Source organism: Culex quinquefasciatus, chromosome 2 (genome assembly GCF_015732765.1).
Source record: "Culex quinquefasciatus strain JHB chromosome 2, VPISU_Cqui_1.0_pri_paternal, whole genome shotgun sequence".
Classification (NCBI taxonomy): Eukaryota; Metazoa; Arthropoda; class Insecta; order Diptera; family Culicidae; genus Culex; species Culex quinquefasciatus.
The window spans coordinates 134,467,699-134,604,391 of NC_051862.1; the positions used below are offsets into that span (position 1 = coordinate 134,467,699).

Consider the following 136,693-nt stretch of genomic DNA (forward strand, 5'->3'; position numbering starts at 1 on the left):
TTAGGTAAACTATTTTGATATCGTTGCAAATAATCGTTGATTAAATCTCAAGACTTCAGTACAAAAATGAACTTATAAAAAAATGTATTGAAGAAAATGTAGGATTTTAATTTTGTTTGCGCACATACTAGCGTCAGATTCCCGGTGCCGTGCAAAATCGGATCTTTCTTAATTAATCAGAACTTGCGGGTTAAACAGAAAACATTTATTCTCAAAGTCGTTAAGTTGTATTTCGCGGTCAGTAATTGGACGGACTAAAAGTGGACTGTAAACACTTATCTTAGCAAAAACTGTGTCTGAAAAAGTCTGAACTGGTCAGTAGTACGGTTCGCAGAGCAATGACCAACCGCTAGTCGGTTCCTGCTGGCCAAAGCTAATTAATTCGACCTCTGAACTCCAGGCACTCACTGGATGTTCTGATATTGTTGGTATTTGTGTTATGCTGTCGAAGTGGGTGCTGCTGTACTAGAGCATAATCAGCACTGGCTCACAAATTCTGCTCAGACCTGATTTCGGCGCGTTCATTTTTCAAATATTATTAAAATAACGAAATCAAAGTATTATCAACCCGTAAGAATTTTCTCATACTGTATGTTCCACTAGGGTGTAATATCAAAATCGATTTTCCAGTACAGCAATTTTTCAGTTAATTTTGGGGTCCTAAACAACTCCCCAAAGTTTGGGAACGATTGGTTCAGTCCTCACTTTGCGCAAAGCGATTAAATTTTCCATATAAATTTGTATGGGAAAACAAATTTTTTTGAGTTTTGATATTTATAAAATCCACGTTTTACGCTGTACTAAAACCGGATTCATATTCGGATGCTCTGGAATGTGCTCTACAACTTTCCCGAAGAGAGAATGGTGCTAGCTTGTCCCTGAAAGAAGATACAGCGTCCTCAAAACTCGTCTAAAACGTGATTTTCGAGCAAAAACACGTTTTAGACGAGTTTTGAACACGCTGTATCTTTTTATAGGAGCAAGTTAGCACCATAATCTCTTCAGGAAAGTTGTAGAGCACCTTCCAGAGCATCCAAATATGAATCCGGTTTTAGTACAGCGTGAAACGTGGATTTTATAAATATCAAAATCCAAAAAAAAATGTTTTTCCCATACAAATTAATATGGAAAATTGAATCGCTTTGCGCAAAGTGAGGACTAAACCAATCGTTCCCAAACTTTGGGGAGTTGTTTAGGACCCCAAAAAGAACTGAAAAATGGTTGTGCTCGCTAAATTTGGACAACTTTATTTTTTTCCATACAACCATATTACACCCTATATGACGCAAGGTGATTATCATTGCAAATCAATGTACCTTAAAAAATGAAATACTTGTGATCTTTTTTTTCAATTTCAATTCGGTTTATTTGTGAATAATCAAGTTACAATGAGTTCATTTAGGTACATAACAGAGTTTTGGAGTTCCTTTCAGCTGTGTGTTACATCGTAATTCAATCGAATGTGTTATTACTTATAAATATTAAATAGAAGGCAAGAGTAAGAAAAAGTTTTCAAAAAACTTACAGAAAGTGCAATGGGAAAAGGATAGATAAAGAGAAAGCTTAACACTAGATCACAGAAAAATATCAATTATAGATGTGCTTGATCATCAGCTCCCCAAGGGCCAGGAATTGTTCCGCCTTATTCCGGCAGCTCCGAAACCGCGTCATCATCTCCCCCGCGAGAGCAAAGAACTCCGGCAGGGTGAAGAGATCTTCCCCGGTGACTTCTTGCTGGGCCGCATTGCCGTTACCGGCAGCGACCACGCTGGCAAACGAACGCCCCCAACCAGGAGGGAACGCTGAGTTTTCCGCTGGAACCGTACGCTGTCCAGCTGCAGGAACGGCTGCGCTCGTACTTCGCTGAGGAGAGTGGGACGCTGCAGCTTTCTTCTTCCTCTTTTCCTGCTCCTCGAGGTAGGCCTTGCGCGCGACGCATCCGCGGTAATTGCCGGTATGGTTGCCGTCACAGTTCGCGCACTTTACGCGCGGCTTGGTTTGTTCTGCCTTGTCCCCCAAGTCCGCCTTTCGTGGCAGTGCGCACGCCTCCGAGAGGTGTGACTCACCGCACTTCACGCAGTGGGGCCGGAGGTTGCAGTTCCGCGAGCCGTGGCCGAATTTCTGGCAACGGTGGCATTGCGCTACGTCCGTCGGGTTCTTGGCGTAAAACCGCCAGTTTACCCAAAAACCGTCCAACGTCTTAATCCGCCGCAGGTCTTGGATCTTGACGGTGCCGCGGTCGAAGTACAACAGGTAAAGTGTATGGGTACCTGTTACCGTTGTTTTGCGCGAGAGCACTTTTATCTCCCGCGGTTTTATTCCGGCGTCCGAAAGGTGCTTCTTCAGGTCGGAAACCGGACGGTCTTGGTAACCCTGCAAGACGACCTTGACAGGGGGCTTCTCGGGGTTGAATGTGTAGAAGTTGAAGTTGCTACGCTTCAATTCTTCAAGCACCAGGTCGAAATTCTTTTGGTCAGTGTGATCACTTGCACTGACGACTTGCCGATTTTTAGACAATATCCGAGGCCTTCCAGCAACTCGTCAACATCGTCCGCCAACGTGTCCAAAACAAAAATTGGAGGTGGTCTTCGTTCCGTAGGAGAATTGTTCTTTTTTAACGTCGACACTTTTTTCCGTGCACGATCATCATCGTCGTCGTCGTCGGTAGTGCTACTACCGTCGGTGTTGTTGTTGTTTTCTTCGTCGTCGCTCAGCATCTGGAACTCGTTCCTGATGGGGATGTTGGCGGATGTTGATGTGCCACTGGTTGTGGCACCGGAGGTACCGGAACGGGTTCGCACTGGTGATCTCGGAACATATCCGGGATGTAGTAACTTTTTATCGATGCCTTCTGCGCTCACGCTCCCTGCGCGATGGCGGTCGACACGGCGTTGTTTTGTTTACCTTTTTGCACACGGCCGGTAGACGAACTTCGCGGGTTTTTCGAGGCCGCACTCGAACTGCCACGGCCACGGCCGGCCTTTGGCATGCTGGAGAAGCAAACTCGCGGGTAATCACAATCAATAGCGACGAAAAAATTCGAAAAACGATGGAGCACTGAGCACTTTACTGCTGCTTGCTCTCGTGCGTACACGGAGGTGATACTTGTGATCTAGAAAATATTTTACTTGTGGATATTTGTTTTTTATTATATTTTAAGTTTTTTCATATATTTTGATGGAGGCTTCGTTTAAGGTGAAGATTCACGAAGTATCGTGCGCCTCCTTTTTTAAGCATATTGATTTTTAAAATTAAAATAAATAAAAAAATTCCACGAAGAAATTGTTCAGATACATTGATTTGCAATAATAATCTCCTTCAGCCATGGCGTAATGTCCATGTACGTCTTAAAAAAAAAAAACAAAAAAAAAATGTTTCGTTTAAAATTGTTATTTGAAAAACAAGGTGCCTTTCACTGTGCTTCTTACAAATGTCAGCCTGAAAAAGAGCAAATTGAATTTTAATGTTCAATAGATCAAGGCCAGGTTTCTTTTAATTATTCATTCAAAAATAACAATTTAATATTTAAATTTATTAGCTTTGAATACATTATTTGCAAATTTGAGGTTAAGCAAATAAATCCAAATTTATTTACAAAACTGTTCTTCTCAAAATGCCTTAAAACTGAAGATATTTTTCGATTTCTGTTTCCATAACGTGTAAAACTTTTAACCTAGAAACTTGTTTTTCGTTTTGTGATTCGAACTTATTTTTCTTGAGAAAAACATGACGCTTAGAGAGTATTTGAATAATCTTATTTATCAATGTTTTAAAAATAATTAACTAATAATTGTTGACTAACTTTTGAAACATTTGAAAATATGTGGAGTCGGAGTCGGAGCCAACCATTTGTTAAAAGCTGGAGTCGGAGTCGGCTAGAGTTGGTAGGCCGGAGTCGGAGTAGGAGTCGGAGCCAACCATTTGTTGAAAGCCGGAGCCGGAGTCGGAGTCGGAGTCATTTAAAAAAAATGACCCGACTCCGCAGCCCTGTAAATTACTTTGTGAGAAGTACTTTAAGGGAATAAAAAAATATTTCGATAGTACCCGTATTGTTTAAGATGCTTAAGAGCGAGTCCACGAGCAAAGCATACCCATCTCGCATCGACCTCACCAATCTGCCTGAAATTTTCAGGGGTTGTTTGTACATATAAAACTAGCATCTGGCCAAAATATGAGCACTCTAGGTCAACGGGAAGTGGGGCAAATCGGGACACGAAGTTTGAAGGTTCAAAAACGTCAAAAATCTTAAAAAGGCTATAACTTAGGCAAAATTCAATTTATTTTCAAAATTCAAAATGCATCTGAAAGGACTTGAGAAATGCAACAAAATGCAGGGTAGAGCATCTCAATTGGTTATTTCTAAAGGGAGTTATTGGCATTTTAGTGAAAAAATTGCATAATTTTCAAACTCAAATAAAAAAGTGTTCCATCCAGATATCAAATCGGTTCGACCTGCAGCTTGTAGGGGACATCTGGGACTACCATCTGAGACTGAGAACGCTTTGGGTAAGGCAGTTTATCATATTAAATATACACTTTTACTTTTAATGATTTTTTTGATTGTAAATTTTTGCTCGGGGGACCCCTAAGATCCCATTTTCTGGTGATAATTTTATCATATTCGTGTTCCTGAGACAATTTCACAATAGAAACATGCATAAAAATGTTTATTTTGATCCATTTTAACCCTTTAAAAAATAAAAGTTCAAAAAAATTAAAAAGCTGCTATTTTCTGGCGTCATCTAGTATCCCTGGAAACGAGCTTGATTTTCAATAAATATGAATCGAAGATTTTTTTTAACTTTTATTTTTTAAAGGGTTAAAATGGATCAAAATAAACATTTTTATGCATGTTTCTATTGTGAAATTGTCTCAGGAACACGAATATGATAAAATTATCACCAGAAAATGGGATCTTAGGGGTCCCCCAAGCAAAAATTTACAACCAATAAAATCATTGAAAGTAAAAGTGTATATTTAATATGTTAAACAGCCTTACCCAAAGCGTTCTCAGTCTCAGATGGTAGTCCCAGATGTCCCCTACAAGCTGCAGGTCGAACCGAGTTGATATCTGGATGGAACACTTTTTTATTTGAGTTTGAAAATTATGCATTTTTTTCACTAAAATGCCAATAACTCCCTTTAGATTTAACCAATTGGGATGCTCTATCCTGCATTTTGTTGCATTTTTTAAGCCCTTTCAGATGCATTTTGAATTTTGAAAATAAATTGAATTTTGCCTAAGTTATAGCCTTTTTAAGATTTTTGACATTTTTGAACCTTCAAACTTCGTGTCCCGATTTGCCCCACTTCCCGTTGACCTAGAGTGCTCATATTTTGGCCAGATGCTAGTTTAATATGTACAAACAACCCCTGAAAATTTCAGGCAGATTGGTGAGGTCCAAACGACGTCCCATACAAAGGGGTATGCCCTGTTCGTGGACTCGCTCTTAAATTCATTATATTTGGACACATTTAAAAAATTTAAAATCGAAATGTATTTAATTATCGTTGATCTTTGTAGACAATGTTTCAATGTAAAAAGTGAAACCTATGGAATTTTGCTACGATTCAAAAACAATTTTATAATTTTTAAATCAAACCAAACAAAAAAGTTGTAAACATAGTTGTTGAAATAATTCCTCGAATTTTGAAAATATCGTTCAAGTCCGCAGTTAAAATCGGCTAATATCCAGAAGCTGAAATTAAAATCAACTTGAAAATCACAATTTTCCGCAATTATTTTTTTCCGCTTTTTCGATTTACCAATTATATTTTTATTTATTCGGATGAAACTTTGTCTATACTTTCCTTAGTCAGGAAAAAACCTTTTTTTACGGCAAATATATTGTACCGAAGCCGTGATTATAAAAAATGTGATTTTTGTAAAAAAATAATGACGGTCGGATTTTTTTTAAATCACTTTCATAACTGGAGCAACACGACAAAAGAGCGGAAAAGCATTATGACAGCTGAAACTATTTTGCAAATTCCAAGACAATAGGTATTAGGATGTAACAAAAATGACGTTTTGGCGGGCATTCAAGGGTTTGTTCCGGTGGGCGTATTGAACCCAAATTCAAAATATGAGCTTGATTGAACGTAACAGGAGCTGGCGCTCCACTAGAGCGTCCAATTTCCCGTCCCGGGAAAAAAATTTCCCGAAAAAAAAATATTTCCCGTTTCCCGGGAAATTTGTAAATTTCCCGGGAATTCCCGAAATTCAAGCGGAAGTAAAAATTTTCTTGAATTTTTGGAACTACTTCTTGAAAACGCTCTGAAAAAATAATAAATGAACAAACTCAACATGATTTTGTTCAATTAAATGTATTGTTTGGTTTATATACAATTAATCAGATTATCAGAAATTATGATATCAGAAATGTGTGAAACAAAATGAACTAGCACGATTCAACACTTTAAGCAAAATTAAATACTTTCAGTTCTTCTGAGTGCATAATTGGGAATAAAAGCGCGTGGTCGTAAAATAACTATTCGGAGTGAAAAGCGGTTTTTTGTGTGCCTTTTGCTTCGCATTTTTATCGTGATTTGTGTGTGTGTGCCGATTGCGATTGTTGGTTCAACGCGACTGCTTGGCAGGACCGATCTTTTTTCTTGCTTTCGATAATATTAGTCCTTCCTTTATCATCGTTGATCGGAAGGCACCTTGCCGGTTTAGTTTGCCGTAGTAATTGTGTTCCAGAATAACCAAGCGTTAATTATGTTTCCTGCTTCAGTCGATTGCGGGCGACGAGGTCACGCGCTTACCTTACAGAATTATTCGTTCCTTGAGCGTCATTTTTTTGAGTAATTGGTGTTTTTTGTGCTTTTGTAAGCTTAATTAATTGTTTTGTACACGCTTACAATTTAGTTTTTGTTTATCTCGACTGGGACAGTTATATGGCTGTTTTCAGCTAAGTTGATTTTTCAGACCAATTTCGTTCTGCTGTCATAAATTAGTATAGTGAATTTTTCTGTGCGAAAGGATTACAAGAAGAGAATATTAAGCCAATAGAAATTAACTAAAGAAAAAAACTTTGTCTTTCGCCTGGCCCTCCTGAAATCGCAAACTCCTAGATATATGCTGGAACGAAAGTAGGAGACACCAATTTCCGCGTCATATCAGATGGGGGAGGGAATTGAATTGAATCGGTATTTATTCCGCAGGGAAATTTAACTTGTGGCCAACGTCGAGCATACAGCAAGCAAGCAAGCAAGTGGAGACCGAAGAGAAACGAGATCCAAAGATACCATCAATAAAGGTGATTTAGGTTAAGCACTTCACTCTATACCAGTTAGATATAGATAGATATAGGGGGTACACGTGTCGGTTTAGTCCACGTGATTCCGAGAAACTGGTGGCGGAGATGGCGGCCGAGATTGTGGCGTCGGGTAATGCATACCAAATGAGTCCGGAATGCTGGCGGGCAAATGTACTCACGGCAGAAGGTCTAGGGTGTTCGTCGTCGCCGGAGGATGCTTGCTCAGCCAGATAAGGAGCCGCTAACTAAGATGGATTGACTGGCGACACATTCCGGAAGTGTTCGTTATCGCCAATATGGTGCGCGTTCATTCGAGGGTAATTAGGTTGAAGATGCTGCGGAAATATTTCACTCTGAATGTCGCTCTGCAAAGCTTGTTTTGGAATAAAGAATTTTAAAAATCAAATTGTTCAGCGACCTTATTGGATTTGAAAGGGAATACTCTCTTTTCTTCGTGTCTCTATTTCTCCTGATTTATTTTGCAATTCTCAATGGCTTCTTTATTCCACCGCCAATAATTAGTTCTGCCAAGGCGCAACTTTGTCGTCCTGCACAGCAGTGCTGATCACCACTAAGGTGAGAAAAATAACACTTTGTAGTGCTTCTCCTTGTGCTGTTCCAAAGTGTTTCCGCCCCAAACTAGTATACATTGTTTGCTTCCTTTAAATTAGCCAACTTTTAACCCCGTGACGCTCGCAGGAGAAGAAGTTTTTCTTCAGCTCGCCCCGGCAGTGTTGCAAGCAATAAGGGTTCAAGCAACAACAAAAAAAATAACACATTAAGTCGTCGTTCGTTCGTTTTTCACTCCCAACTCCGGGCAAAGTAAAAAGTATTTCCACCTGGCCTACCTTTGGCCAACATTAGCACTATATTAGGGAGAGGGGTTCCTTGGCTTTGCCCTGCGCCGTGGCGTTGGCGTCGTCGGGCGGAAATGTGTTGAGTGGGAAATTGCAATTAATGTTTAACCCAATTAGAAAATCACGAAAAACCCCCTTCGGGAGTTTTGCGAACGCGGGTGGGTGTTTGGAAAAGTTCACGTGGCAGGTCGTGTTTCTCGACGACGACGTGGCGTTACGGATTCCTGCAAAGCTTAGGATCAGGTGGCCAAAATCAGGGCTAGAATGAAGGCAAGGCGGGTAGTTTTTGCATGCGAAGAAGCAATGTCGTTTGTCGAGCGAGCGAGAGTTTGAACACCTTTCGGGCTATGTTGAGACTGCTGCTGCTGCTGCTGCTGGGGTGGTTTTCCTCATTTGCACACGACGTCGACAACCGGTTCGCCGGAATTCCAGCCGCCTACGGGGGCAACAAGGAGAAGTTTTGCGGTGCGGTTGATTGGCTGATCAAATTGATACCGATATACCGCAGGACTAAGAGTGGTACCGTAACATGGGTAGCGTTTTGATAAAAAAGAATAATATTAATAATTTATAATTAGAGCAAAAATTATATTCTTCGCTATTTTTTTACAATAAAAACTTCTGAACAAAATCTTTTCCCAAAGTATAAAGAAGTTGTGTGCATTCTATTACGTGTTCTAGCCGATTCAAATTATTTTTAAATGTAATGTCCCTTGACTACTGGCAAAGTTGATGGGGAAGGGCAAAATAATGCAAAAAGATTATATATAAGGCCAATATATCCAACAAAATGAGATTCAAAAGAGCAATATACAGTTGTCTAACAATCATTCGTTTTTCTGAAAATCTAAGTTTTGAAGGTTTTTTTTTTGCTGGAACAACTTTCTGCAGTACTGTACATTGGACAATGGTTCCATTATGATAATCATGGAGATAATTGCATTTTAAATAGTTTTCAGTTGGTTGCAAGTTAGGGTGACAATAAAAAATCGACTGCTGCGATACTCCCTGATTGGATTTCATTGGCAAAAATAAGTAAGTTTGATAAACTCGGATCGTTTATGACAACGCAAAATTTAAAAAAAAATTACATAAGAATCTCCAATTTACAATAATTGGACACATTTGGTGGAATTTTAATTTTATTTTGCTTTTCCTCAATATTTATCCTTAACTGAACCGGTTTGGCTCAAAATTGGCACAGTTTCTTAATTTTACCTAAATAATCGAACCAGAGGGTATCTCTTAAGATTTACCACAATTTTATGTTTTTCTTGTCTCAAGCGCATTCTTTGTGTGTAACTTTTTGTGGAAAAGTGATTCAGTTGTTACTTTTTCACAAAAAGTTACACACAATATTACAAAAACCAGGAAATTTTTTAAATGAAAAATTTGTACTGAATGATAAAAACGAATATCTAGGTAATTGCATATTCGAAAAGCACATTAAATAAAAAAAGATTGAAAAATATATTTTTCTAAAATGAACCTGTATTCAAGTTCACCAAACAAATCAATTAAAACGATCAATTGACTCGTTAATAAAAGCATTCGGCTTAGAAAAAATATAATTATTTTACATGTGGGTACATCAGTATATAAAAAATCAACTTTTAAATTTCTGGGTATGGGTTTTTTGTTTGAAATTTCAGTCATTTTTCATTTTTCAATAATTTACAAAATCAAGTTTAAAATTTTCGGTTTTCAATGAAAGCATTCGCTCCGAGACATCATTTTAGCACAAAATCAAAACTTGTCAAAATTGGTCAAAATTTGCCCATAGTTTCAGAGAAATTTGATAAAATTCTGTAATACCAACAAAATAAAAAAAAATGTGGAATACGATCATTGACATATCGTCAGCTGTGTGCTATCTTGTGACATAGACCATTTTGGTCGAAAATGAGTTAATGATGACGTTTAGCTACACTTAACAAACACTACAAGATGCTTTAACCCGATTTAGGAAACTCGCTTCCGTTTCCCGGATATCGCAATACACACTTGTGACATAGACCAATTTATCATCAAAATGATCGTGCACACTTGTGACACGTCATACATCGTCGCCATCGTGCTAACTTGTCGTACGTGCATTTTGGGCCAAATTGAGTTAAGAACGCCATTTTGTGCAGCTCACAATGCCTCACCTTTTGACCTTCACAGATCCCCAAAATTCGATTTCATTCCTGAGATATTCACCAAAACCGAAAAAACTCCGTGCATTTTTGTCACTTTACATATGAAAGTAGTTTCAATCTTGTCGTGCTATCTTGTCACTCCCTGAAAATCGATGTAAGTGTGACAATTGGCCAAAGGGATTTCAGGTCAGAATGCGTTTGACGCACGTACAAGTCAGACTACCGTAAACATTTGTAATTATAACTCGGGACTCCAGCAACCAAATACAACCAAACTTCGGGACAATGCACAGAATGGTCAACCAAACAAAACGTGTTTGTTATTGTTTACATTGCGTAGTTTTTGTTTATTCAAGGTCAAACATTAAAACGCGTTTTCTCGGAACGTTGAAATGGCGGGAGCGACATGATAGCACGACGACGTCGACATGTTGTTGGAAAATGTGGAAATTTTTTCTTGTTTTTCACATATTTATGTTGACACACACTTTCCAAAGGCAATGCAATTTTTTGTTTTCAAAAATATACTGATTAAGTCGGTTAAACTATTGATTTAATCCTTTTTTAGTTTGTATGGGAATTCTGTGCACACTTGTGACACGTAGTACAATTTTACTTTCGAAACACACATGTGAAACGTGTTTTTCGGATTTTTGTTTACATAATTTACTGTATCTTTTAACTTTTGTAACCAAATCAGTTGAAACTTAGAGCGTTTGTTAAGCGATAGTATACGAACCGATTGCTTCAAAAGATTTGGCTCCACCATTCATAGTTTTGAAAATATTTGTCATCAAACTTTAAAAATCGATTTTCTCGAATAGTACTAAATGGTCGTTGGCACAAGATAGCACAGAGCTGACGATATTTTGAAATTTTTCAATATCTAATCAATACCTTAAATAGGGTCCTAAAGCTCCACAAAACCAGCACACAATTTCTAGTATTTTTTTTACATTTCAATAAAAAATAAAATAATTACGATGGATCAACTATCGTCCCTTTGAACGAGCTGTCAAGTAGGACCTTTTCTGTCAAGAAGCGCGGCGAAGTAAATTTTTCAAAATTGATTTCAAAACCCATGTTAAACTTTTTGCTGTCGTACAAAGGGTCATCGTACTCAGAAAAAAAAACAGATTTATCGTTGTGGCAATAATATCGGCAACTTAAGCTTAATTTTGGGACCATGTTGGTTTGATACCAAATTTAACTATTGTATAATTTTTAACACAATTTTTACCAAGAATACCAAAATTATGTATTAATACCAGAGAAAGATGTTAATACGCATTTCCCTTGTTATTTACCCATGCTCGAGGTGTGTTTACTGTCCATTTGACACTTCTCCAATCTGTTACAAAGTGTGCGCACCTTTTACATGTTACAGTCTTCCTCGCATATTACGAATTTATTGTGCAAACAATGCAAAAAATGTTTAATTATGTTTAAAATTCATACATGAATGATATAAATTATGCCGATGCTAATTATACACTAATCCAAGTGAAATAAATCTTCTAATGTTGATTTGTGGCTTAAAATATCACCATGATTTGGCATGTTTGTCGACCGAATTTTTGGGGCTGTACTGTACGAGCTGGGTCTGAACCGTACTTCAAAAATGTTCGCCACGTGCTTCGATTTTAAATCTATCAGAAGGTATGTCAAAAATAAAATAAAATGCTTTATTTTTCCGGGTTTATACAGCGATATAAGGTAATTTTTTTAATCAAAAATGTGATTAAGTACGAGCATTAGCATTGAAAAACCAACTTGTTCTTTTAAAAAAGCTAGGATGCCTATAGTCGCCTTTGAGAGTTCACCAAATTTAAAGTGCGTTCTGTTTAGTAGACCCAAAATAGGGACAAATACTCTACATTAGCATTTCATTTTTAAAAATCGAAAAGATAGGCTTTACGGAAACAACCATTAATACAGTCCAGACTCGATTATCCGAAGCCCTTGGAAAAAAAACACTTCGAATAATCAAATTTTCGGAAAATCAAATCATCGAAAAGTCGAATCACGTAAGAACAAATTTCTTATCTTATTTTTGATCAAGTATGACCAATAATCTGCCCATGTTCGCATAAATGTCCCATATGCAAAAACAGCAAGCTGAGAAAAATGCGTATGAAGTTTGTCCCATACATAAGGCTACGTGTTAAGTTTTCGCGAAAAAACTGGATTTTATCCTGATTTCTAGAGCAAAGTACTGGATGTTATAGGCTCTTTTGAAAGAGCACATAATTTTGAACAAAACTGCATCAATAACTCGAAATCGATGAAAATGCATATGGGACATTTATGCGATCAGGGGCAGTAATCCACTCTAAAGTGACATGGAATTTTTGAATCCAAGATGGCGGCCAAAATGGCGGCCAAAATGGCGATGACGAAATATTGAAAAATACATTTTGTTATTTATTTAACAGGCAATTAATTATTCAAATTTGGTGAGGTCGCAGAACTCGAATTTCATGTAAAACCAAGAGACTTAAAAAATACGAAAAACAATTTGTTCGTGATTTGATTATCCCATACAAACCATCGGATTATCGAGTCTGAGCAATATGAGCAATTTTATGCCAAATACGGGAATCGGTTGTACCAAACCTTCTCCGATTTCAATGAGACTTTGTAGACATGTTATCCTACGCTCATATAAGCCATTTTTGTGTATATGGAGCCAGTTTCACTCGATAATGACATTTGAGAAGGGCGTAAGTGTTTTAGATATTTTTGTATTTCGTAATTTCAATGTTTCTGTATCTCAAAGCCGTTGCATCGTATCAAAAAGTGTTCAAAGGCAAACTTGTAGGAAATTAGACGGGCTTTCCGAAAAAATACACTGAAAGAAGAAAACAATCCACTTTTTTTAGATTTTTTGATTTTTATGTTTAAAAATTTGACTTTTTTTGAGGGGGGCCCACGATTTTTCTTCGTTCAACATTTTTGTGAAGTTAGCCTAAGATGTTACAGAAAGACTCACGAAAAATGCAGGATGGAGTAAATCACCTAAAAAAACACAAACATCATTAACTGAAACTGTTTTTTTAAGTGCTCTAAACGTCAAATTTTTTTTTCAAATTTAATCAGAGTAAGATAATTGTATGTATTATGAAATTATGATTTAAACCGTTTCAACTTTAAAATAATATGAAAATCCAAATTCACTATATTTCACGGTCCACCCCCCTCTCAGAAAACTTCACCGAAAAGTGGATAGTGTTTCAACTGAGAGCCTCGATGACGATCGTCCGACGCCCGACGACATCGACGCCCGCTGCAGGCGACACAACCGTTGATGACCCGACCCTCTTGTTCCGCCTTGTTCGCCTACTGTTCGGGAAAAACTCCGACGAAAGTTTTTCCTTCTCGTTTGCGCCACACCGTGCCACGTGCACTTGCCACCTTCCCGCGTCCCAAGAAGCGTTTTTCGACACCTCAAGTCACGCGGCTCAACTCGCAGGTGGTGACCTGATTTTCGATTTTTGCAGTCTTTGTGGAGGGAGAGGAAGTGCTGCACTCAAAATTAATTTATTTTTCCATAAACTTTGTTAACATGTGATCGACGGGGGATTTTAATCGACAAAAGAGGGTGGAGGAGGTGTGCAGTTCTTTGTGGCAAGGAACATTATTTTGGGACTTTAGGTTGTAAAAAGTTTTGCACAAGATTGATGAAATCCAGTTTATCAATTTGATGCCAATTTGATGTTTCACCACGTCTCCGTCGTAAATTTAATAAAATATCCGATGTTATCACATCTCACAAGAGCTTTTTTCCGGTCCCTTTCATCCAGCGTGCCGGAAATCAAAAATTCTTCGAAGGAAATAACATTCACATGGTTTGCGGAATTAATTTGGCTCCCTCTCGGAAAACATTACGGGGATGCTGCAGAGACCCAATTTTCCCGACCGCAAGGTCGGAAAAACAAAAGCAAATCAAACAACGATATCAGAGCTTTTTTTTTCTCCCTAGTTCCACACTGACACACAAACGCTCAAACACATTTCAAAAGTCAGTCGACGAAAGGCAACCAGATATCTAAATTTCCACGCCAATTTCCCCCCCTCTCTCCCATTTTCTCATTTTTCCCTCGGCTTTTCTCATAAATATTCAAGCACCATACAATTTCTTTCATTTCTTGTTTCCTTTCTCAATTTCCACATGTTTAGCTTTTATTTGCCCTCTACCAGGCTGAGCTTTTCCAGGCGTAGCTGGATTTTTCATCTTTCATTACTGCCCTCGTATCATCTGAATACAAATAAGTTTATGATGATTTTTACCTCTATCCTACCACTACAGATACCACACGGCAGCCATCGTGGCGCGGCAGTCACACCGGTTCGGTAGAAGACGTTCCCTTTACCTAGTTTTCCGCATTTTTAGATTCCACGTACTCACTTGATTTCACTTTTACCCAATAAGCCGACTTACCTTACCCTTTTTCCAGAGCGGGGAGTTTTTTTCTCGGTTCTGAAAAAATGTCACTTTCACCACGGACGTACACCTACGATTGGCAAGATAAGATAGAGGGGAATTTTAAAGTATTAGAAAAAAGAGGACTAGGAAAAAATATCTTAATTTTTTTGCGAGCGGAAATGGATCCAAATTCACAGGAAAAGCTTAAAATAAAAGATCATTTTGGAATGCGAAAGTAAGCGCACTAAAATAAGTCGAACTTCATTCAAAACTATAATTTTTCACTATTAAAATTTACTAAACAATTTTCAACTTTAACCATGCCTTGGATATTGGAGTGTTAATAGTGGTTTATGCAAAAAGTTGCAAAAAGAAAATTATTTCAGCACTAGTCGTACATTTATTCAAAGAGAACTACCGAGTTGGGCAAATAAGGAGAGTGCTGAAAAAAAAAGTTATGCAACGAGTTGGATATGTTTAGCAATTCCGGAAAGTAGTATAGATTTTTTTAAGTGAAACGTTTGTTTCTCCGAATAAATGATTATAAATTTTGTCGTCAAGAAAAGTGTCAATCTCCAAAACAAAATCGAAACGTGATTCTAAAACAGTCTAAATGCTTTTCATTGCTAAAAATAACAGTTCTGAAAAGTACTTTTTGCAATTCCGTCGTGAAACTACTTACTTTTCCTGTCATTCTTGAACGACGAAATAGCCTACTTTTCTGTACCAAAAATAACAGAATCGAATAGCAACACTTTTCAAAATAAATGCTGAAAAGTTCTACTTTTCAGCACTGAAACGGGTGCTGAAAAGTTGAACTTTTCAGCACTTGTTTCGAAAAGTAACACTTTTCCACTTTTGCATGAGCATGAGCATGAGCATGGTTGACTGCCAATGAGCTGCTACTCCGTTATTGACGGATCAGCTGAAGTTACACAATGAACCAACAGATGAATAGTGGGAGCTAATCATCCTCACTGTATAACCCCTGAAGATCTCTGCTTTAAGTCAATACCGGCGCCCCCCCCAAGGAGATGCAGTTCAACAAAGGTAGGAATGTTAGTCCGATAGTTGAAGTTCCAGACTCATCAGACACAGAGTTTGTCGCTCTATACCTGTTGACACCGCATGAGACCGTTGAATCCACAGCATCTCCTTCAAGCATCACGGGAAGTGGGGGAATTGTGTTAGTAGGGTAAGGAAAGGGAAGGTCAGGATTCATCTTGGTAGATGATATGACCAGAAAGTGAAACAATCGTTGCCTTCCGAGCTACGACGCTATGAGAAGGACTTATCAATCGCGTATTTTTACTTCTTACCGCCGGCGTGCCATCCGAGCAACGATGCTTTGGGAAGGGCTTTCAAACCGAATTGAAATTTGAATTGACGTATTATTCGGTGACGTACAATTTAAAAACCGAAATGAAATTTGAATTGCCGTATTATTCGATGACGTACAATTTAAAATAGATCAGGATTCATGATTGGAAGATGATATGACCAGAAAGTGAAACATTATAGTTGCATTCCGAGCTGCGACGCCATGAGAAAGACTTATCAATTCCTCAATCGCGTATTTCTTTAACTTCTTACCGCCGGCGTGCCATCCGAGCAGCGATGCTATGGGAAGGGCTTTCAGAACGAAATGTAATTATAATTAACGTTTTGTTCGGCGACGTGCAGTTCATACTATAATATCACGAAAATTTCAAATAGTGCTGCTCAATAAAAAAACTTCACGATTTTTTCCCGACAAGAGCGCAAACAACCGGCTCGTAGGCAGAAATTAATCTCACAAACAACGACGCGAATCTCTATTCCAATGAATTCACGAAATTTCCACTACGTCTCGCGGGTTCTTACGCGTCGATCCACACTCCGTCCAACGTCTCTGACCACACCGCGACCCCTTTTTTCAATGATTTCGAGAACTTTCTATCACTTTCTCGCGGATTCTCGCGCGCCGATTCACACCTCCGATCGATCAAACGAGCACCACGCGACTGATGCCCCAACTTCTCTGGCCACACCGCGACCCCTTTTTCAATGATTTCGAGAACTTTCTATCACTTTCTCGCGGATTCTCGTGCGCCGATTCACACCTCCGAACGATCAAACGAACACCACGCGACTCGAAAAGTAACACTTTTCCACTTTTTTTGATTTAAACGATTTATTGACAGAATACATGAAAATTCGACTTAAAATTTCACTCAATGGGTGTTTTTCGAAATTGCAAAAAATGTTGTATGGAACTCGTTGCAAAACTTGATTTTTTCAGCACTCGTCGTATTTATCCAACTCGGTGAACCTCGTTGGATAAATGTACGACTCGTGCTGAAAAAATCCTCTTTTTGCAACTTGTTGCATAAACTACTATTTCATTACCAGTGCTGAAAAGTTTAACTTTTCGTCACTAGTATCGAAAAGTAACATTTTTCAAAATATTTTTTTGTTTTGAACGTTGAAATTATTTAACACATGGATGTTTGACATAAAATTACACTCAGAAAGCTTATTAATAAAAATCCAATGGGTGCTGAAAAGTTGAACTTTTCAACACTATTATCGAAAACCAACATTTTTCAATATTTATGAATGTTATGAACGGTGAATTAACTTAGCACATAAGAAGAAACAAATGTAAAAATTTGAAATGTCTGTATGGAAAAAATTAGATTGATGTCTAAAAATGTACAGAAGGCACTCAATTTCAGTTTTCAGTTTTCAGTTTTTACTGTCTTTTCTTGAGGAACATCATGAAAATTGTTTTATTTTTTTTAAGAAAGCAAGTTGATCATACCTCAAATGAAGATTGCTGCAAATATTTTGAAACATTAAAAAAGATCACAAAATGGTACAAAAAATCAGGGATTATTACTATATTTTTTCATAAACTTCAAAAATCAAAGAAAATCGAATTGAAAACTATTCAATGAATATTTCTCTACACTGTCTGAATTTTTGCGTTTTTAAAATAACCTTAAAATATTTTGTAAATTTTTTGAGCAAAGGTACACAACAACGCAAATATTTTTTTTGCATCCAAATTTCACCTCAATTACTTTTTTCATGCCTCATTGTTTTTGTGTGTGTTTTTTTTTGTGTGTTAAGGAAATTATACTTTAAGATACTTGCAACGACAAATAAAATCTGAATGTTTTAAAGGAGTTTATGATGTATAGGGTATTTAATCAAATTTAATTTTAAACAAATCAAAACCAGTTTTTTAAAGTTATTTTCTAATTATTTTTGCTCCAAAATACTGATTTACTCGTGAGCACAAATCAAATGCAACGCAAAACTGCTCTGACCATTTCCTATAGTTTGTCCTTTCCACACCAATCGCTACTGAATTACTCTTTTTTGCTCTCCCTCTCACTCGAATCGGATAGCGAATGGCTCAGAGAGGCTGATTGAGCTTTGTCGCTTAAAGCTGACTCAAAATAGGCTGTGATAAGCTTTGTTTTTATCATTTATTGAACTGCTAAAAATCAATGTTATCAAAAATATTTGACGCATTGGAAAGCAATTCCACCATGTCAAATAAAAATTTATGACAAATTGTGGTTGAACAGGCCAACTTAGCACCGCACTAGTATTTTAGTAGACTCTCATCTCTGAACACATTCGTTTGTGACTGTGGTCGACGGACGGAGTAAGCAAAGAAATTCACGGAGTATTTGTTTCGCTTTGTGAAGCAATTGACCAAGACGCTGGCAGCTTGCGAGTCGTGTTCGCTCGCGAATGGTTGCGCGCTCCAGTTGGCAATGAATCGTTCGGCGATGAGTGAGTGGTTTCTGATCTTTGAGCGCTTGTTTTTAACTATACATAACTTTGAACTATACCTTCAAAAAACTAATAGAGAATGAGTAATCTGAGTAAGAATTTTTATCACACACATAATTTGGTCAGTTTTCATTTCTGAGTCGATAGGTTTACATGAAGGTGAACGTTATGCAATTAATCGATCGATCAAGTAAAAATTGAAGATATTGAAAAAAAATATTATAAAATGGCTTCAGTGAAAAAAAAATATTATGGAAAAATAAAGTTTGTGTTCGACTTGGCTATTAAAATAAATGAAGGAAAACAATTAAAAAAGCATAGCATTTTTCCAATAACAAAAAAGAAATTCTCAAGATAAATAACAACAAACAAAATTTTGACAAACAGAACAATCTACTGTTTATTAACATAATTTTGCAGAAATTTAACAAACCTTTTCCAAGTTAACAATACCGAACCCCCTCCTCTCCTACATCACCAATTGCTCTACAATTCGCTATCGCTCCAATTGTGCTGCTGCCTTCTTCCAGGGAGTTCAACCCCCGTTCGGATCAAATTGGATTCGAACACTGATTGCAATCCTCCATGTCGGGCTGGAACTCCTCGATTTGTAGTGTGGTTTCGAAAAAGTCGTACTTTGCATGAACGGTGCGCGTCGCCTCCTGGAGCACCGACTCGGTGTTGGTGTTGGGCGCTGTTTGGGGGGAAAAGAGAGGTGAGAAAAATTAAATCAGTCACTGTAAGGAGTTAAGCTTTTTGATAGAGTTTTCTTTGAAAGAGCTTTGAACAGTTACACCTGGAAGGAGGAAAATTTGTATTCTTGTTAAGATTTTCGATCGCTTTCAGTGGAAAGCGTGTTCCAAAGTTCTTTAAATCTACCAAAAGGCGTTAATCTCAAATCTACCCGATTTTCAGCATTTCCCGAAATCGTCAATTTGTTAGCCAAAAACAATATCATCTTCAAATCACGATTTTTAGTATAGACCACTCTTGAGTTGGTACGAGTCAACCCAAGACCTCCATAAATTGCGACCCAATTCGACCGAATAAAATCCTACGAACCCTCCAACTTGGTAGGCACCACGTTCGAAACCCTCCAAATATACATTTACAGAACCAACCCCTCGACCCAAACAAAAAAAAAAGCCCAAAAAACGGAAGTCGGAAGCACAGAGCGCGCGGCGAAACGACATGCAAATATACTCACCGACAGCCAAATGAGCCGACAGCGCAATCTTGTTGATGCTGAGTGCCCATATCCTTAAATTATGTACCCGTACGACACCGCCGATCTGGAGGAACGTTCCCATAACTTCGGTGTAATCGAGATACTTGGGTGTACCCTCCATCAGGACCTGCGAAAAAAAAGAAGAAGGAGGGAAAATAAGAAAACTATACCTAGAAGGAGGGAAAAAGGAAGCGAAGCCACCCCGAAATCGGATCAGGAGCAATAAAAATAAAAACTGGGTAAAAGTGGATGCGAGAGCGTGAGTGGGGCAAAAAAGATACGCGCATAAAAATTCCGACATGTTTCGGTGGCCGGAGGGAGGAGCTTTTACACGTGAGGGAATTAAGGGGTAGGTGTATGCTGAATTAAAACTTTAAGAGGAATTAAGGTTTCATGATTTTATATTAATGATAATAATTTAGTGTTTTGTAATGATTTTCAATTTGATTCTACAAACTGTTTGTTCAACTTCTCTTTGTATTTATTAATTTTGGAGAAAATTCCGTTAGTCTTTTTGCTTTCCTGCATCATCAGTTTGTTCCATACAGTGCTCACCACAATTGTGCAGGTCCATACAAAATGGGCAAAAATCTGTATCTTGAGAAAGGTTTTCTGATCGATTTCGTGACTCCGGAAAAGTTCAAGGTTATGACTTGGACTGTCGAATGCCAAAAGGTCGAATGGTCAAATAGTCGAAAGTGGACAATAGGTCGACTTGATAAGACGGCGAATTGAAAAAAATCGATTTTTTTATATTTTTTTATAAAAAAAAACTTTAAAATGAGCCTATATCCATACTGGAAAACAGCTATAAAAGTGTTTTCATTGATTTTTGGTTAATTTCACCTCGTTATTTCATTTCAATTTGATAGATTTTTTTAAAAGAAAATTAAAATGTTGAATTGAGTCATTTTTGAAAATGTGCTGGTGAAGACAAAAACTTAAAATTAAATATTTTAGAGGTCAAACTTTCCTTAAAAAACAGGTCATGTTGGAATGGAAACACGGAATAGTATGTTTTTCAAGAATTTAAAAACTCACAGCATATTTAAAAAGTGCGACAATCAAGATAAACTTACAAAATAATTTTAAAGTTGGAATTTTTATTTAAAAAAATGCTTATGTTTGAAAGAATAAAAAACGCAAAAAAATTAACAAAAGGCGTCATCCATAAAGTACGTACGCTCTTAGGGGGGAAGGGGGGGGGTTGCCGAAGGTGTTACAAGATGTGACGAAGGGGGGAGAGGGGGTTTTCGAGATTGTGACGTCACGCTAGGTTTTTTATGATTGCATAATATTAATTTGAAATGTACTCAATTAAATTAAATTATCTTTTCTAAAATTTTTTGCTTACTATTATTTAGAAGTACCGTCATCAGGGTGACATTGGGTCTGGGGGGTGAGATTGGGTCATATAAATTTCTGCATTTTTGTATGACACAATGTCACTCCTGATAACGGTATAACATAATAATTCATTATATATAGTCACATTTCTTTTCAGCTTCAATATTTTGCAAATTCTTGCATGATAAAAATAAATGCTTTGAAAGCAGGGTTTTCATCAGAATACTGCTATAAATGTGGTTTGGTTGAGCATTTTAGCAGAATGCATTACTATGAATACAAAGAGACGAGTTGTTCCTTTTAATTCCGCTATATATTTTTAATATCTTGACAGATACGTATTTCGTCTACTACTTGCAGACTTCATCAGTGTTCTGTTCTCGACTGAACGAGAACAAACACTGACTGAACTCGACTGAACGAGAACAGAACACTGATGAAGTCTGCAAGTAGTAGACGAAATACGTATCTGTCAAGATATTAAAAATATATAGCGGAATTAAAAGGAACAACTCGTCTCTTTGTATTCATGCTATAAATGGTTTGAACTTATTAGATACAAAACTGTGAATATTTTTTTCAAGATTATTTAATAATTGAATGTACCAGGTCTTCTAATTTTTAAAAGATACAAAACTGTTTTTTTTATATCGCAATGTTTATTCTAAACAATGAATAATAAGTATAATTTAACTTTTTTTTTCATATTAAAATTTCCAAAAAAAAACAAAATCATGAGAGTTTAAAGATGTAAAAACTATAAAAAAATCTCATTGAAAACAAGGGGGGGGGGGGTCTGGCAAAAAGTGACGTACTTTTTGAGGGGGGGTTCAACCTAATGTGACAAAGTGTGACATAGGGGGGAGGGGGGTTAATTTTGGACGATTTTTGCGTGACATACTTTATGGATGACGCCCAATCAAAAATAGTCAGTTTTTTTTTATGCAAAATCTCTCAAAATTTCTTTTGCAGTCATGTGAGAAAAAATGGGATAACTCGCAATATTATTGGAAAAAGTAAGGGACCATCCATAAACCACGTGGACACTTTTTTGGAAATCCTAACCAGGTCCCAGTACCAAAAAGGACCTAATAAAAATAATCTTATGAAAAAAAAAGGTGCAGGTGGTTATGTTCTACATGACCAATATGACAAAGAACTTTGTACAAAACTCTAAAAATCATACTATTTTTATTTATATTTTTTAATTCTTTGCCTATTTATTTAATCCTGAATAATTAATTCTAATAAAATGTATTTAATCAATGGCACCTCTATGGATATAAATTGCCAAAACATCCCCCCCCCCTTCCCAGAAAATAACGGCAGCGATAGAGCTGCATCCGGAAATCATGGACTTTACAACCACTATCGAAATGGCAATTTTCATGTCCAGTCCCAAAAACCATGTTGCCAAAACCGTATGGTTCGATAAATGTCCCCCCGGTAGAACCTTCCCTCAGGGCCATGACCACCTCGGGTGTGGCCAATCCTGTCAAAATGGCCATTTTCATTACCAGTATCAAAAACCATGAATTTTGATACCCATATTGCCCCAAGTCGTATGGTTCGATAAATGTCCCCCCGGTAGAACCTTCCCTCAGGGCCATGACCACTCCGGGTGTGGCCAATCCTGTCAAAATGGCCATTTTCATTACCAGTATCAAAAACCATGAATTTTGATACCCATATTGCCCCAAGTCGTATGGTTCGATAAATGTCCCCCCAATCTTCGTTAGAACAGAATTCCTCCCAAGTTGGTGCACAACCTGTGTCTTTCAATGTGTGTATGTGTGTGTGAGCATGTGTGAGTGGCAGTGCGTGGCCGAATGGTTACGCTGTCCGCTTTGTAAGCGGATGATTCTGGGTTCGATTCCCATCTGCTCCAACCTTCCATCGGATGAGGAAGTAAAATGTCGGTCCCGGCCTTGGTTGTTAGGCCGTTAAGTCATTCCAGGTGTAGGAGTCGTCTCCATGCCATAAGTACAAACAACACACCAAACCAAGCCTACTCCGGTGGAATCGCTGGCGGCGGTTGGACTCGCAATCCGAAGGTCGTCTGTCCAAACACTGGGGTGGAAGGTTCCTTGGAGTATAAAGAGGTTTGGGTGCTCTCCTCATTCAAGCCTTCGGACTCCTAGGTTCGAGCAGAAACTTGCAGTAGAGACCACAAAAGACCCGGGGGTCGTTAATGTGGATGGTTTGATTTTTTGATGTGTGTGTGAGCAATAAAATTACCACCGTCGATCCGTCTCTGACGGATTTTCGGTCAAAACTAAATTGTTCAGAGGCTATCTGTTAGCTTATATAGTCCGCATGAAATGTGGCAACATGGTGCAAATTTTGCCTCGTCTCCTGCTTTCTTGGAACTGTCACGCGAGAATGTTGCACCATTGTTGCCACATTTCATTCGTTGCAGACCCCTTCCGCAGTACCAAGCATGCAACATTTTCGTAACGCGCGACATTTTTCGTTTTTCTGGATTGACACCTCACCAGAATAGAGCCCTTAGGACAAAGTTCTTTGTCAAAAAAACCTTTTGTCGCACATCCATAGTTATATGCTTGAGGAGATGAAAAAATACATTTTTTGTGCCAAAGTTTATGATGGTCAAAAATCTGGAAAGGGCCATCCATAAACCACATGGACCTTTTTTTTGGAAATATTAAGAACCAACACCCCCCAGTGAGGAAGGCAAAAATACAAAGATAGTTTCCCAAATAATAACATTTCCTCACGATTGTTTTACAATAAAATAGCGCACACTTGCAGAAATTTTAAAACCAATTTGTAATTTCATAGATGAATAATACAAAAATAATACAAATTTAGACAAGAAGAGTTAACTCCTTAATCTGAATTAAGAGGCATTCTGGCTGCCGGAAGCGACCCCAAAAACGACGAACGAACCCAACCAGCCAAATGGCCCTTCAAGCATAAAAAAGAAGAGCAGCAGGCCTCTTGCGTTGAATATTTCTTCTTTCGTTTTTTCCAGCCGAATCTTCAGAACCGTCAGTCGGCTGGCCATCTTTAGAAGTACCTCTACCCAGGCCCATTACCTTAAGCGTTTCAAATTGAAATACAATATTCATTTGGCGTCGCGCGACGGCACCGTGTCTTGAAGGACTTGTTGGATTTTATGTTATAAAATTGTAAAAAATAGTTCAAGATTACATTAAGTGAGCAAAAAATTAGCTTGGCTTCAGCACACTTTTTTTTAAATATTGAAATGTTTCATAAAGTTTTGACCAATTTTTTCTCACCATTTCCATTTTATAATAAGCAGCTCACTTTTCATCCATTCTTTTAAGTACACTTTCGTACCAGGAAACATGTAACGGACGAGTATCCCTTTTTATTTTCCAACTCCATTACCCTCTTCCCCCTCATCCTCCTAGGAAGAGAATTTTAAATTTTCCTCCACACTTTACGGTACGTACAGGCTTCAGGCAACGATCGTTGGCTCATTGAACGCGCCAAGATTATGACGGCAATGATACCGCCAGATATGGGTTCGAAATTAAGTGATAACGGAATTCCAAAGTAAGACCCAGCAGGGCGCAAAATATGTGTACTTAAGAAAGGAGGGGGAACCCAAAAAAAAGGTGCTATCACTTTTTCGCCAAAATTAACCCGAAATTGAACCGTTTCCAACTATTGCGCTTACCCCGTGCCAATTTTATGGAAGGTGGAAAATTATGGGATTTTGATTGGGATGAGGCAGAATTTTGAAAGTTACTCATCTTGCATCACATTTAATTGGAGCAATTTTGTTTAAATTTTAGTGTTTTTCTTTGGGAAAGCGGAAAGGGCCAACCTACCAGCAGGGCGTCCTTCATGATGGCGATCGTCGTGGCCAGCACCAGGATCGAGAACATAAACGTACAGATCGGATCGATGATGCTCCACTCGGGCTTGAAGTAGATCACCAGGGCAGCTATGAACACGCCCAAGCTCTGCACGAAATCGCTCAGCACATGCACGAACGCCGCCCGCACGTTGATGTTTTCCTCGGAGTGGCCGCCGCCACCGCCGCCGTGAGAGTGCTGGTGGCTGCTGTTGGGACTCGTGGATCCACCGTGGCTGTGGCCGTGGCCGTGCAGGGTGGCGCCCATGCTGAAAGAGGGATAGAAGTGAAATACATATTAAGCAAAACACATTTTGTTTCAAAATAACTTTGCATGTCAAACTAGCAGATTTTGAAATCTATTTCTATAGTCGAGGAGTATTTTAAAATTGCTGGTTATTTTATTTTTAAGATTAGCTGTTCTTTGACAAAAAAATCAACTTATGAAATTAAGGACTCTTATTTTTTCAATTGGCTTGTCGTCGACACAAAAAATTCCAAATGTTTTTTTAAAATATTTAAAATATTTAAATAAAACACAATAACCGATTGCAGATAATTCAAAATAAGCATGGAGTGATAGATCTGATTTTGAAAACTTTTTAGAATTAGTGGAAATTAAATGAAATTTTGTGAAAACTTGTGTAATTTGTTGAAATTTGTGAGTGAACTAGTTTGAAATTTGTTTATTTCGATGAAAATTGTGAGAATATGCGAAATTGTCTGTAAATTTGTGACAATTAAGAAATTTTGATAGAAATTGTAAGAATGTGAGTGAATTGTTGGGATTTTGAGAGAAATTGATGAAATTTTCAAGAATTGGAATTTGTTGGGGTGTAGAGGAATTGGTGGTACTTTGTGAAAATTTGTGATTGCGTGTAAGACTTTTTGAGAACTTGTGGAACTTTCTATGTTAATTTGTGGGAACTTGTGGACATGTTATTTTAGTTTTAGGGTATTTTAGGATTATGTGGTACAATTTGTGGGAATTTTAGAAAAGTTGTTTGTATTCTTTTTTTTTTTTGAAAACTGTAAGAACTGTTAGTAATTAGAGTAATTGAAAACTTGTGGAAATTTGTGAACTATAAATGGAATTTAAAAGAAGTGAGTTAATTTGTGGGAAGTTATCTGTTAATTTACTTTAATTTGAAGGAATTTGTAGAAATTTGCTAAAACATGAAGAATGTGTAGGAATTTGTGGAAACTTGAATAAACTTTTAAAAACCAGTGAAAATTTATTGGAATTTCAGATACTTGTTTATGAATTTTTAGGAGTTTGAGAGAAATATTCCTAATGTTAACTTGTGGGAGTATAAAGGAATTTGTGGAAAATTACGAACCAAATTTCCGAAATATGTATTGTGTAAGCAAGTGGAAATTCGTGTGAACTTATCGGAATTTAAGTGTGAATTAGTGGAAACTTTTGGAAATTTTGCTGTGAGTTTTGTGGAAAGTTGTAGGTTTCTGGAAGAACTTGTGGAACTTTGTGTGTAATTTTTCGGGAATTTTAAGAAATTTGTATGTAATATTATAGGAAACAAGCCTTACCCGACAAACTTCGTTCTGCCTTTTTTTCGTTTGTTGACGTTTTTCACTTTTTTGCCTATTCAGCCTCCTGTGATCAAAAATTGATTTTACGTAACTTTACGCAGATATTCCGGAATCGGTTCCAGAGTGGCCAAAGTTGTAACTTTTTGGCGTAAGAACCTTCCTTGGACTTATACGAACCCAACACAACAAAGAGCACCTCGATCCGATATTCCGTGTTGAATTGATTCGCGTTCGAACAAAACCATCGAAATTTTTTATATATATAGATTGTAGTTATTTTGTGAAGTTCTGGAATTTTGGAGGTAAATTTTGAAAAACACTTTTGGTATGTTTGAACTCGTTTAAAAATATTGAGGATTTCCGTGAAATCTCGATGTTCCGCACGGCAAAAAAATATTCGTAAACAAATATTTTTTCGACTATATTTGTGTATTTTTTAATTCTAAATAATGAAAAACAACGGTACTTCTACTGTTCACATAAAAGTACCGTAAACAGAACTGACATTGATATGTTTTCAATTTATTTTTGGAATATTTTCCAATCGGTAAGGTTTGTCTCAAGATAATTATTTTTGAAACATGTACTGGTGTAGGCTACATTAGTCCACCATGCATTATTTTTGGAAAAAAAAGTTTAATAGTGTTTCAAAAATTTATTGCGTTGAAAATTGTATTTTTTTTTCAATCCGGGGTGACTTTGATAGTCATAGTTTTTTTTGTTTAAACCAAACTTAAGGTTTTCAAATTTTTACGTCAAATTTATCATCACTAAGGTTGCTGATATAGTTTTAAGAATGAAAATCAATGTTTATACTTAGTTACCTAAGCTAATCAGTTTTTTAACTAAACACGTAATAACTTTAGGTAAAATTGTTGAAAAGTCATAATTTTGTCAAAAAAAATAAACTGTTTTTGTTAATAAAGTTTTCGATTCATATTGCATATAAAACTAAATTCGAAGCATAAATAAAGAGTTTCCACATTTTATATTAAAATTTGTTCTATTCAAAATGCCTGTAAATTTGGAGATTTTTTATTATGTTTCGGAAACAAATAATATTTATTATCTCTTAGTATAAAATTGTCCAATGAATACGACGTTTTCTGATTCAAAATCGTTTTCATTGGCAAAATACCGTAAACTGGGGTGACTTTGATAGGGTTTTCAAATACCCGTCAAATTAATATCTAAACATTTTTGAGAATTTTGAGTATGTAAGCATTAAGGGATAGCCTATTATCGAACATATATGCAAAATTGAGACTGTTACATTGGATGTATAAAAATTAGTGGCCAAATCAAATTTCTATCAATGTCACCCCGGGCTATCAAAGTCACCCCAGTTTACGGTATATAAAAATATAATACAATGCAATTTACAGAATTTTGCTTTGCTGTTTTTTTAAACACGCAATATGGATAATTATTGGATTATAATCATTTCAAAAATAAAATATTAAACATCACGAGTTTGTTTCAATGACCCTTGACAGGAATTTTCCACCTCTTATGTGAATTCAAGCCACATTTCCACGTGATGTGCGTTCAACGTGGTAGCAGCAGTTATTCTAATGCATATGGTTCAACAATTCCCACGGTAAATCACAGCTAAACGAGAAAATGTTTTCAGCAACATTTAATTTGAGCAAAGGTCACATCTCACAGTGGTAAAAAGTAGAACATGACGTTAGTTTATGGGCCTTTATATTGATATAAATTTAAAAGTTTTTTTGATAACCTTACGCATTCTTCAATAAAATTTTCTAATTCTATACAACTTTTATGTATATTTTTATGAAACAATGGGCTAAATTTATCATGAACTCAAATTTCGACGTCACTTTTGCGCACGGCCGAGCAAGGTCTCACACACAGTCACACATACATTAACATTAAGTGGGTGTACAAAAAATGCAGTGAAAGCCGAACACGAGACGGGAAATGATGAATAATAGATGATGCACACAGTCGCCCACACACACACTCACAAACATACTCAACGACAACGGCGTCAAAGGACACCTTCTCCACCACCCCCTTTATCGTCACCTCCACTCTTCTCTCTTCTTCCTAGAATTCCTGATGTGTGCAACAATTCTGCCTGACTGGCCCCGGAGAGAATGTCATTATTATCCTTGCGCGCATTGTTGTGACACACTTTGGATAAGCACAAGCACAAACACACTCCCTCGCTCGCTTGCTCCTGGGACTGGGACAAAGTCAACCGACACAGGTGTAGACATAGAGAGAGGAAGAGCAATAGAGAGATGTGAAAGGACAAAAAAAGCAGTTAGAAGGTATGAGCTTGTTGTAATCCTCGGATTTAATGGGCTTTCCGCATGCAATTACTTTCGTTCGCGCCCAGGTAAGTGAACGCGGGATCAATTTAGTGGCGCAGTTTAGAGCGCTCGGAGAATGGATAAGGATCTAGGAAAGCTCACAGGCGGATGGCGGTGTTTAATGGTTTAGTGGCTTAATCTAACTTGAGCGAGTTTGATCTAGGCAGATTGATTTTAATGATACGATACTCTTGAATTGATTTTCCTAATAGAAAAGCTATACTTTAATGTTGAATTTAGTTTCTTTTTTTTATCAATATAAAAACTACGAAAATTTACAAAACCCTTGTTTGCATTCGATTCTTTATCTTAAATCAAAGTTAACTATTTTTTTTCTTATTTTTGATAAAAAATCGTGGGATTCGAAATGTCATCGCTGAAATCATAAAGTTATCGCAGTTTCATTAAAAAAGGTAAATTTTCCCGTTTTCGTTATCTTTTCGATTTTGCACGCAGCGTGCCAAAAAACAACAGTTTTATTTTCTAAAAAATCATATTTCGGAATCCTGTTAATGAACACCTCCCATTTTTGAGTAAAAAAGGCCATTTTTGAATATGATACCAAGAAATCCGATAAAAATGTTTTTGGACATAGGCTCTTCGGTCCAGACAACGTAAAAACGGCATTTTAAGATTTCATTCGACTTTTTTAAATGTAAGTCTAGATTTTTCGGTCTTTAATTATTTTGAAAAATTACAATTTTTGGGAACACTTTAGCACTGTGTAAGTTACTCTAATGTTATTGTTGTCGTTGTTGTTAGTTCTTTATTTCTGGCAGCTTTAACCTTATAAAATGGAGGGATGTTTGGGTGAGACTTAGAAAACTTCAATTATCCTGTTTCTTTTTTTAAGCCGCTGTATCTCAGCAACCAGAGATCCAATCTTCAATGTCTCTTAGACAATTTTATAGAAAGTTTTCTTTTTTTTTATAAAAATCGAAAAACTGCAAATATTTCACTAAAATCAAACTTTCGGTGGCAAAATTGTATGGAGTCTTGTATAGGTAAACCAATGACACAAAATAGTTTCTTTGGTCATAGGAAAGGCCCCCACAAAGTTTGAGCCAAATCAAAAAAATACGAAAAATAAAAATGGTCGAAATCAGCCGATTTCGTAAAGAATTGCTGATTTCTTTAAATCAAGTTCTACAAAATTTTAGGATCATCTGAACATTCTTACAAATCATTGGAATCAGGAATCGTCCCGATTGGTTGAGTTATACTCGAGAACCAGCGAGTTGAAGTTACCGTTCCAACTTTTTTGGGAGGCTTGAGCGACCGTGTAAGTTGGACAAACGTTGGGCGTTCCAGTGTTAAATCATGGTTTTTCATTTCGATGGAGAATGAATAGATAAAAATTTGGTGTCAAAGGGACTTATATCTAAAATTAGACGCCCGATTTGATGGCGTACTCAGAATTCCGAAAAAAACCTATTTTTCATCGAAAAAAACACTGAAAAAGTTTTAAAAACTCTGCCATTTTCCGTTACTCAACTGTAAAAATTTTGGAACATGTCATTTTATGGGAAATTTAATGTACTTTTCGAATCTACATTGACCCAGAAGGGTAATTTTTTCATTTAGAACAAAATTTTTCATTTTAAAATTTCGTGTTTTTTTCTAATTTTGCAGGGTTATTTTTTAAGAGTGTATCAATGTTGTACAAAGTTGTAGAGCAGACAATTACAAGAATTTTGATATATAAACATAAGGGGTTTGCTCATAAACATCACGAGTTATCGCAATTTTACGAAAAAAAAGTTTTGAAAAAGTTGGTCATCGTTGATCATGGCCGTTCATCGTCACCCGCGACCAGACTTTCCTTTTGACGGGTGCGACAACGGTTTGCTATGATACCGGTTTTTCTATGCGCACCATTTCTCGTCACGACCCAAAACCCGACACAACTCGGTAGCTTGATCGGTGCACCAAACCGAAGTTTGGTGTGACGGCGGTGTGGATCGGGTACACAAAACTGACATGGTTTCTGCGCCTACCACACGGGAGAAGTTTGGAACTCTTGATGCCTTGCAAGCCAATTGAACTCAACAGTTCTTAATGGTGTGGTTGTCAAAGGCAGTGCATTAGTATTTTAAAGGTTCTTGGTTCGAATCTCGACAGTTATTATTTTATTTTTTGAATGTTTTTTATTTGTTTAGAATAGTTCGTTAGGAATAGAATTTCGTAGTGTCATGAAATATAAACTTTAACTTCTCGTGCATATAACCCTGAAATAGGCATTTTCACTTAAACCTGCCTGCATAATATGGAATGTTTTCTCTATTCCACTACAAAAATCCATTCAATTTTCTAACTCTTTGACTAAAGCGTCGCAGGTTCGAAGAAGTTACTTAAAAAATATATATAATCAGTAATTTTGACAGCAAATATTGAAAAAAAAAATCCTCAAAAATATTTGTACCCAGGATTGAACCAGGAACCTCGTGGTAAAAAGACGGAGACAACAACCGCCACGCCATCCCGAAGTTGTGAATGATGGCTGGCAAACCTCAATCAAAACAATGTCGCCTCCGGTTTACTTGGATCAACCATATGTTGAGTTGCATCCTTGGTATACAGTTTGGGTGCACCGGTGGTGTACCAAGGTGCTTTCGGTACAGTTGCTATGGTGTGACAACAAACAGCTCGGTTTGGTTTCTAGAGTGACACGAAAACCGCACCACGGCGCACCAGATCTTGGTGTTCAGTGAAGCCTGCCCGCGACAGACACGGACGACAAAATAAAGAGAAACGCAAAACCTATCAAAGTCACCCCGGCTATCAAAGTCACCCAGTTTTACGGTACAGATTCGATCGAATTAAGTTCTGCAAAGTTCTAGAATCATCTAGACATCCTAACAAATCACTGGAAAGAATAATCATCTTGATTGGTTGAGTTATGCCCGAGAACCATTGAGTTGAAGTTTCCGTTCCAACTTTTTTGGAGCCTTGGGCGTTGGAATGTTAAAGAGCCAAATAAGAGTATTTGTATTCTGAATCCTGCTGGTTTGACGAGGAATCGCTAAACATGAATATCCGATGCTACGTTATAATCAGTAGAGAGAAACATTTTTTTATTTTAAAAACAGTTTTTTTAATAAGAAATGGGATAGATTGAGATTAAAAATTATAATTTTTAAAGAAAATGATTAAAAGTTGTTCGCTTAAGATCTTTACTCATCAATTAGAAGTCTCAATTCATAAAAGCAATACTGCATCACTGTGAACAACTTCGTCATCATTTCCAATCACTCGCGGAAAACTCCACGGACACGATGTGCTTCCCGCAGATGCTAGCACTTTTTTCAATTAAAAATGCAGTTTTTTGCCCCCTGCAAAGCCCTTGTGGCGAATCGATTTTTGCAAACGATTGTTTCGTGGCTTCCTAGTAGCCGTGCTCAGGACGCACATTAGCATCACTACAAGAGAACCACCACCGTCGAGCACAACAATGTCCCCCGTGGTCCCAGAGATCGCGAGATAATCTGTTGCTCCGTTGCGTCGTCGGCGTCGTCGTCGAGGGCGTGGACGTGACTTGCGAGAGGACGCACTTCCTGCTTCGAAGATGATGTAGAGAGGTTCACCGAGGCGCTGCAGGTTTCATTCACCTCTTTGCGCTGACGGGTGGGTGGAAATAGATCATAAGTCGAAAAAGCGGGGGCTTCATCACCGGAAGGTGAACGTCAACGCGGGCTGCAAAAGTGTGAGTGGGTGAACATTTTTAATCACCATTTTCCACACCAGGAGCTTTGGGAGTGGAAAAAAATGGCACTGATGCTTGCGAGCAAAAAAGGGCAACAATTCTCGACGAAAATTCTAATTATTTTGTGTTTCTTAAAAGACGAGCTTTGACTTTTAGTTCGAAAAAAACGTATTTTTAAAAGCTCTTGAAATTGCAGTAGAGCAATTCTCTACGAAATCGGTCTTTTTTCTTCAATTTTAATTTTTGTATTTTTTAATCCGGCTGAAACTTTTTTGGTGCCTCCGGTATGCCCAAAGAAGCCATTTTGCATCATTAGTTTGTCCATATAATTTTCCATACAAACTTGGCAGCTGTCCATACAAAAATGATGTATGAAAATTAAAAAATCTGTATCTTTTGAAGGAATTTTTTGATCGATTTGGTGTCTTTGGCAAAGTTGTAGGTATGGATACGGACTACACTGGAAAAAAATAATACACGGTAAAAAAAATTTTGGTAATTTTTTATTTAACTTTTTATCACTAAAACTTGATTTGCAAAAAAAACACTATTTTTAATTTTTTTTATAAAATGCCAACTTTTCAGAAATTTCCAGGTTGTGCAAAAAATCTTTGAGCGAGTTATGAATTTTTGATTCAATACTGATTTTTTCAAATAATCGAAATATTGGTCGCAAAAATTTTCCAACTTCATTTTTCGATTTAAAATCAAGTTTGCAATCAAAAAGTACTTTAGTGAAATTTTGATAAAGTGCACCGTTTTCAGGTAAAATCCATATTTAGGTGACTTTTTTGAAAATAGTCGCCGTTATTCATTTTATAAAATTGGTGCACATGTTTGCCCACCTTTGAAAAATATATTTTTGAAAAGCTGAGAAAATTCTCTATATTTTGCTTATTCGGACTTTGTTGATACGACCCTTAGTTGCTGAGATATTGCAATGCAAAGGTTTAAAAACAGGAAAATTGATGTTTTCTAAATCTCACCCAAAAAAATCATCATTTTCTAATGTCGATATCTCATCTCATTTTTTAATCTGATGTCGGATTAAAAAATACAAAAAAAAAATCGAATGACCGAAATCTGAGATAACTGCTCAGTAGTAAAAAAAATTGCCGTTAAAGAAGAGAATAGATTTCACGGAGAATCAATCTTGCAAAGCAAGCTTCTGTGAAGTTTCTTTTGCTTTTTCGCAACGCTTTGTGCGAGAAGTAGAAAAAATGAAACCTCCTTGATTTACGGTCTGATGGAAAGCAACTGAATGGGCTGTTGAGTTTGAATGGATGGTTGCAGCTTGCTGTTCTCCAACTTGGTGGCAGAAAGCTTCCTGTAATCACCGCACGCAGTAGCTGCCTTTAAAGTGGCTTCCACAATTTTCAGAGTGACAAACTAGTAAACTTCATTAAAGTACTTGAATCAAAGTGACTCCATCAACCGCTGTCCCTATGAAGTGACTCTCATTAGTCGAACAATAATGAAGGATTATCCCGGTGTAATGGACTTTCCAGTGCCAGCCATCTAATTTCGTAGCATTACACTACTTGCCAGCTCGTATCGCTAGTAAACCACCACCACCAGTCCCACACATAAAAGAACCACCAAAGCCGGTCTAATTAAATCGAAAACCAGCACAGAGAGAGAGACTCAGAGTGGTTTCGGAGACTCACGTAACCTCAGCAGAACGTCACGTCGCGAACGGACAATCCAAAAAAGAAAAGACCCACTTCCACTTCCCCGAGGGGATTGAAAAACACGTCGCCACTTCCGTCAACCTTACTTTGTACTATCTATCTAATCAAGTACATTCGAAAGCATAGTCACACGAACACAGTGATCTAATTTATGCAAAGAGTCATTATTCAAAGGAATTCTAATATCACGTTTCAGTGCGGTTTTCCATGAGGGGAATGAGCTTGGCAAACTAACTTCAAACGTGAACTATCGTGTGACTAGAAAGGCACACACACACACCTCCCCCTAATACTAATTCTAATGCTATCATCGCCCACCACTCTGAACACTGACTACGAGCTGTGGTTGTATTTCCAAATTAATGCGATAATCCTTCGTGTCTGACTTTCTAAATATATCTACCTCACACACTAGAGTAGGACGATGATGAACGAACGTACTACGGTACGGGTGCCGATTGCAAACCAAGCAAGAGGGGGTGAGGGCCAGGCAATTTCCGATGGAAATGGAAATCCAATTTTCAGTTCAATCCCCAAGCCTGGCACGCCAAAGTTGTGCGGATATCAGGTGTTGCTTGCCAGGAAGCTGTGGCTAGTGCTGCTCGGTAGTACTACTGAAAGCTTAGCTTTGCACGGAAGAATGAGCTGTGTGGGTGCATTCTTCGATGTATTTAGTTGTAATTCACACTTAACACTATCAGAGTCATCTTGTACGACCTGCACAAATCAGATATCAACTATTTGTTTAGACGTCAGGAAGCATTGAGATACAAAATCAAATAAAAGGATGGTTTAATACATTGATGTAAGTTCAACTGAATGAAAGAAGGACACTGCACAGTGGTCCAGATCGCAAAAAAATGGTGGAAATGGATTTTCGAAAAAAAACGGTATAATTTTGGAGCTTTGGTGTCTTGAGAAGAGTTGTTGCAAATAGGAAGGAGCAACTTTTGGCTTAGTTGAAATTAGCTCTCTGGAAGTCGCGTGTGTTGGCGTTTTATTCAATTGTCCTTACAAAGTACGCACGGGAAAGCCGGTGGGTTAGGGTGGTCAAGATTTGGGTGTTCTAACTCTCCAGGAATATTTATGAGCTTTTTTGTCTTCTAGAAAAATGTTGAGCTTACCATTCCAAGCAACTTTATTGAAAACACCAATATTTTATCTCGCAATCCACGCCTTGATGCTCTCTTGTACTAAGCTTGCTGGGATTTCTATGTAGATAGCATAAGAGAGCACAGAGGCAATCTGGTTTTTTGAACGTAGGAATCCAGGGTTGAGTTTTAGAGAAAAGTGATGTTCTGAGTGCTTTTAGATTTCTAAAAAAAAACATTTTCGTTTTTTCAAGTTAATTTGTCAAAATATCGATTTTTGGTCATATTTTGGGTTTTCTATAATAAAATAATCATTTAAACTAATTGAACCCAATATATGACCAATAATCGATATTTTGACACTTAGGCTCAACTCTAAGGGAAGATTTAGATTCAGCAGACAAAATTACATGAAAATACATATAATTGGTAAGTTTTCGATTTTCGTTCACGTCAAAATTGACATTCCAAAAAACGAAAATGAGCTCAGAACATCAAAAAAAAAAGCAAAGCAATCCACTTTAACGACCCTCGGGTCTTTCGTGGTCTCTGTTGCAAGTTTCTGCTCAATTCTAGGCGTTCGAAGGTTATGTGTGGTGAGTCACCCGAAACCTCTTTTACGCAAATGGACCGACGTTTTACTTCCCCATCCGATAGAAGGCCAGGAGGATAAGGCGGGAATCGAACCCGCGCCCCATAGCAACTTAGGGTTCGGCAGCCGAAGCCGCTAACCACCGCGCCACGAGGCCCTTGCCATCACTCTTCTTTAAAACTTTACCCTGAATTTGAACATTAAAAAAAATGATTTTTGAAACTTTGTTCAGGTGCTTTCTTTAAATTTGACCGTAGAAGGCGTAGATTTGAGATAAAATTGTGGTGTTTTCCACAAAGTACACATTATTCTAGAAGACCAACAAATCTCAAAAATATTCCTGGTAAGTAACATTTCCAAAAACACCCTAATCGAGAACCACCCTAATTTTCAACCAAACCAATAGTTACCCCTTCCATTGCAACACGTCTCTGAATACACGAAAATTTCAAAACATCACAATTTTTCAGAAAATACGAACGTTGAAACAATGCAAAAAATGTATGACCACCCCTGATGACAGAATTTTTCATTTTTGCCAACTTTTTCAAAAATAATATTCAATCAGCTTTCAAACCTTTTCAAAATTTTATGAAAACTCTTACCTCGACATAGAGCAATTTTCTACAAAGATTATCATATCCATGCTATGCCGATCGAGTTTGAATCTCATTTTAATTTGGTGAAATCAAAGTCAAGTTTTGAGTTTATTTTAAACGATGCATCTGAGAAAGCGAGAAGTACTTTCCGAATTTCGATTTTTGCCAGTGTCAAAAGAAAACCTTTTGATGAAGATTCTTTCATCGCTGGTCACTTTGTAAAATTTGAGTATTTATTTATATAAAAATAAACGCATTTCAACTCTGAAATTTACAGAAAAATAACAAAAGACCGACCAAGGACCAAGTACAACATAAACAAAATCAATGCACTTGACTAGCAATTTTTATGTTTAGGGTATTCAAAAATACAGGAAATGTTAATTTTTGGAACCTTTCGAAAGACACAAAAAAAAACTTGTCCAAACCATTCAGAGAGCTCTATTAAATAGCATCTAAAGTGAAAATTTGATTAATTTTGAATAGGGCATCCAAATTTCCCGGGAAACGGGAAAAATATTTATGGAATCCCGGGAATTCCCGGATTCCCGGGAAATTATTAAAGAGTCATAAAATCTATGTTTTCATTATATTTGTTATGTTTTTCCAGCTTAAAATCATAGAATTAGCTGAATCATACCGACCCCTCTTCGATTTGCGTGAAACTTTGTCCTAAAGGGTAACTTTTGTCCCTGATCACGAATCCGAGGTCCGTTTTTTGATATCTCGCGACGGAGGGGCGGTACGACCCCATCCATTTTTAAACATGCGAAGAAAGAGGTGTTTTTCAATAATTTGCAGCACAAAACGGTGATGAGATAGAAATTTGGAGTCAAAGGGACTTTTATGTAAAATTAGACGCCCGATTTGATGGCGTACTCAGAATTCCGAAAAAAACGTATTTTTCATCGAAAAAAACACTAAAAAAGTTTTTAAAATTCTCCCATTCTTCGTTACTCAACTGTAAATTTTCTTGGAACATGTCATTTTATGGGAAATTTAATGTACTTTTCGAATCTACATTGAACCAGAAGGGTATTTTTTTCATTTAGAACATTTTTTTTTTCATTTTAAAATTTCGTGTTTTTTCTAACTTTGCGGGGTTATTTTTTAGAGTGTAACAATGTTCTACAAAGTTGTAGAGCAGACAATTAACAATGATATTTAGACATAAGGGGTTTGCTTATAAACATCACGAGTTATCGCGATTTTACGAAAAAAAGTTTTGAAAATGTTGGTCGTCTTTGATCATGGCCGTTCATCGTCACCCGCGACAGACACGGACGACGAAACAAAGAAAAAAGCAAAAATTAACTTTTCCAAAACTTTTTTTCGTAAAATCGCGATAACTCGTAATGTTTATAAGCAAACCCCTTATGTCTACATATCAAATTTTTTGTAATCGTCTGCTCTGCAATTTTGTAGAACATTGTTACACTCTAAAAAATAACCATGCAAAGTTAGAAAAAACACGAAATTTTAAAATGAAAAATGTTGGTTCTAAATGAAAAAATGACCCTTCGAATGACCTTCCTAGATTCGAAAGTACATTAAATTTCCCATAAAATGACATGTTCCAAATTTTTTTACAGTCGAGTAACGGAAAATGGGAAAATTTTTAAAACTTTTTTAGTGTTTTTTTCGATTAAAAATACGTTTTTTTTCGGAATTCTGAGTACGCCATTAAATTGGGCGTCTAATTTTACATAAAATTCTTTTTGACACCAAATTTCTATCTTATCACCGTTTTGTGCTGCAAATTATTGAAAAACACCTATTTTTTCGCATGTTCAAAAATGGAAGGGGTCGTACTGCCCCTCCGTCACGAGATATCAAAAAACGGACCTCGGATTCGTGATCAGGGACAAAAGTTACCCCTTAGGACAAAGTTTCACGCAAATCGAAGAGGGGTCGGGGCAACTTTTCCCGATTTCGTGTGAGTTGGTAGAGAATTAAAAAAACAAGAGACGACAACAAATAAAACTACACCAGTCAAGTTAAAATTTTTGATATGTTTTGAATTTCATGTCTTATATTATATTTTATATAATAAAAGTTTATGCAACAAGTGGCAAAAAGAAGATTTTTTTCAGAACGAGTCGTACATTTATCGGATAAATCTGGTTTACTTTTTCAAAATGTCTTATTGACAAAGGAAACTCTTGGCGCATTGGTTGTTTTGAAAAAGTAATCTAGAATTATGACAAGTGCTGGAAAAAATCAAGTTTTGCAACAAGTTGCTTATTATTTGCAATCGAGAAAAAACGCCTTTTGAATGTAATTTTCGCAAACATTCATGTGTTAAATAAATTCACCGTTAAAATAAAAAAAATAAAAAATATGTTTTTTGATACAATTGCTGAAAACTTCAACTTTCACAAAAAAAAACTTTTGCATAAAAACATATTTAATAAATTATCTTTAAGTTACTACCGCCAACTAGGAATAAACAGGAATAGAGGAATAGATAAGGACTTTTAGAAAAAGAGAAGCTTTATATATTACGAAGTTGTGCACATATCAGGTTACATTTAACAAAATTTGATATTGTTAGTTAAAACCAGATTCAAACGAATAAAGTTCCTTTTTGTCATTTAGACATCATTTTCATTTAAAACATCATATTGAATGTTTTTTAAAACTTTGCAGGGTTTATTTTTGAGAGTGCATCAATGCTGTACAAAGTTGTAGAGTAGACAAATCAATAATTTTGATGCACAAACATAAGGGGTTTGCGTGTATACTTCAACTGTAAAAAACTGTTTCTACAAGGGATTAATCACAACTTCAATACATATGGTTACATCCATTCGTTATCATCAATTGATGCAACCTATTTCCAATTTTGTTTGCATTCCATCGCATTTGTCCAAAAAGCAATTATAACTGAAAATTCCAATTCAATACTGAGCCAGTTCAGTTACACGACCAACAGATTTTCGTTTTCACAGACCAATTCATACCTAATTGCCAAAGCGAAGAATTACTTCAATGCGTTTGGAAGTATTCGCACGAACCAAACCTAATGCATTCATGTGCTGGCATATGTGAAGTTATATTCATAGCGATTAAGTTAACAGCATTATTTCGAACAAAGCACCCACGCTGATTTTCATTCCATTGAAATGAGCTTAGATTTGAAATTATGCACTGATCGAGTTCAATTTTCTCTTTTTCAAATGGGAATGCTATTTTTTTTAACTTAAAAAAGAAATTTTCACAGGAAGCCAACATTTTCCTCTTTTGTTGAATAAAATACCCCACTTAATCACAAAAAAATTCTACTCACATGATATTCACCAAGATTCCCAGTCCAGAGGTAATCAGCATCACCTTCCCGTCCAGCTCAAAGTTCCGCTCGATGGTCCGAATCACGGCCAGATAGAACAGGATGGCCGTCACCACCCAGATCATTAGAACCGACGTCAGTGCACCAATCACCTCGGCCCGATACCAGCCGAAGGACAATCTGCAACGAAAGAGAACAAAAAAAATGACAAAAGTTAGACAACTTCAGTTCGTTATCAAAAGTATTCTTGAAATCACACAATTCTGAATGCCATTATTTGGGTAGGAGCGGGGGAAAGGGGGGAATTTGAGAAAGAAATTGTGCACCAAAAGTTCACACAACTTGAGCAATGGCGAAAGAACAACGAAACGCTTTCTGCCAAAGCTCTGCTGCTCCAGAAGTATAACAAAGGGAACAGAGAGGGAGAGACGTAAAAAAAGCTAAGCCCCCCTAGGATACAAATGCAATCCTATTTCCTTTATACGCCAAATTGGCTTTCGACGCAAAGTTCAAGGATTAAGAACTCTCGCTCAAACACACACACACACACACACACACACACACACACACACACACACACTCAAACCATGCGAGAATAGAAACTGTAGCCATCGTCGTACTGATGCAACTATGCAAGAGGATACGTACGTATTTTGGACCTAAGTTTTATCTTTTGGGTTCGGTTCGGAAATGTATCAAAACTTAAGGCAAAAACAATTACATCCACCCTTGAACATTGTTGGAAAGTTGAAGCCCTTGGGGTCCACCGCGCAAAACCTGAGGCGGAAGATAAAGGATCTGGATTTTTTATTTTATTTTTTTTTTCTCCGTACAATTGCCATCGCAAAAATGGCGAAAGAAAGAGTTGCATTCTCAAGCATTGAATGGAGCAGAATGCCTGGAAGTTGGTTGAGGGAAGAAAAAAAGAAAGAATACTGTGTGAATGAATAACAATGCGATTTGGTGGGGCATTTCTTCTGTCATTGCGAAAAATTTCTCAAATATTATCGCGTTATTGTCGTGATGAGGCAATCAGTGACTTCAATTCTGTGTTTGTTCATATGTTATGAAAATAATGATAAGTTGACCATAAACTGAAAGTTATTGATAGCCAGAATGACTTTTATAGTTTGATTTTAATGTATAATAAATCATAATAAATTTTAGCAGAGATGTTTACAAAACGCAACGAGGAGATGCTTTGAACTAATTTTAGAATGTAATGAATATGTAGAATAATAATGAATAATATTCAAGAATTCAAAAATACTGCAAAATGTCAGTTTCCATGACAAAATTGACTTGAGGTAAAAATTTGAGCGCATTTCCTAATTCTCTGGATAGAATAGTTAAATATTAACTGAGATGTGATAAAAATTATAAATATTCATAGATATAGAATTTTTATACCATATTCCAAACAATTAAAAATTACTAGATATTTTCAGCAAAACAAAGTTATCAAAAAAGACTTCTAATCTTGGATCAAATACAATCACATTCCTTTTATCTCTTTTTTTCATAAAACTTCAAAATGCTAATGGAAATAGAAGTCTGTTAAACTGAGAACTATTTGAAATACATTTATTGATTTTTTGTAAATTTCGATGTAGAAAAACATACCCTTTCTCGACCCAACTTAGCTTTCATAATCTATTTCAAAGTAATGAATTGCTCAAAAAAAGTGAGCAATCAACTCTATTGTTGATGTATCTGAGAATTTGGTTTGAAAAGCGGCAAACTGCAAAAGTAACCAGAATGGGTCGATGAGCTTAGTGTGACAGAAATAAGTATATTTCCCCTACCAGCTGCAAAAAAGGGAAGAAAATGATTTTTCGGTAAAACATAGATATTTTGACAAATTATGATTTAAAAACAACTGGATTTGTATGTAACGCATTTTCAAACAATTTGTCGAATAATTTCAATTTTTATGTTATTTTTGGGATTTCTCACAAGTAATATGTAGTAATGCTCTGAAAAAATCTTTTTTTTCAATTCTTTTCATTTTTGGATATGTTTTAGATGACAAAAATGGCATATTTTGAGCTATGAACACAAGTTCGTTTTGACAGTGTTACCAATTTATTAAAAAAAACATAGTTTTTGATAAACATATAAAAAAAACGAAAGAAACATAAATATCTTTTCAAAATAATATAATTGTAATTATGCCAATGTTTTTTTTTTAAATCACGATTTTAAAAAAAAAATCAATACTGCAAAATTAATTTTGACCAACTACTGCTATAGCTCGAAAGCTGGCATTTTTCGTTATCTAAAAATATCCATAAATAATTTTTTTCAAAATTGGTTTCATAGCTAAATCCATTATTTGAATGCAAAATCGAATTTCAGAAATGGGTAGAATTTGTTTAGAGTGTAACTTTTTTTTCTGAGAAATCCTAAGCAGTACCTACAACTATGCCAAAGACACCAAACCGATCAGATAAGAAGTTCTCAAGATTTTGTATGGACAGCTGTCGAAATTGTAGAATAACTTTTATGGATATACAAAAATTACGTTTCCAGCAAATTTGCTCATTCTTTCTATTGAATTTCTATTCGATCAATTGAAACAAAAATAAAAACAAATGTTTTATGGTATTCTACAACGAATTTACTAAAAAGTAGAGCGGATTTAATTTTTAAAGGAATTTTTAAGGAACGTGAAGAAATCTCTTTTTATCTACTATTTTTGGCACGACCTTAAAAAACTTATTTTTTTATTGGCCTGAAACTTTGTGGGGTTGCTTAGCTGGGATCAAAGCAATACAAATTTATTTTGGCAGCAATATTGGTAAATATTCTAAACTCTGTACCTCGTGAAAGGGTTTTATGATCAATATGGTATCTTCAAAGAAATTGTTTGGTGATATGTATTAACAATTTAAAAAAAATCAAAACTTTGAAAAAATGCCCTCTTTTTATACAAAAAAGTGATATTCTCAAGACCATTTCTTTATATGTTAAAGAATATCAAAGACGGTAACTTTTGAGCCTCAGAGAGACAAAAAACTAAAATTATAATTTCAAGCCCAATATTTATAACTATGAACCATCATATATCACAAAATAGTTTATACATTATTATAATTTTGCTTCATTAAAAATTTACAAAATGTCAATAAATTTTTAAAAATTCATTGTTATTCCTAAAATTCTATGTGTTTTGCTATCTGTAGTCCTAATTTTCCAAATTTGCTAATCTAAATGGAAAAATCGAATAAGACATTTTATGATTAGGGTTTCTGTGAATGACCGCCGGACATATCAAGAACAAATTTCTGTCAAAAATAAACGTTGTACAATGTACCTATTTAAATAGTTTACAATGAATTGTACAAGGTTTTTTAATGAAAATTAGAATTTTCATCATTTTCAATTTTGCCTCCTGAACTTTAGAAAAATTTTGAAGTTGCCTTTTTTGGTCCTTAAAAAAATTAAAAAATACTTAATTTTGTAAATCGTACTTTTTCTGGAAAAAAATATATTCAAAAATGTGTGAAGTATAACTACTTACTCCATTGTCATTATCTCCTTGTTTGTAAAGCACACAAACAACCTTTAACATCAATTTCCACAATCAACATCCGACACCTCCGAAGCGGTAATCGAACGTCTTGGCCTTTATCCGAGACAAGTACCCACTCTTAACCTAGAAAAGTACAGTGCGAATAAAAACTGCACGCCTGGCTGCACTTCCCTGGAGCATGCCGCGTGCAAAAAACTTCAAACAGGGTCGGAAAAACTTCCCCCTCTCCCCCGCAACGATCTGCCCAAGATCTGCGAACGGACGCAAATAAAGCCCGCAAACGTCAAACGGAAGAAGAAGACGAAGTAAAAAAACAAGATGAAAAGGAAACAAAAGTTTTCCATCCTCGACGACGACAACGCATTGTCCTCCGTAGTTCGTCAAGTTCTGGTTTGAGATTTTTCTCGTTGTTCAAGAGTTAACCCTTCACTCAAAATTTATGATTCAATTCTGGAGTTTTTTTTTTTTTTTTAAATGGTCCAATAAACCAAATTTTCAGTTTTTGCTTTTTGGGTATTTTTTAATACCCCTAACTAAAGGCGGTTTCAAAAACACTCAAAAAGCATAAACTGAAAACTTGGTTTTTTGGACCTTTTCAAAAAAAAATTCAGATTGTTCTTTGCAAAATTTCAAATAAATAATCCAAGATTTTAAAAAATATAACAATTGAAAACATAGTAAGTTATCACAATACAGTTTACACACAAAAAAAGCTTAACATAATATTGAAAATCTGAGACAACACAAACAATAAAAAAAGAATGCATTTTGATGAAAGATAGAATGAAAATAATAGGAATAATATAGACCTCAGCCAAACAGAATACCTCAAGCAATGAAAAGTCGAAACATTGAAACAAACGCGATTTTTTAGGGAAAAAATGAGATAAGACAGTAAAGGGTTAAGGGTTAAGTCCCTGCCAGTGCTGCTGCAGTCATCACCGTTCAACAATTTTTGATAACGAAAAACTAGTTAGGAAAGAAAATTGAGACTCTTGTCGCTGACAAAGAGAGGGGGGTGCGGCGTTGGAGCGAGAAAGGAAAAACTTTCGAAACAAGTCAAAAGCCATTCAGGGAAAACAAACTAAAGTGCCCAAAGGGACAGTGTGCACAACAGAAAGAACCCGTCCAGCCTGTTTCTCAGCCCGGCTGAAACACAGGTATTTTGGAGGGGAAATGATACGTAATTACTTTTGTGGATGACTGTTTGGACGACTAGAATGGTCAACGTTAGGGCGGGATTTCCCTTCTGCCCAGAAGGATATTTTTCGTCGTTCTTAGCCTGGGAATTCTTGAGCGATAAATCAAAGTTGTAACCGAGCAAGTTTTCGTCTGATCTTTTTTGGAAAGTTTGAAATGGTCAAAGTTTCTAGAAGGCAAATTTTTGTTCGCAATTCCTCGAGGGCACATTTGTTCAAAGTGTTCAAAGATGTGTCCTCTTATAGATCAGAATAGTTATAGAATGGTTATGTTGTCTCTAAATTAGAATAATTATTTCTAAGTTTTTTTTTTAAATAAAAACGCACATACTATAAAAAAAATACAATTAAAAGTATTGCTGCCCTACAAAACTGCATTACTCCTAAAATCAACAAAGAAGAGTTTCCTTTCGACCCAGCATCTTTATTGCGTTTAGTGCCCCGGCGTAATGGCGATGGGGCAACTCTTCACCCAATTTCATTACCAGCAGTTTAATAACAATCAACTCATCGCGCACTTGATGGCTTCTGGACGCGCTTCACGAGCAGCGAAAAAAACGCTATCATATTGCGCGAAAAGTCCGTCCGGATGCAAAGACTACCATGGTCACGTGGAAAGGTGTTGAAAGGAATTGCGCGACGAAGGAAAAGTCATTTTTGCAAATCCGTCGTGCAACTACTTACTTTTCCTGTCATTCTTGAACGACGAAATAGCCTACTTTTCTGTACTAAAAAAAACAGAATCGAATAGCAACACTTTTCAAAATAAATGCTGAAAAGTTCTACTTTTCAGCACTGAAATGGGTGCTGAAAAGTTGAACTTTTCAGCACTTGTTTCGAAAAGTAACAAACATTTTTTTGATTTAAACGATTTATTGCCAAAATACATTAAAATTTGACTTTAAATTTCACTCAATGCGTGTTTTTCGGAATTGCATAAAAATTTGTATGGAACTCGTTGCAAAACTTGATTTTTTCAGCACGAGTCGTACATTTATCCACGGGGAGGTTCACCTCTTTTTGCAACTTGTTGCATAAACTACTATTTTGCAATTTCGTTGTGAATCTATTTAATTTTTCTGTTATTCTCGAATGACGAAATTGTCTACTTTTCAACACTAAATATAACAATAGTAAAATAAATTTGGCATAGTATTTGTCGTAATTTTGAAAAATATTTGCATCGGCCTAAAGTGCTGAAAAAATCATCAAATAATACTTTTCGATGCAGTTTTGCAGTTTGGCACTTATCTTTGTGGCAAATAACATTATCTAATCTAATCTAATCTAATCTAATCAGACCCTAGCGCAGCCAATCTTTCGAAGGGATCCTGGAGAGTGCCTTAGGTTAGATTACGCCTAGCACTCTTCTTGTCATTTATTAACATTTGTAATGCGCCATTGCATCGGAATGCATTGAAACATCACAAGCGTTAAAGCGGCCAGGCCTACTGCGTAAAGCCGTATCGCAGAGATGACTCGTAATTGGGTTGAGTTTGAGCACGGAGTGTTCGAACAACAACACAATTCTGAATCGACAGGGGAGGAAGAAGCGTGGGGACACACCACCATACGCTCCGAGATTTTTGGTTGTATTCGTTGGGAGCACCATGCTAAGAAGGTTTGGTACTCCGGGACCCTCTGGGATGGGACATTGTATTTCCACGAATGCCCTGGACACTATTTGCCGTGGTTATAGCGCCACAACTCGCTCTTATCTTTGTGGCAAATAACATTAAAACAGAAAATCAAGTAGTTTAACTGAAAATTTAAAATTAAATGTGTTTTTTTTTTAATTCAATAAAAATGGGCTAAACTCTTTGCAAAACTAAAATAAGCTTAGATATTTTCCTTTTCCTACAGATTTTTCTTCTATTTTCGTTCTCCAACTAAGTTTAGTTTTTCACTTCATATCTGTATCGTTATAATAGGCTCAGTGATTTTTCACGCTAAAAAAATTTCGCGAATATTTTACGGAACGTGAAAAATGCTGTAATAATCTATAAAATCTACAACCAGAAAGATTAAGCAAATAAGCTAAGTGATTTTTAAAGCTGAAAATTTCCAGTTTTACGGGACCATCAAGTTTCGTGGAAATTTTACGGGTTTAAGAAAAACTACAATGTTTCAAAAAAATGGCTTACAAAATGGCAGGTTTTTTAAAGATTAAAATAATATTATAAAGCAATTTAAACTTAAATAAAACGATTTTGAATAAACAGCGAAGAAAAACTCTTTGCTAAACTGTACATGGAATTTTCATTGATATTCAAAATAATTTTGAACGAGCGAAATCGTGGTAAAAGTAATGATAATAGCATCTAAACGGTATATTTTCCAATTAGTCGAACTTTTATTTTTACAAAGCATTTCAAAGATACTAAAAACTATATTTCAGGATTTACTAAATCGAATTTATTTTAATTGAAACAAAAATCATACTTAAATGCTTTCTATACTTTTCAACTAAAATACTACACTGAGAAAAAATACAAAATATCAATGAAATCGTCTAAAAAAGTCTAGGAAATCTACGGGTAAATATCAAATCTGTGGTCCAAGAGCTCAAATTTTGGAAAATGCTTTAAAATGCCAAATTTCATTTAAATTGCTAAAATAATCGAAATACAATACTTTTTTTTCAATGAAAATATATAATTAAAGCAAATATATTTTTCGTCAAATTTACATTTAAAACCTTCGTGGATAAAATATTTCAGAAAATCCTAGAATTCACGGGATTTCATGGAAATTGTGAAATTTCACGGTGTCCGCGGAAAATTCACAAACCCTAGTTATTAGCAATGCGATAAAAAGAAATCGGCTTATATACTTGAAAGTATATAAGGGGTATCGGAAGTATATAAGAAAATACTTTTTACTAAAAAATCACCAAAAATCAGGATCAATTCGGATCGTTTTGCTGTTGTAGGGTAGTTGAAGGGACTTTAATTTCCTACAAAAATCTCACACTTGGGCAATTTTGGGCGAGACCGACGCCACCTGGCAAAATAAATACTGAAACGATGTTTTTCTGCATTTTTGAGATTTTCCCCAAATAAACTTCAACGATAAAAAGCGACCCCTTAAGATGAACCGATTTGGCTCAAAATTGGCACAGTTATTTATTATTGCCTAAAGAAGGGGTATCTCTGATTTCGATTGTTTTATTGTCACTCCAGTGAAGTCACTCCAAGGAAGTTGTTGTCTTCTTATTCAAAAAATGTGGAAAATGTTTCTTTTCAAACTTGTTTAGAAAATAAGATTGGATCACTTTAATTTAAAAATAGGCAAGCCTATTTCAGTTATTTTTCCGAATAAATCGAATCAAAAAAGAAACTGCACTAGAACCCCCGGTGATTTTTGCATTGTTAAAAAGAATCAATTCAGAAAAATTTAAATCAAAATTTTAAAGGATTTTTTTTATAAATCAATATTTGAACAAATTATGTCAACATCAGCTTCCACTTTCTTCAACTTTCCTACCGTGCGCTCACATCGCGTGGTATCGTTCTCGTCGAGTATAATAAAATTAAAGTAGATGAGCAATTTGCCTCTTTCGTTGCGTCCCAAACACACTCTCTCACTAACCCCCCATCCACACCGCCACCCTGCCATAAGCTTTTCTTACCTCTTAGTGGACGGTCTCGCGGCGATCCAAAGCGCGAACAGCGATATCATAAAGCTCGCCAGGTCGGCTAATAAATGCGCTGCATCTGTTGCTATCGCCAGACTGTTGGAGTAGATGCCTCCTGTGGAAAGCAGCAAGAAAAGAGGAAAGGAGGAAAAAATGAATTGAGGGAAAACACGGGATAACGAGAGCATAATGACAAATCAGGCTATCAAGGAGGGAAAACAAGATAAAAAGCTGATACTGGAATGTTTTTTTTTGTCTTTCCTCTTTTTCAAGAAGACATAAAAGCTCACATTTAGGTGATCGATAGTAGCTAGCAGGGAAGCAACTGGTGCCATTCTAGTTCAATTTGGGAGCAAATGTCAGGACATTACAGAAGGAAATATCGTGGGACATTTGTCACTAGAAATAGAAGAATTGATACTTCTTTTTCTAGAACTGGATTTTTAGAATTGTAATAAAAGCGTTTGTAAAAGTTGTTCATAAATAATCACATTTTTTTACAAATACCCGATTCAAAGTTGAACATCAAATTAGTCATTCGTTATAGACAAGGAGGACAAAGTTGCAGAAACTTTATTGTTTTGTATTTTATTTGTTAAATTTCCTGCTGTTGCGTGAAACCAACTTTACTTTGATTGCTTTTATGATCATCCATACGGAAACTTAACCAAGTTACAACCTTTCCTGTTAGGGTATACAATGGAATTGTGGCATTAAGAACCCGTTTTAATTTTAAATTAAAATTTATTTTTTGCTGAAATTTGGCATTGAGACCTGCGTTATTCATAATTATATTTCGTTAGTATCATCTACACAGCCCAACATGATTTTTGGTAATAAATAAGTAAATGATTATTTTGATATTTTGTTAACTGTACCCATTCGTGTACAGATTTAGATGGTCTCAACTTTCAGTTAATCCCTTTTAAATGTTGATATTTATGGTTGAGAGGCTTTTACTTTTCCAGAAATATCAATTTTGGATATAAATAATGCAACAAAACAAAACTGATATTTTTAAAAATGTTCAAGTATTTTCTGTAAATTGTCATGCCCTTAAACAATTCTCAATATCACAAATATCAACATTTTATTATATCATACGCTATGAAAAACTTTCAGTCAAAGCAAAACGGTCACATTATCAAGCGCTACCCTAATGAACACCCTGAACGAAGCCCGGGACTAACTATAGAGCTTTCATAACAACGGCCAAATTAGTTACCTATTATCTCCGCTATCATGAAGATGACGCACAGTATGCTGGCCAGAATTAATTTCTTCCTGGCGATCTTATCAATCCCGTCGAGTCGTGGCCGGTGACAATGCGCTGAAAATAGAAAAGGGAAAGAGAGAGAGCCAGTGAGAAAGAGAAAACCATGGCGAAATTGAAAAAGAAAAGCCCCGAGGAGGGACACGTGGCGAGGAAAATCCCGCGAAAAAGCGGCAACAGAACATTTCTGCGCTTGCCAATCGGGGCGTGAAAATATTATTATGCAACTGCTACTACCGCGGAAACGGGGTTCTTGTCGAGTAAAATGGGATTGCTTGAATTTTTTTGAATATATTTTTTCAAGCATTGCATAAGTATTTTTATAGCGTATATTTACATAAAAAAATACTTACTAAACTAAACATTTTAAAATTTGTGAAGAAAATAACACCATTTTGCCCAATGTTCCCTATTTGCCTGTTGCTCATAACGACGCCGGCTGCCGCCAAAGGTTGAGAGTAGCAAAACGGTGACGAAACATTCGCGCTAAACGATGATGATGATGGGATGGACAATTTCGTTGAATACGGGAGTCCCTTTTTCCAAGAGTGCTCGAGGGACTAGATAAAAGACTGTAATACAGTACCGTCACTACTGGGATTACAATTACAGTTCAGTTTTGTTTTTCTAGTTTTATTTAAATAATACAAATACAAAAATATAAGCAAAGTTATTATTATTAGAATATTCATCATTCTTTAACAAAATTTATCCTAACATCTAGTTAGCAAATTATAATAGTAAATACAACATTGTTCCTCAAACTGCACAACAGTATTTAAATTACCGGAAAAAAAAATCCTCAAAATTCAAAAATTGCTTCCGTAACTGTCCAAGTTCTCAGCAGTACTTGTCACACGGCGAAGCAAATGCACAATGCAAGATATTTCTAACAATGGCCGTTAATTTTCTTCTCCTGCAAATGGCTAGTTCTCGCTCAGTTTCCGCTTTTCGCAGCAGTCACTGAACGAGCATCTGCGAAAACGGTTTATTGTCGTTTGTTGCCGAGATTTGGTTGACTTGTCTGGAAAAATATGGAAAATGTACTCTAACTAGCTTAATCTAAGCGACATACTCTAATCACATTTGAAGTTAAAGAAAACTTAATAAGAAATCAATTAAGGAGAGTTTTTTTTTTTTTAATTTGAGCCTTTAAGTACTTTCTTAAAGCCAAAGCGTAAATAGATAAAAATATTAAATTGATTCGAATAGGCATAACAAATTGGGCAAATAATAATTATGAAATTCAAAAAATCAGTACTCGGGAAATTAATTTTGCGGAGCAACGGAACGCCACAAAAATTCAAAATATTTTTAAACTAGCTCGATCATGCTAAATACGATTGTCACCGATTAGAAAATTAATTTTAAATTATGTGCAGTTTATTAACTTTGATATTTTTTTCTTACTATATTTTTATCATTTGATTTCATGACCAATTTTGAAGGGAGAGAAGACATACATTTTTAAAAATATTTGCAACAACCAAATGAGATTATTTGCAAGAATGAACAGTGGCATAGATCGCCAAAATAAGTGGAAAATTGAAAGCTTCAGAACTTTTATTGCACATGGAAATGGGCAACTTTTATTTGGTTGAAAATTAGGGTGTTTCACGATTAGGTGATTTTGAAAATCTTTCTTTTCAAACTTCTATTTTTGGAATTTTTTGGGTCTTCTAAAAAGTTACGTAATGTAACTATGTCGAAGACATCAAAATTTTACCTAGGTGTACATTGCCTTCTACGACGATATTTAGAGAAATCATATGAGCAAACCTTAAATACGCAGTTTTTTTAAGTAGCATTTCAGGATTCGGTTTTAGGGAAAAGTGATGTTGGAGACACTTTTAAAGTTCTAGAAAACAAACATTTTCATTTTCTGACAAGTCTATTTGGATTAAGAGTCAAAAGTTACAGTCATTTTAAGGTAAAAAAGATGCAAATTTATAAATTAAATATTTCAAATAAAACGCAGGCCTTTGAGCATTTTTTTATATTTAAATGATAATGGTTCTATATTGTAAAAAACTAACTTAATCCACCTCTGTGGTTGATGCCTTCCTCACTTTTACCAACAATGGGTAATATGAGTGGTTTGGACACATATTTCAGCTATTTTTTTAATCCAGAAAAAAACGTACACACAAATAACTTAAGTAATCATAACTCGAGACAAGGTTTCCAGACTCGTTGGAAAGGTTTTTCGATAACCTAACCAACGATGGGTCGGATGGTGGATCCGGACATAGTTTACATACATTTAAGTGAGATCCGGCTTCCAAAAAGTACATAAATATTACTTAAGTTGCCATATCTCGAGACATGGTTGCCAGATCTTCAGTGTTTTCGATTCGTTGGAAAGGTTTTTCGATTACCTAACCAACGATGGGTCGGATGGTGGATCCGGACATAGTTTACATACATTTAAGTGGGATCCGGCTTCAAAAAAGTGCATCAATATCACTTAAGAGGACATATCTCGAGACAGGGTTGCCAGATCTTCAATGTTTTGGATTCGTTGGAAAGGTCTTTCGATTACCTAACCAACGATGGGTCGGATGATGGATCCGGACTTCGTTTACATACATTTAAGTGAGATCCGGCTTCCAAAAAGTACATAAATATTACTTAAGTGGCCATATCTCGAGACAGGGTTGCCAGATCTTCAATGTTTTGGACTCGTTGGAAAGGTTTTTCGATAACCTAACCAACGATGGATCGGATGGTGGATCCGGACATAGTTTACATACATTTAAGTGAGATCCGGCTTCCAAAAAGTGCATCAATATCACTTAAGAGGACATATCTCGAGACAGGGTTGCCAGATCTTCAGTGTTTTCGATTCGTTGGGAAGGTTTTTCGATTACCTAACCAACGATGGGTCGGATGGTGGATCCGGACATAGTTTACATACATTTAAGAGGGATCCGGCTTCAAAAAAGTGCATCAATATCACTTAAGAGGACATATCTCGAGACAGGGTTGCCAGATCTTCAATGTTTTGGATTCGTTGGAAAGGTCTTTCGATTACCTAACCAACGATGGGTCGGATGATGGATCCGGACTTCGTTTACATACATTTATGTGAGATTCGGCTTCAAAAAAGTATATAAATATCACTTAAGTGGTCGTAACTCGAGACAGGGTTGCCAGATCTTCAATGTTTTGGACTCGTTGGAAAGGTCTTTTGATTACCTAACCAACGATGGGTTGGATGATGGATCCGGACATAGTTTTCATGCATATAAGTGAGATCCGGATAAATGTGAAAACACATTTTTATATATAACTTTTGAACTACTTATCGAAACTTCAAACAATTCAATAGCGATGTATGGGACCCTAAACCAAGTCGAATGCAACCGGTTTGATCAAAATCGGTCCAGCCAGTGCTGAGAAAACTTGGCAAGAATTTTGAACACATACATACATACACACACACACACATACACACACATACACACACACACACACACATACACACACACAGACATTTGTTCAGTTTTCGATTCTGAGTCGATAGGTATACATGAATATAGGTCTACGAGCTGTATTTCAAAAGTTCATTTTTCGAGCAGGATTATAGCCTTACCTCAGTGAGGAAGGCAAAACAAGCAAAAACTGAAAAGTGTCAGTAAACATATGTGAAACAAGAAAGGCAAAAACTAACGATATGCAAACAGAATAGGCCATATACTATCAAAAACAAACATAAACATAACTAGATAAGGGCAAATATCAAAAATGAAACAAGAAAAACTTAAATCAAAATGAGTCAAGTTTTTCGTAGAACACGGGAAAAATTGAAACATTCGAAAAAAATCGGGGAGTAGAGGGTGTTCGGACGGTGGCGGAATAAAAACCCAAATTTTGTGCATCAGCCGCTTCGCAGATCAAACTGTTGAAAATATATTGAAAAGTTCAATTTTAGTTTGTTTTGTACTTATTTACATGTGTGTGTACGTCTTACATTTTTTAGTTCGCTTCCGTACAGAAATTCCTTCCTAATCCTTGCACAATCCACCGATCCTTAAATCAATTCACCCCAGCAGCAATGACCGCACCGGGCTCTGCTGAGATTTTAACTTGTTGTTCTTCGTGCCAAATCTGTGATCCTGGCACGTCAGTTCCGTCTGTACTGTCCTGTTCTGTCCTGGCCAAACGGTCTGAAGTCCGTACGAGTGTTTTATCCGTGTTCTTGTGATCGTCTGACCTACGCGCACAAATAATCCACCTCGCAAATAATCCCGCACAAACTACTTTCCTGCGCAACTTCGTTCGCAGTAAAACTCGACTTTGTTTCGTGAACTTCTTCTTAGATGTCAACAAACTTTCTCCCTATCGCTAACCACTCTTTCTTTGTGTTTATTTCCTCCTCGCTCTTTCTCACTGTCTCTCTGTTTTGTTGTGACAGTTGTAGCCAACGCGTCGCGTCGACGCGTTTTGCGGCGTTGCTGCGACCGTGTCTGTTTTGCCGCGACTGGCAGCAGTGTTGTCGGAACAGAGGGTTACAAGTTAAATAAGCAACGTAAAACTGATTTTGTTAGGTTTGAGATTTTTCCGCAAAATAAAGAATGAAAATTAAATATGTACGGAATGGTATAAATCATCTTGACCGTGGTAGAGGAGTGTTCAAAGTACTTCTAGAAGAAATTTCCATAAAATTTTGAAAAAGTTTAAAAGTGAATTAATTATAATTAAGAAAATCTTCAAGAATAGCATTATTTTGATATTCTCAAAGTGTCATGATTTTCTCAATGAAAAAGAGGACGAAGCGGAAAACGGAATGAATTTTCGGATTCTTTGGACAATTTTCCGCTAGAAAAAGGTAAAGTATGTTTATAAATAATAAATATTATGAGTTTTTAAAACATAATTCGAAAAAATCTTCAAATTTATAGGCATTTTTAGTAGAACAAACTTCATAGAAATTTGAAATTTAAAAAATCGTGCTTCGAATTCAGTTTGAAATGCAATATAAATCGATGATTTTAAAAGCAAACCTAGTTTTAACAAATTTCAGGCAAAATTCTGACTTTTTATCAGTTTGACCTGAAATTTATATTTTTTTGCTAAAAAGCATATTAATTTAGTAAACTAGATATAAACATTGATTTGTTTCTTAAAAACTATAACTATATAAAATTTGTACATCTTAAATCTGATTTTAATAAGAAAAAGCTATTACCCCGGAATTCAATAAAAAAATTTCAAAGCAGCTATGTTTTTAAAAACTGTACAAAAGACTTTTTTTCAAAAATAGTGCATGGACCTTTTGTGGCTTACCCCAGACTGGGGTCCCCAGTACATGTTTTAAAAATAATAAAAAGTATTTCAAAAATATATTGAAATCCTGCCAATGTCATGCCGGCTTACGGTAATGCTTTTTTTTAAATGTGCGTCTATTTATTTTACTGTTCAAATTTGTACTCAAAAATTAGCTAATTACTAAATTCCTTCTAATCCTTCTATTTTTGATTTATTTGACTTTAATGTGGGTAAATCTGCGTCTAGAAGTAGAATTTTGTTGCTTAGTTAGTAAGAAAACCTAAAGTGTGCAAAGATGATAAATGAATAAATAATGCTTTTTTTATATTTTCAAGACTTTTTTCCCCGGAACTATTTCGTTTTTTTGCTTTGCTTTATTTAACTTTAGTTCAAATGGCCCTTTTTCGAGTCTGAACAAACCCAAAAATAAACTCAATTTGAAAAGGAACTATAAAATTTGGATCTATCCAATGCAATGTATATACCATTAAACATATTTTGGATTATAGAAAAATATTTAATCCGATCAATTTATGTATTTATTATTTAATTATAAAGATTTTATGATTCCAAAATAAGATAAAGTATTAAAAATTATGAAATATTTACACTCTAAAATCAAATTTATGACTTCCTAGCCCCCGACAGAGAAATCCTTACAATTCAATTTCAAAAATTGAGATGAATCTGCCCCATCCAGAACCTTGCTGAAGCCGTTTCCACCGCCACCACAACCAAGATGAATGATGTGCCAGAAAAGGGTTTTTCGCAAACAACTTTTCGCCTACTGGAAAGCTGCTGTTTACCACCGCAGGCAGATCTTGCAAAAACGTCACACCACATCCATCGTCGCCGTCGTCACCAACGAGAGAGTCATCGTCGTTCGAAGAAATCGAGAAGAGATTACGCGGCTCGATTTGGCCCCGGCTAACGCAAACAACAAACATCGCCCACTTGGCCTTCTCGAAGGGGGAGGGAGGACTTCCGAGGGGCTGGGATCATAAATCATATCCTTGAACTTTGAACTGGGTTGTGTTGATGTAGTTGCAGTTCGAGCAATGCTGACGAGGTTGGGTTTGTTGGATCGCTTCGCCTCACACTCTCTCAGTGGTGATGATGATGAAGAGCAAGTTTACAACAACTTAATCACTCCTGGGGGGTGCCCCACTGAACGACTTGTACATGTTGCTGCCAACTGGGACTTGGTGACGAACTGGTGGACTAGGCTAGTTCAGTTGGAGCAGGAACGTATTTCAGGGTAATTTCCAATTTACAATATTACTCACATTTACATTTTGTATCGAAAAAAAAAAACAAAAAAATAATATAATTTTCCATGAATCTCACCGGTTCCTAGATTCCGTCCTTGGCTACAGAGCCAAGCTTCCATGACCAACAGAAGAAAGTGTCCTACTCAGCGGTGTGGCAGCGGCGGTCAATTCATTATGGTTTAATTCAGAGCGTCGAGAGGGTGTGGTTTTGAAGCAGCAATGTTGCTGTTTTTGTTTTGCCGAGCAAGTGGTTGCACTGTGTAGTGCAAGTGGTCGTTACGACAAACTGCAGTGAACTAATTAACTCGGTACACTAAGACGCGAGACAGTGGAGGTGCATTACTTTGTAATGGAGAGCATCCTGCTAGAAACTATTGTGGGAATACATTTTTCATCATGAACTTTAGTTTTTCTTGAAAATGTTGTTTTATTTACCAAGGAAACTTAGTTACAACAACTTATTTTTATTTACTTAGAAAAACTTTGGACAAATTTTAAAAGATTAATCAATTAGCAATTCTTCATTAGTTAATGGATGCTCTGAAACAGGTCACCCAACAAAACCCCTTAAAAATCAGTAATTCTTGCAGCGTGAAGACAACAACGTAAAAAAAACACCAACTTACACTCAATTTTCCTAATGTCCAGCTCCTCCTCCAAGGGGCCGCAGCAGGATCGTGCCAGCTTGCCATGGACGCAGTAGATTACCGATTTCTGGGGCTGCTGGAGCGATGCTGGCGGCGTGCTCCGGGAATCGTCGCCCGCGTTGGCACCGGTGCCGTAGGTTTTCGTCAGCTCGCTGAAAGTGGAAGTGGGAAGGTTCGGGATCAATTCACATATTGAAATGTTATTATTTATCCAATCGTCAAAGGTGTTTTTTATAATTTATTTATTTTTTACAGCTCTAAAAAAACATTATATATGAAAAACCCTCTACAGAAAAAAAATCAGTTTAAGAATCACAAAGGAATTTATTCCTGAGCTTAATTTCTGGCCAAATTTGGTACCATAATTTCGTCTGGATGATTTGAGAGAGCTATGTTAATCATGGTTAGAGCAAATTGTGAATTTTGTTAATCTTTCGGGTAGAATAGAATTCTCGTATGTTTGGCAGGTTTAGCACTCCATCCAATTTGGTGATTTTCACTATTTAACACTGGAACGCCCAACGCATGTCCAACTTACACGGACGCCCAAGCCTCCCAAAAAAGTTGGAACGGTAACTTCAACTCGCTGGTTCTCGGGCATAACTCAACCAATCGGGAAGATTCTTGTTTCCAGTAATTTTTAAGAATGTCTAGATGATCCTAGAACTTTGCAGAACTTAATTTGATTAAATCTGTAATTTCTGCGACCGAAAACATCGTTCCACCTTTTTTCAAAACGACTGCCTCCGCGGAATTTTTGGCGAATTTTTTTTTGTACGCGAAAAAAAAAGTTGGAACGATGTTTTTAATTGCAAAAATTACATATTTGATCAAATTAAGTTCTGCAAAGTTCTAGAATCATCTAGACATCCTAACAAATCACTGGAAAGATAAATCATCTTGATTGGTTGAGTTATGCCCGAGATCCATTGAGTTGAAGTTACCGTTCCAACTTTTTTGGAGCCTTGGGCGTTGGAATGTTAAACAACTAATTTTGCAACACTTTTGACTGAAACTTACTTGCTCACATATTATTTAGCTATTTATCACTCGATTTAAGTTGAAAGCGCTTTTAATGCTGTAATTGAATGTAAAAGTGCTGATATGGCAGCATTAGAGGCACGCTGGAATTAGAAGCTGTTTCTTTTTCTATTTGAGTGTACAAAATTATGCCATATTTTTAGCTATGGATCTAGACTAGAAATTCAATTTTTGAGCAACAACCACTTAAAAGTTATGGTTTAATAAAGATTTAAGTAGAAAAATATCTAAACATTTATTTTTGAAGCCATGGTGAAAACATTAAATGTTATTCCAAAGTTATTTACGTCTGCTCGGGATTCCCTAAGTTCAACGGAGTCATTTTTCTGATCGATTCTGTATCTTCGGCAAAGGTGTAGGTTATGAAAAATTGGTACACGGGGGAAAATCCTGTTTTTTTTTACTTTTAAGCACTATATTGAATATCCCAAATATTTTTTTTTCTTGCTTTCATTTTTTTCTTATGCGAAAATTTAAAATCTGGTGCGGAGATATGATTTTTTTTTAAATTTTATTTTTTGGCAAAAATCTGAAATATTGTCAACCAATTTTCAAAAACCATTTCTTTTTGTTTGTTTGTGAAAGTGCGCTGTTTTTATGATTTATTGATTTTAAAGTGAAAATATTCTAAAAACTTTCAGTTTGTTGCGATCTAAAAATACTTAATGAAGGAAAAGCACCGTTGCAAAATCATATTTTCTGAAAGATTTCTTTTTTATTCCTCATAAAAAACCTCGAATAATAAAAAGTATTTTTCAACATTTAATAATTATTTAATAATTATGCTCATTTTGTATGACTAGCCCTCAGAATTGTATGGAGCCATGTATGTAAAAACTAATCATGCAAATGGCTTATTTGCATGGACAATGTTCCATCCAAATCAAAAAATACAAAATGATAAATCACACCAACAAACTTGATGAGAAAATGTTGATTTCAAGTGCTGTATATGTTTGAAGTGTAAAGACCCTCATGCATTTTTTTATATTGATCTTGAATGCACAAAAAAACAAAACAAACAGCAAAGCTGCAAAAGACAGCCGCAAAAAAAATAAAAAAATATTTTGTTCTTAATTTTTGTAAGACCGATGCTAATTTAACAACAAGTTTTTTTTTCCTTTTTTCAAAAAATAAATAAATATTTACTTTGAACACATAGCTTACCGTTTATTCCTGGATTTATCATCCAATCGGAAGCTTTTCAACCTATTATGAATATAATATGTAGTCCTAGATAAAATAGACGTAAATATTCAGCAAATAACGTAACTATAAAAGTGTATAAACTAATATTCTCGGATTAGTTTTCAAAAAGCCTTAAGAAAAACCTATTTCAAAAATTCTTAAGATTGTTCATCTACACGTCTTTCAAGTACCTCAAAATAAAAATAAATGAAATTTTGTTACAATCACGGTGGCTCTTACGGCTTTTTAAAAACTCACCCGAGTATTAAATTACCCCTCGCCCATCACGACTTTGATTAGGCTCGAGGGACAAAAACTGTTTATAAATCTTGTAAAAGCCTTATTGCCCTGACGCTATGAGAAATATTTACTCCTTTTTGAAAAAAAGTGCTAAAAATATCAGTGAGCAAGAAGTACATGTATTAATAAAAACAATATAATCAATATTATTGGACTACAATAACATTATTGAAAAATGTTGAATTATAAAACAAAAATTTAAAAACCTCAATAGTTTGGTTTCTTTAAATTTATTTATTTAAGCTTTAGGCATCGTATTAAACACCTAATCTATTTTCTTCCAATTTCAAAATAATATCAAATCTATCCGAGGTAAATTTCATAAAATAGCTTTTTATTTTATTTCCTGAAATTTTTTTTGAAGTATTTTTTGAATAAGTTTTATTCAGATCGAAAACAATAAAACTGTTTAAGCTTTTTTTCGACTGAGATTTCATTGCAATTCACAAATAAGTAAGTATCTCACAGCAGCAAAAAAAAACTCAAGACAAACAGCAACAATACAGTCTGGCATCAAACTGCCCTCAAATATGACTCAAACTCCCGGGCTGCACTGCATCCAGAACGGATGCCAAGAATACGAGCAGTTTCTTTCCCGCTTTCCTTCGGAGAAAAATGCACAAAAGTATTTGCGCGCGCGAAAGCAGAACGAGGCCAACGTTGGGTAAGGAAAAACAACCCAAACTCTGTGCGCACTACAGAGGACTGGCAAGGTTGGCCCGCAGCAAAAGATTGCATTTCCTGGTTCTGCCCCCTCGAGGTGGGGGGAAATTTTCTTCGTGAAAAATATTTGAAACCTTCGCAAGCGCAAGAAAGAGAAGGAAAAAAATGTTGAAATTTTCACCAAAGCAATAAACTTTTCCGCAGTGAGTAGGACAAAAAGCTGAAACCTTAAAAAAGTGAACTATAGTTAAATAATGCTTTATTTTCCAGCTTTGGCAACAGCAAAAGTGTTGGCCGTGGCAAGGAACAAGCAAACCTTCCCCTGAATGCGTAAGCTGAGGGAATGTTTCCAAGGCGCGATTTCGAAGGCGATAAGCTAAGAAATGGATCAAGGCGTTGGGAAAATAGAAAGGAAAAAAGCTTGAAAGAGCAGAGGATTCGCAATTTTCGCCAACGAGGCGCCTGCATCGGAGTTCTATTGCAGTAATCAAAGTCCTACTTTCCGGCTTCATTTCATGAGCAATTTCTTGGTGAAGTGATGCGGAAAAGTACAGTGTTTGATCGTTTCTTGTTTCTTGTTTCTTGTTTCTTGTTTCTTGTTTCTTGTTTCTTGTTTCTTGTTTCTTGTTTCTTGTTTCTTGTTTCTTGTTTCTTGTTTCTTGTTTCTTGTTTCTTGTTTCTTGTTTCTTGTTTCTTGTTTCTTGTTTCTTGTTTCTTGTTTCTTGTTTCTTGTTTCTTGTTTCTTGTTTCTTGTTTCTTGTTTCTTGTTTCTTGTTTCTTGTTTCTTGTTTCTTGTTTCTTGTTTCTTGTTTCTTGTTTCTTGTTTCTTGTTTCTTGTTTCTTGTTTCTTGTTTCTTGTTTCTTGTTTCTTGTTTCTTGTTTCTTGTTTCTTGTTTCTTGTTTCTTGTTTCTTGTTTCTTGTTTCTTGTTTCTTGTTTCTTGTTTCTTGTTTCTTGTTTCTTGTTTCTTGTTTCTTGTTTCTTGTTTCTTGTTTCTTGTTTCTTGTTTCTTGTTTCTTGTTTCTTGTTTCTTGTTTCTTGTTTCTTGTTTCTTGTTTCTTGTTTCTTGTTTCTTGTTTCTTGTTTCTTGTTTCTTGTTTCTTGTTTCTTGTTTCTTGTTTCTTGTTTCTTGTTTCTTGTTTCTTGTTTCTTGTTTCTTGTTTCTTGTTTCTTGTTTCTTGTTTCTTGTTTCTTGTTTCTTGTTTCTTGTTTCTTGTTTCTTGTTTCTTGTTTCTTGTTTCTTGTTTCTTGTTTCTTGTTTCTTGTTTCTTGTTTCTTGTTTCTTGTTTCTTGTTTCTTTTCTTTGTTTCTTGTTTCTTGTTTCTTGTTTCTTGTTTCTTGTTTCTTGTTTCTTGTTTCTTGTTTCTTGTTTCTTGTTTCTTGTTTCTTGTTTCTTGTTTCTTGTTTCTTGTTTCTTGTTTCTTGTTTCTTGTTTCTTGTTTCTTGTTTCTTGTTTCTTGTTTCTTGTTTCTTGTTTCTCGTTTCTTGTTTCTTGTTTCTTGTTTCTTGTTTCTTGTTTCTTGTTTCTTGTTTCTTGTTTCTTGTTTCTTGTTTCTTGTTTCTTGTTTCTTGTTTCTTGTTTCTTGTTTCTTGTTTCTTGTTTCTTGTTTCTTGTTTCTTGTTTCTTGTTTCTTGTCTCTAAGGTTCTTTATTGTACCTCATTGCATATCTTGGCTTGGGCAACAAAAAACATTCAAGAGGTACAGATATTTATTACACGAAGTACCTCTTTCTGTTCTAATGCCAAAAGTGCAAGTCCACCTAAAATTTACTGCATTCAGCATTAAAAAAACTATCATATGCCCGCACTCAGAAGTCGTTAAATGATCTGTAATTAAATAAGACATTTGGCAGCGAATGACTTGAAGAGGAAAATAAAAATGGAAATCACAAATAATTTAATTTCAGCTGACCTGGTTGGCAGCTCAACTTAAGTACCGGAAAAGATTAAAAATCTTAAAGTGATAAAAGCTAAACAGAAGGCAACCACAAAGCACCAATAGAAAAAATATCTCTGACCTGGTAAAATCAAAAACGGGAGAAGCTCAATTTAGAAAATACTACAGTATGTGTATTTCCAAACGGCAAACCACCGTTATCAATTATTAAAACGTCACCATCAGAAATTGGATTTCCTTGGTTGTAGGATTACAGGTTTCCAAATTTCTGCGCTTTCTCCCTTTTCATAATGTGGTATCAAAGCTCACATATTGCAGAAAAAAATTGGTCTCACAAAACTGAAGAATGTTTGTTTTTCAATTTCACTTGCGTCCAACCACTGCAATGAGGCTACTTTACAGTTGAAGTGTAGCTGACATTTTCATTTTACAAAAATATACGTTCAACCACTTGTCCAGCTCATAGCGCAAAAAGCAACTAATTTCAGCCAAAACTCCTGATTGCCCGTTGCGAAAACACATTAATTCCCCGTTTCGTTTTACAATTCAATGCCAATTTCCTCGGCGTTCGCTGAAATATTATCCCATATTTCCGCTCAAACGACCAGCTGATGCCACAAAGCCACAAGAAAACATGGCTGGTTAGCGATGTCATTCGTTTTGTCAGGAAATGGCTCTGAAGCTGCAATCTCCAAGGAGTTGGCGCTACTGCACCGCCATACATCGACAATTGCCAATGCACAATGACACAAAAAGCACACCCCGGAGAATTGGAAAATTGAAAAAATAGTTCGATACAAAGCAGCAGCAGCAGTAACTGCTGTACGCTTCGGCTGCCACTAAAAGTCAACCAATTTTTCACATATTTTCCCACATCCAATATCCTTGCTGAATAGGGTGGGCAGTGCTGGGAAAATTCTGAGAAACTAAACAGCAATTGAAAACTGACACAGTTTTGTTTGTCATAGGCTGTCAAAAAAGTCTTAGTCGGTCTCAGTTTTTCTAATTTTGTCTAAGTTTGTCTCAGTTTGTCTCAGTTTGTCACAGTTTGTCTCAGTTTGTCTCAGTTTGTCTCAGTTTGTCTCAGTTTGTCTCAGTTTGTCTCAGTTTGTCTCAGTTTGTCTCGGTTTGTCTCAGTTTGTATCAGTCTGTCTCAATCATTATAAGCCTGTCTCAGTTTGTTTTTGATTTTTTTATCTTGGTCTTGTCTTGGTCTTGTCTTGGTCTTGTCTTGGTCTTGTCTTGGTCTTGTCTTGGTCTTGTCTTGGTCTTGTCTTGGTCTTGTCTTGGTCTTGTCTTGGTCTTGTCTTGGTCTTGTCTTGGTCTTGTCTTGGTCTTGTCTTGGTCTTGTCTTGGTCTTGTCTTGGTCTTGTCTTGGTCTTGTCTTGGTCTTGTCTTGGTCTTGTCTTGGTCTTGTCTTGGTCTTGTCTTGGTCTTGTCTTGGTCTTGTCTTGGTCTTGTCTTGGTCTTGTCTTGGTCTTGTCTTGGTCTTGTCTTGGTCTTGTCTTGGTCTTGTCTTGGTCTTGTCTTGGTCTTGTCTTGGTCTTGTCTTGGTCTTGTCTTGGTCTTGTCTTGGTCTTGTCTTGGTCTTGTCTTGGTCTTGTCTTGGTCTTGTCTTGGTCTTGTCTTGGTCTTGTCTTGGTCTTGTCTTGGTCTTGTCTTGGTCTTGTCTTGGTCTTGTCTTGGTCTTGTCTTGGTCTTGTCTTGGTCTTGTCTTGGTCTTGTCTTGGTCTTGTCTTGGTCTTGTCTTGGTCTTGTCTTGGTCTTGTCTTGGTCTTGTCTTGGTCTTGTCTTGGTCTTGTCTTGGTCTTGTCTTGGTCTTGTCTTGGTCTTGTCTTGGTCTTGTCTTGGTCTTGTCTTGGTCTTGTCTTGGTCTTGTCTTGGTCTTGTCTTGGTCTTGTCTTGGTCTTGTCTTGGTCTTGTCTTGGTCTTGTCTTGGTCTTGTCTTGGTCTTGTCTTGGTCTTGTCTTGGTCTTGTCTTGGTCTTGTCTTGGTCTTGTCTTGGTCTTGTCTTGGTCTTGTCTTGGTCTTGTCTTGGTCTTGTCTTGGTCTTGTCTTGGTCTTGTCTTGGTCTTGTCTTGGTCTTGTCTTGGTCTTGTCTTGGTCTTGTCTTGGTCTTGTCTTGGTCTTGTCTTGGTCTTGTCTTGGTCTTGTCTTGGTCTTGTCTTGGTCTTGTCTTGGTCTTGTCTTGGTCTTGTCTTGGTCTTGTCTTGGTCTTGTCTTGGTCTTGTCTTGGTCTTGTCTTGGTCTTGTCTTGGTCTTGTCTTGGTCTTGTCTTGGTCTTGTCTTGGTCTTGTCTTGGTCTTGTCTTGGTCTTGTCTTGGTCTTGTCTTGGTCTTGTCTTGGTCTTGTCTTGGTCTTGTCTTGGTCTTGTCTTGGTCTTGTCTTGTTTTATTATTTGTAAGATTTTTTTTTCTGAAAAGTTCTTTCGAATCACTGCACCACAGCGGATAGACAGCACTCGGAACAAATTGATTACACTTTCATAAATTCGATATGGCGAAGACAACGAACGACGCCGAAGACGATGCAAACATGTACAACTTTCACATTTCTGCTTGGTCACGAAATGCAACCTCCACCACCAGACGGCTGACGAAGAGCCTTGGAGAGTCACCGGGACGACACAGGGCCAAGAAATGTGGTGTCCCTCAAGAGACACACGACACCATCGCTGCTAAGGCTAACGGCCAGCACGAGGCCACATCCAGAGTGCCTGGAAATCCCATCCGCTTTGTCGTGCTCGATGAGAAAAGTAGTTTTTCCTTTTATAAGAGACTTTAGTGTGGGCACCATTTTTCGGTGGAGGAGTTTGCGAGCCAAAAAAGGAGAACCATTCCAGCTCATCAGCATACCCACTATCGTCGTCTAAAAGGTTTATAGTTTTCAACCCCATTTTGGGGCGCACACACACATCCCAACACTGCTCATCACATGTGTGGCCAAAGATGGCACACAAAAATCACCATTTCTGGACCTTTAGCTGCGGAACTTTTGATCCGACACTATACCCAGAGCGAATCGTGCTGACGACCGGCGAGATCAAGGGACGGGCGCGATGGGAAAGTTTGCGAAATTTTCAGGCGGATTTTGGAGCTTTAGAAGATTTGAATTTGTGTATCTTTGATTGAAAAGTTTGTTGAAATTGTTGAAGATCCCTTTTTGATCATAAGAAAATAATAATTTTAAATAAGTTTAAACAATTTTGAACAATTTTAAACAATTTTAAACAATTTTAAGCAATTTTAAGCATTTATAAACAATATTAAACAATTTTAAACAATTTCAAACAATTTTAAACAATTTTAAACAATTTTAAACAATTTTAAACAATTTTAAACAATTTTAAACAATTTTAAACAATTTTAAACAATTTTAAACAATTTAAACAATTTTAAACAATTTTAAACAGTTTTAAACAATTTTAAACAATTTTAAACAATTTTAAACAATGTTAAACAATTTTAAACAATTTTAAACAATTTTAAACCAATTTAAACAATTTTTAAACAATTGTAAACAATTTTAAAATATTTTAAGCAATTTGAAACAATTGTAAACAATTTTAAACAATTTCAAACAATTTTAAACAATTTTAAACAATTTTAAACAATTTTAAACAATTTTAAACAATTTTAAACAATTTTAAACAATTTTAAACAATTTTAAACAATTTTAAACAACTTTAAACAATTTTAAACAATTTTAAACAATTTTAAAATATTTGAAGCAATTTGAAACAATTTTAAAAAGTTTTAAACAATTCGAGTTCAAAGCAGTTATAAATTTAAAGAATTTTTTTTCTTAAAAACAATTTTTAGGAATAAATATTTATTAAGAGTTGAAAAAATAAGGAATTTTTAATAAATACGATTTTTTTTAAATAATTAAGATTAATGAAATTCAAAATTAACTTCAATCAAGTTTTATATTTTTTTAAACTTAGGTCGTTGCAAATATTTTTCAAAGTTTTTTTTTTAACATTCTACACGGAAAAAAATTCTTAAATTCATATGCAGTCCAGACTCGATTATCCGAAGTTTCGATTATCCGAATTTCGATTATCCGAAGTTCGATTATCCGAAGGTTTGTATGGGACTTTGGATCATCGAATCACGAACACAAAATATTTGTTTGCAATTCCGTCGTGAAACTACTTACTTTTCCTGTCATTCTTGAACGACAAAATAGCCTACTTTTCTGTACCAAAAATAACAGAATCGAATAGCAACACTTTTCAAAATAAATGCTGAAAAGCTCTACTTTTCAGCACTGAAATGGGTGCTGAAAAGTTGAAGTTTTCAGCACTTGTTTCGAAAAGTAACACTTTTCAATTTTTTTTATTTAAACGATTTATTGACAAAATACATGAAAATATGACTTCAAATTTCACTCAATAGGTGTTTTTCAGAATTGCAAAAAATGTTGTATGGAACTCGTTGCAAAACTTGATTTTTTCAGCACTCTTCGTATTTATCCAACTCGGTAAACCTCGTTGGAAAAATGTACGACTCGTGCTGAAAAAATCCTCTTTTTGCATCTTGTTGCATAAACTACTATTTATGCTTTTTGATATCCAATTTTTTTGATATCCAATTCGAATTTTGCAACCAAATTTTAATCAAATTTGAATGGTTGCTTGCCTCAAAAATTACCAAATGCATTTTCTCAATTTTTCATCACCGCCATTTTGGTAGCCATTATGGAATTAAAAATTCTAAATCACTTTCAAGTAGTTTAGGGGTCATACTTAAGGGAGCATTTTTTTATTACGTAACGCAGTTGGGGTGAGGAGTAGGGGGGGGGGGGTCGAAGGCCGTGTTACGCTCTATAAAACAATTTTTAAATTTTGTATGTAAATTTGTTTTACGAGGGCTTCCCAAAATCTAAAAATCCATTTTTTGCGTTACTTAATAAAAGAATGCTCCCTAAGCGCATCATTCAAAAATAAAAATGAAAAACTAACTTAATCCACCTACGTGGTTGATGCCTTCCTCACTTTTTACCAACAATGGGTAATATGAGTGGTTTGGACACATATTTCAGCTATTTTTTTTAGATCCAGAAAAATACGTACACACATATAACTTAAGTAATCATAACTCGAGACAAGGTTGCCAGATCTTCAATGTTGTGAGCTCGTTAGAAAGGTTTTTCGATTACCTAACCAACGATGGGTCGGATGGTGGATCCGGACATAGTTTACATACATTTAAGTGAGATCCGGCTTCCAAAAAGTACATAAATATTACTTAAGTGGCCATATCTCGAGACAGGGTTGCCAGATCTTCAATGTTTTGGACTCGTTGGAAAGGTTTTTTGATAATCTAACCAACGATGGGTCGGATGGTGGATCCGGACATAGTTTACATGCATATAAGTGAGATCCGGATAAATGTGAAAACAAATTTTTATATATAACTTTTGAACTACTAATCGAAACTTCAAACAATTCAATAGCGATGTATGGGACCCTAAACCAAGTCGAATGCAACCGGTTTGATCAAAATCGGTCCAGCCAGTGCTGAGAAAACTTGGCAAGAATTTTGAACACATACATACATACACACACACACACATACACACACACAGACATTTGTTCAGTTTTCGATTCTGAGTCGATAGGTATACATGAATATAGGTCTACGAGCTGTTTTTCTAAAGTTCAATTTTCGAGCAGGATTATAGTCTTACCTCAGTAAGGAAGGCAAAACGAATAAAAATCCTGATTCGATTATCCAAAATGAAATTTACCGAAGCCCTTATATTTTCGAGTGTGACTGAATTTGAATAAATTAATTCTTTAATTTCAAATTTACTAATTTTCTCAACGCTGAAATTCATCGTTAAGTTATACAGCAATTCTCCACGAAAACAGCGAAAAAAAAAATTCTCCGGTCGGGCTCAAAAATTATCTACAGGTTCCTCAGTCGAAATAATAAGATTTTGCCTTCCTCACTGAGGTAAGGCTATAATCCTGCTCGAAAAATGAACTTTTGAAAAACAGCTCGTAGACCTAGATTCATGTATACCTATCGACTCAGAATCGAAAACTGAACAAATGTCTGTGTGTGTGTATGTGTGTGTGTGTGTATGTGTGTGTGTGTGTATGTGTGTGTGTGAGTATGTATGTATGTGTTCAAAATTCTTGCCAAGTTTTCTCAGCACTAGCTGGACCGATTTTGATCAAACCGGTTGCATTCGACTTGGTTTAGGGTCCCATACATCGCTATTGAATTGTTTGAAGTTTCGATAAGTAGTTCAAAAGTTATATATAAAAATGTGTTTTCACATATATCCGGATCTCATTTATATGCATGAAAACTATGTCCGGATCCATCATCCAACCCACCGTTGGTTAGGTAATCAAAAGACCTTTCCAACGAGTCCAAAACATTGAAGATCTGGCAACCCTGTCTCGAGATATGTCCACTTAAGTGATATTTATGTACTATTTAGAAGCCGAATCTCACTTAAATATATGTAAACTATGTCCGGATCCACCATCCGACCCATCGTTGGTTAGGTTATCAAAAGACCTTTCTAACGAGTACAAAACATTGAAGATCTGGCAACCCTGTCTCGATATATGGCCACTTAAGTAATATTTATGTACTTTTTGGAAGCCGGATCTCACTTAAATGTATGTAAACTATGTCCGGATCCACCATCCGACCCATAATTGGTTAGGTTATCAAAAAACCTTTCTAACGAGTCAAAAACATTGAAGATCTGGCAACCCTGCCTCGAGATATGTCCACTTAAGTGATATTTATGTACTATTTAGAAGCCGGATCTCACTTAAATGTATGTAAACTATGTCCGGAGCCACCATCCGATCCATAGTTGGTTAGGTTATTGAAAAAACTATCCAACGAGTCAAAAACATTGAAGATCTGGCCACCCTGTCTCGAGATATGGTCACTTTAGTGATATTTATGTACATTTTTATTCCGGACCTAAAAAATAGCTGAAATATGTTTCCAAACCACTCATATTACCCATTGTTGGTAATGAGTGAGGAAGGCTCCAGCCACATAGGTGGATTAAGTTAGTTTTTTTATATATGATGGAAAAATTTCCGAGGAGCCCGATAAAAGTATTTTCAGACACAGTCTCTTTGGTCCCGAGACCTTCAAAACAGCATTTTATGTTTTCATTCGACATTTTCAAATGTTAGGCTAGATATTTGAAACTTACTTACTATTTTTTCTTAAAGCCTATCTGATACCCTTTTGTTTGCGCCCAAGTCAACTAAAATCGGTTGACGGCGAAAAATGTGGTTTTAGCGGAAATCGACGAAAATTGCCATTTTTTGGACCACCCTAACACGGCGTAGGTATTTCGACCAAGGAACCCCAGAATTATTTTTTTTAATCATGCTGATTTCGTGGAGATTGCCTGTATAGAGATTTTAAACAGCATTTTTTTGTGTGCTCAAATATCTGTACGTTGTGGCAACATGTTAATACAATTTAAAACCATAACCAGTAAAGTTTTGGAGTTAAAACATTGAAACTTTGATCTTTTCCTACGCATTTTACATGTGATTTCACCTTAATTTCTACTCGAAACACTAAAACTGACCGTATTCGAAATTTCTGCCGGCAAATATTTTGAAACTCGGCCCAGAGGTGCAGAATGGTCCCAGGAACCATGTCCAATCATTGGTTTGGGTGGAATTTTTTTTTTTCATAATAACGGTATGTGGGGGACCCGTGCTGCTCTAAAGTGATTTAACCTTTATAAATCCAAGATGGCTAACAAAATGGCGGTGATGAAATATTGAGAAAATGCTCTCAAATTTTAGTTAAACGGAGTCACAGATCTCAAATTTGATGTTAAAGTTTTTTTTGGTGATTTAAAAAAAAGCTCAAATCCCATATAAACATTCGGATAATCAAGTCCGAACTGTACTTGGTTATTGGGCTTAGTTAGCTCACCAGAACAAGCCCCTGAAGGCCTATCAATTAGTGAATTTTGTTACATCCTACAAGTTACCCACCGTCAACCCCCATTTCAACCCGTTCTTTTGAACACCGAGTTTATTTCACGTTCCGCGTCACGGACATTCCAACTTCTAGCGCGAATGGAACTCTAGCCCATATGCCGTTTCATATACATCTATTTCAGAAAAGAGGAGATCGTTACTGAATCCATTCCGCAAAAGACACACTCACACATGCACCCTCGCCATAAACATTAGCATAAAATTGGCAGCGTTCCGAAGTCTCGCCTTCGTCGTTGGACTCCAAAATCAGCAAAAAAAAAAACATAATCTGAGAATTTCCCGAGGAAGAACGACGACTAGAGGCATTTCACAATTCACTAAATGCTTTTCTTTAGCGTTTAATCCGAAAAATCGCCTCCAGAACGACGACGCGCCTCAACGCCTTAAGGCGCGTATGTGTGGCTGTATGTGTGCGTGTAAGTGTGACCCGAGGAAGTCTCCGTATAAGGTGTGAATGTTGTTGGCTGGATGATGATTATGCTGTTGCTTCTTTCCGGGTGGGAAGGGGGGGGGGGGGGGTGAGGAGTTCTGATTATGTCCCTTCAGGGAACGGCACGTCGTCGCCGGCGTTGATCCGGCAAATGTTCGCAACGGTGTGTGATGGGTCATTTACGGGGAAATTTCGGCCCGGAAATGGACCAAACTTCGGCCCGATGACGATGGTATTTATATGGAGGAGATATGGATACAAACTAATTCTGATTTGAAAGCGAGCGAATAAGATTTGGGAACCGGTGGAGTGAAAGGGTTTTTATTAAAATAGATATCCTGGAAGGGTTGGCCTTAGGGATATTTACATTTTTGGTATCGATCTCTGGGTAATATGATTGGAAGGATTCTGGAAAGAAACCATTTCGACTTCAAGGAAAAATGCTAAAGTTGGGTGGCTCGTTCAAAATATTTAAACGGAATTTTAACAAAAGGTTTACAGATAATGTTGGAATCAGTTCGACGTCGTCGTGCTATCATGTCGCACCCGCCATTTTGACGTTCCGAGAAAAACGCGTTTTAATGTTTGACCTTGAATAAACAAAAACGAAAGCATGCAATGTAAACAATAACAAACACGTTTTGTTTGGCTGACCATTCTGTGCATTGCCCCGAAGTTTGGTTGAAGTTGATTGCTGGAGTCCCGAGTTATAATTACAAATGTTTACGGTAGTCTAGCTTGTACGTGCGACAAACGCATCCTGACTTTCCTGGCCTGAAATCCCTTTGGCCTTTTGTCGCACTTACATCAATTTTCATGGAGTGACAAGATAGCACGACAAGATTGAAACTACTTTCATATGAAAAGCGACAAAAAATTTCGGAGCTTTTTCGGTTTTTATTGAATATCTTAGGATTGAAATCGAATTTTGGGGATCTGTGAAGGTCAAAAGATGTGGCATTGTGAGCTGCACAAAATGGCGTTCTAAACTCAATTTGGCCCAAAATGCACGTACGACAAGTTAGCACGAGGGCGAGGAGTTGTTTCGCCTGATTCTAAAATCGTCAAACTAAAACAACACAGGAAAATGACTTAAACTCCAATTACATTGCCATCCTTCCCGAAATCAGACCACAAAGTTTCATAACATTTAAGCATTCTTCAGCTCACATCTGCAAATCATATCAACCCAAATCCGCTCGCGATACTCAATAGCAGGACTTCCACAACTTGTCCAACTGCAACCAGCCAGCAACAACAGCTGGCGTTGTCTTTGTTCTTTGTTGCAACACCAGCAGAACTGACAGCCACCCGGCTCCGGGCTGACACTTCACGGGCTTGACTTGACTGACTGGCTGCACACAATGCAAGGACATTCTCCCAAAGTGTGTGCGCGCACAAATGAAAATAACTTTGCAGAAAACTTTACCCTTTTCGTCCGAAAGGATCGCTTTCCGTCAGCGGCGGGCTAACACAACGAAATGGGACAAGTCGTTGACAAATTTCCAGCTCGGCGAAATTGTTGTCTAACCAAAGCCCGGTGAAATGATTAAGCTGCTCAGTTCCCCCCTTCCCTTAAGTTGCTTCCTCTTACAAAACAGAGAGGAAAACAGTCCAAAGTCAAAGTTGGTCTCCGTTCCTTTCGGTTCGTGTCACTTTCATTTACTCATTAGATTCCCATTTCCCGCGCGCGGTATTTGCTGGTGTGACTGTTGAATGGAAAAACTTTAATTGTGAAATTGTTGCTTGCTGAGTCCCCCTCTCCCATCTACTTGGTGACTGTTTGGTCGTCGTCACTGGCCAATAGAACTTTGTGTGCGTGAGTCTAGGATTTGGATCACGGAGTTGGTATTCATCATGACCCTTAATCTTATTTTAGTTATGTTATGACAATTTTAATAAATATAGATTAAAGAAATGGTCCAGCTCGATAGACAAAAAATCAAAAAAACTAAATTTAAAATTTGAAGCAAAAAATTCAGAAAGTTTGAAAGGGGAGGGGGGGGGGGGCAAAAAATACGGTGGCCTTATATATTTTTACATATTATAGATGTTTCATGAAATTTTGATGATCATATTAGTGTCATCCACGAAACTCGTGGACACTCGTGTCCGCGTTACCATTCTCGATAAAAAAAAGTTTCCATTTTGCTATAGAAGCATAAGCATATTGATTTAAATTCGATCAATGTCCCAAATTCAAATATTGTGTAAAGAAGGAAAAGGAATGCTAAAAACACTTATTATGGAATTTTAAAAAACTGGGCAGGTTTTTTTTAATTACGAAACAATTTTAATAAAAACAGCAGAGAATCACACACAAAAAATGCATTGAATATCATTAGTACCGTCAGTGGGGGTGACTATGTGTCAAAAAACGATACACCTTGTAGCAATTGTGTTTTTTTGTCGCAAAAAATGAAGAATTTGCCTTTCCGTGCACCAAAAGGTGCACGCAAGCAACCCCCCTCGTTCGTCGACACAGCACAGATCGACGAAAAAAGCTTTGACGGCGCACCAGTCAAAGTGACAGCTGTCCGCGAACTCAAAACGAGCTGCTCACAGCAGCACATCAAATTCCGGTCTTTTTTATCGTCGTCTGCTGAACGGTGCGCACGCACCTGCGGTTTTGCTGCTCGCCGGCCGACGCCAAGTGCCGCACAAATTATCAACCTCGGCCAACGACGCCGCCGGTAAAAAAGGCCCCAGAAGGGTGAGTTTTGTTGGTGGAAACTACGAAGCAGCAGCGGCTGACGGTGGCAACTCGCCAGGGCCTTTTATTTGCAGCGATCTAAACCCGGGCAAATGCCACGCCGAACGGAGAACAACAAAATGGCCGATTCACGAGGCGTCATCAGAAAAGGGCATCCACGCCTGCTGCGATCGGGGAAGTGCTTCGCCAGCGACCGGGTCGGGCACGCAAGAGTCCGCGCGAGGACGGAGCGGCCTGGACGTTCGTCCATTCTCACATCCCGAAGGCGGTCAGCGGTGGCGGAGCGGATTGGCCCAGATGCCGCGAGGAAGCGGAAAAGAAGAAAAGCGGTGCTTGTGAGGGAAAGTGTTGGCTGGTCGGGCCGAAGTGAAGAATTCCGCGCGGGCGCGGGCAAAAGGCGACACACCACGCGGCGTTTGGCGATCAGAGGGTGAACCAGTGCTAGGTCATGCGGAGGAGGAGAAGAGAGAAGAGCGGGGGAAGGAAAAAGAAGGAGGAAAGAAGAAGGAAACGTGCAATAAGCGGGAAAGGCGCGAGAAGCGCGGGAAAAGGAAGATGAATGAAGGGAAAGTGACGGGAAGAGGAAGTGGAAGTTTTTGTACGCACACACACACATACTAACACGATTTGAACGGTTCAATACACATGCTGAAACATAAATCTCGTGCTTGTTTTCCTTTTTCTTTGAGCTCAGAGAGCAGCCGGAAGACTACCCCATTACAACCTCTCGTAATTTCTTAATAACAAAAACAATTTAAACAACATCGAAAATCTTTCAACGTAGATTTGTTCTTAGATAGTTTACTGACATTTTCCCAAAATATGGTGGATTTTGATGAACACTACCTTAAATGCCAATAGTTTGAAAATTGACCCAAACTCACCCCTTAGAGGGGGTGACATTAGGTCAAATGAAACTAAAATGATGCTCAAATACAACGATATGGTAAAAACAAGTCATCCAACAGTGTTTCTTGTTCGAGGGAATCGTATTGACATGCTACAATGTTTGAAGTGGAGATTTTCAAACATTTGGATAGTTTTCGAGCAATTCTAACAAAAGTATTAGAAAAATGATTTTTTGAGAGGTCATTTTTGGCCAAAAACGTACCTCAACTTTAGACAGCTGCCAAAATAACAGGATTTGTTCTAGGAACGAGATTTTTTCAGCGAAGTCATCTTAAGATGTCCCCTACACAACCCTTTTAACAGAATTCATTTTCAATGAGAAGAACCTGAGAAATAGTAAAATCCGTAAAAAATCACTTTGACCCATTCTCACCCCCTAGTCCCAATGTCACCCCCACTGACGGTATCCTTTTTCACAAAATGTATAAAATTAAAGGTAGCAACCAGCAGTTCGATCAACAAAGTCTATAATAATATTTTTTGCAATTCCGTCGTGAAACTACTTACTTATCCTGTCATTCTTGAACGACGAAATAGCCTACTTTTCTGTACCAAACATAACAGAATCGAATAGCAACACTTTTCAAAATAAAATATTGTTCCGAAAAGTAACACTTTTCAACATTTTTTTTATTTAAACGATTTATTGACAAAATACATGAAAATTTGACATAAAATTTCATTCATTGGATGTTTTTTGGAATTGCAAAAAATGTTGTATGGAACTCTTTGCAAAACTTGATTTTTTCAGCACTCTTCGTATTAATCCAACTCGGTGAAATGTACGACTCGTGTTGAAAAAATCCTCTTTTTGCAACTTGATGCATTAACTATTACTTCAGCATCCACTTGAGTGCTGAAAAGTTAAATTTTTTTAAGTACTTTTATTGAAAAGTAACACATTTGGAATTTGTCAATAACCTTGGCAAAACATATTTATGCGGGGAAACGAACGTTCAATTAAATTTTTGTTAAGTACTTTTATAAAGTATACATAAGAGTTGGAATAAGCAATTTCTCGAATAACTAACAAATTTCAATTGTTTTCGTCTTAAAATATAAACTGATGTGAAATCAACAATTGTTGATGTATCTGAAAATGTTATTTGAATAGCGGCAAACTGCAAAAGTGACGAGAATAGGTCGAAAAGCTTTTTCCCCTACTCAATTCTGTTGTGAAACTAGTTATTCAGTCAATTTTCAATCGATGATATCATGATAAGATTTTCAATGTTAAAAAGTGAAACTTGTATGGAATTTTCTCAACTCCCCAAAAAATATTTTCATTTTAAAAAGTTCATAAATCTTTTTAAATAGGCTTACTAAAAAGTATGTCGTTATTTCAGAAATCTCATTATATTTTTTTCAAAAGGTTGAGAACATTTTACACACTTTCACTTTTTGACATAAAAAATCTGATCAATGGTTTCCAACATATCATCGATTACAAATTGAGCGTCAATTAGCTTCTGATCTACAATCGAATTTGTTTTTGACAAGATGGACACTATCTTGAAAAATAATAAAAAAATACATTTTTGGATTTTTGATACTTTCTAAAAAAAACTTTTTTCAAAAAATCATGACATGGCCAAAAAAACATCCATCATACCTTATAGCTAAAAAATTGTGTAATTTGTGTATTATAACATACGTGGCAGTGCGTGGCCGAAGTTACGCTGTCCGCTTTGTAAGCGGATGATTCTGGGTTCGATTCCCATCTGCTGCAACCTTCCATCGGATGAGGAAGTAAAATGTCGGTCCCGGCCTTGGTTGTTAGGCCGTTAAGTCATTCGAGGTGTAGGAGTCGTCTCCATGCCATAAGTACAAACAACACACCAAACCAAGCCTACTCCGGTGGAATCGCTGGTGGCGGTTGGACTCGCAATCCGAAGGTCGTCAGTTCAAACACTGGGGTGGAAGGTTCCTTGGAGTAGAAAGAGGTTTGGGTGCTCTCCCCATTCAAGCCTTCGGACTCCTAGGTTCGAGCAGAAACTTGCAACAGAGACCACAAAAGACCCGGGGTCGTTAATGCATACTGTGGAGTATTGTGATCACGATTACTAGGTCAAAATTCGAAAAATCTGGTAAAATATTGAAGAAACATCGGGAAAAATCTGGCAGAAGAAAATCTAACAATTCTGAATGGTGAAGAGGAAGGAGGATATAAGTCAAATCAAAAGTTTGTAGAAATCAGATGATTTGACTGATTATATGGCCTCAAAAATGTTGAATTTGCCTTTTCTTTAAGAAATACATGATTTATTTTCCTTAAATTTTCAATTAAATTCGTTCATTTTAATCATAAAGTTGTTCAAAATGGGCATAACGTGAAAAATCTGGCAAAATCTGTCAATATCTGGCACAGAAGAGGGTGAATCTTTATTCTGGCAGGCACTTGAAAAATCTGGCATTCCCAGATTTATCTGACAACCTGTCAACCCTGATTTTGATATAAATTATTTACTGCCCATTTTTTTTCGAAAATTTTAATTTTCAGGTCATTTTAAGCAATTTTTGTTCTGCGAAAAACTTTACTTTTCTTGATTTATTTTTCGTATTTAAATTTGCATTAATCTTGTTTAGTTTATCTTTGTTTTTGGTAGTATTTGACCTATTCTACTACCTTCTATCATTACATTTTGCCTTTATAACATTTATCTTTTTTTTAAGTCACTTTTTTAAAATTTTGCTTATTTTTCATATTTTCTGCTCTAGAATGGTACCATTATCATTTCAATTGTAAAATAAATGTGTAATGGCATAGTCTGGGACACTACAAAAATTACTGCATACTTGTTTTTACTTAAAATATAGAAAATGTTAGCAAAGCACTGCCTAAGTTGACCCATAAAAATGTCATTTTTTTAAACTTGGCCGGGAACCGTGGTGTAGGGATAAGCTGATTGGTTAGGTCGTTAGCTCAGTCCAAGTGTAGAAGTCGTCTCCCTGGGTCCTGTCTCGGTAGAGTCGCTAGTAGGCAGTTGGACTAACAATCCAAAGGTCGTTAGTTCGAATCCCGGGGTGGATGGAAGCTAGGGTGTAAAAAGAGGTTTGCAATTGCCTCAACAATCAAGCCTTCGAACACCTAGTTTCGAGTAGGAATCTCGCAATCGAGAACGCTAAGGCAATGCTGTAGAGCGAATAATTTGATTTGATTTTGATTTAAAACTTTGACAAAGTCACATAAAACAAGTCAAACATCCAACCCTATTTTTTTCTTAAATTTTACGTGTTGTTCTTTCGAATGCGTTTTTAACATCAAAAATTAGTTGAAAAATTGACTTTTTTTAGGTCGAAGTTCGTCTAAAGGCGGGATTGGGTTGTAAAGGGTTAAAAAAAGGGTTATTTTTAGAGTGCAACTATTTGCACATAAGGAACCGACGGTCAAAATTTCATACAAATAAAAAAATACTATCAGTAGTCGATTTGCGAAATTCTACAGAATTGCTCATTCTCGAAAAAATACACCGACAGCTAAGGGTTCTCTTTGGTGTCTTTCCCCCTCATGCTAGTCAACCGCCCAACAATTGGAAAATTTCCCCCAATTGTAACGCAATCCACGCTGAGAAGCTTGCACGGGGTGGGGTGGTGGTGAGGTGTGAAACGGAACGCCGCACGACCGATTCGCAGCAGCAGCAGTCAGTGTGACAGAGTTTGCCATTACTTTTGCCCGACACCCGGAGGGAGCTTGTTGGACGCCAAGCGGAGGAAGGTCGAGCCAAAAGCCGACGAGGCGAGCAGAGCTTTTATTGCCATTCTTTGGGAAAAGTGGTGCAAGTTCACAGTTCTGAACTAAGTATTGTGTGAGGTTGGTATCTGGAATCGATTGGGAGGTAGGGAGTGGAAAGGTTGTGGAAAACTATTTCCAGAATGACGAATCAATCGACCTCGATTTGTTCAACATTGTTTGTTGAATTTAAAAAGTTCAAAATGTTCATGAAAACTGGTAAAAATTGGTAACTGTAATCGATTTCTTTTGTAATTCCCAATGTTTTCCCCTTCAATCTTGCAGCTGCCAGATTTCCCGCAGCATTCCCAAGCATTACAATGAAACAAACTCGAGCGGAAAAGCCAATAGATGTCCGAGATACGCGCTTATCGCTGCCACTCTGCCAGCCATTTTTCCAGAGAGCTTTCCATCCGCTACTCGTAGCAGCTTTCCAGACCCAAAGCTTTCGCTATACACACTTCACTTCACTGGCCATAGTTTGCAGCGAAACCACATCCAATATCGTGCGATATTGCGAAAAACAAAGTTTTCCTCAGTTATTTTCACTTCATGAAACCACCGTCGACGCTGGCTGGCTGGTCGTCGTCGTCGTCGTCCATCCATCGCACGATGCGATGGAAAAGCGCACAACTTTAGTAGTTTGCAGAAAACAACTGAGCTTGAATGAATGAATTGTTCCACCACCAAGCTTGGAATGTGCAATTCAGAGCAATAGCGACAGTTGATGGGTGGAGAAAAAAGGAAGGAAACCTGCCATCAATTACTCACCCTCCCACACACACCAACTACAAGACCGTAGTGAAATTTAATTGAGACTTTTCCAAAGTATTTTCCTGGGTGCGCTGCTTTGAAATTAAATCATTCGCGGCAGAGGCGGTGCCGAACAAAAATGCTTTTGAAATTGTTGATGCAGTTATTTTGCCTTGACGCGAAACTTTTTTTTGCAAAACCCACCTCTACCCAGAATATCGAACAAGGAGGTAACTCCAAATTTTTAAAAATCGGGACCAGTGCGAAAATATAACATGAAATATTCCTTGAAATAATCAGCTTAATTTCAAAGTATGAAATAGAGTACTTCAACTTTTTTTTCTTAAAATCGCAATAACTCGTGATGTTTATAAGCAAACCCCTTATGTCTATATATTAAATTTTTTGTAATTGTCTGCTCTACAACTTTGTAGAACATTGTTACACTCTAAAAAATAACCCTGCAAAGTTGAAAAAACACGAAATTTTAAAATGAAAAATTTTGTTCTAAATGAAAAAATGACCCTTCTGGGTCAATGTAGATTCGAAAAGTACATTAAATTTCCCATAAAATGATATGTTCCAATTTTTTTTTACAGTCAAGTAACGGAAAATGGGAGAGATTTTAAAACTTTTTTAGTGTTTTTTCGATGAAAAATACGTTTTTTTTGAAATTCTGAGTACGCCATCAAATCGGGCGTCTAATTTTACATAAAAGCCCCTTTGACACCAATTTTCTATCTCATCACCGTTTCAGGCTGCAAATTATTGAAAAACACCTCTATTTTCATATGTTCAAAAATGGAAGGGGTCGTACCCAGAAATTTAACGAAAAATCAATGAAAATTTATTATTTTTGGTTTAAATTGTTGCTAACTGTTTGATTTTATGTTTCCACAAGGTTTTTGTCACATTCAAGTTCATTTTTGTTGAAATATTACGTTTTAATAAAGTGCTTTGAAGTGCTTATTTTCGTCCCCCTCAAATCCAATTCTCGCCCACCCGTGGAAATAGTTTTTGCCCCCATGATTTGCATCTTTTGATTTTGATTTTTCCTCTTTTTCACATTTTCATTTTCATAATTGTCATTTTCCACTAAATTTAAAAACGAGCACCGTAGAAGTGCAGTCCATTTTCCATAAAATGAGAATTGTTTCAATTTTTACTGATATGGCAGCGATTTTAAAATATTTTTTCAACGTAATAAACATTACAAATCACTGAAAATCGTGTCTTAGTAAAAATCCAGAAAAATGGAAGGAGTCGTACCACCCAACCGTCTCAAGATATCAAAAAATGAACTTAGGATTCGTAATCAGTGTCCAAATTTATCCGTTAGAGCAAAGTTTCAAGTAAATCGAAGAAGGGTCGGGGTAAGTTTTCCCAAAATCTTTACAATTGTGAGTTGGCAGAGAATTACCCAACTCAGGGTGTATATCTTTTGGCATAAAGCCATTTGGCATAATCATTATACCAAATGACCATTATGCCAAATGGTTGGAAAAATGGACGTTTGGCATAACGGTCATTTGGCATAATGGCCATTTGGCATAATGGTCATTTGGCATAATGATGTTAAAATTTCAAAATAAAGTTAATATTGGAATTGCTTCAAGAAGACCATATAAGGTTGTGATAACTGCCGGCGAAAGCAGATTTTTTTATTTTTTTTATTTGAAAACTGCTGGCTATGGGTGCCCAGAACTTGAAACTTTTGTTCTAAACGTTGCTCCACTTGCTGAATATTGTTCCCTGGGCTATTTCAAGCCATTGAGCCAAATATGTTCGACATTTACCCATCGATATTCCAGGTTAAAGATTGTATGGAAAATTAGGGAACAAAATATGCTTGATTTAAAAACAATTTTTTCTACGATTTTATCAATACTCTCAAATATTAGATTCTCATTTGAATTCTCCAGTAAATATCAAAAACAACCTATGGTCAATGGAATTTTAAGGCTCTTCAACTTTGTCATACAAGTAGAATTTTCTTTTTTATGTTGTATTTTCCTTTCTTTAAAGAAGCATTGGATCCAACCCAAAAAAGCTGTGGGTCATTTTTCTGAACTCTCAACTGCTGACTTATTTTTTTTCTGTGTGCTGAAAAAAGTTGAATTTTCCTTCTAAAGTAAAATTTTCTTCATTAAACAGGGAAAAATGCGCTTCAGCTGTGGTCACAACTCAAGTGAGTTTTCCCTTCTTTTAAAAAGTATTCACCACTCAAAGAGTTTTCCCTTCTTTAAACAAAGGGTAAATTCAACTTGTGTCAGCAGTTATCACAAGTAAAGAGAATTTTCCATTATTTAAAGAAGGTAAAAAACTCACTGAATCGTGATGACTACTGACACAAGTTTAATTTTCCCTTCTTTAAATAAAGGAAAATTATCTTTACTTGTGATTACTACTAACACGAGTTGAATTATCCCTATATGTTTGAATTTTCTCTCCAATCAAGAAGGAAAAATTCTCTTGACTTGTGATAACTGCTGACATAAGTTGAATTTACCTTTCTTTAAAGAAGTGAAAACTTTCTTTGACTTGAGATAACTACTAACATGAGTTGAATTGTCCCTTCTTTTAAGAAGGGAAAACTCTCTTGACTGCTGATATAGCTGAATATTTTTTAAAGAAGGGAAAACTAGCTTGAGTTGTGACCACAGCTGAAGCGCATTATCCCCATTTAAAAAAAATCAACTTTTTTCAGCAGTTGTCACAAGTCTAGAAAGTGTCCCTTTCATTAAAGGAAATATAAACCTGGAGTCAGCAGATGAGAGTTTAGAAAAAATGTCCCGCAATTTTTTTGGGTTATATAAAAAAGCAATCCACTTTAACGACCCCTTTTGTGGTCTCTGTTGAAAGTTTCTGCTCATTTCTAGGCGTCCGAAGGTTATGTGTGGTGAGTCACTCAAAACCTCTTTTACGCTAATGGACCGACGTTTTACTTCCCCATCCGATAGAAGGCGTGATCAGGCAAATCTCGTCTCGAAAAATGCCACCGGGTCCGTCTGGGATTGAACCTAGGCCATACTGGGGTGAGAGGCTACCACGCTAACCACTGCGCCACCGGACCCGGCTGAATTAATATGTTCCTACGTATATGACAAAGTGGAATGATTTACATTTCAAATAAAAATCTCACTTTTCTGTACATATTTGAATAGAAGTAGCACCACTTGCTGATAAAATCGTAGAAATACTAGTTTCTAAATGTATCATTGCTAAATTTTTCCAATTAATATTCACCCTGTAATATGAATAAGTATATGTTGGTAGGATGTAACAAAATGAGTGAATTTTGCGTACATTTCAGGGCAACATCCCCTGGATGCACTAAGCCCGAATCCCAAATATGAACTTGATTGGTTGTGACAGGATCTGGCGCTTTGAAATTTAAATGGGATTTAAACCCGTATAATCTGTGCGTTTTGGTTTTCAGTTTTGATTCCCTTAATGATTTTTGAATTTTTCATTAACCTCACGAGCTCATAGTTCGTGTTCCAGGGAACAACTTTGCCGAAGAGTGCGTAAAGATTCGTCAAATATTAAGAATGTAACAGAATTAATAACACCACCGCTGAAAACTTCAACTTTTTATTTAAGCTTTTCTGGCAGCACTTGCTGCTACTGCAGAAAAGATTGAGGCAGGCGTCGCGACTCACATGTAACCACCCACTGAGAATTTTGTTTGAGCCTCGACTCGATTCAGGCTTGATCTCAAACCAGGTCGACTCGAGGCTCGAGCCAAAATTCTCAGTGGGCAAGCAAGCTGCCAGATGAGCTTAAAGAAAAAGTTGATGTTTCCAGTGGTGGTGTTATAAATTCTGTAAAATTCAAAAAAGTGCATCGTTTTCTAAAATTTCAATCTTTAAAATGTACTAAAAACTGCTGTCCTCATTCAAACTGTAGTCCCAATTGATCCCAGTCTATGGAATTGAAATAATTTTGAAAATTTAATATCAATATGCCAAATGACCATTATGCCAAATGGCCATTATGCCAAATGACCTTTATGCCAAACGTCCATTATGCCAAATGGCATTATGCCAAACGGCGTTATGCAAAACGGCATCATGCCAAATGGCTTTATGCCAAATGGGGTACACCTCCCAACTCAGAGTTGATAAAACTTTGAAGTCCCTTAGAAGAAAATATTCTAGGGAGAATTTCTGTGCACATTTCTTGGAATAAAAAAGAATACATGAACGGTGAAAATTTTAAAATAAAGGCAGAAAACAAGAGATAAAATCTTCAATCCTTTCTTACTTCAAAAGATTCTCAAAATGATCCCTTGAACAAGGAAAAAATCAAATATTTGAACTTTTCTATGGTATTGCGAGATAAAATATTTTTTTTATTGCGCATTCATTATGCGCTGGGCTATAGTCACACGCAATTTAAAGCAAATTATAGCATTGAATTAAACCGAGGAGGAACAATAATTTTAGATGTGAGCAGATACATCATACTAAAACAATTCAATAAGTGCAATCACCACCAAACACCATTCAAAACAAAACATTTTTAACCAAACATGCAAGGAACGAAAGTTTTACGAGTTCATTTGTTCTCATAACCACTTCTAAGCCTAGTTTTGCAAAACTCATTTCGGGCACGCGAGCTGCACGTGAAAATGCATTTCCACCAACAACAACAATCAGTCCAACTGACGCTTAAAAGTTTCTTACACCCCACGGTGGCTGCTGGCCGGCTGCAATTATGAAATGTTTGCCTAATTGTGCAGCCACACATGTCACAAACAATCACGTAAATGTTTGTTTGTTGCTGCTGCTGACGTTCGTTTGTTCCTTCGTTCGCTCATGTTGATGTTTTTGCTTTTGTTTACTGACAACAAACAATTTACTGTTTGTAGAACACACCTAATGCAAATTCTGGTGCCTTGGCGGGAAAATCAAAAGGGAAAAGGGGGTGAAAATTACGCAAACAGTTGCCTTTCGACACGGCAGCTCTAATTTTCAAGGAAATGGAAGGTAATTTGTGTAACGGTTTGAATTTAGCAGACTTTTAACACTTTAGAATGGGTTCAGGAAATGACTGAAATAATAATGGTACAACTCGATGCCAATTCAAAGAAGAGATTATAGGACAAAATGTAAAAATAATTACATGTATTATGCCTCCCCAAAACCGTCTTAGGGAGGTAATTTTGCTTACAAATGCATGATTTATCACCTCTTCAACTTCTGTTATAACATTAACAGAGCCGTAGGTAAACACAAACCTTTCGGAAGTACTACACAGGGGGGCTGGCTCGCAGGGCTGAACTCACGCAATTAATTAAAATTTACCCATTTATGAGCTTCATCAACCGTCGTCGTCGTCATCGTTCGCGTTCAGCAGGCGCGTGCGAAACAACGCGTAATAGCCCGGGTATAATAATGCCAATAGTGTAATTTAGCATTAGTTACCGTGAGATGGAGTAAATATTGATAAGTTTGAAATAATTTTCCAACGCAGTTTGCTGGAGACGCATCGTGTTTTAAGTTCGATGAATGTACTGAAAGCCGATGCGTTATTTTGAAAAATATATCTCGGAATCTCGGGTGAAACGGCACATCAGGTTTTACACAATTTAAATCAATTTCTGAACTCGACAGAATTATTGTCTGCAACATACAGAATTTTGTAAGTAAGTAAAACTGGTCTAAAACATTTGGGTCGTGGTGTCATTGTGGCAGTATCGTCCCTTATCACCTTAGCGGATGATATGTTGAAATATCCTGCAATATAAGAATCTCCGATTTCATCTAAACCTTAAAAGAGGTCAAAGACAAACTTATAGGAAATTTGGAGAGCTTTATGAACAAAATACATGCTATTTCTTTGAGAGTTTTTGATTTAAAGTTTTAAAAGTCAGATTTGTACGTAAGAGCATTTTTTGTGGAACTAGCCTAAGATGTTTCAAAACGGCTCACAAAAAATGCAAAATGATATGTATCAAGGTTGTTAACGATAGAATTATCGTTATTTCGAAAATTCTATCGGCGACAATGTTATCGACGATAATGAACGATAACTAATTTTTTAAATCTTTCTAAAATCAATTAACTCAGCCATACCATGTTAAATTTTCCATGCTTTCACTAAGAATTTATATTATGAAAGTTTCAATGTAAAATATATACTCAAAAGTTTGTATCACCCCCCACCCCAGGGGGCAAAAAAATATTTTTACAATAAACTTCAAAATTTCAATGAAAACTAAAGTGCAACCAGCTGAAACCAAATTAAATTACATTCTCCTGCGTTTAAAATCATTTTTAGCATATTTGGGTTTATTAAAAAATCTTAAGATTTTTTGAAAATTTTCGATGCAAAATCTTTTTTTTCGATAAAATTTTTGTTTTTGTCAGATCTTAGATTTTTTGAAAACTAATGATTGCAAAACAACTGAACTAGTGTAAAATGCATTTTAAAACACTTTTTGCATTTTAATGTGAAGATTATGGCTTGTTATTTTAATTTTTATATTTTTTTATTTTTTGCCCCCCCCCCCTCCCTTGACCTTGGCCAGTGCCGAGGGACAAAAACTTTTTTAAATATTTGCATCGGCCTTAATACAGTTTTTTTAATACAAAAAATTTCGTAATTTACAAATTAGAGAACTAAACGTACCCTACTTTCCCATCGAAATGAGTTCCCAGTATATTTTGCCCATAGTTGAAGATTCGGCAATTATGCCAAATCAAGTAGCGGAACTATACCCATTCTCAGCCTATTTCTATTATCGGCCTATCAGCACTTTGATCATGAATTACAGCAGTCATAAAGTGTTTTTGACTGTTCCAAAGTAATAACTAGCTCAAGAAAAAGTGAGCAAGCAACTCTCCATTGCTGATACATCTGAAAATGTGGATTTAATAGAGGACAACGGCAAAAGTGATGAGAATTGGTCGAACGGCTTGGAGTGATTAAAATGGGCATATTTCCCCTATTCCGAGAAAAACGCGTTTTTGTGTTTGACATAAGATAATTTTATCAAAAAACTGATTACGTACGAACTTTAGTATTCTTCATTATCATATAAAATAAACTAGGCAGCCTTCTAGAATACATCAAATTTAAATTGCGTTTTGCTTAGTTGGCTTGAAATATGGACATCTACCCTATTAAATTCTGGATTTCTCAATATATATTTACACAACAAGTTGCTAAAAGAAGACATTTTTAGAACGAGTCAAACATTGCATACGACGAGTGCTGAAAAATCTACACCAATTCCGAAAAAGATGCAGTGGTAATGCTACAGGCATAACCATCATGACGAAGAACTTCGGACACAAAAGTAAACAAAATTTTTACAGTTGTTAATATTTGCGTGTCTTGGCCACGGGACCATCCACAAACCACGTGGACACTTTTTTGGAAATCTTAAACCCCCATCGTGGACAATTTCCATACAAATAAAGTCTTTTTTGTATGGAGCGTGGAAATTGCCCCCCCCCCCACTAAGTTGTCCACGTGGTTTATGGATGGTTCCCACACAATCAATCACGAAAGAGTAATTTCGTAAGATCCATTTATTTTTGCTCAAAGATGGTCTCATGGCAACTTGCCGTTGGTTAACGTTTGAAAATTTCAAACGCTTCTTCAGCTAATCGTAATGGCAAGATTTTTGGGCTAGTTGATATGAAATCATTTCATCAATTCTCTGTTAAACTTTCAGCATTGAACAATTTTTAAGAAATATTTTGCAAACAATAAAAAGTCGTTATCAGGACTACAATTTATTACAAAGAGTCATTCTGAACCATGTGTTAAAGACACAACACACAAACCCTAGAGTTTGATACTCATATTGCCTCAACTCTTAAGGTTCCGCAAATGTCCCCTTATTGGAACATCCCAGGTGGTGGCCACTACTGCCAAAATGTCAAGTTTCATGTCTAGTATCAAAATCCCTAAAGTTTGATACCCATATTGCCCCAACTCTTATGGTTCCGCAAATGTCCCCTTATCGGAACATCCCCGGGGCCTCCGGCCACTCCAGGTGGTGACAACTACTGCCAAAATGTCAAATTTCATGTCTAGTATCAAAATCCCTAAAGTTTGATACCCATATTGCCCCAACTCTTATGGTTCCGCAAATGTCCCCTTATCGGAACATCCCCGGGGCCTCCGGCCACTCCAGGTGGTGGCCACTACTGCCAAAATGTCAAGTTTCATGTCCAGTATCAAAATCCCTAAAGTTTGATACCCATATTGCCCCAATTCTTATGGTTCCGCAAATGTCCCCTTATCGGAACATCCCCGGGGCCTCCGGCCACTCCAGGTGGTGGCCACTGCTGACAAAATGTCAAATTTCATGACCAGTATCAAAAACCCTAAAGTTTGATACACATATTCCCCCAACTCTTTTAGTTTCGCAAATGTCCCCCTATCGGAACACCCACGGAGCCTCCGGCCACTCCAGGTGGTGGCCACTACTGCCGAAATCTCAAATTTCATGTCCAGTATCAAAATCCCTAAAGTTTGATACCCATATTGCCCCAACTCTTATGGTTCCGCAAATGTCCCCTTATCGGAACATCCCCGGGGCCTCCGGCCACTCCAGGTGGTGGCCACTGCTGACAAAATGTCAAATTTCATGACCAGTATCAAAAACCCTAAAGTTTGATACACATATTCCCCCAACTCTTTTAGTTTCGCAAATGTCCCCCTATCGGAACACCCACGGAGCCTCCGGCCACTCCAGGTGGTGGCCACTACTGCCGAAATCTCAAATTTCATGTCCAGTATCAAAATCCCTAAAGTTTGATACCCATATTGCCCCAACTATTATGGTTCCGCAAATGTCCCCTTATCGGAACATCCCCGGGACCTCCGGCCACTCCAGATGGTGGCCACTACTGCCAAAATGCCAAGTTTCATGTCCAGTATCAAAATCCCTAAAGTTTGATACCCATATTGCCCCAACTCTTATGGTTCCGCAAATGTCCCCTTATCGGAACATCCCCGGGGCCTCCGGCCACTCCAGGTGGTGGCCACTACTGCCAAAATGTCAAGTTTCATGTCTAGTATCAAAATCCTTAAAGTTTCAAAATCCCTAAAGTTTGATACCCATATTGCCCCAACTATTATGGTTCCGCAAATGTCCCCTTATCGGAACATCCCCGGGACCTCCGGCCACTCCAGATGGTGGCCACTACTGCCAAAATGCCAAGTTTCATGTCCAGTATCAAAATCCCTAAAGTTTGATACCCATATTGCCCCAACTCTTATGGTTCCGCAAATGTCCCCTTATCGGAACATCCCCGGGGCCTCCGGCCACTCCAGGTGGTGGCCACTACTGCCAAAATGTCAAGTTTCATGTCTAGTATCAAAATCCTTAAAGTTTCAAAATCCCTAAAGTTTGATACCCATATTGCCCCAACTATTATGGTTCCGCAAATGTCCCCTTATCGGAACATCCCCGGGGCCTCCGGCCACTCCAGGTGGTGGCCACTGCTGACAAAATGTCAAATTTGTCAAAGAGAGAGCGATGGGGTGAGAGCAGCTTTCTGTGTAACTGTGGATTCCACTAAGGGTTAAGCACTTCGAGTATACCGCATACTGTGTACGGCAGCATACCATACGCGCGTACCATACGCGCATACTGGCATGGTATGGTCAACTTCTTGATACGATTTATATCAGTGTAGTTGTCAAAATCGGTCAAAATAATAAACAGACTAGATGGCATACACAACACATGTTTATTCGGCAACATAAGACAAATAAATTTGGAAATTTCGAGATGTGTTGCTCGATCTGTTAGAAATTCATCCACATTTGGGGACGGAATCGACCATCAGCGGCATCAGGGCAACAGTTGTTTTGGGGGCGGTATTGTTTGAAACTTTCAGCAAGACCTTTTTTGCTCGTTGATTCTGTTGGATTTGTTAGTTCCGAGTGCGTGTCAGGGAATTCTCCAGCTCCCCCCCCCCACGCACACACACACACACACACACACACCACGCGGGTCACGTGTCCGGGGGTGTCTCCGAACCGGATGCCGAAGCGTGCCACCTCTCTCCGGTGGGCGACCCCTATGTCCACCGGCTTCGTCGAGGTGTCTTCGTCTTATTCCTTCTTATTCCGGGGTCTCCCAGCGTGTGGCCCGTCCTCTACTACCATTCTCCAGGGGTACGGGAGTGCTGAAACCATCCCAGGGCTAACGGCGCCCGTTCCCTGGCTTCCAGCAGGAAGCCGAAGTAACATCCCCCTCCCGCTGCCATCTCGTTCAGCGCTTTGACGCGTTCGGGAAACTTCACCAACTGTTGCTTGTACCGCGTCGTTCCGGCAATGTCTTACAGGTACTTTAACAACCCGCAATCGGTCTCCGCGAGCGCCTTTGGTTTTATTATCAAAATCGACTCAATCTCGCCCTGCAGCATCAGGAACCGATGGTGGTCCAAATCAATCCCGTGCTGTTAAAGAAACTTTGACACCTTTTCGAAGTTGACCTTCCGGTTGTCGACCGCACAGTACACGCCGTGTTGGGAACCCCCTCATAAGAACCGCTTCCCCGATCTAGAATCTGCCCCAACTGTACAGTTCGCCAATGAATTCCCTCAGCCAACAAACGGGGGTAAGATCTTTCTCGTCAAAGATGAATTTCAATCAATCGAGAGAAAATTCCTTTCTTTAGCTTGTTGAACCGCAAAAGCTAGCCTTGTGGGAAATCTGCATTTCCTCAATATTTGGTGTTTTCATCTTCATTTTCACATCCAGCCAACAGCACTAAAGTTTGACGTTGAGAAATGTCAAAAGTTTCAACACTGAAATAAATCTTCATAGATAATGGTTAATACTAGGTCGCGTATCATACGCACGATATCTAGTACGATACTCGCTACATACACACTCCATACACACCTCAGTATCAGAAGTGATCTGCCCTTAGGGATTCCATCACCCTTCGCGTCCTTCCTTGGTTCCGTCCCGCAGTCTCCATGGCAACACGATGCACGAAATCCGGCCGCTTCCTCAACCCGGATGGGAAGTACATGTTTGATCTCGTGTTTGATAAAGGATCACTCATTCGTGTGGAAGAATTTGCCGGATGAGAGCAGCTACCTCGAGCTGTGAAATCCGTCACCGGTTTGGGGGAGCGGGGTGAAGGCAGCTCGCCGAGCTGTGAAATCCGTCACCCCGCGCGTCCTTCCTTGGTTCCGTCCCGCAAAATCTCCATGGCAACGTCGTCCGATCGTCATTTCCTCGTGGCTGGTTTCCTCCTCGGTCCCGCATCAGCAGCAGCAGGAGCTCCTTCCAGGTCGCCGTCCAAAATTGATTTGACTTGATTTTTGGATCGGCACTTCCTTTTATATCAAATCGTTTTGGCGTTTGGCGAAGCAGCAGCACAAAAGGAAAAAATCGCCAAATTGTGTCAAGGCCAAACGCAGGCAAGGCTTTGGGGGCGGAGTCAAGAGAGAGAGTGTGCGCGTGTGTGTGTTGTGTGCGTGCTTGCTTGCTGTGTGGAAGCAGTTTTATTAATTTAAACTCAGTTTTTAAGTGCTTCAACTAAATTTCATGGCCATTAATTAGGTATATTAAGAAAGCTTGAAATCTCCCCTTTCGTTTGGTGGGTACCACTTTTACGTGTGTTGAACAGGAGTTGAGATATTATTGTTGCAAATCTTGCAGTCGCGTTAATTTTCTTTTCGTTACATTTCGCTCCGCGAAATTTTGGATTGCTACCCTGTATAGAGCCCTAAGACGAAGTTCTTCGTCAAAAACACTCTTTGAGTGCGATTTTGAAACAAACGTCCATGACCTTGGTCAATGACTGACAACACATGTTTGGGTACCATAATTACAAAAAAAATTGGTACCAAAAATTATATAGATAATTACTCAAATTAATAATATTTATAACGATAACTTAAATTTTAATCGCATTTTTAGTGAAAATTTTGATTTTTTTCGTATTTTTTTCTGTTTTTGCAAGAAGCAAAAAATCGGTTGAAATGGCAAGGAGTTATGAATTGTTGAAAAATGTGTTTTTGCAAAAAATGACGAAATTAGCCGTTTTTGAGACCACCCTAGCACTACGACGATCACCCTAATGGTCAAACAAAAAATACGGGTCTAATTATTTCGGCTAAGGAAACCCCAAAAAAAATTGTTAAGCCCGATCGGAGAACTTTTTTTCGGTTTAGGCTCTTTTCAAATGATATTGCTGTATATTTCATCGACTCAACTTCACCCCCACCGACGGTAATAAATATAATCCCCTTCCCTTAAACATCGAACTGTTGTCGCATGCATACTTACATAATCAGGGGCTGTTTCTGCTCCTTGTCCATGGTGTGCTGAAGGCGTAGTCGTCCTTGTCCCGATATTCCTTTCACGCGTGTGGCGAAAGTCCTCGTCCTTGATGGTACACACCTGGATGACTACGGACTGCTCCTCCTCTTCCTCCTTCTCAAGGTGGCCCCTAATGGTCACGGCCAAGGACCTTGCGGCGGGCGCGAGGCAGTCTCTCTCGACTTAAGAGGATTGATACTTGCCCAGGTGCTTCCTCTTCCTGCGCTATTTTCTTCCCTTCTTGCACCACACTCTTAATACTCGCTCGAGTATGTATTTGCACACTTCGGGGTCGGGTCAATCGGCAGAAAATCGATCGGCAGAATGCCGAATGGCAGAATGCCAAATGGCAGAAAATTACATGGCAGAAAGGACAAATAGCAGAATAGGTCAAATGGCAGAATATTAAATGGCGGAAAAGGTCAATCAGCAGAAAATTAAAAGGCAGAAAATTAATTGGCAGAATAAGTCAAAGAGCCGAAAAATCAAAAGGCAGAAAAATCAAAAGGCAGAAATATTAAAAAGCAGAATAGTAAAATGGCAGAACGTTAATAAGCAGAAAAATTAATTGGCAGAAAATTAATTAGCAGAAAATTAAATGGCAGAAAGTTGATCAGCAGAAAAAATAAATAGCAGAAAATTAAATGGCAGAAAATTAAACGGCAGAATAGTTAGTTGGCAGAATAGTTAAATGGCAGAATAGTCAAATGGCAGAACAGCCAAATGGCAGAATAATCAAATGGAGGAATAAGTAATTAGCAGAAGAGTTGAATGGCAGAATAGTTAAATGGCAGAATGTCAAATGGCAGAATAAATAATTCACAGGAGAGTTGAATGGCAGAATAGTCTAATGGCAGAACAGTCAAATGGCAGAATAGTCAAACGGCAGAATAGTCCAATGGCAGAACAGTCAAATGGCAGAATAGTCAAATGGCAGAATTCACTTGATTTAATATTAATAGTACGTTCATTTGAAGTGCCGCACTCGTCGGTGCCAGTTTTGATTCAATCGAACGTCATTTGTCAGTGTGCGTGGAACTCGCATGAAACTGAAAAAATATCGAGTGCGGCACTAGAGTTTCAGTTCCAAAATGGCAGCGAAACTCGTGCGGAACTAGCGCGAGTTTTCCAAAGAAACACTTTGCTTATATTGTAACTTCAGTGTTTATTCAACATAAACAGTTTATCAAACAGTTCATGCAATAAAAGTAATAATTTTTAATAAATTGTACTGTTTAACATTTAGAGTCTTTTGAATAGGTCCTTTAAACATATGAAACACAATAGCTTATAGGACCTTTTTTAAAAAAACTATGAACCGATGGAGGTTATGTTACACATGACCAGTCTGCCCAAGAACTATGCAAGAAGCATGTTGAAATGGTGGCAAATTTTCGATTCGGACAATGCATGTGTTTAAATGGGGAGAAAGACCGCAATGTAGTACCGCCCCTTTCAAATGTTGCTCCAGCCAGCCCAGTCACGAAATATTCTAGCAGAGCTGGTTCTGCTAAAACCCTGCTAGAACGGTGGAGCATTTCTGCTAGAATTTCAAATGGGCAACAACAGCAGCGAAAGCAAGCCAGAGATGGTGTAGAAAACCCCCCAAAAAATAGCTTCGTTGTTTTGCTGTTCGTAAAAATGTTTTTTGACTCCTTTCCCTTTCGAGCTGCGTACTGCCCTGTGTCCTAAATAGTTCCTTAGTAACTTTTTAAAATGGCGTAACCATCAATGTAAACAAACAGTCTATCCCACTTGCTCTGGTGACAGTTATGGTTGTGTAAGAGTGAGATAGAGTTATCTACGTGCGCATGTATTGCGTGTTTGAACACGAAGGGTTTTTAGGTTAAAATTTGTACCCGCCAGCAAAAACAAAGTGTGCGTGAGATCGGGCTTAGATAGCTTAGATTTTGATTATACTATTTTCGAGTAGATCAATCGCCTGTAAAAACCAGCTGTTTACCACGTGCACCACCACAGCTAATTTTGACAGACGAATCATTCTACTCGATTTGCCTAAGTATGCGTGTCAATTTTGTTACGAACTAACACACTCTCGCGCGTGAGAGAAACCGTGGAGATCTCTATAGAGCTTTCTAAGCCCGATCTCACACACACTAGCGCGAATCTATGACATTTCCCCGAAACCCATATTACCGAAGGGACATTTCCCCGAATGCCACTTCCCCGAAAAGACACTTCCCCTAATAGTCATTTCCCCGAATTCCTTTTACCCGAATTTCCCATTTTCCCTAATCGTCCACATCCCCGAAAGTCATTTTCCCGAATGGGCCACAATCCCGAATGCCACTTACCCGATTAGTCATATCCCTGAATAGTCATTTCCCTGAATGCCATTTCCCCGAACGCGGTCAAGGGGAAATTTCCGGTGCCCCGGAGCGCGCGCGTGTGTGCGCGTCGCCGCTTTTTTTAAAAATGTGCACCGTAGACAAAAACAGTGTGGTTCTGGATTTCTGTCAACTCCAAAACCAACCAAGCCCAAAGCTTGTAAAAAAATTTCTCGCAGACCTTCAAGTAAACCAAGAAAACTTGCGAGCATTGCAATTATGCAATAGAAGAAGAATAGCCGTGCTGCAGTTCGCCGACTCAGCAGTGGCCTCGTCCATCATCGACAAATCTCTGGTATATCAGGGTTGCAAAATCCCGATTTACCTGGACAACAACGCTACGGAAGTTCGTGTGCTTGACCTACCCTTAGGCATAAGCAATGATGACGTAGTCAAAGTGATGAGTTACGGCGAAATTCTGACCATCACCAACGACCGCTGGATTAACTTCTTCCCAGGAATCCCAAATGGAGTTCGGACCCTGCGGATGTTGCTGAAACAGCCAACGCCGAAATCAATCACTATAAACAATGCTGCTGCGATTATAGGCAAAAAATCGCTTTGCAAACTCAAAGCAAAGAACAAAAAATGTGCGGATTCGAGTAAAAAGGTTAACCAAAAAAGCAGTATACAACCGATTGAACCTGAGCCAAGCAGCAGCAGCAGTAAAAGCAACAACAGTAAACCAGAACAAAATGCAATGGAAAAAAGTGCAATCGACGAAGAAGACAACGATGGATTCGAGACCGTGCTTTCTAAGCACACTCGCAAAACCCGGAAGCGCTTACAGGCATATTTGGATGCGGATGACAAATTGACAACAAATCGACGAGAGATGGCTGAAGAAGAAACAACAGATGAAGAAGATGAAGATGTCATTAAAGCGAAATATTATAAGAAAAAGTGTTGTGAAATAACTTCTAAATCCCTGGAAGAAGAGGACGAAGATAAACTTGAAGAACTTGATAATTCACTCTCTAAATACTCCGCTAAATATTGGAAACATAGACAGAAATGGTTAGAAAAAAAAGCACCATGCAATGATCAATAATTATTGAAAGTGATTTTAAACTCTGTAATCTTTCCTCTTTCACTATCCACCTTGAAGAGATGAATGCACAATGGTGTAAAGTCTCTATAATAAAAAAAAAAAAAAAAAAATAGCATTTTATAAGAAAAAAATGATGGCAATTTTTATCACATCAAACTACATATAATATTTCTTAAAAGGTTCGTATTGGCCTTGAATGATCAACTTTCTTTTTGGATTCACTCAGAACAGACGTAGCATTTTAGGGGGGAAAGGGTGTTGAAAGGTTTGGTACTATTCATTCAAATACAATGAATATTGTTACAGACTTTTTGTTATATATTCTCAAAACATATACTTTTTATTATAGACATGATAATAATAATGCAATCAAAAGTTTGTTATTTTTTATGATTCAGAAAACATACCGTGCGATTTTCGTAGTACAGAACCCCGTTCACACTGATCGTTTTATTCACATTGCTGGATTGAGATTTGGCGAAAAGTATAATCAACAAAAACTTTAAATAAAATTTGTACCAGCCTTATGTACCTATTTGTTCGATTTTTGGGTTCTTGAACAAAATTCGAAAAAAGACAAATTTCTCAAAAACAACATCTAATTATGCGGTTGAATACAAATGTTAATTGAACAAAAAAAAATCTAGTACAGTCCAGACTCGATTATCCGAAGGCCTCGGAAAAATTTCACTTCGGATAATCGAATCACGAAAAGAAATTTTTTTTCGATGCCTGATTTTTTATTGTCGAGCTTAAGTATGACCCCTAAACTACGTTAAAGTGATTTAAAACTTTTTAATCCAAGATGGCGGCCAATATGTGGGGTCTCGTGGCGCAGGGGTAGCGGCTTCGGCTGCCGATCCCGATGATGCTATGAGACGCGGGTTCGATTCCCGCCTTATCCACTGAGCTTCTATCGGATGGTGAAGTAAAACGTCGGTCCCGGTTTCTCCTGTCTCGTCAGAGGCGCATGATTTTCGGGGAAATGGCATTCGGGGAAATGTCATTCGGGGAAATGAGCTAGACCTCACTAGCGCACCATTTGTTTTGCTGGCTGGTACAACAAAATTTTTCGTGTACGTACACGCAATACATGCGCACGTAGATAACTCTATCTCACTCTTACACAACCATAACTGTCACCAGAGCAAGTGGGATAGACTGTTTGTTTACATTGATGGTTACGCCATTTTAAAAAGTTACTAAGGAACTATTTAGGACACAGGGCAGTACGCAGCTCGAAAGGGAAAGGAGTCAAAAAACATTTTTACGAACAGCAAAACAACGAAGCTATTTTTTGGGGGGTTTTCTACACCATCTCTGGCTTGCTTTCGCTGCTGTTGTTGCCCATTTGAAATTCTAGCAGAAATGCTCCACCGTTCTAGCAGGGTTTTAGCAGAACCAGCTCTGCTAGAATATTTCGTGACTGGGCTGGCTGGAGCAACATTTGAAAGGGGCGGTACTACATTGCGGTCTTTCTCCCCATTTAAACACATGCATTGTCCGAATCGAAAATTTGCCACCATTTCAACATGCTTCTTGCATAGTTCTTGGGCAGACTGGTCATGTGTAACATAACCTCCATCGGTTCATAGTTTTTTTAAAAAAAGGTCCTATAAGCTATTGTGTTTCATATGTTTAAAGGACCTATTCAAAAGACTCTAAATGTTAAACAGTACAATTTATTAAAAATTATTACTTTTATTGCATGAACTGTTTGATAAACTGTTTATGTTGAATAAACACTGAAGTTACAATATAAGCAAAGTGTTTCTTTGGAAAAACTCGCGCTAGTTCCGCACGAGTTTCGCTGCCATTTTGGAACTGAAACTCTAGTGCCGCACTCGATATTTTTTCAGTTTCATGCGAGTTCCACGCACACTGACAAATGACGTTCGATTGAATCAAAACTGGCACCGACGAGTGCGGCACTTCAAATGAACGTACTATTAATATTAAATCAAGTGAATTCTGCCATTTGACTATTCTGCCATTTGACTGTTCTGCCATTGGACTATTCTGCCGTTTGACTATTCTGCCATTTGACTGTTCTGCCATTGGACTATTCTGCCATTCAACTCTCCTGTGAATTATTTATTCTGCCATTTGACATTCTGCCATTTAACTATTCTGCCATTCAACTCTTCTGCTAATTAATTATTCCGCCATTTGATTATTCTGCTATTTGGCTGTTCTGCCATTTGACTATTCTGCCATTTAACTATTCTGCCAACTAACTATTCTGCCGTTTAATTTTCTGCCATTTAATTTTCTGCTATTTATTTTTTCTGCTGATCAACTTTCTGCCATTTAATTTTCTGCTAATTAATTTTCTGCCAATTAATTTTTCTGCTTATTAACGTTCTGCCATTTAACTATTCTGCTTTTTAATTTTTCTGCCTTTTGATTTTTCTGCCTTTCGATTTTTCGGCTTCTTAATTTTCTGCTCATTGACCTTTTCTGCCGATTGACCTTTTCTGCCATTTTATATTCTGCCATTTGACCTTTTCTGCCATTTATCATTCGGCCATTTATTTTTCTGCCGATTGAAATTTCTGCCATTTGGCATTCTGCCATTCGGCATTCTGCCGTTCGGTTTTCTGCCGATTGACCCGACCCCGCACACTTCACGGAACGATTATTTACGGACCATAAATTACAGAACGGTAGCACTGAATATTTAAAGACGCACAACCGCCGATGTAACAACCGCGCACGGTATTGACCAACGACTTGGATTATTCACTTGTAACTAACAAACACGATTTATGCTGTGATCTTCAACTAAGTAGAAGCTAACTAATCAAACATCGCCAAGTATAGCAAAGTTTGTACAATTTGATAACTTTTTACCAAAATTTGGACTAACTAGCAGCAACACAACCTTTTCCCGTGAAACCACTAGCCAGTTGTTCAACGATCTTCAGCTGTATCCTCACTGGAGTTGACAATAGCTTGAAGATCTCTAAATGTGGATCAGATGATGACGATGATGATGACTGACATTAGACGAGTTTCATTGGGAGATCTTCTTATCTTTTCGCTTAGAGAAGAAACGAGATAAGAGATGTACCATGACGAGGGGATTCAGAAGCCTTTGTTTAGTCAAACTGTTGAAACTTTAAGGTAAAGAGGTAGATTGTGTTCTTTACTTTTGAATAAAATATATTTAGTTAAGTTTGAAATCAGCTGCTAATTAGGCACTTATTTTTAAAAAATATCCCTATATTCTCTGTGAACAAAAAAAATACAATTTCAAAAGATTTGTTCAACCATCACAAGTAAAAGATACTCGCACTCTGTATCTAACTGTTATTTGCTCAATTCAAACTGTTACAAACTGTTATCGCGATGCCATTATCAACTTGTTCAAGTCCAATAAAACAACTTTTTCTTGATCTTGCTCGGTGAGAAGGAGGTTGCTTGCAGCAGCAGCAGCAGCCGTCTCGGTGAAAAATTGGTTGGTATCGCGTGCAATCGACGCTGGCAAGATGGTGACGGATGCAGTTTATCTTTTCCCGCGAGAGAGAGAGTTTTGACGATAAACAACGTCGGCGACGTAATTCCGTCTTTCTGAGTCATTTCCAGCTGCACGGTGGTAATTCGCAGATTATTATTTTTAAATGTCAGATATGCATTTTCATAACTTTTGAGTTAGGGGCCATCCATAAACTACGAGGACATTTTTTTAGAATCTGTTGTTCCCCACTCTTGTCAGCCCATGGGTAACAATGAGACACTTTGATGGCTGTAGACGTCAGATCGATTTCATATTTTGGTCAAACACATTAAAAGAAAGCAAATGCAACAGAAAGCTCCTCAAAAGTCGTTGAATGTTAAAAACCAAAAGTGTCTCGCTACCCTACTTTATTCTAGAAATCTGGAGGAAATCCAGTTATTTTCGCGAAAACATAACATCGTCTGCTGTGTGCTATCTTGTGACATAGACCATTTTGGTCGAAAATGAGTTAATAATGAAGTTTAGCTATACTTCACAAACACTACAAGATGCTTTAACCCGATTTTGGGAACCCCGGGCAGACGGTAATAACAAAATTCATGCCATTTCAATAACAGAAAGTGTTATGGAATCTTCAAGAAAAATTCATTTTTGCATAAGAGTTTAATAACATTTGATGTTATCATAACCAGGGCTGTGGAGTCGGAGTCGGAGCCGGAGTCGGTGGAGTCGGGTCTTTTTGGGGACCTGAAGTCGGAGTCGGAGTCGGAGTCATCAAAACTCGAACAACTGGAGTCGGAGTCGGAGCCGGAGTCGGCTAAATTTTATGAGCTAGAGTCGGAGTCGGAGCCGGAAATTTCTGATAACCCGGAGTCGGAGTTATCTTAAATTCAACAATTTTTTTACCTGTTCAGTATTTGTTATAATGCAGGTTTAACAGATCTTCTTATATTTTTAAGTTTTTTATTCAGGATTTATTAGATGCCATTATGTTTTTTTTTTGAGCATTTTTATTGTGGTTGGAATGCTCTTATTGTGTTATTTCACTTTGATCACTATATGATACCCTGTTAATCCTCTCTAACCCAAATTTGTAGTATCATAAAAAATTAAATTAATTAAAAAATAATAGACAATAATAGTTTTGTACTCAGAAATATTCGATTGAGTCTTGACTGCATCCTTTTTCCTGAACCCTTTCAATTCAAATTTGACCAAAGGTGAAGATTCAAGAAGTATCGCGCGCCTCCTTATACATAGAAAATTTTAAAATTAAAATAAATCAAAAATATCTGGGTTCAATATTTTCTAGGTCACGGATATTTGAAAAGAAGCCCTTAAGCTAGGGGTTGGACAGAATTAATGTTTTTATTTTTTGTCAATCTATTGACGGCGGTTTGATATTTTCGTCAATACTTTAACGAACAGTTGACTAAGAATGTTATTTGACTGTTATTACAATAACAATCCAATAACCAAAAATTCAAAACGACGAATAACAAATCTTGTTATAAAAACATTAAATGTTATTGGCCTAGTATTTTCAAATATCAAAAAATGTTATTCTCAAGTTATTTCCGTCTGCTCGGGACTCGCTTCTGTTTCCCGGATATCGCAATACACACTTGTGACATAGACCAATTTATCATCAATATGACACGTCATACATGTTGTTGAAAAATGTGGAAATTTTTTCTTGTTTTTCACAAATTTATGTTGATACACACTTTCTTAGGTCAATGCAATTTTTTGTTTTTGAAAATATACTGATTAAGTCGATTAAACTATTTATTTAAGTCTATTTTAGTTTGTATGGGAATTCTGTGCACACTTGTGACACGTAGTACCTGTTTACTTTCGAAACACACTTGTGACACGTGCTTTTCATATTTTTGTTTACATAATTTACTGTATCTTTCAACTGGTGTGACCAAATTAGTTGAAACTTGGAGCGTTTGTTAAGCGATAGTATACGAACCGTTTGCTTCAAAAAGTTTGGCTCTATCATTCATAGTTTTGAAAATATTTATCATCAAACTTTTAAAATCGATTTTCTCGAATAGTACTAAATGGTCGTTGCCACAGGATAGCACACAACAGACGACATGTAGCTTTATGTGTGGGACCTGGGACGGGACGGCTGGATAGAGTCTTCTTTTTGAGTGTTTACGTTTGTATTCTTCTTCTGTTTTTTTGCAAGAAAATTCGTGTTTGAAAACAAAAATTCAGCTAGCTTGACAATTCAAATTTTCGTGATGATGTTTTTCAACTCTGTGCTCAAGCATGCGGATGACTTTCTCTTTGGTTGAAATGTTGTTTAGTTTTTCCTAGCAGTTTTTTTTTTGAATTTGGCTGTTAAAATTTGCGGTTGGACGCGGGTGGAGAATCCTGAGTTTATGTTCCATCGTTTTACGGTGGATCCGTTCATAAGGAGCTGCCGGATACAAATAACTTGAAATGGTTGGCAAATCAAAGATTTTTAATTTTAATTTGGATGTGAAAAATGCAATAAGATTTAAATGCGTTTTCTTACTTCAATCTAAAAAAAATCCTAAAAAGCCTGCAAGTCATTAAATGGGAGGGGAGATTTTTTCTTAGATCTGCTCCTGTCGTTGTCCCGTTACGCAACGAAAGTAAATAAATCTTTCCCAGTTCCCCAAAGAGGAGCACGTCGAATTCAACGGCAATTTTTACTCAACTTTAAAGAAAGTAAACATTCCATAGTTCGCACGCCCTAAGGTGTCAGAATCGAAAGAAATGGCTGGCAAAAATTCAAATTTGTACTAATTCATTCACTTCAAAGTGCAAAAAAGTTTGTTTTTCAATTTGGAGCAATGTGTTGAAATAAAAAAGTGCGATAAAATCAAATAGGCTAAACTGTGGCCCGAGCTGTGGCCATTATTTTTGTTTGCTTTTTAAATCCAGTTCTACGCTGTTGTTTCTTCACGCCACATTTTAATTTCATGGGAAGCACAGGTTTAATATTGTTCAATCTAGATGACATTTCTATGTAAAGCGGTGTATGCACATCGGAAGGAACCGGTCAAGAAAAATTTCAAATGGGCAGCAGCGGCAGCGAAAGCAAGCCAGAGAGGGCGAAGAAAATCCCCAAGAAATGCTCCCTCTCCTTTGTTCTGCTGTTCGTAAAGCTGTTTCTTGACCCTTTTCCTTCCGATCTCCATGCTAGCCTTAACGCGCAAAAAAATAGGTAACAATAGTTTCAAATGGGCAAAAGAATAGTCAGTTCATGAAATGTATTGTTTTTTTAAAATGAAAATGCTGATAAGTCAACATTCGGTGTACGATAGAAATAAATACCTTTCAATTGAAAAAAATTTAATCGATCTATTAATGCAATTTAATATTATTTGTGAAATTGATCTAATTTTTTTTTTCAACTCAAATTACAATACTTCTCATTTTCTCATCATAATAAAGGACTGGTTTAGGTTGACAGAAGCGGCCATGTTGAAAGTGGTTTAGTTTGACAATAGGTTTTTTTCTCTTTGTTCATCCCATCCCAGTGTGGGACAAACTTGCCTTGCGTTTTTCTCAGCTTGCTTTTTTTGTATATGGGACATTTATGATAACTAACAAAATGTCCATACAAATTTCAAATATTATGTATGGAGCTCCCCTCCCCTACAACTGCGTTACGTAGTTTAATGTTTAGATGAATTTAGTTTTAATTTACGAAAAACGATGCTTCAGGCTGTGCGACTCTCCCGGAAAAGGCGCACGGAAAGGGGATCGATCGCCAAACCAGCGACCGAATTTTGCTGGGTTGGTTTTGCTGATATCAGCGAAATTTTTCTCTAAACCAGCGAAATTTTTCGCTGAAAAAGGTGGCTGCGCGAAATCAAATTCAGCAACTTGGTTTCGCTGGTTTGTTATTACCGAAACGGTTTCTTTTCCAGCGAAAGTTTTCGCTGGTTTGATACACATCCTTCAGACAGCCGTCATAAATGTTTGTTATTGTTCACGTTTGGAAGCGATTTGTGGCAATCGAATTGCTTTAGGGGTTTTTTCAAAACAAAAAAGCATGAAAAAGTTCTGCATCAAGTGTTCAGCATTAAAATACATACTCAACAGGTGATGGTTCTTTTCAATGAAAAGAAGCTCGTTTCCATAAAGTTCTCGCAGCAGAAAAATACGGTGCAGTGAAGCTGGAGATGTATTTGTACTGCTGCATAGATGAGTGCACAAATTGTCGCAGGTGGCAGCAAGAATCGTAGGCGAGGAACTTGACCATGGCCGCGGAACAGTTTGTGCTGTGGCAAGTAAGTACAACCTGGCTGGACTTTCTTTTAATTCTGCTTCCGTTACTGCGAAATCTTTACACGATTCCCAATTAATCTCTGGTTCTCAAATCCTCTGGTTTATTTTGGCATAGGCTTCTGCCGCCAAAACAAAAAAAAACAAACGTCGGTGATAAAAAATGCTGATCCAGTGCAAAAAAACACTGGTCCAGTGGAAACATTCGCTGAACCAGCGGATTTTTAGCCGAAACCAGTAGAATAATCTCCTGGTTGATTTTGGTACGAGCTGCTGCCGCCGGAAAAAAAACCCGGACGTCAGCGATAGAAAACGCTGATCCAGCGTAAAAGAACACCAGTTCAGTGAAAAAATCCGCTGGACCAGCGAATTGTTTCCCAAAACCAGTACAATAATCTCCTGGTTGATTTTGATGCCCTGCCGCTTTTTCCAAACCAGCGAGAAAATTTTATGATTCTAGCAAAACTGATCCCCCAAACAGCGACATTTTTCACCAAACCAGTGTTTTTTTTCACTGGTTTGGTAGAATTTCATCGGTTTCCAAACCAGCGAAAAAAATTAGCGATTCTAGGTAATTTTTGTGCAGGCTGAGAAATTAGCGACATTTTTCGCTAGTTTTAGCGAACTTTATCGCGATTTGGCGATGGATCCCCTTTCCGTGCGTGCGAGCTTGTGGAAACGGTGGAAACCCATCAAAGCAACGAGCTTTTATTCTAAGCTCGGTAGAGCTCGGCAGCATTGCAAGAAGAAAAGAATTTTCTTGCGTACAAGTTTGCTTTCAGTTTTTCGACGAAAGCTTCTTGAAAACCACCTATCGCAAGTCCTATCAGCATTTCAGATATTGTTAGTTAAACAAACTGCTTACGAAAGCTGTTGGTCCTTATATCAATTCTACAGCAAATTTACAAAGGATTTTTACTTTATTAATGAAACTTTTTCATGTGTCTGTGTTGAACAACAGGAAAGTGAAATTTCGACGTATGTAAATCTAGTAAACATCCTCGTACTCTATGTGGTTTTGTTTTGCAAAGCAGGCGATTTTGTTATTGAGAATCACAGAATTTAAGTTCACAACGGAATTGTGAAAATAGAGAAAAAAAAATGATTTTTTTGTGAAACCTTTGTTTCCCTATTTGCATGTTATTTGCCGTAAAGATAAATATACAATATCGAAAAAAGTGCTGAAAAGTTGAACTTTTCAGAACTCAAATGGATGCTGCAAAGTTTTTCCAGCACTGTTATTTTTGGCGATGAAAAGTAGGCCGTTTCGTCATTCGAGAATGACAATAAGTAGTTTCACGACGGAATTGCAAAAAAAATCAATTTTGGTTTTCATCAATTCTATGACTAATCAGCGTAATTTGTTTTAAACAAACTCTGTATTCACTCACATGCTAACCTTCGTCCTGGGCCAACGGATATTCTTTCGAAGCCAATTCATCACAAAACACACACGACACAATTTCCACAAAGAAAAATAACTTTTATTTTCCGAACCGGCGTGACATTTCCGTTTCTCCATTTTCAACTTGTGAAAATTACGCATCGCCTACCATATTTTTACAAATACTTTTGCAGCGGCTCCCCCGTCACCTTCTCCACCTCCCGAATCGTCTTCTGCACCGCCTTCTCCACCTGCTGATTTTCGTCCTCGAGCAGTTCCGCCAAGAAGGGAATCGTTTCCGGCAGCAGCGGGGCAAAGTTTTCGCCAATCTTGCGCGCAATGTCCGTGCACGCTTCCAGCGCAAACAGTCTGATCTCCGGATCGTTGTTGCGGGTCTTGAGCAGAACCTGGTGGTTCAGTTGACGCCACAGGGTGTCATCGGCGACGGCGACCGCTAGCTGGGCAAGGCAGTCTACGACGAGGCGTCGGATTTCGCTGTCTTCGTGGACGATCGTGTTTTCCAGTTGGTCGGCGATCGGTTGGAGTAGGGTGTCGAAGCGCATCGAGTTGATGAAATTTTGGTTGTCGTTGACGAGGACGCTGAGGAGGGTGCGCAGGATGTACCGGATGAGGGTGCAGTTTTTGTGCGGGTCCGGGAAGAACAGGTCGGATTCGGTTTTGGCGGCGTTGGTCGCGTCCAGGAGTTTGGCGGCGTTGTCGATCAGCTCGCTAGCGAACAGAACAAAGAGATGTTTGAGGGCGTCTGCGGCGTGGCTGGACAGGTTGAAGAAGGTGATGGCGCGATCGTTGGTTGAGGAGTCGCGGTTGGCCCACTCGAAGACCTTGTAGTAGAGTGGGCGGAAGGTGCTTTCCGAGAGTTTGAGGATTAGGACGACGAACGCCTTGATGACGTGCTCCTCGGCGATGTCGATGGACTGGGGGAGGAACTTGGCTCCGGAGGCGTTGTCGCAGCGGAATTGGAGGGCCGAGAGGAAGAAGTCGGATAGTTCGGATTGCAGGGCGTTGAATTCGGAGGTTTGGATCGCGTTGAAGGAGGTCGAGAGGAGTTGCATGAGCGGGCCGATTCCATCGATGGCGCCCTCCTTGACGAGGTCGGTATAGCTTTGCTCGATGGCCGGGATGAGGAGACGGAGTGGGATTGACGCGGCGAGCTTTTCCCAGATCTGGACGAGGCGGGAGGTGACGTTTGAGAGGCGAGGATCTTCGTTACCGATCAGCTTCGCCTTTAGCTTGGAAATGCTGACGATGATCGACTTGAGATACGGGCTCAAGAAACGCGCCAGCGCGTCGACAATCTTCAAGATTGAAGTTACGATCGCGTGCGTAAGGTTGTCAAACGTCTCTTCGATTTGTACCTGATGCGCGATGAACTTGGTCAGCATTGGGATGTACTTCGGAAGGAAGGGGATTGCGTGAGCGCCAACGTTGACACTGACTTCACCAATGCACAGAATCAACGAAGCGAGCAGGTTCGGGTTGGGGTTCTTCTTATACTCGCGCAACTCGTCGATCAAGCCGGACAGGATCTCCTTGAACTGTGACGGGTTGTTCTGGGCCAATATCTTCGAGGAGAGCTTCAGCGTAAGGTACGCTTCTTGAGCGATCTTGAACTTGTACGCGGTACTTCCCACGACAGACTCCTCTTCGAAGATCCCCTTGATCAAGCTCATCAGTACCGGTAGCAAGTCCAGCAGCTTTTGGTGATGCGACTCGTCAAAGAACTCTTGACTGTACTGAATCTTCTTGTTGAAGATATCCAGCACCTTCAGCCGAATGACCAGCGTACGATGCTTCAACAACCCAGCGAAAACCGTGATCAACATGTCCGGTTCCAGCAGCGAAATCGTCCCCTCCAAAATCTCGTAACACTTGGCGATCGAGAACTCCCAGTACGCCAAGTCCCGCTCATTTCCCTCACTCCGCATCTTGTCCAACACCTTCGCGACCGTATTAATGTACGACAAACTTCCAACGATCAAGTCCCGGTAGCAAACCTTCATCCCGGCCGTCTCTTCCGCGTCCAGCAGCGCGATCTTGTTGATGACCTGCGTCGAACGGATCAACGTCCCCACAAACATGGTCGTCGAGTAGCGGTAGTGACGCAACTGTTTGTACGTGTGGCCTTCCACGCTAAAGATCTCCGCGTCCGCCAGGTCGATCTGCATACGCTCGGGAACCGTGTCGATCTTCAGCGGCAAGTCCTGAATGAACTGGACGAGCTTGGTGCACGTTTCAACGATCTCGGACGGGGCGAACTCGTGCGCGATGTTGATCGCGATCTCGAGGCGCTTGCTGAAGTTGGAGTACTCCGACTCGATCTTGTGCTTCTTCTTGGAACCCGATCGCTCCTCCGATTCTTCCTCCGCCTTCTTGCCACCCTTCACAACGTCCGACTCGAGCAGGACACCGAGGAACATCCAGAGGTACTCGGACGCCCCGAGCGTCTGCAGCAACTTGGAATACAGCGGCAGTCGGCGATGCTCCGGTACGTCCAAGATCACGTCCGAGAAGATCTTCAAAATCGGAATCACGCGGTCTTTGGTGTTCTTGTCGGACTTCCCGGCGGCCAGCGTCGGAACGATCGTTTCGATAATCTTCGAGATGATCTGGATGCTGTACACGTCGTCGTGACGCACGATCGACGATCCCATAAAGGTGAAGATTTCCATCATGTTGTGCAGGACCTGCTCCGGGACTAGGTGGGCCACGTGCGCCAACAGCAGCAGCGCGTGGTGATGCGTTTGAGGGTTCTGCGTCCCGCGGATGCACTGAACGATCAGTTCTACCTTGAACACGGCGTCCGCCACGGCGGTTTCGTCAACCTTCACGCTGCAATGCAGCAACAAAGACAAAATCATCTGCTTGACGTACTCCACGCCGGACTGCTCCTCAAAGTCCAGACAGTACTTCAGCACCTCGAACAGCTTCGGAACCAACAAACCCGCGTTCACCAACTGCTTCTTGTTCTGCAACAGCTCCAGCAGCGTAACTCCACACTTCCACTCCCTAACCGTGTAAACCGACTCCGTAGGCACCAACGCCCCCTTGCTTCTCCTGCCCTTCTTCTCGCCCTGCTGCACCTTCATCTCCTCCAACAACCCCATCACCAACTCCACGTTCAGCTTCAACCCCTTGACCATCTTCCCAGCAGCCGAGTTCGTCTCCGGATTCTGCGACATCGTCGCCGCCTCCACCACCAACCGCAAAATCTCCTCCCCGTACCGCTCCGAAAACGTCCCAAACAACTCCTCCCCAATCGCCTCGATCATCAAGATCGACGCCGACAAATGCCTTCGCTCCCTCCCCCACAGCGGCGCGTAACTCTTCAACGCCATCCGAACAAACTTCCCACACCGCTCGACCCGCACCAAATTGCTCGTCGTGTTCGGATTAATTCTCCCAATCAACAACTTAACCACCTTCGACTCATAAACCCCAAAGCCAACCCTCGCACGCTCCAGAATCTTAACGCCCCGCGCGACGGTCTTCACGAGCACGTCCTCGTCGTCCATTAGCTTCAGCACGTCCAGCACGCCCGCGGCCACGTACTCCGGAGTGACGGGGTTGACCACGCGCTCCAGCAGATCGGCGAGGATCTTTTCGAAGGACTGAGATTTGTCCAGGGAGAAGATCGTGAACAGAACCAGCGAGAGCTGCTCGCCGTCCATGGCGAGTTCTTCGCGGCGTTTGAGCAGCTTGCGGATGAACGAACGGTAGGTGGCGTCCAGTGAGGATTTCTCGCTGGAGCTGATCGTTTGGAGGGTTTCCAGGGCGCACTCGCGGATCACCGAGGATGAAGAGGTCAGTCCGAGCATGATGTAGTGCAGATGGATTGGTTGTAGGGTGAACGCTGAAAGAAAAGATTTAGTTAACTGTCGGTGATCGAAATGTTAATATCGAGAAATCTCAATTCTCAAAGTATAAAAAAATACTTTCATGAATCTCTATTTTTTTTATAAATTTCATAAATTTTATAAATTCAATAATTTTCATTAATTATCCCATTTTTAAATTTTTTATAAATTTTAAAATTTTTTATGAATTTTTAAAATTTTATGAATTTCATATATGTCTAAAATTTCAATTTTCAATTTCAATTAGTGTTTAGGCCGATGCAAATATTTAAAAAAGTTTTTGTCCCTCGGCCCTGGCCAAGGTCAAGGGGGGGGGGGCAAAAAAATAAAAAAATATAAAAATTTAAATAACAAGCCATAGTCTTCACATTTCAATGAAAAAAGTGTTTTAAAATGCATTTTACACTAGTTCAGTTGTTTTGCAATCATTAGTTTTCAAAAAATCTAAGATCTGACAAAAACAAAAATTGTATCGAAAAAAAAGATTTTGCATCGAAAATTTTCAAAAAATCTTAAGATTTTTAAATAAATCCAAACATGCTTAAAAATGATTTTAAACGCAGGAGAATGTATTTTAATTTGATTACAGCTGGTTGCACTTGAATTTTCATTGAAATTTTGAAGTTTGTTGTAAAATATTTTTTTTGCCCCCTGATTTTTCGGGCCAATTTTGAAGGGGGGGGGGGGGGGGGTGACAAAAACTTTTAAAAATATTTGTACCAGCCTTATTAGTAAATAATCAATTTACAATTTTGTGTTTCTTATAACCTAATAGAGTTTTGGAGTTCCTTTCAACTATGGTTTACACTATAATTCATTTAGATGTAATTGGATATTCTAACAATGGATTTGGCAAGAGAAGGAAAAATAAAAAATAAAAAACCTTCGAGATTTGCTAAGGAAAAGGATAGAAATAGAAAAAGCTTAAAACTAAATCACAGTTTGTGTTGTCTGTTGACGTCGAAAAACTTCGCTGCACAAGACAGCTTATCCGTTGTAGATGTACTTCATCATCAGCTCACTGAGAGCTTGGAATTGTTCTGCCTTGTTTCGGCAGGCACGAAAGCGCGTGAGCATCTCACCAGCAAGGGCGAAAAACTCAGGAAGCGTGAAGAGATCATCACCGGTAACATCAGCTTGTCCCGGGGGAGTACCGACGCCAGAAGCGGCTACTCTAGCGTACGAACCTCCCCAACCGGGAGGGAACGCTGGTTTGGTTGATGGTACCGCTCCGCCGCCAGCTGCTGCAGCGTTCGAGCTCGAAGTCTTCGGAGGTTGGCGGGACGCTGGCGCTTTCTTCTTCTTGTCCTGCTCCTCGAGGTACTTTTTCCGCGCGGCACAGCCACGGAAATTCGCCGTGTGGTTTCCACTACAGTTCGCGCACTTGACGCGCGCTTTGTGCTGCTGGGCGTTTACCCCCAGCTGGTCTTTCCGCGGAAGATTGCACCTTTCGGTGAAGTGGGTCTCACCGCACTTTACGCACCGGGGCGAAAGGTTACAGTTTCTTGAACAGTGTCCGAATTTTTGACAGCGGTGGCATTGCGCTGCGTCGGTCGGATTCTTCGTGTAGAATCGCCACGTCACGAAGAAGCCGTCCAGTGCTTTGATCCGCCGTAGGTCCTGTATTTTGACGGACCCACGATCGAAGTACAGGAGGTACAATGTGTACGTACCTGTGACCGTTGTCGATTTCGAGAGCACCTTAACCTCTCGAGGATTAATCTTGATGCCCGACAGGTGTTCTTTCAGGTCGGAGATCGGGCGGTCCGGATATCCCTGAAGGACGATCTTCACTGGGACCTTCTCTGCAGGATCAAATGTGAAGAATTTGAAGTTTCGCAACTTCAACTTCTTCACCACCAGGTCGAAATTCTGTTTATTGTGCGTAATAACTTGCACTGAAGTTTTACTAATTTTGAGACAATATTGGAGTCCCTCAAGCAACTCGTCAATATCGTCTGCCAACGTTTCCAAAACAAAAATTGGAGGTGGTCGTCGTTCCTTCGGAGAGTTACACTTTTTCTGCTTTCCTTGCCTGCGCGCAAGTTCATCATCGTCATCGTCGTCGTCAGCATTGCTGCTGTCACTGGCGGTGTTGTTTTCTTCTCCACTCAGCATCTCAAATTCGTTGCTGGTGGGAACGTTGGAAGTGGTTGTTGTCGTGGTGCTGGTGGACTGCTGCTGCTGCTGCTGCTGGCCGGAAGTGCTTCCGGATGCCCGGGTCGATTGTCTCGTCCGTACAGGGGACTCACGTGGACGGTATGACACGTGTAAAAACGATGGATCGGTGACGTCACTGGGCACGCTCCCGTGCGCGATGGCGGTCGATGCGGCGTTGGTGTGTTTACCTTTCTGCACTCTGCCGGTAGATGAGCTTCGCGGGTTTTTCGAGGCCGCACTCGAACTGCCACGGCCACGGCCGGCCCTTGGCATGCTAGAGCAGCAAACTCGCGGGTAATCACGGTAAATTACGGCGAAAAAATCGAAAACTTTGAAGAGCTCCGAACACTTGACTGTTGCTGGCTGGTGTTGCCAGTCCCGATGATGATGTCTAAAATTTCTAAATCTTCTAAACATTTCAAAATTTCTACAATTTCTAAAATTTTAAAACTTTTATGAATTAAAAAAAATCATACATTTTATAATCTTTATAAAATTTAAAAATTTCTCAAACGTCAGAAATTTTCAAAAAATATATATTTTTTTAAAATCACATGATATAATTTTAAAATCACATAAATTTCTTAAATTTTATAAATTTTTAAAATTTCCATGAACTTCTGAAATTTTATAAAATTTTTAATATATAAACTTCTAAAAATAACTTTAAATTTCTAAAATTTTGTAAATTTGGTAAATTTTTAAAAGTTCTATAATTTTATAAATTTCTTAAGTTTCATTTTTTTTAATTCGTAAATTAAAAAAAAATCCTAGGTATCCAAAATTTCTAAAATTTCATAAATTTCATTATTTTCTAAAATTTTATAAATTTTTAAAATGTAATTAATTTCTTAAATTTTATATTTTTTTATAACATTTAACTAACTTATAAAATTTAATATCTTTAATTTTCAAATTTCTAAAATTTCATAAGATTCTGAAAGATCTAAAATTTATATTTTTTTAGGTTTAATTTTTTTTATTTTTCATTAATTTATAAAATTTCCTAAATTTCGAAAATTTTCTAAATTATTTAAAAATAATATTTTTTTATTAATTTAATAAAATTAATAAATTTTATAAATTTCTAAAATTTCATAAATTTTATAAATTTTAAGAAATTGTCTAATGTCATAAATGATATAACCTTTTAAAATTTCACAAGAATTTAAAAATCAAAAAAAAAATTTAAAGCATCTTAAAAATCAAAACATAATATATTTTTGAAATTTAAGTTTTTTTTTAATTTAATTTTAAAAAAAAATAATAGATTTATAAACTTTCATAAATTAATGAAATTTCATAAATTTTATAAATTGTATAAATTTTTTAAGTTGTATAAATTGCTTAAATTTAATAAATTACTCTAATTTAATAAATTCTAGAAATTTCACAAATTTCATTAATTTTTCAAATATTATAATTTTTTCAAATATTAAAATTTTTTCAAACATTATAAATTTTCCAAATTTTATAAATTTCTAAAATTTTATAAATTTCAAAGATTTTAAATGAATTTAAAATCTTAAATGATAGAAAAAAATAAAGGTTTAAAAACATTAAAAAAAAGCCTCAAAAATTGAATTAAGTTCCTAAATTTTTTGAAAATTTTGAAATATTTATTTTAAGAATTTATTTTTTTTTTAAATCTTGAAACTTTGGTATTCTTGAATTTTAAAATAATAGAAAATACAATTTTCAAAATGTTATTTTCTTTGTATTTTGTGTTTTTCAAAAGTTTTGAATTTTTCAAAGGCTGCTCTTAAGTGATTTAGATTTTATGAATCCAAGATTTCAGCCAAAATGGCGGTACTGAAAAAAAAAAACTTTGGATAATCGAGGCAAGTTTGGACTGCAAATGAAATTTATGAAATAAATATTGTTTTTGTTTGATTTTAAATTTTTGAAACTATTTTTAGAATTTTTATTTTCTAAATTATTGAATTTTTCGATTCTGGAATTATTAAATTTTAGATATTACTTTTTTTATTTTTTGAAAGGATTTGAACACGTCAACCGTTATTTGTCGACTGTAATATTTCGTTCGTGTCATGTACGATGTGTGATGTGATTAGACAGCTTCCCGTAAAAAATACTCACAAATTTGCGCCAGCATGGCATTCACCAGTCGAAAAGCTCGAACCTGCAGCTCCGGCGAAATCACAACCGCATCCTTGCTGTCATCTCCAGCAGCCTCGATCAAGTGCGCCGAGTAGAACCCGAGCAGGAACTCAACCCTGCGCTCCGGTTCGGGGTACAGCTTCTTCAAGAACTTGCTGATCTCCTTTCCGTAGACCGTCTTGACCGTTTTGTGCTCCTCTTTGATCGAGAAGTACCGCTCAACCAGCAGCGCAAAGATCTTCAACTGCAACCGCAGCGACTCCGTCTGGTTGGTCAAGTCCAGGTGGCCCGTTTTGAACTGTACGCGATCGATCAGAAATCCGGTCACGATCACGTGAATGTCCATCGGCAGCCGGTTCTTCTTGAGGCAGCTGAGGCTGGACGACGGAGCGTACTTAAACTTTCCGCTCAGCATTCGCAGCGCAAAGTCAAGAACTTTGGTTGCCAGCGGGAGTGGCGCTTCTTTGGGCAGTGACGACGTCACAAGCAACACGTTGAAGCAGACCTGGATGGCGTGGAAGTGCGTGCCGGTTCCGAGCATTTCTTCCAGGGTTTCGAGCAGCGATTGGCAGTCAACGTTCTCCATTTTGTTGACGGACAACATGAGGACGTTGTACTTGCGGCTAAATTCCGTTGCGAGGACCTGTTTCGCGATCGCGGCACCAATCGGATCGTCTTCATCGGGAAACAGAAACGGGTAGATCGCGATGATCACCTTGTTCAGGTTAGTCCCAGAGTAGAGGCGCTTGTCCGTCAACAGGTTGATCAGCTTCGGCGTGATTCCCTCCCAACGCTCCGTGTCCCTCAAACATTTCAAACTCAACTTGACCAGCTTCGTAATCAGTTCATCCTTTCCAATCAGCTTAACCAGCTCCCCGGCGTCCAACTTCAACACTTCAGCGATCACATCACAATTATCGTCCTCCAATCGCTCCTTCAAGCTGTCCTTCAGCAAATCGCAATTCCCCTCCCCCTTCAAGCTAATGTTCTGGAAGTTCTGCACCAAATACCGCACCGCATCCACCCGCCGATCAACGTCATAGTGAAACAGGTTCTCAAACACATTCGTGTCTTGCTCACTGTACGAAGCCTGCATCAGGAAGCCAAGCACATTCCGGAGCGCGTTCCGCTTGTTCTGCGAAAAGTGACCCCGCATGGTGCGCTTCACGACGCGATCGAACGCCGCCGGGTACTGGTTCTCCAGCGCTTTCAGAAAGTCCGAGTACCACCGCGTCACGCACTCGTCCTTGCGCTCAAAGTCCTCCTCGTCCGAGTCCAGGCTGATGATCTCCGACGAGGACGAGCGGTCGTCGCTGGCGGAGGGTAAGTCGCCTGTAATGAATGCAGAAAAGAGAGAGTTTACTTTATTTTTTGTTTACATTTTAGGTGATATTATGTAACATCAAAATAATCCAGAAGAAGGGGTCTTCTCTAACACGGACGTAAACTTCCAGTACCTGATTGGCATCATCAACTTTGATTTGTTAAATTAATGACATGCTCTTCAACATCACGTATTTTCCATCGGTAAATTTGTAATTGTTAATTAGTCGCATAGCTTCAATAAAGAAGGTTTGAAAAACATTTTATGGTATGCGAGACTTGGCGAAAAACGCTATCCTGTATCTTAGGGGTCGTGCATAAACCACGTGGTCTCCTTAGGGGGGGGGAGGGGGTCCGAAATCCGACCGAAAAAAACCATGAAAAGCCATGGGGGGGAGGGGGGGGGGTCGACGGCTGACCACGTGACCTTTAAAAAAAATCTTTTCTTAAAAACAAAAAAATACGCGCTTTGAAATTACTAATATGCATACATTTTTTGTTACACTTCAAAACCATACAATTATTGTGTTTAAAATTATTACTTATATTTCAATGTCATAATATTTTCCAATTCAATATTGAATTATATATTTCGGCAGATTCATATTAATACTTTGAGCCTGTTATTGAATGTACACTTTTTAATACTCATGTAACTACGTCTTGCAAAAGTTTAAAAGCTGTTAAAAAAAAAAGTGACAGTATCCAAATTTAATATACCCTAAAAAATGCGTACCAAAATGCAAACACAATTTCATTTTTTTTTTTTGATGCTATCAAGTAGCTGAAAATGTGCTTGCAAATTTGCATTGAAAGTAGATTTAGTCTTCGATAGTTCTATTTTGGAACAACTTAAAAAATAAATATTGCTGACAATTTTATAAGATTTTCGCAACAAGGCAAAAAACTAAATATGTATAAAAATGATTCTCTGCGAAAAAAAAAAATTCAAAATCTCAGATCTTAGCTAATTACCGTAGCTGGTCCTATAAGTGATCGAAGAATCTTAATCGAAAGATTTCCTTTTGACACCTAAAACAAACTCAAGATATCTTGTATCTCCTCTCTCATGCAATATTTTTTTAAGTACAAAGAAACTAAAAACCCCAATTTCAGGATTATCGCGCAAAATTTCAGTTTCACTACCTCATTTGCAAGTGAAACGTCTAACATTAAAAAATAACCAGTAACGGAAAAACTAACGATACATACTTTAAGATTTACCAAAAAATTTGATGAATATTTTGGTCTAAAATATATTCCTTATTTCATGGGTTACACAATTCGGATTGTTATATTACATAACATTTCATAAAATACACGTTTACTATCCATCGTCAAAGTTGTAGGTATTTTTTTTAAGTTTTTTTTTTTTATGTTAATAGGGACCATCTCTTGAGTTTAAGAGAAACATGGGCAAACATTTTAGATTTTTAGAGAAAAAAAACGAGCTTCAAGCAAACATTGTTTTTGTTTCTCAATTAATTTAAAGATTAAAAAATAGGGGCCAAAGGTGCCCTTTCCTGAAAATATTAGTTTTTCTTTAAGCTGAGAAAATATACTATACCCTCAAGTTCATATTTGAGATAAAACCACTCAAATATAAAGACACATTAAAATAGTTTAAGTTTTAAAGAGTCACTTAATTTTTAAATGCCGATATCAATTTGTGAAATAAATTTCAATACAATGCCGTTAAAGATCAACATAAATAAAACTCCTTAAAAAAGATGGAACGGTATTTTCAACTCGCTGGTTCTCGTGCATAACTCAACCAACCGGGACATTTTTTTTGAGTGAATTCTAAGGATGTCTAGATGATCCTTAAACTTTGCAGAACTCGATTTAATCAAATCTGTAATTTATGCGATCAAAAACGTCGTTCCAACTTTTGTTTGCTATACTAAAAAAATCGCCCGAAAATCCGCGGAGACAAGCCCGAAAACCTGTGAGTTGAAGTTACCGTTCCAACGTTTTAGGGAGGTTTTGGCATCCGTGTATATTGGACATGCGTTGGGCGTCCCAGTGTTAATAATTTCCAAGATATTGAAAAGATTGAAAAATTAACTTATTTTTTTTTTTTTTTTTTTTTTTTGAGGTAATATCTCAGCAACCAAAATCAAAAATCTTAAATCGTAGATAATTGCCTATTTAAACAACTGAAAAAAAATGTAAAATAAATTCCAAATTTTAGCTCAATCTTTTTTAAATTTATCAAAACACGTAGTCGATAGCAAAATCAATTTAAAGTAAAAGTAAGACTTAAACAATTTGGATGTCCATGACTATAAGAATGATTTTTAGCGCGTTGTCTACAACTTTTCCAAAGACACGAAATCGATTTCCGAGCAATTCTATACAAAATCGGTATTTATTCTTAAATTTTAATTTTTGATTTTTTTAATCCGTCTGAAACCTTTTTTGGTGCCCAAGCCATTTTGCATCATTAGTTTGTCCATATAGTTTTCCATACAAAATTGGCAGCAATGAAAATTAAAAAATCTGTATCTTTTGAAGAAATTTTTGGTCGATTTGGTGTCTCCGGCAAAGTTGTAGGTATGGATAAGGACTACACTGAAAAAAAATGATAAACGGTAATTTACTTTGCTGATTTTTAATTTCACTTTTTGTCACTAAAACATGATTTGCAAAAAAACACTATTTTAATTTTTTTTAATTTTGCCAACTTTTCAGAAATTTCCAGAACGGGCAAAAAATCGTTGTTTGAGTTATGAATTTTTGAATCAATACAAATTAAAAAAAATCGAAATATTGACCGCAACTTAATTTCAATTTTATTTTTCGATGTAAAATCGAATTTGCAATCTAAAAGTACATTTGTAAAATTTTCATAGTTATAGCTATTTTTAGGTAACTTTTTTTAAAAATAGTTGCAGTTATTAATTTAAAAAATGTAGTGCCCATGTTTGCCCAATTTTGAAAAAAAATATTTTTGAAATGCTGAGAAAATTCTTTGTTGCTTTGTTGCTGAGATATTGCCATGCAAAGATTTTAAAACAGAAAAATGGATGTTTACTACCCAAACAACCCATAATTTTCTTATGTCGATATCTCAGCAACTAGGTAATGGTGCGATTTTCAATGTTTATAAATAAAACTATCGTGAAATTTTCCGATCTTTTCGAAATCAATATTATCAAAAAAAAATTAAGACTGACATTTCAAAAGGTCGTAATATTGAATGTTTGTCCCTGTCTCTGATTCTTGTATGGAGAAAAAAATTAAACAGCTCGACTTTTTTGGACACACTGAATCATTGGAATCAATCATGCTTAATTAAAATGAAAAGTTGCTTTAGTTTGGATTTTTATGAATGTTTGGAATAAAATAAATATTAACTAGGAGCTTTCATAACTAGATATTTCCTTAAAATAAAATGAAAATATTTTTTTCCTGAAACAAAACTTTTCTATTTAATTAATTTCGATTTTAAGAAAATATTTAAAAGCGCATTTAAATTAAATCATGAATGCTGTTTATATATCAAAATAGCTTTAATTCTTAAAGCATATTTATTCTGGATGCAATTAATTGCACTGCAATTCCATAATTTTGTATACATATGTTTTACTTAGTTGCTTGTTTTGTTGAGAATAGTTTTTACTTTCTGTACCATTTCAATAAATTGTTATTATTTACCTTAAACTTTGTGATATCATACTTTTTCACACTTTTAAGTGAATTTCGGTTTTTTTTTATATATGATTAAATTGGTTTTAATGGTGTTACAGCACCTACACAAATTAAAATGTTTTCTATTTGACCCAATGTCACCCCCTCTAAAGAGTGAGTTTCAGTTAATTTTAAAACGATTGGCATTTATGAACGGTGTGATTATACTAGCCATATTCTGGGAAAATGTTGGTAAATTCAGGAGCATTCCCCAACATTATTTATTTCGATATAATTTGAAATGTTTTTTTTTGTGTTAAAATAACAACAGTAATATCGTTTTTTGACCAAAAGTCACCACCACTGACGGTACATCATTTGTGGATAAACATTTTTGAAATCTATACTTATTTTGTTTTTTTTTAAAGATTTTTCACCTGGGAGGAAAAAGACACGTGGCCATATAGGGGGGGGGGGGGTTTGCGTGAAACCACGAAAAACCATGAGGGGGGAGGGGGGGGGTCAAAAATTCTCCAAAAAAAGGCCACGTGGTTTATGCACGACCCCTTATCAACATCGGCTTTTGCATCTTTGAAGGCATATTTGGCCTTGGCATTACTTCTCCTTTGTTCGCAGCCAATATCGCGTTGAATTCATTTCTTTTAACGCCTCATGCTTGCCCCCCGTTTGGCTTCCAGGTTTAGTTCTGCCCTTTTAAAATCGGAAATGGTTATCTTTTCTTGTTCACTGCTTGCTCGCAAAAGATCATAGTTAAATGAAAATGATGTTTCTCGACTTTGCAGACATGCAAATAAAAAATCAAAAAACTTAAACCGAGATTACGATATGTTAAATGTCAGGCAAAAATCACTGTTTTTGATTTTTTTGGAGTCAACATCATCGTTGTGAAAAAAAACTTAACCGTCTCCACTGCCCGGTTATAGGACATATCGACGCTAACTTTCAAATGTTTATTTGTCCCCCAAAAATCCGTAATCGTGAAACAGAGTTGCTTTGGAGAATTTGAACGGTTCGCGTCGCGGTAAACAAGCCGGATTTTCGTTGCCGTTTCCGTCTATGTTTCCCCCCCGATTGTGTGTGTTTTTCGGTCCGAGCGGTTTCGCGTTTTCGCATTTTATTTTGTTTTATCTTTCCACAGCCGGCTGTCTAAGATTGAATCATTTATGCTAAACTCAACACCAAATAACCGGGAATAACCTCATCCGCATCCTCCGACTGTTTGCCTTGAGAATGCATAATACATCACATCATTAAACAAAATTTATTGATTATTGGGTCGCATCATCATCCTTTATGATGAATCCTGGCCATTACCCTTTCCCACTAACAAAATCCCAAGTAGAAGTAGTTTTCCGGCACACGCGGGGGTGTGGATATCGTATAGAACCCACCCTTTGTAGCAGCCTGTGCTAACTAACATTCCCGTCCCGTTCCCTCGAGATCTACAAACTGACATGGCGGGCGCCGTTGGTGGCCAATGACTGTTACCTATTTGCTTCAGATCTAGTTTTAATGATCTTGATGTTTTATCTTTTCAACGCATTCATACATGCTGTTGATAAGGGAAACACCATTAGATCGTTTAAGCGTATGGTCAGTTGTATTGATAGGATATTACGGTCCTGTTCAGCAACGGAGAAGGACAACCATGGGTGGTCTCTCATGCTCATGCTCATGCTCATGCTCAAATCCGTAATCGTGAAACATTTTTGAAAAAAAAAAATTAAACCAGGATTGAATGAGACTTCTGATGAGAATTCTTAAAAAATATTTAATTTTTATTTTATACTGGATACATTAAATTGTCAATCTTCAAGCTTTTTCAGAAGATGTAGACATTCTGTTGACAAATATGATTATTGGGGCATGTTCCGGTGGGCGTACTGTGGTCGAATCCCAAATATGAGCTATATTGAACGTAACAGAAGCTGGCTTTCCGCCTTTGATTTTAGATGGGATTTAACCCGTAGAAAGATATTTTTTGAAAAAATAATTAAATTATCAAAATATTCAGAAATGTTTCAAAAATCTTAGTTTCAGAACTTTTTTGATTTTCATAGTTTATTCTTAAATGCTTCAATTTTTAAATTTTTAAATTCTTAAATTCTTCAATTTTTAAATTCTTAAGTTCTTAAATTCTTAAATTATGAAATTCTGAAATTCTTAAATTCTTAAATTCTTAAATTCTTAAATTCTTAAATTCTTAAATTTTTAATTCTTAAATTCTTAAATTCCTAAATTCTTAAATTCTTAAATTCTTAAATTCATAAATTCTTAAATTCTTAAATTCCGCTATTTTAAATTCCTTATTTTGAATTCAAACATTTTTAATTTTGAAAAAAATATTGTTTTTGAATGTTAGCAATTGGCAAGGTAAATTATAAAAATATTTGAATTTTCGAATTTCTTAATTTCAGATTTTTTTAAACATTTGAATTTCGACTTGTATTATTCAGAAATTTGCTATTAAATTTTACTATTGAAACAATTCAATGATTTAAAATGCTTTCAAAATGCAGATATTTTGCAAGCAAATTGAGCGCTTCCCAAACACGGACGGGAATGTCAAATACCTAATTTGAGGGGAAAATCACCCAAGCACCGCAAAAAGGAGGAGAAGTAGAGGGCCAACCTAAATATAAAAGAACGCGTGTCAGTGCTCAGACCCATCATTCACGTCTCAGACGTCGGACCGGCCAGACCAGCAGCAGCAGGAGAGAGAGAGGGACCAGAGCAACAAAAGAAGCGCACATTGCTTTCTCGACAATCTCTCTATGGCCGGACCGTTGGGATCCTCTGAGGAAGAGGGTGAGGATTGCCCAATTCTTCTGAGTTGCCCTCACCCCTTGTCCAACCCAGGCCTTTCAGGAACACATTTTGGTCTTCAGGGCGACGGATTGCACAGCTTTTTGAGGCTGCTGTGACATCACTACTTTGACTTTTGTAAATAACTGCTCTGCTCTAACATGCAAAATGTCCTAGCATCCCGATGACCGGTGGTGCTCGATCCGTGCTTCAATCATTGAAGCTCTGCGAAGCACCACCAGAAAAATGAATAAAAACATCGCATCACATCCTCAGTGCTCTGCAGAGCACAAAATGGTACTTTTCAGGGCCGCAAAATACACCACAATAAAGATTTTTTTATTTATAATTCTGGTCTAATTTGCATAACTAGCGTGTGTATGCGTGTATGTTTTTACGAGTGGATAAAAATGCTTAACCTAAAACGACTCTCTCAGCTTACTTGAATTAAATTTCGGCAAGATTGAGTCTACAAAACCGCGATAATCTTACGAACGGAACGGAGACTTCAAACTGTTCTAGGTACTAAAAGTTTACGTCCGCATTTGGGAAGCACGTGACTTCAAGTTAAATTTGATTATTGCTTTTGAAAGTTGACCTAGGAAATGTCTCACCTGCCGTCGTGCCCTTGTGAAAGTACGAATCCAGCACGCTCTGAATGACCACCCTGGCTTCATCCTCCGTCAGCGTAATCTCCAGTAGCAACCCTTCGCAGAACCGCTTGCAAAGCTCCAAATCTTCATCCTGACGGCAAATCTTGCTCAAGCACTTGCCCAGAACAGCGCGCAACAGTGTGACCACACTGACGCCCTCCTGCTTAACACGTCCCAGCGCCTGGGGCAGCCACTTGGCACTCATAATGGTGGCAATCACCGCGTCCGACAGCTCCCCGATCTGTTCCTGCTGGGTCTGCAGAATTAGAACCATCAGCATGACGGCGTTTCCGGTCAGCGAAGGATGCATCTGGACGGCAAGCCGTTGCAGAATCTTCTCGAGCGTCTTCTTCGCCAGCGTGGCTTTGGAGACGAGGTGACCCACGATCATGTAGCTGGCCGCGGTGAAATCCAGCGCCTTCGAGCTGAGTCCTTTGACCAGGGTTTTGATGATCGCTACTACGAGGTTCTCCCCGACTTGGTCCGCTCCGTCCAGCACTCCGATCGTCGTTGTGCAGTAGAAGGCAATCATGGCTTGAAGCACGTTCGCACGGTTGTCCAGCTCGGCCACGGCCTGCTCTAGGAACTCTCCGTAACTGCGCAGAAATCCAAGCGATCCTGCGGCGTGGTTCACAATCGACTTCTTCGCCAACGGAGCGCCGCTCTTCTTAACGCCATGCAGCCACGCAAACGGATCATTCTTGCCGGCAATGTGCAGCACCTGGACGCACCGCACAAAGATCAGCGTCTCATGGTACGGCAAAATCAAATTAACAAAATCCGCCCGGTTAAACTCATGGATCGAATACCGCCGAATCAACCACTCCAAACACTTGTGCGCCGGCTGTAGCATAAAGTACGGTGACAGGTGGAAGAAGAACTTCCGGATGCTTGCGTCCAACTTCCGGTTCAGCTCCTTGTTCTCCACCGAACGCTGCAAATCGATCGACGTCTTCCCGAACAGCGTGTCCTCAAACTGCAAAAACGCCAAGTTTAACTGGACCAGTTCCTGCAGCCCGCTGATGCCGATGTCGTAAATCACCTCCCGGTCCTTGCCGGCGGCCGCCTGGGCGTCAAACAAAATCGAAGGCTTCTTGCGCGAGTCGTACAGGGCCGAGGTCGCCGGAACCGCCAGCCGCTGCAGCTGGGCTGCCAAACTTGTACTCATCGTGATGCGCCTGAAATGATTGCATTTTAACTTACTGCTTTTGGCAAATAATTAATTCTTACCTTTTTCAGCAATTTACCACCAAAAAATCACAAATTCTATCAAAATTAAACCCGAAAAGCAACAAAATTCCAAAACTCGAAGCAAACACGTGAATCGCGGCGCGGCGGATTTATTTGTTGTGACAGTTCTCTCCCCTTTTTTGTCTGCCCTCGTGCACGCGAAGAAGGAGAGAAACGACAAAACGCGAAAATAAACAGGGAAGTTCAAAAAGTTCCCTAGATCAGTTTTAGCCAGGGCGCAAACCACTTTCGTCAAGGTGGGGGTGACACCTGTTGGATTCGAGTGGAGTTATATAATAATTACGCAACGATAGCACAGATGTCGCTCGCTGCGATGCGATGAACAAACAATGAAAAGAATCATGCGTCTCCATTTTGATTTGCAATTTTGTTCCACAAAATGATGATCTGAAAAATATTCTTTTATTTATGATGTAATTCAAAATTGAAAATTTGAAGACCACGTGATAATGTACGATACCGACGGATAATTTTGTCTAGTGCGTCCATCCCGGGATTTCTCGAGATATAATAAAATTTCCGTGAATTTCAGGAATTTTAAAATTTTATCCCGGTTTTCCCGAAATTGGAACATAATCATATATATTAGGGTGGGTCATTTTTTACGAAAGTGCTCGGATCCGGCTGAAATAAGGTCCATCTTGTAGAGGGTACCCATAGGGACTCTCATACCAAATTTGAGCTCATTTGGTTGAAAACTGGCTTGTCGCTCGGGGGTTAAAGTTTACATGGAAATTACTATGGGAAATGTGTGATTTTACTTCAAACGCTCCTACAAGCTAAGCGACAAACTTTAGTCCACACTTACACTAGGTAGCCGTGTCGGGGGTGGTCCAAGGAACATTTTCTCTAAGGGTTCATGGTCATCCGTTCAACCCTGAGCAAAGCCGAAACATCCGGCGACGCCGGAATCCTTTAAAATCTCAGTTTTGATGGTCAGCGCATACTACGAAACTAAGATTGCATCGTGTGACAGAATGAGAAACACGACGCCAAACGTCAACTCACTAAAATGGAAGCAATAAATGAGGGTGTTCGCTCTCCCAACAAAGTGTTTTTAATAAGAAAATTGAAAATAAAGTTCACCGGATCGGATCAAAAAGTTGAGCCCTGAAGAGAACATGGCCTCGAACTCGAGTTCGTCGTTGAGCAGTTCTGGAGAAATTTGCGCACGAGGAATGCGAGAAGCGGGCCAGCCGCGGCAAGCGATCTTCGACGGACTCTAACTCAAACATGGATCGGGCCGGAGAAGAAGTTGATGAAGTGCCGCCAAAACGACAGAGCGACGAATAGTTTATCGCCGGAGGTCACAGCCCCGCCTCCGGTGGTTCCGGCCAAACGCACGAAGGCCAAGAACGGATTCGAAAAAGGACACGTGGCGGAAAAGTTGGAAGCAGTGACCGAAGAGGACGGCGAAAGGCTGTTCCAGGATCGCTGGAGGGGACTCGACGAGGTGGAACTGAACTGTCCAGGAGTGTCCGCCAGCACGTTTCAAAGCTGGTGATTGATTTCTACGAGAGCCGTGTCATCTGCAACAACGCGGTCAAGAAGTGCGTGCAGTAGAAGTACAAGTGATACAATGTTAAATACGTTCGTGAAACTTATTGGTCCAAAAAATAAATAATAAAAAAAAACAGCTATACTTTTTTAGTATTTTACTACATGGAATATTATTTAGGTAAGCCGGTGATAACCGCTTCATTAAGGCCAATCCATCCCTGTTCTGTCCATCCCGATGGCGCTAAACTTTTCGTCGCTCTCGGCAGACTCTGCCGTTTTGGCGGCACTTCATCAACTTCTTCTCCGTCCCGATCCATGTTTGAGTTAGAGTCCGCCGAAGATCGCTTGCCGCAGCTGGCCCGCTTCTCGCATTCCTCGCGCGCAAATTTCTCCAGAATTGCTCAACGACGAACTCGGGTTCGGAGGCCATGTTCTCTTCAGGGCTCAACTTTTTGATCCGATCCGGTGAACTTTATTTTCAATTTTCTTATTAAAAACACTTTGTTGGGAGAGCGAACACCCTCATTTATTGCTTCCATTTTAGTGAGTTGACGTTTGGCGTCGTGTTTCTCATTCTGTCACACGATGCAATCTTAGTTTCGTAGTATGCGCTGACCATCAAAACTGATATTTTAAAGGATTCCGGCGTCGCCGGATGTTTCGGCTTTGCGCAAGCTCAGGGTTGAACGGATGACCATGAACCCTTAGAGAAAAATGTTCCTTGGACCACCCCCGACACGGCTACCTAGTGTAAGTGTGGACTAAAGTTTGTCGCTTAGCTTGTAGGAGCGTTTGAAGTAAAATCACACATTTCCCATAGTAATTTCCATGTAAACTTTAACCCCCGAGCGACAAGCCAGTTTTCAACCAAATGAGCTCAAATTTGGTATGAGAGTCCCTAAGGGTACCCTCTACAAGATGGACCTTATTTCAGCCGGATCCGAGCACTTTCGAAAAAAATGACCCACCCTAATATATATATTATATATTTTTGTCTGGAAATTCGCAATTGGTCGTAAAAAAGTGGAACAGCTAAATACTTAGTTATCGATAGAGTTTTAACAGTACAGTCCAGACTCCATTATCCGAAGCCTCGATTATCCGAAGGTTTGTATTTGGTTTGTATGGGATAATCGAACCACGAAAAAATAAATGTTTTACGTATCTTTTTATTTTCTTATTTTCAACATGAAATTCGAATTCTGCGACCCTATTTTAGTAAAATTTGAATGGTTGATTGCCCATTAAATTAAAAAAATATTTTTTTTTAATATTTCATCCCCGCCATTTTGACCGCCATCTTGGATTTAAAAATTCTAAATCACTTTAGAGTAGTTTAAGGGTCATCCTTAAGCTCGACAATCAAAAATAAGACAACCAAAAAAATGTTTTCTTGTGATTCGCTTATCCGAAGTGAAATTTTGCCAAGGCTTTCGGATAATCGATTCTTGACTGAATAATATTTGAAAAGATTAGGTATTATACATCAAAGTTAAATATTGATTTTTATTTCAAAATGAATCATCTTTTCTATCAATTTTCCTTTGGTGCTGGCATTTAGGGCAACCATTTAGACATTTTTGGCACAATGTTTTGATATTGTTAATTTATTTCGGTTAGAACAGTAACAAAACAACACTCATTAGTATACCGATTTCCAAAATTTAATGGTATAAAATCTTCTGCACTCATTCAGACAGTAGTTCTGATTTGCCCCAGTTGGTGGTAATGACCCAAATGGAGATAAAAGATCATTTAAAAATATTTGTTATTGAAAACCCAATTTTTCTTGCGATGTGTTAACCGCAGAGAGAATTCTATGAACGGATTACATTTCACAGAATCTACAGTGTAGGAAGGATGCGTGGACATAGCTCCCTATGAAAAACATAATTTTCTTTGTAATTTTTAACTCTTAAATTTTAACATTTACTAGATGCCATTTTCTTTGTTGAAGTTGTTTTCAAATTTCAAAAAATATTTACAAAAATTAATTACTTACTATAATATAATTATTAATCATAATGTTCAATTTTCAATACATTAAAGCTATCTTTAAACTGCTGTCTCTGTTCAGATACAACTTAGAATTATCACCAATTGATAAGACCATGACAAAACTTGCTTCAAAAGTTTAGGAAATGTATTGAAACATGGTAAATATTGGGCCATTGAAAAAATATCCCTAGATCTTGGAAATTCGCATAGAGAAAGCGGTTATCTTGGCCAAAATAAGCCCATAGATCTCTTTTTGCCTCCCTCACCTTACTGAGGAAAGGTTGTAAAATCACTCGAAAAATGAACTTTTTAGTTAGACCTCCTAGACCTACCTTCATTTGTACATATCGACTCAGAATCACCAGCTGAGCAAATGTTTGTGTGTTTGACTGTATGTAGACATGTGTACCGAATCAATGTCACTGGAATATTTCGTCACTGACTGAGCCGACTTTGACCGTATTAGCCTCATACGATTTGTCTTGGGGTCCCATAAGTCCCTATTAAAATGTATAAGGTTTAGTAAAGCACATCAAAAGTTATGATTAAAAAAGTGCTGCATATAAACTTCACAATTTGCAAAAAAGGGTGGTTTTTGCATGGAAACCTGCCATATTATATATTTTTAGAAAGGTACTGTAATGACCTTTCTTGTGGATTAAAAGTTTTCAAGATCCGACTTATCTATTTAAAATTACATGCAGTTTAAAAAATGGTCTGGATTTACATAACCTCAAATGGTCGGGTCTGATCGCCATGAAAAAGCCATTGTAGAGGGATGCCATTTTCCTCAAAGGCGGTGTCTGTATAATCTTGACAAAAAGTCTGTAGGTAGTCTGTTTTTTTTTTTACTCATCACTTATTTTTATTAGGACCTCTTTAGTGCCTCTTTTCAATGCCTTTAAGAGATTCAAAATTAGATGATTTTTGGAGCATGTTTCAACCGATGCCGTTACAAGTTGTTGGTTTGTTGTTTCAAGTTAGACCACTGCAAATAAAAAAAAAATCCTTGTGAGAAAAATAGAGCCAAATCGAAATTTTCTAACGCTTTCCGCAAAATTAGGAGGATAATTAAAAGGTCAAAAGTAATAGAATTGGTCCCAAAAATCGACTTCAACTGTAAAAAATAGGGTTGAAGTTAAAGTCCATTTCTTATAACATTTTCATTTAAAAGCAAAAAATCTAAATTGATATGACAAAAATTTATCATGGATCAACTACGAACTGTCAAGATCTTTCTGTTATGAATGAAAGCAAAGTAAAGATCATTTCAAATCCTTTGTGGTAAATTTTGAACAAAGTTTAACGTAAATTATAGATTGTGAATAAAAAAAATGGCAATTATTTTAATTTTGAACACGAGGCAAAAAATTTACATTTTTCTTAAAACCAAACATCAAACCGCAACTAATTAGTCTTAATTTATAACGTTTCTATCACAGCGTTCAACTCTCTTTTTGAAAAAAAAAACTTCTTTCGTGACTTGTCAGCATCTGTTCCTCAACCATGCTGCTCACCTCAAAGAGTGCCATCTTCTATTGACAGTTTACCATTAAGTTGGAAATTTATTGCCACCTGTTGTTGTTGGACCTAGCCTTAACACAAGTGGAACACGTCGATGGGTAATGCTTTAATCATTAGACTAGATAATTTATCGATGTTTTCCAGGGCTTCCCTGTGTGATTGGTCCCTAAGGAGTTCGGATGCTGTTTTACCATGCTACCAGCCATCTTAAAAACACGAATTTTATCTTGTCTTAGCAAATCACTAGTGGCAAACACCCCAAGGTAGACTGCTAATTTGCATGGACAGCACGGCAAATCCCCTGAAATTATGTTATCAGCGAGGCTCGAGCTCCAGTTACCAAAAAAAAAACGAAAATCCCTCCAAAAGTGGGTCTATGCAGATCAACCCGCCAGCAGCGGAGACTTTTGATTCGGAGCATGTCTCGCGACTCGATGACAAATTCAATTTCCGTTCTGCAGTAAACTCAATTTGCACCCAATTTTCGGCAGGAACCACCTCGCTCAACTTTCTATCGGATAACCCGGAGGGGGGAGGCAATGATTTTAGATCAAGCAATTGAAAATCGAGACAGTTTAGATAACGGATGAGGGTGCGACAAATTTTACTTGAGAATTTTGCGTGAGTATCGTTGCGAAACTTAATTTGCTGTTTTGACTAGTTTATAAAAGAAAAAACAAAACGAATAAAAATGCGTAGCATCAAAAATAAGATATTTAACGTCAGACACCAAATCAACGACAACCTGACAATCTTTCTATTTCCTCGCAGATTTGAAACAAGATGTACAAAGTTTTCAAAGACCATTAAAAAGCCTTTGAAAACTTTGCCACCCTTCACGACACTCCAGACACACCTTGAACAGCTAATCAACGCTCCTTGCTCCGGGACTTTTCTTGAAACCAGAACTTAAACTGGTTCTGGCCATGGGGGTTTCATCTCAGCTCAAACGAATCCAGAAGCCGGAAGTGATTACACTTTTAAACTGTCTCCAACCCTCCAGGGCTCTTCAGGGGGAGCAAAGTTGGTTGGCCACAACCAGATCATTGATTCCCCAGCCCTCGCAGGACTTGTTCCCTTCCTAGAAAACGTCTTCATTTTCTTCAAATTTACATTAATGCCTCCCCGTCCTCTCTGCAAAAGTGTGTACGTGCTCAACAATTGCGTTATCTTGACGATAATTTTAACAAGTGGGAGTAAACTCCGACCAAAGTTCTGCAGCCTCGCCCCCGGAAGATGAAAAAGCAACTCTTCCTGAACAACATCCCTTTTCTCTTAGTTCTTGTTGTATGGAAAACGCAACAGCATGATGCTGATGATAATGGAAAAGTGGCGCATGACCCCTCTTGTCTTCAGAGGAGGACAGGATGGGGGCTGGGAAAAACTTTGAGGCAATAATAAGTAAGCAAAAGTTTTCATACTTCATGAAATTTCCGTTCCTTGTTGTGATGCTGCTGCTGCGTTATAATCTTGTATCATTTTCCATTTGGCGTACAGCTTGAATTCATCTGTGTGGCATAACTCTTGGGTTCGTGCGATGTTGGATGCTGAGGCAACCTTATTGTTAGAAGATGCCGCCCACCAGAAAGAGTTTTGTCGCAGGAAGGAAGGAGATTTTGCGTACTGGAACAGTGCGGGTAATTGGGGTAAATAAAAAATACAAAAATACAAAAATACAAAAATACAAAAATACAAAAATACAAAAATACAAAAATACAAAAATACAAAATACAAAAATACAAAAATACAAAAATACAAAATACAAAAATACAAAAATACAAAAATACAAAAATACAAAAATACAAAAATACAAAATACAAAAATACAAAAATACAAAATACAAAAATACAAAAATACAAAATACAAAAATACAAAAATACAAAAATACAAAAATACAAAAATACAAAAATACAAAAATACAAAAATACAAAAATACAAAAATACAAAAATACAAAAATACAAAAATACAAAAATACAAAAATACAAAAATACAAAAATACAAAAATACAAAAATACAAAATACAAAAATACAAAAATACAAAAATACAAAATACAAAAATACAAAAATACAAAAATACAAAAATACAAAATACAAAAATACAAAAATACAAAAATACAAAAATACAAAAATACAAAATACAAAAATACAAAAATACAAAAATACAAAATACAAAAATACAAAAATACAAAAATACAAAAATACAAAAATACAAAAATACAAAAATACAAAAATACAAAAATACAAAATACAAAAATACAAAAATACAAAAATACAAAAATACAAAAATACAAAAATACAAAAATACAAAAATACAAAAATACAAAAATACAAAAATACAAAAATACAAAATACAAAAATACAAAAATACAAAATATACAAAAATACAAAAATACAAAAATACAAAATACAAAAATACAAAATACAAAAATACAAAAATACAAAAATACAAAAATACAAAAATACAAAAATACAAAAATACAAAAATACAAAATACAAAAATACAAAAATACAAAATACAAAATACAAAATACAAAAATACAAAAATACAAAAATACAAAAATACAAAAATACAAAAATACAAAAATACAAAATACAAAAATACAAAAATACAAAAATACAAAATACAAAAATACAAAAATACAAAAATACAAAAATACAAAAATACAAAAATACAAAAATACAAAAATTACAAAATACAAAAATACAAAATACAAATACAAAAATACAAAAATACAAAATACAAAAATACAAAAATACAAAATACAAAAATACAAAAATACAAAATACAAAAATACAAAAATACAAAATACAAAAATACAAAAATACAAAAATACAAAATACAAAAATACAAAATACAAAAATACAAAAATACAAAATACAAAATACAAAAATACAAAAATACAAAAATACAAAATACAAAAATACAAAAATACAAAAATACAAAATACAAAAATACAAAAATACAAAAATACAAAATACAAAAATACAAAAATACAAAAATACAAAAATACAAAATACAAAAATACAAAAATACAAAATACAAAAATACAAAAATACAAAAATACAAAAATACAAAAATACAAAAATACAAAATACAAAATACAAAAATACAAAAATACAAAAATACAAAAATACAAAAATACAAAAATACAAAAATACAAAAATACAAAAATACAAAATACAAAAACAAAAAATACAAAAATACAAAATACAAAATACAAAAATACAAAAATACAAAAATACAAAATACAAAAATACAAAATACAAAATACAAAAATACAAAATACAAAAATACAAAATACAAAAATACAAAAATACAAAAATACAAAAATACAAAATACAAAATACAAAATACAAAAATACAAAAATACAAAATACAAAAATACAAAAATACAAAATACAAAAATACAAAAATACAAAATACAAAAATACAAAAATACAAAATACAAAAATACAAAAATACATACAAAAATACAAAATATAAAAATACAAAATACAAAAATACAAAATACAAAAATACAAAAATACAAAAATACAAAAATACAAAATACAAAAATACAAAAATACAAAATACAAAAATACAAAATACAAAAATACAAAATACAAAATACAAAAATACAAAAATACAAAAAATAAAAACAATAAAAATACAAAAATACAAAAATACAAAAATACAAAATACAAAAATACAAAATACAAAAATACAAAAATACAAAAATACAAAATACAAAAATACAAAAATACAAAAATACAAAAATACAAAAATACAAAAATACAAAAATACAAAATACAAAAATACAAAAATACAAAAATACAAATACAAAATACAAAAATACAAAAATACAAAAATACATACAAAATACAAAAATACAAAATACAAAATACAAAATACAAAAATACAAAAATACAAAAATACAAAAATACAAAATACAAAAATACAAAAATACAAAAATACAAAAATACAAAAATACAAAAATACAAAAATACAAAAATACAAAATACAAAAATACAAAAATACAAAAATACAAAAATACAAAAATACAAAAATACAAAATACAAAAATACAAAAATACAAAAATACAAAAATACAAAATACAAAATACAAAAATACAAAAATACAAAATACAAAATACAAAAATACAAAAATACAAAAATACAAAAATACAAAAATACAAAAATACAAAATACAAATACAAAAATACAAAAATACAAAAATACAAAAATACAAAAATACAAAAATACAAAAATACAAAAATACAAAAATACAAAATACAAAATACAAAAATACAAAAATACAAAATACAAAATACAAAATACAAAAATACAAAAATACAAAAATACAAAAATACAAAATACAAAAATACAAAAATACAAAATACAAAATACAAAAATACAAAATACAAAATACAAAAATACAAAATACAAAAATACAAAATACAAAATACAAAAATACAAAAATACAAAAATACAAAAATACAAAAATACAAAATACAAAATACAAAAATACAAAAATACAAAAATACAAAAATACAAAAATACAAAATACAAAAATACAAAAATACAAAAATACAAAAATACAAAAATACAAAAATACAAAAATACAAAAATACAAAAATACAAAATACAAAATACAAAATACAAAAATACAAAAATACAAAAATACAAAAATACAAAAATACAAAATACAAAATACAAAATAATAAAAATACAAAAATACAAAAATACAAAAATACAAAAATACAAAAATACAAAAATACAAAAATACAAAAATACAAAAATACAAAAATACAAAAATACAAATCCATTTTACCCAAATTGCATGCGCCCCTGCAGTTAGTAAGACTATGCGGAAGACAAGTCTCCCTCCCCCTTCCATATTCCATCAAAAACTGGCAGATCCTTGCAGAGGTATAGTTCGCCTCTCCGGTTCGCGCTTATAAATTATACGACTCGTGCAAAAGAATGATGTTAATACGAAAATAATTCACAATTGGTTCAGCATTATCTTGGAGAAGTTGCCCTCGAGCAGGAAAAAGGTACTCTCTGTCAGGTACTCAGATACAATTTGTACTGTTCACGGATCTTGGTGGTTGTCTCCGGTGGAACCATACCGGCTTAGAACGTCAGGGAAAAAGGGGTTCACAAACCATTGCGTTGGATATTAAATTAATTGTACACCAGCAGCAGCTATAATTTATTATTTTGCATGAGAATGGGATTCCTCCTCCCCCCGACTTCTGGGTTGGGGGTTTTCTGGGAAGAATCTTTGGCCAGGTTGAATGTCATGCCGCCTAAAGGGGCCGCTCAGAAATTAGTATCCTTTTGCTTGACCTCCCACTGCTCAAGTTTTCAAAGGATTTGGATTATTCTTTCTCGTTTTACCGGAAAGCCCCAGGATTACGACTGCTGGAATTAAATGGAGTGGAAGCGCCACTTTGAAGGAAGCGGCTAGATAAATTTCCTAGTGATTTAAATGATAATTTATAGTGTCGAGCAATGGAGGCAGCAAGAGTTCCGACACCTTTTGGGGATTGCTCAGCAAAAGTGTGTTGGTACTTTGGAGAGGATTGGATTTGGACAATGCAAGCAAAAGAAATAAAATTCTTGGAATTCCTCGAGAAGGACACAAAAGAAGTTTAAGTAATTAGTTGCAATTGAGTGGTAAAAGGGTTAAACTCTGGCAGACATGCTCTTTTAATTAGATTTTTATTGCATTTACCTAGCATCCACAGTGGCCTGAAAAATGTTAAAAATAATTTCACACCCACGAGGTGGCAATATAAATTATGATTGATTTAAAATCAACAAGGGCCAAAACAATAACAAGCCCTGGTGTCGGATGGCTTCCAATTATATTGAACCCCAGTTCGTCAACAATTTACCAAATCGTAAACAATGTTGCTCAATAACACCCAGCCTCATCAGTCATCGGCGGAAGTGATGGAGGTCGTCGCTGGTTTGCTGGCTTCCACAGTGTCGATCCTGGGTGAAAATAACTACGGCTCATAATTTGTATTCATTTCAGTTGCGCGTAATTCGATACCCTCTCACCCGGTCCCCCTCCCAAAGAAAGCCCTTTCAAAAGCCAGGGTAATGTGCCCCTCACCCCCAATACCTGTTTCGATGCCACTGATGGGTGTCACCTCTTCACTTCGGGATTGCAATATTAATTTCCTCCAATCGATGGCGTTGTTTGTGGAACAGTGGGACATTTTGAATTTAATGTTGTTGCAGACTCAGTATTATGTTTATATTCATTAATTTGATTGGTAATAGTACGCAAATTACTATTAGCAATAAAATTAATTAATATAAACAATGAAAAAAATAAAAATAAAAAAAACATAGAAGGGTAATTCTCCACGAACTCACACGAAATCGGGAAGAGTTGCCCCGAGCCCTCTTCGATTTGCGTGAAACTTTGTTCAAAAGGGTAACTTTTGTCCCTGATCACGAATCCGAGGTCCGTTTTTTTATATCTCGTGACGGGGTGACGGTACGACCCCTTACATTTTTGAACATGCGAAAAAAGAGGTGTTTTCAATAATTTGCAGCCAAAAACGGTGATGAGATAGAAAATTGGTGTCAAAAAGACTTTTATGTAAAATAAGACGCCCGATTTAAAGGCGTACTCAGAATTCCGAATAAAAACGTATTTTTCATCGAAAAAAACACTAAAAAAGTTTTTAAAACTCTGCCATTTTCCGTTCCTCAACTGTAAAAAAAAATGGAACATGTCATTTTAAGGGAAATTTATTGTACTTTTCGAATCTACATATTGACCCAGAAGGGTAATTTTTCATTAAGAACAAAATTTTTCATTTTAAAATTTCGTGTTTTTTCTAACTTTGCAATGTTATTTTTCAGAATGAACAATGTTCTACAAAGTTGTAGAGTAGACAATTACAAAAATGTTGATATATAAACATAAGGGGTTTGCTCATAAATAACACGAGTTATCACGATTTTACGAAAAAAAGTTTTGAAAAAGTTGGTCGTAGTTGATCATGACCGTTCATGGTCACTCGCGAATAGAGCGTCCAATTTCCCGGGGTTACAAATTTTCCGGGAAACGGGTAATTTTCAGCCAATTTCCCAGGAAATCCCGGAAATTCCAGGGAAATTTTAAATTTATTGAAAATTGTTATGATCTTGGTTTTAATTAATATTATGCAATAAAATTGTATAGGACATACATAAAAAATCATTCAACTACAATAAGATGTATTTTGGTATTTTTCGATGAGAAATATTTTTTATCAATGTGTTTGAACTGTGAGTAAAATGAATCCATAATCCACAATCATTGAATTTCTTTTAAACTTGCCTCTATGACCAGTTCATTGAACTGATAAAAAAAACATGCAGAAATGATGTTTTTCATGACAAATACTGGTTTCAGCTCTTGAACAAATGGTAAAGCTTTTAAGTGTTGGTTTTACTCCAAACAACCCGCTGTTTTCAAATATTTGAAGCAAGCTTTGAATACATTTTTGCATTTTTTTAGAACAAACAATAGAAAGTAATTTTTCAATGCAGCAATTCCCCACGAAAACAGCATGATTCGAAAAAAAAGTTCTCCGATCGGGCTCAAAATTTTTCTGGGGGATCCTTGGCCGAAATAATTAGACCCGTATTTTTTTGTTTGGCCATTAGGGTGACCTACGCCGTGTTAGGGTGGTCCGAAAAATGGCAATTTTCATCAATTTTCGCAAAAACCACTTTTTTCAAAAAATCATATCTCCGCGCCATTTCATCCGATTTTAGCTGTCCTAGACGCAAAAGAAAGGTGATTAGTTTGGCTATTTGGGAAAAATAGTAAGAAGTTTCGAAAATCTAGCTTAACATTTGAAATGGTCATATGAAAACTTAAAATGCTGTTTGAAGGTCTCAGGACCATAGAGCCTATGTCTGAAAATATTTTTATCGGATTCCTCGGAAAATTTCACATAACATATCAAAAAATGGTGAAGTTATGTTTTCGATACTCTGAGATACGATTTTTTGAAAATAAAAACTGGGTTTTTCGACGCGCCACGCGCAAAAATTGGAAAATGACGAAAACGGGAAAAAATCGACATTTTTCACTAAAACTGCGATAACTTTAAAATTTCAGCGATGACCTATACATGTTAGGGTACTAAAATTTTCGTAATTAAAAGACGCAACTTTTGGTACCATAACATCTATAGGTCATTGCTGAAATTTAAAAGTTATCGCAATTTTAGTGAAAAAAGACGATTTTTTCCCGTTTTCGTCGTTTTCTGATTTTTGCGCGTGGCGCGTCGAAAAACCCAGTTTTTATTTTCAAAAAATCGTATCTCAGAGTATCAAAAACATAACTTCACCATTTTTTGATATTTAATGTGAAATTTTCCGAGGAATCCGATAAAAATATTTTCAGACATAGGCTCTTTGGTCCCGAGACCTTCAAAACAGCATTTTAAGTTTTCATATGACCTTTTCAAATGTTAAGCTAGATTTTCGAAACTATTACCCAAACCAAATTAATCACCTTTCTTTGCGTCTAAGACAGCTAGAATCGGATGAAATGGCGCGAAGATATGATTTTAAAAAAGTGGTTTGCGAAAATCGACGAAAATTGCCATTTTCGGATAACACGGCGTAGGTCACTAATGGCCAAACAAAAATACGGGTCTAATTATTTCGGCCAAGGATCCCCAAAAAACGAGCCCGATCGGAGAACTTTTTCGAATCATGCTGTTTTCGTGAAATTGCTGAATGATTTTTTTGTATTATGCAACATGATTTAAATTATACGATAAATTAACATCAATCCACAAAAAGTCTTCTATTTTTTCACATTTAACCCTCTAACTCCTGTAGTTGCACCAGTGCTCCATAATTCTTTTACTTCAAATTGTTATTTCTTTAGTAATAGGTATTCAACCAATTGAATTAATTCTTTTTACAAATTCGATTTTCCTCTCATTTGATCATGGTAAACAAAAACGTAAAAAAATCTCAATTTTAATTTTGAGGTAAGGGGTTATTATTGTTTTGATGAAATAACATCAATCTGTTAAAAGCTTACCTAGTTATAATAATTTAATACTCATTAAGCAAGATCTATTCCCAGTTGCTTCAAAAAATAATATTATCAGAAATAATTCTGATATCATAGTTTCTGATAATCTGATTAATTATAGATTAACCAAACAATACATTTCATTGAACAAAATCATGTTGAGTTTGTTCATTTATTATTTTTTCGGAGCATTTTCTAATCTAATCTAATCTAATCAGACCCTAGCGTAGCCAATCTTTCGAAGGGATCCTGGAGAGTGCCTTAGGTTAGATAACGCCTAGCACTCTTCTTTATTATTTTTCGGAGCATTTTCAAAAAAAAAAAATAGAAAATGTATACTTCCGCTTGAATTTCGGAATTCCCGGAAATTGGACGCTCTACTCGCGACAAACACGGACGACGAAACAAAATGAAACGCAAAAAGTAAAAAAATATAAATAACATACATACTAACATACTAAAAATTATTCTAAACGCAGGGAATGCATTTTAGATTGATTTCAGCTGATTTGCGCCCTGATTTTTCGGGACAACTTTGAAGTGGGAGACAAAAAATGTATATAAAATTGTTACCAGTTTTATTAGGCCGTTGCAAATATTTTTCAAAGTTGATGGGGTCGGGGCAACTGCTATCTGAGTTGGCAGAGAATTATCCCTATGCAAAACATGGATTTAGAAATTTTGTGCCAATTTAAACAAAACTGTCAACAAAACTGGGAAAATAATGTTTAATGAATGAATCAACTGAAACTCATTGTAGGATTCTGAAATTTTTGAAGCATAGCTTCAATCATATCAAATATGAAATACTTTAAGTTTGACAATTTATATTCGAGCAATATTTTACTTTTGTATCTTCATGACAAATTTTACAAAGAAACGATTTTTATTCGAAAATTTAATTAAGAGTCTCTGAATGTATAAAATAAAAACTAACTTAATCCACCTATGTGGTTGGAGCCTTCCTCACTCATTACCATCAATGGCTGTACACAAATTTCATCTATTTTAAATCTGGATTAAAAAAGAACATAAATATCACTTAAGTGGCCATATCTCGAGACAGGGTTGCCAGATCTTCTATGTTTTGGACTCGATGGAAAGGTCTTTTGATAACCTAACCAACGATGGGTCGGATGGTGGATCCGGACATAGTTTACATACATATAAGTGAGATCCGGCTTCCAAAAAGTACATAAATATCACTTAAGTGGCCATATCTCGAGACAGGGTTGCCAGATCTTCAATGTTTTGAACTCGTTGGAAAGGTCTTTTGATAACCTAACTAACGATGGGTCGGATGATGGACCCGGACATAGTTTACATACATTTAAGTGAGATCCGGCTTCCAAAAAGTACATAAATATCACTTAAATGGCCATATCTCGAGACAGGGTTGCCAGATCTTCTATGTTTTGGACTCGATGGAAAGGTCTTTTGATAACCTAACCAACGATGGGTCGGATAATGGACCCGGACATAGTTTACATACATTTAAGTGAGATCCGGCTTCCAAAAAGTACATAAATATCACTTAAGTGGCCATATCTCGAGACAGGGTTGCCAGATCTTCAATGTTTTGTACTCGCTGGAAAGGTATTTTGATAACCTAACCAACAATGGGTCGGAAGGTGGATCCGGACATAGTTTACATACATTTAAGTGAGATCCGGCTTCCAAAAAGTACATCCATATCACTTAAGTGGCCATATCTCGAGACAGGGTTGCC

General features: G+C 37.1%; 2 protein-coding genes and 1 long non-coding RNA gene across 3 annotated transcripts; 1 reads left to right on the top strand and 2 right to left on the bottom strand.

Moving 5' to 3' along the window:
* Positions 1-18,914: 18,914 nt before the first annotated feature.
* On the bottom strand, positions 18,915-90,814 carry LOC6033752 (zinc transporter 2). The gene is made up of 8 exons (XM_038255559.1): positions 90,500-90,814; positions 56,568-56,740; positions 49,352-49,456; positions 48,121-48,241; positions 39,756-39,935; positions 24,872-25,166; positions 19,683-19,830; positions 18,915-19,169 (listed from the first exon to the last, which is right to left on the bottom strand). Exons 1-8 carry the CDS (start codon positions 90,529-90,531, stop codon positions 19,027-19,029), a joined length of 1,197 nt encoding a protein of 398 aa, XP_038111487.1. The 5' UTR covers positions 90,532-90,814; the 3' UTR covers positions 18,915-19,026.
* On the top strand, positions 72,669-73,491 carry LOC119767285. The gene is made up of 2 exons (XR_005277434.1): positions 72,669-72,831; positions 72,890-73,491. It is a non-coding gene; the product is annotated as an uncharacterized LOC119767285 (long non-coding RNA).
* Positions 90,815-103,089: 12,275 nt separating the features above from the next.
* Positions 103,090-120,964, bottom strand: LOC6033753 (HEAT repeat-containing protein 1 homolog). The gene is made up of 4 exons (XM_038253097.1): positions 120,872-120,964; positions 119,603-120,819; positions 111,186-112,538; positions 103,090-106,921 (listed from the first exon to the last, which is right to left on the bottom strand). The coding sequence occupies exons 2-4, from the start codon at positions 120,807-120,809 to the stop codon at positions 103,227-103,229; spliced, it is 6,255 nt and encodes a 2,084-aa protein (XP_038109025.1). The 5' UTR covers positions 120,810-120,819; positions 120,872-120,964; the 3' UTR covers positions 103,090-103,226.
* Between the last annotated feature and the right edge of the window lie 15,729 nt (positions 120,965-136,693).

Coding starts and splice junctions, on each gene's coding strand:
- LOC6033752 (XM_038255559.1), bottom strand. CDS start 90,531: ATGGACAAGGAGCAGAAACAGCCCCTGATTAT. Junction 48,242..49,351: donor CATGATAGCGGAGATAATAG/GTAACTAATTTG, acceptor TGCTTTCCACAG/GAGGCATCTACTCCAACAGT. Junction 25,167..39,755: donor GGAATCTTGGTGAATATCAT/GTGAGTAGAATT, acceptor TCCCTCTTTCAG/CATGGGCGCCACCCTGCACG.
- LOC6033753 (XM_038253097.1), bottom strand. CDS start 120,809: ATGAGTACAAGTTTGGCAGCCCAGCTGCAGCGGCTGGCGGTTCCGGCG. Junction 112,539..119,602: donor TCACAAGGGCACGACGGCAG/GTGAGACATTTC, acceptor CATTCATTACAG/GCGACTTACCCTCCGCCAGC. Junction 106,922..111,185: donor TGCCATGCTGGCGCAAATTT/GTGAGTATTTTT, acceptor CTTTTCTTTCAG/CGTTCACCCTACAACCAATC.